Below are 131,683 nucleotides of genomic sequence, written 5' to 3' on the forward strand. Positions count from 1 at the left end.
CCCGAGCCCACTTCCAAGCGCTGTCTACACAGCTATTTCTAGAGTGCGAGCGTGAGCCCAAGTCTGTTGACCCACAAGAGGAACCCACAAGAGTTCAATGGGCTGTGTTGATGTACCTGAAGTGCCAAAATTCAGTTCATTTTATTAACATCCCCTCGATTCACGCAATTCCCATCAAGCATGGCACGGAACGGCACAAAGAGAAAGGGAAGATATTTCATAAGAACAGCCATACTGGTTCAGACCAAAGGTCCATCAAGCTCAGTATCCTGTCCTCTGACAGTGGCCAATAGGAGGTGCCCCAAAGGGAATGAACAGACAGGTTATCGTCAAGTGATCCATGTCCTGTCACCCAATCCCAGCTTCTCGCAAATAGAGGCTAGGGACACCCTTCCTGCCCCTCCTGGTTAATAGCCATTGATGGACCTATCTTCCATGAATCTATCTTGCTCCCTTTTGTACCCCGTTATAGTATTGGCCTTCACAACACCCTCTGGCAATGAGTTCCAGAGGTTGCCAGTGCGTTGTATGAAAAAATACTTTCTTGTGTTTGTTTTAAACCTGCTGCCTATTAATTTCATTTGATGGCCCCTTGTTCTTGTATTACGAGGAGGAGTAAATAACACTTTCTTATTTACTTTCTCCACATCATTCATGATTTTATAGACCTCTATCATATCCCCCTTAATCTCCTCTTTTCCAAGCTGAAAAGTCCCAGTCTTATTAATGACTCCTTATACAGGAGCTGTTCCATAGCCCTAGTCATTTTTGTTGCCCTTTTCTGAACCTTTTCCAATTCCAATATATCCTTTCTGAGATGGGGCGACCACATCTGCATGCAGTATTCAAGGTGTGGGTGTATCATGGATTTATATAGAGGCAATATGATATTTTCTGTCTCATTATCTATCCCTTTCCAGATGATTTCCAACATTCTGTTCGCTTTTTTGACTGCCGCTGCACACTGAGTGGATGATTTCAGAGAACTATCCACAATGACTCCAAGATCTCTTTCTTGAGTGGTAACAGCTAATTTAGTCCCCATCATTTCATATGTATAGTTGCGATTATGTTTTCCAATGTGCATTACTTTGCATTTATCAACATTAAATTTCATCTGCCATTCTGTTTCCCAGTCACTCAGTTTTGTGAGATCCTTTTGTAGCTCTTCGCAGTCTGCCTGGGACTTAACTATCTTGAGTAGTTTTGTATCATCTGCAAATTTTGCCACTTCACCGTTTACCCTTTTTCCAGATCATTTATTAATATGCTAAATAGGACTGGGCCCAGTACAGACCCCTGGGGGACACCACTATTTACCTCTCTCCATTCTGAAAACTGACCATTTATTCCTACCCTTTGTTTCCTATCTTTTAACCAGTTACCAATTCATGAGAGAACCTTTCCTTATCCCAAGACTGCTTATTTTGCTTAAGAGCCTTTGGTAAGGGACCTTGTCAAAGGCTTTCTGAAAATCTAAACACACTGTATCCCCCTTGTCCAAGTTTGTTTACCCCCTCAACGAATTCTAGTAGATTGGTGAGGCATGATTTCCCTTTACAAAAACCATGTTGACTATTTCCCAACAAATTATGACAGTTTTCAGAGTAGCAGCCGTGTTAGTCTGTATCCACAAAAAGAAAAGGAGTACTTAGGGCACCCTAACAAATTTATTTGAGCATAAGCTTTCGTAAGCTACAGCTCACTTCATCGGATGCATGCAGTGGAAAATACAGTGGGGAGATTTACATACACAGAGAACATGAAACAATGGGTGTTACCATACACACTGTAACAAGAGTGATGGTAACATGCATTGTTTCATGTTCTCTGTGTATATAAATCTCCCCACTATGTTTTCCACTGCATGCATCCGATGAAGTGAGCTGTAGCTCACGAAAGCTTATGCTCAGATAAATTTGTTAGTCTCTAAGTTGCCACAAGTACTCCTCTTCCAACAAATTATGTTCATCTATGTGTCTGACAAATTTATTCTTTACGATAGTTTCGACCAATGTGCCCGGTACTGAAGTGAGGCTTACTGGCCTGTAGTTGCCAGGGTAATCTCTGGAGCCCTTTTTAAAAATTGGCATCACATTAGCTATCCTCCAGTCATTTGGTACAGAAGCTGGTTTAAATGATAGGATGCAGATGGCCGTTAGTAGTCCTACAGTTTCACATTTTAGTTCCTTCAGAACTCTTGGGTGAATACCATCAGGTCCTGGAGACTTATTGCTGTTTAGTTTATCAATTTGTTTCAAAACCATCTCTAATGACACCTCAATTTGGGAAAGTTCCTCAGATCTGTCACCCAAAAACAATGGCTTGGGTTTGGGAATCTCCCTCACATCCTCAGCCATGGAACCTGATGCAAAGAATTCATTTAGTTTCTCCACAATGGCCTTACCGTCCTTGAGTACTCCTTTAGCATCTCAATCATCAGTGGACCCACTGGTTGTTTAGCAGGCTTCCTGCTTCTGATTTATTAAAAAAAATTTGCTATTACTTTTGGAGTCTTTGGCTAGCTGTTCTTCAAATTCTTTTTTGGTCTTTCTAATTATATTTTTACACTTCATTTGCCAGAGTTTATGTCAGAGTTTAAGTTGAGGCTCTATTATAGTGTCTTTAAAAAGTTTCCATGTAGCTTGCAGGGATTTTACCTTTGATACTGTACCTTTTAATTTCTGTTTCACTAACCTCCTCATTTTTTGTGTAGTTTCCCTTTCAGAAATTAAATGCTACAGTGTTGGGCCGCTGTGGAGTTTTCCCCACCACAGGGATGTTAAATTTAATTATATTATGGTCACTATTACCAAGGGGTCCAGCTATAGTCACCTCTTGGACCTGATCCTGTGCTCCATTTAGGACTAAATCAAGAATTGCCTCTCCTCTTGTGGGTTCCAGGACTGGCTGCTCCAAGACACAGTCATTTAAGGTGTAAAGAAACTTTATCTCAGCATCCCTTCCTGAGATGATATGTACCCAGTTAATATGGGGATAGTTGAAATCCCACATTATTATTATTATTATTATTATTGAGTTTTTTATTTTAATAGCCTCTCTAATCTCCCTGAGCATTTCAGAGTCACTAACACCATTCTGGTCAGGTGGTCTGTAATATAGCCCTATTGCTGTATTCTTATTTTTCAAGCATGGAATTACTATCCATAGAGATTCTATAGTACAATTTAGTTCACTTAAGATTTTTACTTCATTTGATTCTATGCTTTCTTTCACATATAGTGCCACTCTCCTCCTCCCCCGCCCTCCACATGACCTGTTCTGTCCTTCCGATATATTTTGTGCCCTGATATTACTGTGTCCCATTGATTATCCTCATTCCACCAGGTTTCTGTGATACCTATTATATCAAGATCCTCATTTAATACCAGTTCACGTATTTATATTCACCTCCAGAGGTGACTCCAGGTGCTTTACGAATGTTTAAAAACAAACAAATTCTGTTTTATAGATGAACAACCTCAAATTTACATTTGAAAGAAAACGTAAATAAATATTACCCACACAACAGCATTTAATATTAAATGACTAGAAAAGTGGCCTCTTACTTAGAAACTACATTATTGGTTTTTTTTTGTTTTTTTACACACACTACTGTAAGTGTACGTGATGCTTTACAGAGCATGGAAAAAAGACAAGAGATAAATTCTGCTCTCAGCTACATGCATGTAAAATCAGAGTAATTCCACTGAAGTCTATGGAGTTACTCCAAATTTAGGGTCAACTCTGCCCTGAAATGTGTGTGCCCCACCAGCATGAATAGGCGTTGTGCACAGATGTAAGAGTAACACCAACACCTAGTTCTTATTACAGTGTATTTCAGGGTAGAGGAGACAGGTGGCCCATTGGCTAGAGCACTGGCCTGGGACTCAGGAGACCTTGGTTCACTTCTCTGCCCCTCCACCAGGGTAAATTGCTCTTTGTGCCTCAGTTTCCCATCTGTACATTCACGATAATGGTACTTTTAAAGGGTGTAGAGTTAAAAAACATTAAAGATTGTGAATGGCTCAGGAAATGGGGGCCACACAAATACTATAGATAGATCTCAAAGCCCTTTCCCTTTACAAAGGAGGGAAGTATCACCCCTGTGCTACAGGTGGGGAAATGGAGGTCCACTGACATACTCAGCATCACCCAGAAGGGCAGTGGCAGAGTCAGGAATAGAATCCCGAGTTCTACAATAGTGCTATACCTCAGAGGGCAGAATTTAGCCTTGAATGCAAGTGTGATTGGGGGTAGGACTGGTTGAAAAGTTTTTCAGAACAGTTAGATGGAAAATTGTGTCTGCTTTCCATGGAAAAGTTCATTTTTTCCAACCAAGTATTTCAGACAAAAATCTTTCAATTTTCAAGTTGTTGCTGAAAACTCAAATTTGCATGGAAAAATTTTGGATCAGTTCTCAGTAAGAGCAGAATTTAGCCCAGAAATGGATCACTGAGTCCTTTACACAACAGCAGCAGCATGAAGAAACCACATGGGTATGGTGAGATCCAAATATCCACATTTACTAACTATATACACACCACATGCAAGGTCAAGATACAAATATACACAGCGGCTCTGGCTGGCTTCTAAAGGACAGAACACGGTGAACAACACTGAGAACTTGCAAGGAGCCCACTGAACTCAGTGGGGGTTGATCTGCACTGAGCTCACTGTAGGATTGAGGCCTAACTCGGAAACATGCACCGCATGTACCACCATACCGTCAGCCCCACACGTTCAAGAATCGTTAGCCAGAGCTCTACCTTGTAGCATTTTATTTGCTTTCTGGTTTTTGAGCCTGTAGGGTTCATGTTTCCAAGCTTTTCTCCAGAACTATGAGGGTTAGAAACTCACTTTTTAAAAAAAATTAAAGCTGAGAACTTTCATGTAAACACGTGACTCCAGGTCTCTAAGATAAACACAGAGAGCACACACGCGCGCAGCACATCACTGTTATGAAAATTCAGTCTGGCCTTTTTTGGCCAACTTGCCCTTTCACCAATGATTTTAAGACTGTGAGCAGCTCCTCAGATGTCACGAATGAACATTGCTCCACTGACAAGCTGAGGATCTGGTCCTGATTGTACAAACTCAGGAGAAGCTGGCTGTCCAGTAGGTCCTTTGGTGGGACAAATTCATTAGAGGATCTTCCCTGGGCTCATTCCCACTGCTGCATGAATCTCTTGCCATTGGATTGGCATCACGTTCTCACAAAGTGCATGGGGCCTGTGGTCAGACAGCTGTCAGATGGCTCTGTCATCTCTCTGTAAAGCCATCATTCCTCAGAGAAGAGGATTACCTTTTTCTGTAACGTGTTCTTCAAGATGTGTTGCTCATGTCCATTCAACTTAGGTGTGTGTGCTTCTTGGAGTGGCATGCATATGCCACGGTATATACAGTGCTGCCGGCTCCCCCTCAGTTTCTTCTTGCTGGAAACTCCAACCGTGGGGAAGGAGGGTGGGTTGTGGACTGGACATGAGCAACACATTTTGAAGAACACCAGTTACAGAAAAAGGTAACTGTCTTTTCTTCAAGTGCTTGCTTATGTCCATTCAACTTAGGTGACTCCCAAGCAGTACACCGGGGAGATGGGTAGGAGTTTAAGGACGTGTAGATTGCAACACAGCTCTGCCAAATTCAGCGTCATCTATTGCTTGCTGAGTGATGGCATAATGGGCCGTGAACATGTGCACTGAGGACCACATCATGGCTCGACAGATGTCCTAGATCAGGAAGTGTGCCAGGAAGGCTGCTGAAGTTGCCTGCGCTCTGGTCGAATGGGCTCGGACGACCGGTGGCGGAGGGACTCCCGCCAACTCATGGCGCTGCAAATGCAAGAGGTGATCCCACTAGAAATCCTCTGCATGGACAACTGGAGACCTTTCATTCTATCAACTGTAGAGATGAGAAGCTGAGTCAATTTACAGAAAGGCTTTGTCCGATTTAAGTAGAAAGCCAGGGCCCTTCTTACATCCAAAGCCTGAAGGCACCAGTCTCATCGGGCTTAGGACAGAAGACCAGAAGGAAGATGTCCTGGCTCACGTGGAAAGCGGACAACACCTTGGGAAGGAAGACCGGATAGGCCGGAGCGGGACCTTGACCTTATAGAAGACCGTGTACGGCGGTTCTGAGGTCAGGGCTCACAGCTCAGAGACTCACCTTGCTGACATCACTGCCACCAGAAAAGCTACTTTCCATGATAGGTGAAATAGGGAGCAGGAGACCAAAGGCTCAAAGGGCGGGCCTGTGAGCCTGGACAGAACCAAGTTGAGATCCCACTGAGGGACCAAATTTGTGGAAAAAGTCTCTCAAGGCCTCTGAGGAACCTGACTGTCATGTCATGGGAGAACACCATCTGTCCCTGGATTGGCGGATGAAAGGTGGAAATGGCCGCCAGATGCACCCTAATAGAGAAGTGTGCCAAACCCTGGTTCCTCAAATGAAGCAGGTAGTCTAAGAGCGACTGCACCAAAGAATGCGAAGGGGAGATGCCCCATTCGGCTGCCCCGCAGGAGAACCTTGTGCACTTTGCCAGGTACGTCTGCTGAGTCAAGGGCTTTCTACTCTCGAGGAGGACCTTCTAGACTCCTTCCAAACAGGTGCGTTCCTCAGGCTTCAGCTACGCAACATCCATGCTGCGAGGTGGAGGGAATGAGAGGTTGGGTTGCAAGAGTCAACTGTGATCCTGTGATAGCAGGTCTGGACGGTTCAGCAGGGGCCACGGAGGGACCAATGCCAGGCTCGACAGCGTCCCGAACCGGTACTAGCGAGGCCATGCCAGGGCGATCATGATAACCTGAGCCTGGTCTCTCGATTTTTGCAAGGACCTTGCTGATGAGCGGAATTGGGAGGAACATGTACATCATGCTTCCTGCCCATAGCAGAAGGAAGGCATCAAAGAGGGAACCCTTGCCCAGACCCCACCTGGGGCAAAACCTGTGACACCCCCTTTTCTGCCTGGTGGTGAACAAATTCACTTGGAGAACTCCCCACCTCTGGAAGATCATGCCAGCTACCTCCGGGTGGAGCATCCACTCAGGTGAGAGGCAAAATCCCTGCTTAGGTGATCTGCTAGTATGTTCTTAGTACCCGGAAGGTGAAACGCGTCTAGATGGATTTTGTGGTTGATGCAGAAGCCCCAGAGATGTAGTGCCTCTTGGCAGAGGGCCGAGGATCATTCTCCCCCTCGTCTGATGTAGAGCATTGAATCTATGTTGTCCGTCAAGACGCTGACCACTCTGCCCGACAGGTGAGGCAGGAAAACCATGCATGCCCTGTGCACTGCCCTGAGCTCTTCAACATTTATGGTGTAGCCTCATTTCCTCTGGGGACCACATACCCTGTGTCTGGAGAGCGCCGAGGTGTGCCCCCTAGCCAAGGTCTGAGGCATCCGAAATCAACTCGACTGACTGAGGAGTGCTGACAAAGGGAAGTCCTTCCAGGACTTTTCCAGGGTTGGTTCACCATCGCAACGAGGTAAGTACCGTCGCGGGGATGGTAACAACATTCTCCAGGTGGTCCCTGGTCTGGGAGTAGATCGACACCAGCCATTGCTGCAGGGGTCGCATCCGGAGCCTGGTGTGGCCCATCACATATGTGCATGCTGCCATATGACCCATGAGGCTCAGGCAAACCCTGGCCATGGTCAGGGGAAATGCAGAGACTTTCCCGATGAGGTCCATCAGTGCCCTGAATCTCTCCAGCAGCAGGAATGCATCCGATGAAGTGAGCTGTAGCTCACGAAAGCTTATGCTCAAATAAATGTGTTAGTCTCTAAGGTGCCACAAGTACTCTCTTTTTCCAGTAGCAGGAACATCCTGGCGCAGGTTGAGTCGAGCAACACTCCAATGAACTCTATCCTCTGTACCAGAACTAGCAGTTTTTTTGTCATTTAGCAAGTGGCTAACAGTATCGTGACATCCCTTTGGACCTAGATCTGCCTCTGACTAGCGAGTTGTTGAGGTACAGGTAGATCTGGACACCCCGACATCTGAGGTAAGCAGCCCCCACTGACATGCACTTGGTAAATACCCACAATACTGTCGCTAGGCCAAATGGGAGGACCGCATATAGATAGTGGTTGGGTCCTACCGTAAACCAGAGGAAGCGTCTGTGTCACATCGCCATCTTCAAGGGAAAGTATGCATCTTTCAGATCAAGGGTGGCATACAAGTCTGCCGGATCCAGGGAGGCAATGATGGAGGCCAGGGAGACCATGCAGAACTTCAGCTTCGCTAGGAAGCGGTTCAAGTGTCGCAGGTCTAGGATAGGTCACAGGCTGCCATTGGCCATTGGGATTAAAAAGGAACGGAAATAGAACCCCTTGTTCCTGTACGCCGGAAGAACGATCTCCACCTCACCTAGCTGTAGTAACCCCTCTAGCCTCCTGTGCGAGGAGACTTTTGTGAGAAGGGTCCCTGAAAAGAGGGCGGGTAGGAAGAAGGGGAAGAAAGCAACTGAAGGGTGCAACCCTGCGCCACTGTACTGAGGACCCATTGGTCCAATGTTATAGATGCCCGCACAGAGAGGAAAGAAGAAAGGTGGTTGGTGGGCCGAGCTCGACTGAGAAGCCTGCGAAGGCTGTTGGCGAAGACACCGCTTGTAGCCTCTGGGTTTCTTATGGGGAAGCTCCTGACGAGGGTGGCTCCCCGGACCTGAGGCTGCTGTGGCTTGAACCATTTGTGGGCAGGGCCGGGAACATACAGGCCCAACATTTTAAGTGTCATGTAGGAGTCCTTGATGCCATGGAGTTTATTGTCCATCTGTTCCACAAACTGGGCTTGCCCATTGAACGGAAAGTATTGCATCGACTGCTGAGCCTTTGTGGACAAGCCAGAGAGGAGCAGCCAGGATGCCCAGTGCATGGCGACAGCCGAGGCCATGGTTCGAGTGGCAGCATCCGACACTGCCTGGAGCGTTGCTCTGACCGCAGTCGTGCCCTCCTCCATGATTGCTCAGAACTTCTTCCTAGAAGCCTCAGGGAGGGAGCCCTCAAACTTGGCCATGGCTTGCCACATGCTAAAGTCAAAGCGTTCCGGGAGGGCCTGATGGTTGGCCACCCTCAACTGTAGACTAGAGAATGAATAAACCTTACGCGCCAGTCTCTTGGAGTCTTAGGGGTAGCCCTGGGTTGTTCCCTGTGGTTAACCGCCTCTACCACTAGGGAGTTGGGAGCAGGGTGGGTGTACAGTTACTTGTGGCCTTTGGATGGCACAAAGTACTTGAGCTCAACCCACTTGGAGATGTGGGGGCAGCGAGGAGGGAGTTTGCCGCAGGGCATTGATGATTTTTGAGACCCCTTCATGAAGGGGCAAAGCCACCCTGGCTGGTGTCATGGAACAGAAGACATCAAAGAGAGTGTCCCAGGGCTCCTCTAACTCCTCCACCTGAAGACCCAGGTTGGCGGCAACCCTCTTCAGTAGTTCCTCAGGAGGGGGCCCCGTTAAGGCCTTGTCTGGGGATGACAAGGAGGATGCCAGTGCCATAGGGTCCTCCACAACTATTGGTGGCCCAGTGGCTTGCTCCCCTACTCCCTTTTGGACCTGCGGGGTCCTTGCACCCAAGGCTTCATGCACCGGAGGAGGGCGGTAGAGAGAGGCAGCTGGTCTCTCCGAGGCTCCAGACACTGAGCGGGTGGCCTGGGGGGGCTGAGTGAACCCTGATGTGTTCCATGGGTACCACGGTGCCAGCCACTGTGCCTGAGGCCACAGGGCCGGTTTCAGTGCTGACAACGTAGCTGGTACCATGGCTTGTCCCACCATCAGGAAACCTCGCTCCAAACCAGGGCTGGATCTTGAGCAGTTGCTCTTCAGGCAACCAGGACACAGTGGAACAGTGGCTCTTCCCCGACCAATGCAGGTCACTGCACCTGGAGTCCGATCTGGAATGGGATCGTGGGGACTGGTGGCGCTCGACAGATCCGCTACAGCCTGGAGCTGGCCATCTGTGTCTCATGCTTGACGAATGGTACCGGGATGAGGAGCGGGACTGGGAGTCTGAATGGACTCGGTGCTGGTAAGTGCCCGCACCTGGTGATGCCCTCCTAGAGGGATCGGTGAGGTGCAAGGAACAGTAGCATCGATCCCTTGATGGGTCTCTGGAGCGGTACCATGGTCTTGGAAATACCAGGTGCAAGGACCAGTACTCCGGCTGGGGGGCGCATGCCTCCAGAGGTCTGTGCCCGGTAACTGGCGAGTTGCGCCTTGAGCATCTCTGCCTGTGCCCAAGGTCCAGGGACTGAATGGGGCTGCGCTGGGTCTGCCTTTCACAGTCAGATGCATGGTGGCTACGGGAAGGCAAGTGCTGGTGGGACGTCCCCCGCCAAGGGGAACGGTGCTGCTGGGGTGAGGACTGTGGCGGTGTGAATGCAGGTTTACCCTGTGAAAGGGGAACCTCAGGAGCCAGTGTGGGTGGCACCGGGAGGGACATGATCTCCTGTGCCACCTGCAGGGCCTCCGGCGTGGGTGGTACCCGGAGCTGGCGGAGGCCTCTGCCACTATCCAGGGTGGCTGGCAGGGAGCAAGCTGGGCTGCACTGCTCAACAGGAGCTTGAGCCCGAGATGGGCGAAGAGTTGCCCGGCCCTGGACCTTGCTCACACCATGTCTTATCCTTTCCCTTGCGGGAGGTTGGAGACTGACCTTGCACTGTCTTCTTGGTCGGAGCCATGGATGGGAACTGGCACTAGCCAGTGGACGGTCCTGGTGGGGTGCTATGTACCAAGGTCACGGTGCTTGGTGCCGTGTCAGAGTGTTGCTCCAGTACCAGGGTCAGGACTGACTCCATAAGGAGCACTCTTAAGCAAATATCACACTCCTTCTTAGTCCTTGGCTTGAAGGACTTGCAAATCTTGCACTTTTCACTAATGTGCCCTTTGCCCAAGCAACGCAGACAGCTGCTGTGTGGATCACTAATGGGTATGGGCCTCTTGCAGCGATCACAGGGTTTAAAGCCTTGATACGGTCTCTCACAGTATTCTTGCCAACAAGTTAAAGAAGTATGGGCTGGATGAATGGACTAGAAGGTGGATAGAAAGCTGGCTAGTTAATCGGGTTCAACAGGTAGTGATCAATGGCTCCATGTCTAGTTGGGGCACTCTGCTTGATACCGGCTGCCAAGGGTCAGTCGTGGGGCCAGTTTTGTTCAGTATCTTCATTAATGATCTGGAGGATGGCGTGGATTGCACCCTCAGCAAGTTTGCAGATGACACTAAACTGGGAGGAGAGGTAGATACACTGGAGGGTAGGGATAGGATACAGAGGGACCTAGACAAATTAGAGGATGGGACCTAAAGAAATCTGATGAGGTTCAACAAGGACAAGTGCAGAGTCCTGCACTTAGGACGGAAGAATCCCATGCACCGCTACAGGCTGAGGACCGAGTGGCTAGGCAGCAGCTCTGCAGAAAAGGACCTAGGGCAGGGGTAGGCAACTTATGGCACGTGTGCCAAAGATGGCAAGCGAGCTGATTTTCAGCAGCACTCACACTGCCCTAGTCCTGGTCACCAGTCCAGGGGGCTCTGCATTTTAAATTTAATTTTAAATGAAGCTTCTTAAACATTTAAAAAACCTTATTTACTTTACATACAACAATAGTTTAGTTTTATAATAGACTTATAGAAAGACACCTTCTAAACACTTTAAAATGTATTACTGGCATGCGAAACCTTACATTAGAGTGAATAAATGAAGACTCAACACACCACTTCTGAAAGGTTGCCGACCCCTGACCTAGGGGTTACAGTGGATGAGAAGCTGGATATGAGTCCACAGTTTGCCCTTGTTGCTAAGAAGGCTAACGGCATTTTGGCCTGTATAAGTAGGAGCATTGCTGGCGGATCGAGGGACATGATCATTCCCCTCTATTCGACATTGGTGAAGCCTCATCTGGAGTAATGTGTTCAGTTTTGGGCCCCACAATACAAGGATGTGGAAAAATTGGAAAACGTCCAGTGGAGGGCAACAAAAATTATTAGGGGGCTGGAGCACACGACTTTTGAGGAGAGGCTGAGGGAACTGGGATTCTTTAGTCTGCAGCAGAGAAGAATGAGGGGGGCTTTGATAGCTGCTTTCAACTACCTGAAAGGGGGTTCCAAAGAGGATGGAGCTAGACTGTTCTCAGTGGTACCAGATGGCAAAATGACGAGTAATGGTCTCAAGTTGCAGTGGGGAAGGCTTAGGTTGGATATTAGGAAAAACTTTTTCACTAGGAGGGTGGTGAAACACTGGAATGCGTTACCTAGGGAGATGGTAGCCACACACGTTTAAATGTTCAAGAAATACATGCACAAGTGTAACCAGCTCTTTGCATATACCATCATGGCAAATACATTGCATTGCACAAAGGCAAAACGTCTTGCTGAAAGTCTCCCAGAATATTAGGGTAGAGGCAGGAATAGAGCCCAGGTCCAAAGTCTGACACTCCAGTGGGCCACACTACTTTGTACAGCCATATGTATGGCGTGCATCAGCATGTGTGCACCCTCTCTAAGCATTGTGGCCAGCAGCCATGTAAATGCAAAGCATGCCTAGAAAACTCTTTCCCGGTTTGAGTTTCTTCCACTTCCCGAACCAGACTATACGATACCAAGCCAGCTTTAGCCCTTTGGGCAACTCCTTTGATTTTCTGAATTTGACCCTAATATTTTAAATGGGGCTTTAAACTCTAAGATACGCAGGAAAAACAAATGAAGTCATACGTGGGGTAGGACATTTGGAACAGCACTGTAAAGATTAGTGCCTTCTCCTAGGGTCAAATCCTGTTCATTTTAGTCAGAGGAATGGGCATAAAGCAAGCCTTTAATAAACAGAGGCAACCTGGCCCACTTTCGGACATGCAAATGGACACATTTTAATTTGGATGACTCAGATCCTAAGAAAGGTGAATTCTAGCTGACGAGGGGCCTTTACACATGCAGATGGGAAAAGTGTGTGAGGTAGACCATTGTTAAACAATCTTTTATTTAACTTGCTAACCACGCAGAGCAAAAAATTCACTTAGTAGCATAGGAAATATCTAGTCATTTTGGCATATTTGTTTCATAACTGGGGTTGGTTGAATTGTTCCAGCTTTGTCAGCTGACGCACCATAATAAAACATGATACTAGATAGAACATGATACGAGTGAGTCAGTCACATTCCATCCCTTAATGTGACAGAACACACTGGCTGAACAATGTTTTCCTAAGCACTCATGATGGGAAAAAGGCGTTGTTCTGAGGAAAACGTCATCTTGTTGATTTGAGGGGGAAGAAAAAAAAACCAATGTCATCCACCAAAAAAAGGCCATGGTTCAGCTGTGCATTCATACATTTTTCAACCCAAAAGTCAAACCCCACCATTTTACAACCGCAACATGGAATATTAAATCTGGTGGGTTTTTTTTTCCCCCCCATTACATTCAGAAACCTCCCCAGAGCATTAGGCCAGTCTGCACTAGAATTGAAGCTATGCTAGGCAAAACTATATTTAAACTAAACTAGAGATGGATCAGAAGCAGAACTTCAGACTGAAACACCTTCTGAAAACGGCAGCTCTTGGAATCACCTTTGGCTTTTGGATCTGGATGCCAAATAGACAAATACTTCTGCAATTCAGGAGTGGAAATTAAGCTCAGTCTCTTGGCCCTTCCCCCTGCTTTCCATATCTTCCCCACAGACCCTTGCTTTTCTAGGAAACTAGGTCTGTAGTCTGGCCACTTCTCCTTCAGCCTCTCCAGGGGGGCTGCCAGGTGAAGCAGGCAGCCCTGAAATCCAGTGGGGCAATAGCCAACACACACAGGGGAATGGCATGGCCAGATCACTTCAGTTAACAACTACCAATGTAGGCTGGATAAAAAGGCTACTAAATTGGCCTAATGTTCCTTGGAAGTGACAGCACTACTGTCATTTCTGTACCCATAGCTCAACAGAAATTCAGGAAGCAATAGCAATGCTTGCTAGTTAGTATTCCAAGTATTGCCTATCTGATGAGACAGCTGCATAAATGGACATTCCAAAAGAAGGAACAAGTAACCTTTCCAAGGATTATTAGCACCTGACAGTCCCAGAGGTAGTTCTCAGTCATAACCCTTTATTTCCTAGGATCAACCAGGCTGGCATTTTTCACATTACCTATTAAAGAATATTTACTTTGTATGCCTTGTGCTGTGACTGTCAGCACTCCAGCTGAGCAAGGAGATACTTGGCCAATACCACATGTGAGACATTTAAGGAGCCTTTAGATGCTGCAGGAGGTGATGTTCATAAATCAGTAGGTGGTGCTCCGAGTCAGCAGTGAAGGAATACCCAACGTAGTGTTTTTGAGGAATGGGGGAAGTGCAAATTGTGTAATGAGGGTATCAGCTTTTGTACGAGATGTGAAAAACCAAAGCTCCTGATCATTTGTGGTTATGACGGAGTCCCATGGCGTATTTGTAAGAGTTGAGGCGTTAGCCAATGCTACAATTTCAGTCTGCTTTCTTAAATTCCCTGGAGCCCCTGTAGTTCCAGTTAGATACACCATTCTCCACTTCCCGTCTCTAATTGGTGTGGAGCATTTGTTAGTCAGTGCTGTTATTAGGTCCTGTGCTTATTCGGTCCTGTGCTCAAATTCCAACTACAGCATTGGAAACACTACATAAATAGCCTACACGGGGGCAATACACAGCTTACAACAGCGGGGCATGTTTCAGTGCCTCTAACTGCCCGTTTGTCATTGGAGACACAGGCAGCAAACACCCTGACAATGCAAAAGGTTCCAACCAACCCACCTTTACTGCAGGTTACTCACATTAGTGTGCACATCCGACAGCCACATCCAGCCCATTTCTGCTTCTTGTTATATAGAACTTTAGTATAGAGTGCAGCTGCTTTCAAAGGATAAAGAGCATGTTCTTTAGTAGAGACAAAGTAGGTGAGGTAATATCTTTTATTGGACCAGTTTCTGCTGGTGAGAAAGACGAGCTTTTGAGCTTATCCAGAGCTCCTCTTCAGGTCTGGGAAGGGAACTCTGTCATGGTTCTTTAGCAAAATACATATGAGTTTCTACTGAAGGAAACAAAGGATCAGAGAAATGTTATCGAGGCAGAGCTATGCTTCAGGTCGGTGTACAGCACATGTCAAATATATATTGAACCCCAAAAAACAGCTGATAAACTTGTGACTCATCAGGGGCTGCTAAAGCCAGGATCCATGTCTTGTTTGAGAGTACAAGACAGAGGGCAGGTTGTTCCCATCAAATATCACAAAGTCCTATGTACTTCATGGGACCTAAACTATGTAGCAAGAGGCCCCACACCCCCACTCCCTTGTGCTCCACTGTGGCTGGCTAGACATTCTGCATCCTCATTTAAAGTTAAAACTATTGCAGTTTTCTGAATTAAATAGGAAGACGAATATATGCAATACAATAGTCCATGTCATTTTGGATACATTTAAATAAAGCATTTTCAGCTTTGCACATGGCAAAGATTTTCATAGTTGCACAGTCCTAGTGTAGAAATTGGCACAGGGGAAGCAAGAAGTTTTGGCAGTTGGATGGAGACAGCTGAAGCTGTTGGCAGCAACAGAGGTATGGGAGACAGTTCAGGATAAGCACATCTGGAAGAAGTTTCTTCTTAAACGATGATCAGTTAAATAATTAACGTGGACAGGGACATGTTTGCGATTAGGTTTCAGAGTCAACACTGCTCCCCTGAGAGGAATGGGGGCAGTTGGCTCATCTCAATATTGTTTCAGGATGTAATATTAAATGAGGAGAGGGTGCTAAAGTCACTGATGACCAACGGGATACCTTACAAATCTAACATTAAAAAGTTAAAGATTTCTCATAGAAAAGGGGTTAGAAGAAGAATGAGAAACTGAACTAAGCTCACACAGGACAATTGAATTTGCTGCAGTTTCAGACTTAGGTACCTACTCTTGTGCCCCTGCTGGGGACTGAGGTGCCCAATTTAAGCAGCCAAATCTAGAAATGTGAAGGCAGCTTCCTTTCCTTACCCAGTGACTCCTAAAACTAGACTGACAGGCAGCATGATTAGTGGCCTGAGAATTCCAGTAAGAGCCATGAGTGGAGCTCCCACATTGACTCATGGATGGCCTTGAGAAATCACTTAAAACTGTTTAACTCATCTGTCAGAAAAGGGGGATAATTCAATTTACCTAATCCCCACAACACCCTGTTTGGAAACTGTAAAGTGCCATTATTAGTTTGTTCTGTTTTCTGCCCCAATGCAAGAGTCAAAGAGAAGGGAAAAGAGTCAATATAGAGGAAAACATGGGAAGTAAAACTAAATTGTGCACAAAGCAATATGATAAAAGATTAAGACTGCCTGCAGAGGATTGTGTATCAAATGATAGGAACCAAGATCTGAAATGCAGCTATCATACTCATTTAGATTATCTATTTCTCAGATTCAGGAGGATCAGACTGGAGAATTAAAGTGCAATTAGAGATGTAGAAACATGCCAGGGAGAAAAACACTGGGCATTAAATGTAATAATTAATCAAGTCTCAGACTCAGAGACCAAATGCATGCTCGAATCGGGCGGTAGGTATCCTGAAATCCATGGTGGAGGGCAGGTGGGTCCCAGCAGTTATGAATTTAAGAAATAGTTTGGAAAAAGGCAATGTAGATCAATCTTCATTTTACATTACAGGTAGGGGATATATGTTGCATGTCTTTAGGCGTCTGACTTCTCCAACAATAGCCTTTTCCATAAGAAAAATGTGAAAGTGGCATCTTTAGAAACACACAGTACATTCCGAATCCACAGATTGGTCACGAACTCTTCCTGCAAAAGGGAAGCAAGGAGGGGAGCCTCGGTAGGGGCTTCCATGGTGACCAAATAAAACTGACTTATTTGAGTCAGTGTAATGAGTCTTCACAACACTCAGCCAATTCAAACAAGTGAACGCACAGCTGAAGGCAGCAACACCGATCACCCAACACTGGAAGTTAATTAAGGAAATATGCCCCTGCCCTGTAGCAGAAACATTTGCTGAGACCGTTCTGCTAAGATCAAGTGCTGCCCAATCTCCCAACTGACCGAACATCAAGCAGCCCTTGAAGCAGAGGGTGTATTGTTGGCTGGAGTCATGGAATCCCAGTGGCCCGGCACTAGGCAAGAAAACCCCTCCCTAGGTTTAGGAAGGGCTGTGGGATGCAGCAAGTCTTTTCTACTTTGCACTTAAATGCACTCCCCTTTCCTGCACTTGAGCCTACATTTATGCTGAAGCATAGGCAAGAGCTCAGTCCTTTCAGTTTTATAGCTAACCACCAAGGGCATGCTGACACGCTCTGTACCTCGGGGGAGCATGCTGTAGTCCCCATATTCCTCATTTACATATAAACGTGATCTTACATATAAAGCATGCCTTGTAAGGTATCAAGGGAAAGGTTACGATCTGCTGAAAGTCATTCTCTATCCATGTGTGTGTATCATTAATGCACATGAAGTTAGAGAATTGTATTTTATGGTTGTCACTAAAGCATGCTGTAAACTGGCAATGACCCACCTGCATGAGGCCACACCAGAGGAATTGCTCAACCTTGCTTGGAGAGACTCAGCAATGCCCTCCAGACATGCCTGGACTTGTGTCCTAGTCCTACAAGCACATGGACTGAGGGAATAAAAGACAGAGTGGACACATACTGGGCCCTTTTCCTTCCCCCACCTATGCTGCAAGCAACCAAGACACTGAGAAGAATACAAGACTCCAACACAGAAGATTGGCCTAGGTTTAAGGAACAAACCTGTATATTAAGGACTGCAATATCCAGTGGGGTGAGAAAAACTCCTTTATCTAGTTGCTGCCCAGTCTAATGGGGTTGAGAGTTTAGACTGCGTACCTATATTTTCTTTTGGTAACCACTCTGACTTGTTATGCTTTGACTTAAAATCTATCTTTATAGTCAATAAATCAGTTTATTCTACCTGAAGCAGTGTGTTTGGTTTGAAGTGTGTCAGAGACTCCCCCTTGGGAGAAAGCCTGGTACATGTCAATTTCTTTGTTAAATTGACGAACTCATAAGCTTGCAGCATCCAGCGAGCATAACTGGACACTGCAAGATGGAGGTGCCTAGGATTGTGTCTGGGACCGGAGATATTGGCGAGTGTCATTCGCTTGCAACTAGCTGGGAGCAGCTTACATGCCAGAGGCTTTGCATGAACAGCCCAGGAGTGGGGGTTCTCAAAGCAGAGCAGGGTAAGACTGGCTCCCAGAGTCAAGGATTGGAGTGGCCTAGAAGATCACCAGTCCAGATAACACCCAAGGGGAATATCACACGTGCCATGCAACTTCTTAAGAATTTTCTCTCTCTCATATACCCCCACCAACCCACCCATCCTGCAGCCAGCATTTGAAATACTCATGAAAACTTTTCTTAAATAATGATGCAGTAACTATTGTTACCTCTTCTTGTCACCCTTCTGTTACTGTAACATACACGTGTAAGCCATTAGTACTCACCATTTGAAAGAATCTCAAAGTGTGTTGTGGGGCGATTTTTCCAAAAACAAAAAAAATCCCCAAATGGAACAATCTTCAAAATCCCACAGAATAGCTGAATTCAAAGTAATCATGTGGTGTTAATATGAATGCCATGCTTACAGCAGGTGCATTTCCATCAGAATGAACTCTGCAATATTTCTAGTTTTAGCAGTATTAACTATTTTAAGTGTAGGGAATCTCTTTGGAAATGATACTCTCTAAAACTAGAATTAACACTGTGTTCCCACTGTAGCATGTACAAATATACGGTACACTGTTAATCTTTGCTAAAAAACAATCCTTGTGGGTACTTGAACGTCTTGTGAATGTATAGCCTTCATTTTCTTTAGTACCCTGATGCTTAATACAGGTATAGCAAACTGATGTCAGAACACAACTATTTTTTATAGTTAAAAATGACAAAGAATAAAGAGAATTGTCTTTATTTTTAAATATTAGTAACACCGCACAAAACAATTAAGTGGTACTTAAGTGACAAACAAAAACTGTTCTCAAACTTAAATTTCAGATAAACCTAATTTAAGTACCCTAACAATCTGCATACGGTTACATTTTCCTAATGCAAGCATCATATGCTAAACCATCCAAATATTGTAGATTACCAAGATTTCTCATATTTTAACAGTCATTCTAGAACAGCAGATTTTACTTCTCTTTAGCATCTTCTTTACATCATGTGCATTGCTACATTTTGTAAATACCAAGGTGAGTGAATTTCTCCAGGAAATTTGGGTTTCCAACAGTGCCAGGTTTAAGTCAGTTACATCACCAACATAAAAGCAAAAAGAGCAGAGACAAAAGAACAAAATGAAAACATGTCCGATAACTAGTATTCATAGGTTAAAGAGAAAAGGCAACCCACTGGCAAGGAACATGCAGGAAAGTAGTTAAGACAATAGAAAGATTCTACTTAGTGCTCAGTTAAAAGGTTAGGAGAAGCAGTGTGACATGCACATAGAACAATTATGGGAAGCAAGGAAGCAATCTTGCCAGACTCAAAATATTTCTTTTAAAGTGAGGAAAATGTTTCCAAACTTAAAAGTTTAGTCCTGCCATATAACTGATGTAAAATATACTTTCCTCATGTGTGACTGACATTCTAGATATATATTTCTGCAAAGAATTACTTGCTAGAATCATATGGAACCTGAAAACATGTTCAGGATCTGAAATCACTCTGCAGAAATCAAGTGTAAATTTAAAGTAAATTAACATTTAGATAATTTGTCTGGAGAGACTTTGTAGAAATTGAAAATGATGAAAAATACAAGGAATGATTTCACTCAGTGACTCACCAGGAGTCTACCATGCATAATGAATCAGTATGAATATTTACAGGAGACCAGAATCACACTGGCTTTCTTAAATCACCAGATGTAACTTCAAAATGCAACATAAATGTGACAGCATATTTAAATCATCATAACAGAAATAATTTTTTCTGCCTTGGTTAGAAAAAAGTTAATGTAAAATGCAATTATGAAGTTTACATACTTATTACTAGATTGTTTCTTAAAACTAGTTTCTAAAGGCTTAGTCCTACTCTCACCGAAGTCAATGGGAAGGCTTCTATTGATTTCAGTAGGAATAGGATCAAGGATTAACTCAGATATGTTAACAAGCCTGAGGATACCAGAAGGAGTAGACCTAAAGAGACATTGTTACAACCCCTTATATCCTAGAGGAAAACACAAGACTACAGTAGATCTAGTTGCCGGGAAGGAAGAAGTAAGTGATTCTGCAAGATTTTCCAAGTTTCAAACACAATGCACCTCTAACCAAGATCAGCCTACTTTGAAGTCCCCAGTCTGACTGGCAAAAAAGCCACTCTGTGCTGCTAAAGGGTAATACAGTGCAATTTTAGTGTAGTTTTAAACACGAGTCCTCTTCCTTACTAAGAGTGTATACAATCAAAATAAAATATACACAAAAAAAGTGTGCTCAAATGTAACAACAACATATGGTATCATTGTAAAGGTATTGAATATCGGAGGAGTCCATTTTAGTGATTCCCTTTGGTTGGCTTCTTCTTCTTCTGTTCCTCTCTCTGCTTCTGCTTCCTCCTCTTGCTGCCTTCTTTGTGTCCTGAGGAGATATGGCTTGTAAAACACAGTTCATAATATTCAATTGACTTTTCCTTTATAAATGTACACATTCTCTGAATGGTTTAGATATTCTTTCAAGAAGACTTGGTCTAATTTGGTTTGTTTCTTTAGTTACCAGTTTCACTAAGTCTAATACAAAGCTAGGAAAAAAAAGTTTAGGTATCTTTGAAGTTTGGAAAGATGTAAAAACAATCAAAAAACTTCAAAGCCATTCAGGAAGAGCCTCAAAAATAAAGAACTTACAAAATGGACACAAAAATAAATAAACCTAGAGTATATGCAGACAGTGCTATTGCCTATTCACAGCATTTGAACTTACCATAGTACTTGCACTGTCTTCCTCATTCTAAGGATAGAAAATAATCTTGAGTAAGAACGATTTGCTATATGTTAACATTTACTGGAGCCCACTGTGTATGCCGAACATCAGTCTGTGCATGCTTCATCAGCTAAACTAGGTGGATTTATATTGTATGCCTTGTGCAAGAGAACAAGGATTAGATATCAGGACTAAGCTACTTATAAACTCAAGTAACTATCTAGCTCCACTTCAGAGGAGCATATGCAAATGAAGTCTGTTTTTGCAGCACCTAATATGCTTTTTCCCCGATTTCTCCATCAGGCCATGTGATCACACTGCAAGAGTGACCCTAGCCATTGTATCAGCCAGGGTGGAAAATCTTTTGGCCCCACTTCCACCAGCCAAGAAAAAGAGGGCAGCCAGAGTGGAGCAAAAAGGCGAAGCAGTACGGCACCGCCTAGAAGTTAGTGCCTGGGATGACTGCCCTGCTTGCCTACCCCTAGAACTGTCACGGTCACACTATCCCATGCATTTAAGGGAGATGTGAAAACCAGAATCATGTATCAGAACCCACCTGCTTCCTCTCAAACTTTGGGTAAAATGGAACTGTCTACCCAGGCTTTTGTTGTGTACAACTCACCATGGAAAACAGAACCATCTCCATTCAAGTCTAATGAATTCTATTAATTCTAATCTGAACTAAAACCAATAGATTTAGACTGATGTTTACAATTCCCTTCAAGATTTATTACACAAAGCTTTAAGAAAAAGAACGTGCTTCTAACTCAGCAATACTGTTTCACTGAGGCAGCAGCATGATCTGGTGGACAGGGCAGACAAAACAAAGTCTCACCACTACATATCAGATATAGGGTTGAAGAGGAAGAATGGGATAAGAAGGATAAAGCACCAGACTGGGAATGTGGAGACCTATTCTGATCCTGATTTTGCTAGTTAACTGCTACGTAATCATGAGCAGATCACTTCATTTCTAAATCCGTTTCCCTCATCTGTAAAATGTGAATAATGATACTTCCCTACCTGTGTACGTACTTTGAGGTCAACTGATTAAAAGCACTAAGTAAGAGCTAAGTAAGTAAGTATTAACCATTGTGCTTTACAATCTCTCTTGTGGGCTCTATCCTTAAGTCCTCTTAAAAGCAGAATGCCTCTTTAAATCAATGGGAGTTTCGCCCACCTCTCAACTGCAGTACTTAAGGGAAAGTTTCCAGCTTTAAGTCAGCAGAACGATACGGTATTCTTTTGGGCCAAATTCACTTCAGGAACCAGCAGACAGCTTTTGAATTTGCTGGAGTTGAACCCATTTATGCCAATGCTGAATTTGTTCCTTGGCTATTATTTCAGCTCCTACACTGTGTACAGCAGCATTATTTCATAATATATGCTTAGTAACCATAGGATTTCAGAAACTGTGCTCCTTATTTAATATTCTGCCATGTGCTATTAGCCTGGGCAAGTTAAAGAGGAAACCAGTTTTGCTATTTAAAGGATGAGAAAAAACAGCAGTGTTCTGAGTGGAACTTGTGGAGACACTGACTAAGCTTTTCCTATTCAAACGCACCATACCACCTTGATGTCCACAGATGTTGCCACCAGACACAGGTTATTGAACATGTGCTTACTACTAAGAATGAAGCACCATCAACAACACTTTGCTTCATGTATTAAAGTAGTTCACTCTGAAAATCAAGCCCCTTCACCAACTGCACTTGACCTACAATTGTAAAAACTCCTTGAGTTGCCTTATAGCTGAATGCAACAGACCAGAGGGATCTTATCTCAGAAGGGCACTAGCAGCCCTCTTAGAATAGAGGAGAGAAGACAGTGCAGAATAAGGTGGTCAGGCGAAGAATCTCCTATAAAAAAGTATCAGTTAGCAATGGGCTGAATTCACAAGATTTCCCCTTTTAGTGAGAAAAGCAAAATCAATAGCATAATTAGCCACTCCAAACTAGTCAGTTTATTGACTATGTTAGCAATGATATTCTGAAAGAACCATTACAGCCTAATGATTTACACCTTTATTCTCATTTTCCCTTCACAAAAGGTGGTCAGTAATTCTGAAGGGGCTTTTACATACAGGCGACACTGATTCTACATGGCTTTTAGAAAAAAATCCTCATTCAAAAACATAGGAAGGAACCCTATATCACTTAACCAGGATGCAGACAATCCAATATAAGTTAACTTGTTGTATATGGATACAATATGCTTCATTAGGTAAATAATTGACCAAAACTAGCACTAAATGTTAGAATAGATGGGTACTAAGGAATTGAGACTGACAGCAAGATCTCTGACTAGTCTCTGGAATGATCTCTCACGGGAAACAAAAAGAAAAGGAGTTCTTGTGGCACCTTAGAGACTAACCAATTTATTTGAGCATTATTTGAGCTCAAATAAATTGGTTAGTCTCTAAGGTGCCACAAGAACTCCTTTTCTTTTTGCGAATACAGACTAACACGGCTGTTCCTCTGAAACCTGTCACGGGAAACAGTGACATTTAAAACTAAACCGCCAAAACACTACAATAAGGACCATTCCTGGAAAGACAGGACGAATGGGTCTTCTCCATTTCTAAGCTTCTGTGATGAAGTCCTTCTCCCCCCGTCAAAGTGGGCCAGAGTCTCTGCTGGGATAAATCCACGTCGCTCCACGGATAGTGGTGCTATGGTCATTTGCACCGCAGAGAATCTTCCCCAAACAGACAGAGTAACTCCTAATGAGACAAGGTGCTCAGCCCTTTAACTCTTATACAAAAAGAGTCCCACTGACCTTCTCAACTGAAGTGTATCTAGTAATCTTCAATGGGATGCAAGATTGCCCCCAAAGTCAATGGAAAATGAAGTTATTTGAATGACCAAGCAGAATTTAACAGCAGGCATGCAGATTACAAATCGTGGTGAAATGACGACACTGCTGCTTCATTAGTTAATATTTGATTAATTTGAAAAATATTTGTCTCTGGAGAGTCAGAGACAGTCAGTAGCCAACAAGATGAGAAGTCACACAATCAAGATTTGGTGAAATTGGCTCAGGGTTTTTACAGTCTCTCTTCAAATAGTTTGTTTTGTGGGGGATCAAGGGGGAGGAGAGGAGAGATAAAATTCTCACATCCCGAAGTGACCATGGTACTTTTCTAAAGGTTAGGTATTGCAACACAGAGATTACACATGGATAGAGAGGCTGTAAAGGTGGTTTGTCAGAGCTTCCCAAAGCCTATTTAAAGACAGATGGCAGCCACTAACTTGGTGCTTTCTTGCTTTTGTCAACTGACAAACAAACAGAGCCAGGTGAAGCAGTCCAGCCAATGTAACCATCAAACTGTGACCCATTTCTAGAACCTGAAACCTTGGTTACATGCCACTATCTCCTCACCTGTCCTTTCTACTTCATGCCCCACCTGTACCCACTTCTCCACAAAGCTTCCACCTAATGGAAGACTTCAAAAGACTGTGAAAGCAGTTTTATCCTTAAAACCTACTGAAGTAAAACTGAAGCTTTCTGACTTCAAACAACCCCCCCCCCCATTCCCATCAGGGATCAATAAATCTGGCAGCCTCTTCACTGCGTCCAAGGCTGCCTCTTACTTTAGTCTTTCCAATGCTCTGGGTCCTCCATTTAAGTGGGCTTCAGAGCACACAATGTTTCTGAATCTCTAGAAGGCATGAGATAGATGTATTTAGTCTAGGGCTTCAAAGCACATCACACCCTTGAGAAGCAACAAGGAGTGATGTATGGACAGAGTGTTTACCTAAATATACTAGTGCCCTGCAGAGAGCACTACTACCCAGCTCCCCTAGGGTCCTCTTCATCCTGATAGAATCAAGTAGGGGGTGGGGGAAGGAGGAAAAGAGGCAAAAGTAGGAGGTGCTGAATCCTTTGCTCTGCTAAGACAGCAGAACTGTGGGATGGTGAGAGCAGCCCCATTCCCTCTCCCCTCAGCCCGCAGAGAGGAGAGTATGCCAAGTAGATTGGCAGCCAGCAATAAGGAACAATACACTCAGCAGGCTGGTTTCACTGCCTGTAACTAGTACAAAGTGCATCCCCTAGAGCAGCTTCTTTACCTCTTCCTGCCCCCCAACCCATTGTGGTCAGCAGAAAAGAACACATCCTGATCTTTTTACTTTGGCTTTACCACAGAGAATCTCAGGGAGGCAGGGTATGGATGTGAATCACTCTTTCCTCAGCTCCAGGTTGGCAGCATTGCTCCCTGGCTGCTGCTACAGCCTGCTTGAAGTATGGTAGCAGCTGCTCTCCTGTGTGGGCAGAGGGTGGGAAGGTTAGCCAATGGATTCAGTCACTGGCTCACTGCCTCTAGTCCCAGAGAGAGACATTTAAGTACTGCTCAGACTCTCATGAGGGTGGAATCCCTCTGCACAAAATCTCCCCATGAAGTGAAACAGCAGTGGCTCAGTTCTGCACATAGGGCTTCCTAGGCTGACATATGACTGTGTGAGGGGCAGAGGCAATTGGCCTATAAAAAGAAAATATTTTCTATTATGCTTTAAAATATATTTGATTAAGTCCAAACTCATCAAATGCTAACAAGGTGTGATTTGAAGGTTATCATTACTTTATTTTGTTCACACCTTCCTATGAGCCATTAAAGCCCTCACCTCTAATAAGTTATACCACAAACAATAATTTAGGTATGATTTGATTCAGAGAGACATTGTAACACCAGGAGGGTGTTTAACCCCCTGCGTAACACAGGCCATAGAATTTCACCCACTAATTCTTGCACCAAGCCAATAACTTTGTTGAGCTATAGTGTATTATTTAGGAAGACAATCTTTATTCAGGTTTCAGAGGAACAGCCGTGTTAGTCTGTATTCGCAAAAAGAAAAGGAGTACTTGTGGCACCTTAGAGACTAACCAATTTATTTGAGCATGAGCTTTCGTGAGCTACAGCTCACTTCATCAGATGTTTACCGTGGAAACTGCAGCAGACTTTATATACACACAGAGAATATGAAACAATACCTCCTCCCACCCCACTGTCCTGCTGGTAATAGCTTATCTAAAGTGATCAACAGGTGGGCCATTTCCAGCACAAATCCAGGTTTTCTCACCCTCCACCCCCCACACAAATTCACTCTCCTGCTGGTGCTAGCCCATCCAAAGTGACAACTCTTTACATAATCAAGTAGGGCTATTTCCTGCATAGATCAAGGTTTTCTCACATCCCCCCCACCCCCATACACACACAAACTCACTCTCCTGCTGGTAATAGCTCATCTAAACTGACCACTCTCCAAGTTTAAATCCAAGTTAAACTAGAACATCTGGGGGGGGGGGGGTAGGAAAAAACAAGAAGAAACAGGCTACCTTGCATAATGACTTAGCCACTCCCAGTCTCTATTTAAGCCTAAATTAATAGTATCCAATTTGCAAATGAATTCCAATTCAGCAGTTTCTCGCTGGAGTCTGGATTTGAAGTTTTTTTGTTTTAAGATAGCGACCTTCATGTCTGTGATTGCGTGACCAGAGAGATTGAAGTGTTCTCCGACTGGTTTATGAATGTTATAATTCTTGACATCTGATTTGTGTCCATTTATTCTTTTACGTAGAGACTGTCCAGTTTGACCAATGTACATGGCAGAGGGGCATTGCTGGCACATGATGGCATATATCACATTGGTGGATGTGCAGGTGAACGAGCCTCTGATAGTGTGGCTGATGTTATTAGGCCCTGTGATGGTGTCCCCTGAATAGATATGTGGGCACAATTGGCAACGGGCTTTGTTGCAAGGATAAGTTCCTGGGTTAGTGGTTCTGTTGTGTGGTATGTGGTTGTTGGTGAGTATTTGCTTCAGGTTGCGGGGCTGTCTGTAGGCAAGGACTGGCCTGTCTCCCAAGACTTGTGAGAGTGTTGGGTCATCCTTCAGGATAGGTTGTAGATCCTTAATAATGCGTTGGAGGGGTTTTAGTTGGGGGCTGAAGGTGACCGCTAGTGGCGTTCTGTTGTTTTCTTTGTTAGGCCTGTCCTGTAGTAGGTAACTTCTGGGAACTCTTCTGGCTCTATCAATCTGTTTCTTTACTTCTGCAGGTGGGTATTGTAGTTGTAAGAAAGCTTGACAGAGATCTTGTAGGTGTTTGTCTCTGTCTGAGGGGTTGGAGCAAATGCGGTTGTATCGCAGAGCTTGGCTGTAGACGATGGATCGTGTGGTGTGGTCAGGGTGAAAGCTGGAGGCATGCAGGTAGGAATAGCGGTCAGTAGGTTTCCGGTATAGGGTGGTGTTTATGTGGCCATTGTTTATTAGCACTGTAGTGTCCAGGAAGTGGATCTCTTGTGTGGACTGGACCAGGCTGAGGTTGGTGGTGGGATGGAAATTGTTGAAATCGTGGTGGAATTCCTCAAGGGCTTCTTTTCCATGGGTCCAGATGATGAAGATGTCATCAATATAGCGCAAGTAGAGTAGGGGCTTTAGGGGACGAGAGCTGAGGAAGCGTTGTTCTAAATCAGCCATAAAAATGTTGGCATACTGTGGGGCCATGCGGGTACCCATAGCAGTGCCGCTGATCTGAAGGTATACATTGTCCCCAAATGTGAAATAGTTATGGGTAAGGACAAAGTCACAAAGTTCAGCCACCAGGTTAGCCGTGACATTATCGGGGATAGTGTTTTTGACGGCTTGTAGTCCATCTTTGTGTGGAATGTTGGTGTAGAGGGCTTCTACATCCATAGTGGCCAGGATGGTGTTATCAGGAAGATCACCGATGGATTGAAGTTTCCTCAGGAAGTCAGTGGTGTCTCGAAGGTAGCTGGGAGTGCTGGTAGCGTAGGGCCTGAGGAGGGAGTTACCTACTACAGGACAGGCCTAACAAAGAAAACAACAGAACGCCACTAGCGGTCACCTTCAGCCCCCAACTAAAACCCCTCCAACGCATTATTAAGGATCTACAACCTATCCTGAAGGATGACCCAACACTCTCACAAGTCTTGGGAGACAGGCCAGTCCTTGCCTACAGACAGCCCCGCAACCTGAAGCAAATACTCACCAACAACCACATACCACACAACAGAACCACTAACCCAGGAACTTATCCTTGCAACAAAGCCCGTTGCCAATTGTGCCCACATATCTATTCAGGGGACACCATCACAGGGCCTAATAACATCAGCCACACTATCAGAGGCTCGTTCACCTGCACATCCACCAATGTGATATATGCCATCATGTGCCAGCAATGCCCCTCTGCCATGTACATTGGTCAAACTGGACAGTCTCTACGTAAAAGAATAAATGGACACAAATCAGATGTCAAGAATTATAACATTCATAAACCAGTCGGAGAACACTTCAATCTCTCTGGTCACGCAATCACAGACATGAAGGTCGCTATCTTAAAACAAAAAAACTTCAAATCCAGACTCCAGCGAGAAACTGCTGAATTGGAATTCATTTGCAAATTGGATACTATTAATTTAGGCTTAAATAGAGACTGGGAGTGGCTAAGTCATTATGCAAGGTAGCCTGTTTCTTCTTGTTTTTTCCTACCCCCCCCCCCCAGATGTTCTAGTTTAACTTGGATTTAAACTTGGAGAGTGGTCAGTTTAGATGAGCTATTACCAGCAGGAGAGTGAGTTTGTGTGTGTATGGGGGTGGGGGGGATGTGAGAAAACCTTGATCTATGCAGGAAATAGCCCTACTTGATTATGTAAAGAGTTGTCACTTTGGATGGGCTAGCACCAGCAGGAGAGTGAATTTGTGTGGGGGGTGGAGGGTGAGAAAACCTGGATTTGTGCTGGAAATGGCCCACCTGTTGATCACTTTAGATAAGCTATTACCAGCAGGACAGTGGGGTGGGAGGAGGTATTGTTTCATATTCTCTGTGTGTATATAAAGTCTGCTGCAGTTTCCACGGTAAACATCTGATGAAGTGAGCTGTAGCTCACGAAAGCTCATGCTCAAATAAATTGGTTAGTCTCTAAGGTGCCACAAGTACTCCTTTTCTTTTTGCGAATCTTTATTCAAAGACTTCAACTGATAGTGAATATACTTTATCCCTCGGTAAATTGTTTCAATTGTTCACCACCCTCACTGCTCAAATGCTGCACCTTATTTGTAAGCTGAGTTTACCTAGCTTCATCCTTTGAAGTAATTTAGCGTCACTTTAGTTAAACAGGCTTTTAAGCAAAAAAGCTTTAACCACCTATTTAGGCCTTCCCTTTACATTCTTAACCAAGCTACGGGTTACCTATTTTTCATAGTCAGCCTAGCAGAATTGCCATGAAAATGTAATGACCTGAACAAAAAGTCTACTTGCCTGCCTTTTGCAAAGATGATACTGCTAATGAAGAAACTCCGATTTATTTTTTTTTTAAACTCACCCTGGGCAAGCAGAAGCTTGCAATGCTATGCAGCTTAGGAAGCCCTACCCGCACAAGGGACTCAACATAGCGCTCCATGGGGGACAATTGTGCAGGGGATGCCACCCTCATGAAAGCAAGAGAGCAGTGCCTGAAAACAGCTCCCTTTGAGCCCAGGCCAGGAGGCAGCAAGCCAGTGACTAAATCCACTGGCCAATTTTCCCACCCTCTGCCCACAGAGGAGTGCAGCTGCTACCACATCACATGCAGTCTAGCAGCGGCTAGGGAGTATTCATTCAGCTCTACCCCTGCCTTCCAAAGATTCCTGGGGTTAGGTCTCCATTCCCACCTTCTTCCCCTCCCCCACCCTCCCAAAAACCCCTCCAGCAACTCTGCTCATGCAGCTTGCCAAACATTTTTCCATCCATTGTACAGCTGAATCGAAATACCTTGGTAAATTAGAGAGTAATAAGTTGGGGGTAACATTATTTGGTGATTTTACTACTTAGTAACATAATTCATGATATTTGCAAAGAAAGAGACTGCATTATGGATACAGTAAATTCTAGGAGCTTGACTTCTCACGTGAGGAATCCATGCCAGAATTAGATCAAGATTAGTTAAGCTGGGTTTTTTAAATGGTTTCCTTTTCAATAATGCCAGCAGATGAAAATGGGTGTTAAGTAATGAATGGATTAGGGTTTAAGATATAGGTTAATACAGGATACTTTATCACTCAAAAGGGAAAACACAAACCTTGCAGTATTAATTTATAAGTTAAGAACTTTTAATTTATATGTATTATTTACACACTATTTTTAACAATAAAACATTTAAACCACTTCACTAGGCAACTCAGCTTTTTGAAGTTCAAACTCTGATATACCTGGAGAGTATTTGGACTTCAAACAGTTCTATAACCAGAATAAGCTCATTTGATATTTGTGAGGTAAATGTGGTTTCAACATGGATTTCTGTATTCTAAAAGGCAGCTAAGCCATCTATCCACTAAAAATCATTAGTAATGTGAGAGTTAACACATTTCTATAAGAAGGCAACAAGAAGCTGATAAAAATGTGAGTGCAGATTTGTTCCATCCCAACACCTTTCACACAAACAGAACATAATTTGGGTTACAAATTGTCCCACTGAATGGGAAACTCGCACTTAATTTCTCCCAACCACACTTATCACGGATGTTTTTTTTTAATTTGCAACAATCTTGCACAATGGCCACAAATCTAATCTCACTTTTGAAGATTGTTTGAAGTTATTTGGCTTCAACAAAAATAGTTAACTAAATTATTTTACCTTAGTCTTATCTCAGGCGTTGTGCTGCAGCAGTGGTTCTTAAGCTGTGGTCTGTGTCCCACTGGTGGCCTATGGACATTTGTTGGTGGTAACATTGTGCTAGCTTCTCCTCCTCATTTCAAAGCTGATTGATGTCAATGGTAAGACTTTCATTGACTTCAATGGGCTTTGGATCAAGCTCTAAAAGATGCCAATAGTACATTAGATAGTTTCTTAACATTTTTCCATGAGAGCACTTGATGTAGCTGCCACAGTGATGTCTGGGATCCCAGCCAGAGTGGAGATCATCTGCATAACCAAGGATGTGAGGGGCAGCAGGTGCACACAGAGTCCACTTCCTATCATAAAGGCTCATTATGCAGAGGTTTATAACCTAGCGGTAAGAAATGCATTCTTGGCTTAAACTTCAATTACAAAAAGTCTTAATGGAGAAGGGTGGGAGGTTTATTGTGTTTTTTGAACTTTGAATCCTATCATGTAAACCTACAAACAGCTTATTGCCATGAATTGCCATGAAAGCTTATTGGGCAATCATGGTCTGCCAGGGGAACAAGCAGTAGCTGTAAAATACTTACAGAATGACAGTGAAGTCCTGACCCCACTGAAGTCACTGGCAAAAAAATTACTTTAATCAGTCAGGATTCCCCCCCACCCCAAGTCCTTCCATCTGTTGAATGAATATGAAAAAAGTGGCAAGGGATTATATGAGAGATGAGAAGATTCTGTACAGCAGACAGTGACCTATAGTTACATTAGTCATGTTTAGGTCTGTGTGCACATATACTTGGGACTAACTTTAATTACAGCCTAATGGACATAGGGGTGTAAGGAGATTTGCAACTAAAAACTTTATGTAAATGGTGTTAAGGTTGCAACAAGGAAATTCAAATGTTTTGTCAGAAACTTGGATACTGCTTAGAAAATGTTCAGATCCCATTCCAGTTAGAGGAAATGGAATCTGAATGCCCTCAAAGGTCAGATCTAGGGTTTGGGAAGTCACAGCCACAGGGACAGCCACACAATTCAAATCCAGATTCATTTCAGATCTTCAGCTCCAGGGTTTGGTTCAGACTTATCCCTAGAAGAGTTTTTGCTACATCATATATACACATTAAAGGCCCGATTCTGCAGTCCTTATGCAGGCAAAACTCCCAGGGACTACAGGATGCCAGGATCAGGAAAAGGAGGTTTCTCAAACATTCACTCATTTCTGCCGATTTCCCAATCTAAAGTAATTCTGTGTTTGACATCTCTTGGGCTGCATGCAAGACAATGTCACAAGCAGAGGATCATAGGTGGAGACACAGCAGGAGCTGAGGCACTTAAGATAGGTTTTTTGGTCTATCAGTGTTGATGAGCAGGGAAATCGGATCCATAAATAGAAATATTTCCGCCAATGTCTTGGGTATTTTTAGGGAGTCATCACCTCTTCCACTAGGCCCTATTTAAGTTCATTTGCTCCTTAAGGCAAAACTCTTGTTGAAAGCTATGGCAGTGGGCCTGCTTCAACATGGCCAAAATGAAGGGTCTTTTTCAGCAACTAAAATCTGCTGACCTTGGGTAGGCAAATCTCCAGCTAATTTTAATAGGGGTTTTGTCTTACATTGTGCTGAGGACGGCAGGGCCAGGTTCTATGCATGGCCAAGGACTTGCTATTCAGACAAACTGAAGTAGTCAAATGGATTTTGTTGTCCTAGCTACCAAACTTATTGTAGCCATAAATATTACAGGAGGCAAGAATACAGGGGGATCTAATCAGATCTAGAATCTGATGGTGACAGGATCACATGGTCAAAATTATGGCAAAAAGTATCCCTGGCAATTGTTGGGCTTCCTTATTTACCTTTGGAGGCTGCTCAGTTCTCAGCACTAGATATCAAGATGCACAATCCATGCAAAGCACCTTTGGTATATCCATGCTACAACTGGGAGCCAGCCTCCCAGCCTGGGTAGACAGACCTGTGCTAGCTTCATTCATGAAAGCATACTAAAAATAGCAGTGTGGATGTTGCAGTGCTGATGGAGACTTAGGCTAGCCACTCAAGCTTAGACCCAGGGAGCTGGAGAGCCCGAGCCACAATGGTCACACTGCTACTTTTAGCATGCTAGTACAAGTCTACCTGGGCCAGGAGACTTGCTCCCAGCTGCACTGTAGACTTAGGCCTCAAGGAATTCCTACTTCCAGAAACAATACTCAGTTGCTGAAGTCTGGACTTATTCTCATATGGGGAAGGAAAACCAAGCAGTTTATTTAAATAAATATGAAAGCACACTGTGATTAGTTAAGGACTTCCTGGTCTTTAAAGGCAAAAGGCATGGATATTTTTGATAGCATTACTTTTTGCTATTCCTACAGGGTCATACTCACCCCCTTTTGGAGGATGTGCCCTATACAGTCAGGACATTTGTGAATTTAGACTGAATTGCGGGGCACAGCTAGTACAGAATGAAAGCCCACAAGCTGGCATTCGTTACCCGCTGGGGAGCTAGCATTAAGTCAGTATACAGCAATGCTTTCTTTCTTGGGTTTTTGATTCTCTCTTTTGACTAACTGAGTCATTTTCTATACATTTCTCATTAACCTTTATGTGCACACCTGATGTATAAAAAGGGGTCTCCAAGCTGCTTGTAACCCGAGCTCTATCTTGTTCTTCCACCTCATCGTTATGATAGGCATGTTTGGGGAAAGTGGCAGGCTTGTGGGACTTCGGGAGGCGGATATTGGTAGACTGGAAAGGTAGGGCCTGTTGTCCTCTACGGCTGCACTCCTCAGCAAGAGCTTCCTCATCTGCCACACCTGAAAAGCAGACAAGTCAAGAGAAATGAGCTGGAAGCACATCAAGGCTTTAGCTTAACCTGAAACAACTGGAAATCAGGCTGGAAGTCAGGAACACTAAGTTACACCCTGGTATTGACAGACTCAGTCTGTTGCCTTGAGCAAGCCATTTAAACTCTTCATGCCTCAGTTTCTCCATGGTAAAGACAGGGATAACATTACTCTCTACCACTGGCCCATGTTACTGTCCTCTGAGCTACTGCACAAAGTCTGGAAATGTCCCCTTCCCCCCTCCACACACAGAATCTTACTACAGTGGACCCACCCTGCCAGATTCTGGTGGACAATCAAAATACTTGAGCCCGAGCAGCAGAGCACACAAGCTGATCAAGGGCTTTTTCCTGGTTTCCCCTGCTGCAGCTGAAAAAGCCATCCCACTACAGCTCTGATTGAGGCCTCCACAGAAGGGGTAAGCACTGCAGCAGAGAGAAGCAAAGTCTACTGCCAAGAGGGAAAGAGTCCAGTTAGGCTGACTCCAGGGATGAGAAGAGGGTGAATTTGGCTCTCAGGAAGGAAGGAAGGAGAGCTGAGACTCTGAAACCGAAGAAAGAAGTGGGAGGAAACATCAGCAGGAGGGAGGAAATAGAAGAGAAAGGGGGAGAGAAAGAGCACGCATGCGCACACTTGAGAAGAGAAGAAACATGATGGAAATAAAATGAAGAGTTCAGGAAAATACATAAGAAAAAGTCGTACCACTATGGGAGTTCAAGTGAATTTGCCTTGCTGCACTAGTTGTGGCAACATCAATACAATAAAGCAGAGAAGTCAGCCCCTTCTGCTGGAGCTACCATATCAAAACAACATTAGCAGTAAAAACACTGATAGGAACACAGTACTGAGGGAGGAAAAAACCCTCAAACAGGAACAGAAGGAAAAAGGCACAGAGAAGCTAAAACCTATAATGGGAAAGAAAGCTGATGACCCGAACAACAGTTAGGAAAAATACTGAAGGAAAAGAGGGAGGTAAATAGGAGACAAAGGAGCTTTTTTTGTTTAACTTTTATTAAAAAGTTACTACTTTTTACTTGATCACTTAATATTTGATTAAATGTGGCGTTTTATATGCATCAAAACTGGCATGTCTCATTCTGTAAGTTTTTTCCACACTATTTCATGCATCAGCTGCATAGGGATGGGTGTGTTGCATTAGTTAATGTCTGGAAAATACTTTGAAGATAGAAAAGCACTATGTATGCATTAAGCAATAACAGTAATCCAGGGTCAGTTGTTATCCAGTTACCTAAGCAACTCTTGTGTGCTTTAAAACAGTGCAGGGATACTTACAGGTGGAAGGATTATGCGATTATGGTTTTCTTTTTAAACTCATCGTTGCATATGGAGTATTACATTTAGGGATCAGGAAGACGAGATGGGGTATAATTTTTTACTTCTTGCATAGGACAATTCAGCTCTCAGCCACATGGAGCAACTAAAATCCTACGTAAGTGGCAGATGTGTTTATCATACTTGTATTTAAGTGACTAGCTTGCCAGCAGTTTTGAACATATACCAAGTTATAGTCAGGAGTATTATAGAGGTGGCAGAACTGATCCGTCTATGCTGTACGATGTTTTGGTTAGGCCTTGGCCTCCTTCGTAGATTTAACAGTCAAACCTCCCCCTATTTGAAAGACAAGCAAGAGGGAGACACAAAAGAGAAGCTGTGTAAAAAAAAGCCAGGTATTTCCACATGGAGGTGCAACCTGGCTGTGCCTGTTATATTGACTTTAAGAGAACGCAATTGGCAAGCTGTTCCCTAACGTTTTACTGTGCTGTCAAGAGAAGATCCCTGGCAGTATGGCTTCACCCAACAAATTCAATGGCCTCGATCCCATGTGGAGCAGAGTACCTTCAGCTGCCACTGCTATGGAAAGCAGCTGAGAGTGCTCTTCACTATGCAGGATCAAAGCCGATGAACAAACATTAATTCAAATCCTTAGCTTCCTGCTGGAGAAACTAGAATCCTTATGAAGGGTTTCACGTCCACGCTATCATGTGAGATGCTGTCTATGCGGCACTTGGCACAGGCACTTTACACATGTATCAATCTCATTACACCAGGTCTGTTAAGAGGAATCCTTTTAAAAAATGGTAAGAATAGAAAATCAAACTTAGTGGAAAAGTCCAATGTACCAATTAAGCTATCAGGGCAGATCAAAGGAGTTGATTTCCTAACAAATTACTTTGCAAGCTTGGTAAGAGATTCCTCCCCTCCTACAGGAACACAGCTCTCCCTTTGATGTACATCAAAATTCTCCGGTGCACATTTACAGTTTATATCTGAAAGCAGATGCACATATTAGAAATGTGCATTAGCCATTAGTTGTAGGAGTTTTATGTTTGTACCCCTTTCAGGAAAGGCTGCTTCTTACCAGCTGAAATGAAAATGGACACTATTGTAAATACTGGGGTAAGTATTACATTACCTACCTATATGCTACACAAACATGGACAAACTGAATTCATTGAACTATTCCAGCTAGGTCTCAGTCACACCCAAAATTCCAGAGTTTTGACTTTTATTGAGCCAATATGAAGGAAGAGTTTGAAAGACCCAGAATTCAGAGTACTGTAATCTCACTACCCGAGCAGCACACTCCTCAGCATGATTTTGTGCACAGCCTCTTACACCCTAACCCCCTATCCAGCAGTTACCCTCCCTTCTTTCTGCATGTGGGTGTGTCATACAGATACTGCAGCTCACTCCAGGAACTAGCAACAGCACTAAAAAGCGTTTAACAAAGCAGCAGAAAAGTCCAACAAGTCCTCTTGGCTCCAGGCTTATAAAATGACATTTCACACACACAAAAAAAAGTTTTAAAGTAGACTAAAGTATTCTGAAAGATGCCAAATGCCCTCAACTCCCACTGAATTCACTTACATTCTCGGCAAGAGATAGGCTACAACTCTCTGGCTTCTATTGAATTTCACGGCAGATCCTCTTCCTATTAGACCTCAGTTGTACCAAGTGCTGAAGGATGGTCTTTAGTTAAAACGGTAGCCTTGCATCCAGGAAATCTGGGTTTAATCAATGTCTGTGCCAGACTGTGTGACCTTGGGCAAGTCACATACTTTGTGCCACCATTCCCCATCTGTAAAATTCTCTTTATCCTTATAATTTAGAATAAGCAATTTGGGAAGGACCATCTTCAAAGAGAACACTGCCTAGCCCTTGAAGGTCTTTGGTTAGTTCTTTTAGGTGCTATACTGTGATACAAAACATTAGGAGAATTCTCTGGTACTTATTCGGGCTAGGGAAAACTATATAGCCATGTCAAGGGCATGTGAGTATGCTACTGCAAACTGCCACAGGCCCACTGAAGCCAGCTGATTTCTCAGCCATGCCAGTTGCTGTGTACCAAAAGTTGCACACAGAAAGCTTCCTAATACCTGATCTGCCAAAATCAAGTCAGCAACACAAGACAGGTTTCAAACTGTCTGGGGCTTATCGGAGTGATGCAGCTGCACCTGAAGCACAAAAAGGCTTAGCGTTGCTGTGGAAAAACAATATGAGATACTTAGGCATTGTCAGCAAAGAGCAAAGCCGGTAAGGGATGTTTCCAAACTAGCTCAAGCCTCTCTCTTGCCTAGAAGGGGATGGCAATCCACACTAAAACAGAGTACAGCTCAGATATGGAATGCAGCAAAACAGCACCTGTTCTGGAAATAACTTATAAATAAGCCCTGCTTACTATCCTGGATTTAAGGTTTCCTCAAGGAATTTTGATTAGTGTCTCACACATTCCCTCCAACAAAGGGGCTACACCCCTTTAGAAACTGTAATCTTAAACCTAGTTTAGTGAGTGCTTTATTGCAAGAAATTGCATTTTCTTACATACTGCCTAGTGTAACGATGCTGAAGGACACAATGTTAAGTAACTGCACACCACAGACATCACATAAATACTGACTTAAAACTGCTAAAGAACAAATACTACTGATGTGAAATATTTACCCTAATTAAAAAAGTAAAATATACAGTTAGCTGTCTCATTATGCTACAAACACCACCACTCCCCTTCCCTCCCCTCCCCACCCAACCACACAAACTTCTGTGTTCCCTATTTCCAATACAAAAGGATTTAGCTTATCTTCCTCTGAACCTCTGGACTATACATTTCACTCCACTATACATTCCACTATACATTGAGAAAAAACACATTTTTCCGTTCCTAGATTTATGACATCTGGAAGCATTTGATGCTCCTCACAATTAGCTATACGCAATACTACTAAGTGTACAGTGCACCAAATATTGTATTGATGACTGTGTCTGTACTCCAGTTGATTACTTAAGTTTTGTATTTGTTTTCCATAGTATACCAAAACAGATTAAAGCTTACTTTGCATGTGCATGCTGTATTCTTTTCTACCTACTTCATTTTTTGCAGTTGTGGATCTTTATTTTATCTGTAAAAATTCAGACAAGTGGTGAATACAATACAATAAAAGTACTGTATAAAAACAGCCATTGCAGAACATTTAAAAATCAATATATTTGTGTGTATATATATATATACACACACACACACACGAGTGTTTTCACAAACATTCAGAAGTTATTTGTCAGCTGCAATGTTTGTACTGAATAAATGAGAGCCACAGTATCTGTGTTGTTGTGGGAAAGGGTAATCTGAAAACTGATTATATCTTAGATCCTCAGTCTACTAAATACTATCAGAAGATTAAACATGCATGTTTATTTTGTGAAAACCGATTTTGGGGGGAGGGTATGTTTATCAGTAAACGTGAAATATTTAGACCCTTGGAATCAATTACTCATTATTTGCTACCCCCTAGTCAAAATACTTTCACAGTTTAAGGCTATACAGGCTGGGATTTATATTTAGAAGCACCAAACTTCTACAACTAGAACAAGGCTCCTGGTGCTTCACATATCTGAAAAATCAGAGCCACGATAGAATGTATTTAAAACTAATCTAATTAGGGCCAAATTCTGCCTTCTGTTGCAGGCAGGTGAATATACTCATTTGGCAGAATATGGTCTTATAATTTGTTAGATCAAGGTGCTGTGTTCTAGAAGGGAAAAAGCCTTAAGTTCATTTAAGCTATCATTAACCAGCAGAGGGCAATATTGCATATCAAAGGGAAAACTCACATCTGTCAAAGTAAAAGATAGCTGTAAAGCCTTTCATTTAATAAAAACGGTGTTTGCATCCAGTAGGTACTACACATTTAAAACAGACTCTTTCACTAAATGAGCACTTTCAGTGGGGATGCCACCCAGGCACAAGCCTTCATTTGCTCCTGGAAAAACCCCTCTTCCCTTGTAACTTTCTTGAAGTGAAAGAAAAAGTACTTGGTAACCAGCAGTTCTATATGGTAGGTAATATTTTACGCAGGTGGGGCACAGTGCATTAGTAATTCCGTACCTTCACGTAGTTCATTTAAAAAATCATATTCATAAGAGTAAGGTTTTTGGAGAGCAAGAATATAAGTTTTCCTGAGTACTTCACTAAAAAGTGAGTGATTATTGCATTTTAGTCTCTTCTGCATTAAGAGGTTTGCAAACAGTTATTTTAACAGACCTTCATTTAGAAGCCAAGGTAGAATAATTTTGGTTAAGGCACAGGACTGGGAGGCATGAAACCCGGGCTTGGCTCTGCCACAGGTTTTCCCCGTGTCATTCTGGACAAGTCACTTACTCTGTGCCTCAGTTTCCCATTGTAAAAGGGGGATAGTGATACTTGCTTACCTCATGTGCATATTGTGAAATTAAGTTTATCTTCACAATGCATGTTAAGGTCCTTAGACAGAAGGGGATATGGAAGTGGCAATTATTTTATTTAAATTTTCTTTGCCCTGTGGATTGCAGTTTAGAACTAGCCCTCATTTAGTAGCCATATTCAAACAGAGAACGACTATATATTACAACCACAGGTAAGTTATACAGAATTATATATTCTCATTTCCTAGTTGCAAGCTCTCCCCAGCTCCAATGAACATTTGAATGTTCACACAACATCCATTATAAGCCTTTTAAAGGGAGGTTAAATTCTCCTCTACATAGCTAGATTTTAAGGCGGCAAGATTAGTATGGGCACTGGCTAAGCATGACTGGCCTTGAAAGCACAACTTTACTGGTACAAAGTGATGTAAATATGCAACACCTACATTGGCGGGGAAACCTAGAAGACATTGCACCATTTATTTCCTTCTCAGTAGGAAATAATGACACACGGTAAAATTATCTAAGTTGAAAGAGGAGTTTGTTCCAGTAGGGAAGGGTTAGAGAATGCTTGTTATTTTCTTACATTACCAGTAGTGTAATGTCCTGTCTTGAGCAACAATAGTACAAACTGGCCTATGCACAGCCCAATGGAAGAAAAATTTATTTTTTTTGAGTATGTGAAAGTACATACCCTTATTGGGAGTACTGTTAAGAATAGGGTCACATTATGACACATGGAGACATAATGCACTAATTCACAACTAAAGTTATGCTGAGGCTCAGAAATTACGAAGTGTCATAAAAGCGTCTTAAAATTAAAAGATTAATTTTTCCCCTCGACCTTACCTAGGTTCTTCTAGTGGTGCCCAGAATATTTAAGCACCTTTGTTTAACATATATTAATGTTCCTCAAAAGCTGCTGATACAACATGACACATTAAAAAGAAAACCGTGTGGAAACAATTCTGCTTCTATTTGTTTGTAGAGATGGGGTCAAAACTGGAACTATTTATTCAAGCATTGCCCCCTGGAGACTTCACTTGTACCAGTGGGGATGAATGACCAATAAGACTTGTAAAAGACTACCAGCTTTGCTCATCTAGTTGAGTCCTTGATTTTTAACAGTACAGAGGCACAGCTGCAGTGTAGACATACCCCACTCATTAGTGCCTCTGCTCCTGATGAGGAGATCAAGAGTCCATGACAACACAGCGACTGCTGTGAACATTAGGGCTACAAATGAAAGAGCAGATAAACTCCTAAAGGAATAAAGCTCATTTTGCCAAAAAAAATAAAAAAATAAAACACAATCTGAACTATTAAGCTTTCCAAAGTGCTGTCCGCGGCTCTTTATATTCAGTTAACAGTGGGATTTTTTGCAGCAATTAACATCTTCATTAAATAGTTTAAAGACATGCCTTGGTTAATAGGAGATTCTGCCATTCTGTTGACACTTAAGTGAACTGATCAAAAATAATTAGGAGTACACAAGATGTAATGTGGTGGATCTACAACCCTTGAGCCCTGATTGACTCAAGGTCACTAAGCACAAGATGCCACTCAATGAGAGCAGTTCTAGGAATCAATAAGCTCAATGAAACACTATGGGGCTTAGTGTTGCCCTAGAAATGTTAGTTTTCATTCACCTCTTCCTAAGGATAAAAACTGTACTTTCTGGATATTGCCATGAATGAGGAGGTACACAATGGACTCAAGTGCAGCTTCTTCTCTTAGATGGGGAGCACACACAGTTGCTCTGAGACAGGACAGAGCTTTAGCAGTATAATACCCTTGGATGCACTAAGATTTATTTGTTCAAACATCTTCCGACCCAATCTGAAATCAGCACACGTAAAAAAGTTAAATTATTTCAGATAAATCTGATTACAACAGCCCCTTAGAGCAGACAACTTATTCAATGAAAAAGTTACCAAAGTAGTCCTAGATTACCGTATACAGAAAAACCCAAGTGGATAAATTGGTTCTCCTGTTCCCCGCTTGAAAGCCACTTTAAAACATATATATATTTATATATTTATATCTATATATTTAGCAGATGAAGGCACAAGTAGAAAGCAGACCATGTGAAGATTAGAGATATCCTGAAACTCGGAGAGACAAAACAGTATCAAGGCCAACTTTTAAAATTTCTGATTTTGGGTGCTGAATTTAGACCAAATTCTCAGAGTTGGTGCACACCCACAGGTTCCATCAACTTCAACTGGAGTTACAAGATCCTCAGTTCTGGAAAAAAGAGCAGACCCCAGCTTTTTCTAAAATTTGGAACTCAAAGTGAACCCATCCTCCCACCCCCAAAAAAGAATTCAGAGGCCACTTTAAGTTTTGAGCATAATACTTCAAATAGAGAAATGGAAAAGTCTGTGCTCAGGGTATGCTACTGCAGACTATATTGCACAAGTTCTTTTGATTAATAATTGCTATGTTTGTTTTTTAAATTCCAGGAAATGCTAATACTGCAGCAAAGTTCAAGATGAAGAGTTATAAAATTCACTTAAGTACGTGCTCTGCAGATTTTTGCTATGCTCAACAGAAGCTAAGTTTTCATTAAATCTTTTTAGAAAAATGTAGCTCTGTGTTAGGCGGGCAATGAACGTGTCTGAAAAAAGATGCTTGATATTTGATAGATTCATATGAAATAAACAGACATTTTAAAATCTACTGCTAAAAATGCAGTTATAGCTTCTTAGCCAAAAGGGCCTGAAATCACTCAGAAGCTATCCATGGAATGTTAGAGCAGCTGCTAAGTCTGCACCATTTCTCATGGCAGCATTTCCACAAACTGTAAAGGGTATAGCTTCAACATAGCAGTTTATCTGATAAACTACAAATGAAAGTGTGAACTTTGACTGGTCTCAGATAAACTGGTCACTTTGACCACTGTGCACAACTATGGATTTTCCTTTGGGCATAAGTAACTCCACCTTAGTGCATATATTCACTATCATTGTATTCAAGAACAGAGAACCCAAAAATAATGGTTTGCTTGCAAGAACAATGTAATAAGCCTTCCTGTCTCCATGGAGATGCTGTTCACCCTCTTTGCTCAGTGGAAAACCCTTCACACACAAAACTCTGCAAGTGCACAATTTAATCCATTTCGAGGCATTTCTCCGATGCTCAATGGTTATTAGTCTGGGTAGAGATATCAGAAGGCCTTACTGTTTCTTGACAGACGTTCTATCCAGAAGCTTGCCGTGCCCTGTCTCTCTCCATCCCTTCTACCAACAGAAGTTGGCCCAACAAAAGGTATTACTTCACCCACCCTGTCTCTCTCCAATCCCTTTTGGAATTACCGCCCTGCTTTTAACCCACACAACACAGCCATAGGAACCTATTCCTATCAGGGCCACTTTCTTCATCCACAGAAAGGGACTTTATGAAGTCCAAGCTGGATTTAGAGTGGTTAAAGCTGCTCTCTCAAGGTTACCGCCTTCTGAGGTTCTGACATGGGGACTCCAGGCACGGAATCACACCACATTAAATCCTCACCTATGCAGTAGGAATGCTGCTCAGAAAAACTCCCACCTCCACCAATCTTGCTGCATGTGCAACAGATGGTGTAAATTGGGGATTTCCCATTAGAGGCATAATAATGGAACCTTAGTAGCATGGGAATTCCAACAGCAATGGACCCACACTATAGATTGGAGCAGGACTTTGACAACCACTTACGAGCCAAAGGGGGTGGGGGAAGTGACTAGAGGAATGTTACTTGTAACGGACAGGGCATGGAGAGATCGGCAGTTGTGTGAATAAAACAGTAAGTCAAGAGGAGAACAGTAGGCAATCTGGGACAACGAAAAGGAGTGGAGAGTGATGAAGCAAGCACTACTGTTCTATTTCTGTCATGGAAAGACCATTGCTTCAGCATGGTTCAATTGCTGGGAAAGGGCAGGGCTCATGGTTTCTTGCTGAACAGAATCAAAGCAATCCTCTTCCCTTCCGGCTCCGAGAGCTGGCAATGGGCTCAGTCCTTTTATCTCTGATTTCATCCCCAGCTACTCCCATGCCAGCTCACGCTGTTCCTACAGTCCTGACTTTCTGTAATGGGATGAGGGGAATGGGAATTCCCATTCTTTCCCCTTTGCTGCCCCTCTCCCCTAACTGAGCAACGTACTCCGGTTAACTTTGCAGTAAACTCACCCCTTTCTTCACCTTATTCAGCACCACAGAATAATCCCATAGATAATCCCAAAGATAATCCCACAGATTCAAAACCACTGAGATAGTGTGTTCACCTTAATACAGGCAGCATTTTCCAGACAGCCAAACAAATGCTCCTTAAAGACTAGAATGTGCACTGTAGTTTAAACCTAACATGTGTTAACATGCACGCCACTTTCAGAATGAGAAACTATTTAGAAAAGAGCAGATACAGAAGAACACATTAAAATAAAGTTCCTATTGCTTTATATTATGAAAGTTAATCAGTATGCTGGATATGAGCTGTACAAAAAACATCGGTACTAATTTAGCATGGTACAGTACTATAAGTATGGTAAAAGTTAAGGTTCTGTTCCTGTAATGTTCTCAGTGAGCAGGCGTTAGCAGGATAAGATAAAGGTTGCCTATTTGGTTTGCCTCCAGCGTGTGTTAGGCTACTGCTCATGGGTTTTCCATCTGACAGCATTTGATAACATTGAAATAGTGCAGCCTACAGCATAGAAATGCCAGCAGATGAGTGGCAAATGATTCTGAATTTACCCTTCCACTGCCAAAGTTTACTCTCAGAGGCAAAAGCTGTGAAGCTTTTCTGCTGAAGCTTTCACAAAGGAAGAGTCTTTGGGCCTGACACCCTCAAGCAGCTCTTAAGTTTACTGTAAGCACAAAAAGCAACGAAAACTTGCATTATGAAATGTAGTGACATGATTTTGCTAGGACTTGGAGAACCACATGCAACTGTCACTCCTGTAGGAGCAGTCATAATAGGCCCCAAAGAGGCTATTTTAGCTGTCCTTGTAAAGAAGGAAGGTCTCTGAGATGGCACATTGAGAGGGAGACAATATAAATCCTCATGTCTCCAGTAAGCAAGTACAGAGACCATTCTATTGACAGGCCACTGTGCGAGTTTAAGGGCTTGTCTACACTGATCCAGAGGGTAGTGGGCAGTGATCAATCCAGTTGGGGGGGAAGAGGATGTTGATTTATCACATCTAGTATAGACGCGATACATCAACTGCTGAGCACTCTCCCGTCAACTCCGGTACTCCACTAGAACAAGGAGCGCAAGGTTGATAGCGCAGAGGATGAAAATATCAGTGTATCTCAAAGAAAGTCTGGAATACACACCTATACACACTTAAAACTTCCTTCACTAAACAAGGCCACTCCACTGGAGAAGCAGATTGCATCATGGAACGGGCCACCCAACTATCCTGAGAGCCCCTGCATCGATACAGAAAAAATACACCATTGATCACACACCCCTAATTGTCACCTACTACCCTCTACCAAAACCTATACAGGATATCAAACAATTACAACCCAGTCATGAGGGGGAACCATATCCTGAAAGACACCTCTCCCAAACCTGCAAACAACCCCCCAACTGCACCAAGATCATCAGAAACAAACTCCCCACAGACCAGGACACCACTCAAAGCAGCACCAGACCCTGTCAGACATATCTCCATTGCTATGATGATTAATACCCCACAACACACTTTTCAAGATCCATGAGTCCTACACATCCTTAACACAATGTGTGGTGTACCTCATCCAGTGGTCAACTGCCCCAACAACTATGTGGATGAAATCAGTCATTACACTTTAGAACGAAAGTAACAAATGACAAAACACTCCGTCATGTGGGAGAACATGTCACAAAATGATCATTTCATATCCCAACTCTCAGTTCTTGTCCTCAGTTCTTGTCCTGCACAACACCCTCAAAAGAGGAGCCTGGGAATTTAAAATCATAACTCTGCTGGAAACTAAAAAAACGTGGACTTAAGAGACCCCAGTTTTGTGGTTGATTACAACAATTTGTAACATTTTACTGTCTGCTCACTCTTAATTGCCCACTTCATTTTAAATAGTCTTCTACAGTATGTGTGAATCCTTTATTCTTAACCCGTCCCACCTTGTATTTAGCTTGGACACCCTAGTTACCTTGTCCAGATCTGAAGAAGAACTCTGATAAGCCTGAAAGCTTGTCCCTTCCACCAGCAGAAGTTGGTCCAATAAAAGATCTCACCTACCTTGCGTCCCATATCCTAGGACCAAAGCAGCTACAACATTGCAAGCTCTACAATAAAGCCTTTAGAATGGTTTAACACAATCCTTTAGGACATTTTTAGTCGAGTTTTTCTGCGGCTGTCTAACAGGAAAGAGTGAACCAGCCTAACAGCAACACCAAACACAGGAGTTCCTCCCTCCATTTTGCTTTATGATTTAATGGCAAGTGTATTTCAGGTCACAGTTCTGAGTCTTTATTTTCTGTCTCTTACAACTCAGTGGATAAGATCTACTGTTCAAGTAGTTCATGCGGATGTTGATCAGCTCCCTTGTGTCCAATTTGCGGCTAATACTTGTTTCTGTATCACTCAGAATTTAACTGATGTGTTGGACAAACAGGAACTTTGAGTTAACATGAATAGAACAGAGGTCCTCTAACTCAGTACAGTGCCTCATCTATGTTCCCACTTTCTTCATGGCAGGCTTTGATTCACCACTCCTATACTAGTTAGAGGTCATACTGGAAATGGTGGTACTTTCCCAGGCTCTCTGTCTACAAATCATGCTCCATCCACATGACACTAAAATGCCATGCCACTCAGGAGAGGTGCAGATGTATGTATTAATTGAGCTGTTCTTGCATGCTTTCTCCCCCAGCAGTGAAACAGCTGACACTAACATTTAAATAGTTATTAGGCTTCAGAATTGACACCTGGTGACACCCCCACATGCAGTTCACACCTCTCAGCTATTTCAGGCAGCCTGCTGGCCTGCAGACTCAGGAATACCCCTCTACAACCATGCAGGCTGAAGAATTTTCTAAAAGTGAAATCTTAGGTTTGGGAGCACAAGGGCTATAAGAATTCAAAAACACTAAATGTCGCCAGACACTATAATCTCTACACATCCTCTACAAACTTTTCAAAACTATAGTTTCTCAATTCTCCATTATCCACACTACTCATGCATCCTATTACTGACTCAATAGCTCCAAGACAAATGCCAATCTCCTAATTTCATAAGCCAACTGCTGTATATTTCATTCACATCGAGATTCACTCTTGGTCACATTCCTTTCCTTTATCTGTACTTTCAAAAGAGCGCTTGCACAGATACATTGTAAGATTAAAATAAAGAACTTCAGGAGAAGCAAAGAGGCTATACATAAACACAAAATATTCCTTAGCCGTCCTAGAGGAGAGCTCCTGGCTTTGCCCCCCCCCCCCCACCCCAAGAGAGGGCTAGATCAATGATTTTCAGATCTAGGATTAAAGCCTGTTGACTTCAAATTAGTTATAAAATACCTTTCACTCAGGAGATTAAACTGGTGTTCTACTTCTATCAAGGTATATATTTATACCAGCCTGACTGTTTTTAAAGTTAAAACATAGAGGAAGTGTCTTACTTAAAACTGTCTTGGAGACAGAAAATGACAATTGCACTAAGTAAAGCCACCCACATAAATAAAGTGACAGCCTGTAATCTACGAAATTTACTTTTCAGCTGATAGCAACAAAGGAAATTTCAGTGTTATAAGAGATGATTTTAGAGCACAGTTATTTTCAGATTCTTAAGAGGTAGTGAAAAACTTTGATTAAAAACAAAAAGCACCCAGTGATAGCTTTAACTTAGATAAGAACTTTATGATTAGCTTCACGGAAGTGTGATGAATACTGGGTTTTAGAGTAATCTGTTTTGCCAACACTAGCACAGTAAGCTGGCAAATGCCTTAATTTTTTATTTCAGTAAATTAGCTCTTAAATCAGCTGACACCTTATGGAAAGCTTGCAGAAGCAAAGAATTATACTTGCATGTTTTCAAATTCTGTATGTATTGACCCTGCTTATTGCAAACTAACAGTCTTCCAAGTTCAATAACTATTGTCATTTCAGCTTTCCTTATCTCTATGTTGAGCTTTCATCATGATGCTGCATTAACAATTTTACACAGTTAAGAACAAAATACAGCCCACTTTTCACTCCCAGTTTATCGGATCTGATGCAATTTCCCTGCTAACCCAGAGGATGTGCTCCTGAGTCACCCAACCCATACTTGAATTTCTCCCAATCCCCATTTCAAGTCACTAAGGAGAACCAATTCTAGCCCCACCACCTACAAAATCAGATGTTCATGTCTCCTGAACATCCTCTCTTCAAGTGCAATTTAACCTCTAATCTCCATGCATCAACATCTTCTCTAATTCCAGTATAGAAAAACACTTGCTTTAAAAAAAAGTAAATAATTGTTTGGACCCCCACAAAAAAAAAAAAAATCACATACCACCATCCTTTCAGGCAAGTGATTTTATGTTTAGGCTTCAAAGCAAGACCACCACCACCACCACGGCACATGAACATGTTTATACCAGTATGATATGCAACTTTTGTATATGAAAAAGTCTTCCTCCAGCCAACTGTAAAGAACTTCTGACCCATAAGTATTCCAATTCTGGTGGATAGTTTCCTTGGTAGACTCTTCCTCTAATCGAATCCTCTAACTCAAACATCTTGTAGGGTAGAACACATTATTTCCTTTTTTAAAGAAAACTAATTCCACAGCTTGTCATAGGCAACTACCAGGAAGAAAGACATTTTCATCTCACTTAAGAGAAAAATACTTCGAAGTCTTCAGGGGTAACTGCAGAACAAAGTTACTAAGATTTGCACAGTGTAGCAAAACTTGAATTAACACACAAAAATTGTGCACCTAATAGCCAGGAAGAGAAAAGAGTAGCAGGAATTCATTCTTAAGTCAGCTAAAAATAAAGAAAAGGAGTACTTGTGGCACCTTAGAGACTAACAAATTTATTTGAGCATAAGCTTTCATGAGCTACACAGCTCACTTCATCAGATGCATTCAGTGAAAAATACAGTGGGGAGATTTATATACATAGAGAACATAAAACAATAGGTGTTACCATACACACTGTTACCAGAGTGATCACTTAAGGTGAGCTATTACCAGAAGGGGAGTGGGGGGGGGGGAGGGAGGAGACACCTTTTGTAGTGATAATCAAGGTGGGCCATTTCCAGCAGTTGACAAGAACGTCTGAGGAACAGTGGGAGGTTGGGGGGAGGGGGATAAACATGGGGAAATAGTTTTACTTTGTGTAATGACACATCCGCTCCCAGTCTCTGTTCAAGCTTAAGTTCATTGTATCCAGTTTGCAAATTAATTCCAATTCAGCAGTCTCTCGTTAGAGTCTGTTTTTGAAGTTTTTTTGTTGATGTATTGCCACTTTTAGGTCTGTAATCGAGTGACCAGAGAGATTGAAGTGTTCTCCAACTGGTTTTTGAATGTTATAATTCTTGACCTCTGATTTGCGTCTATTTATTCTTTTACATAGAGACTGTCCAGTTTGACCAATGCACATGGCAGAGGGGCATTGCTGGCACATGGTGGCATATATCACATTGGTAGATGTGCAGGTGAACGAGCCTCTGATAGTGTGGCTGATGTTATTAGGCCCTGTGATGGCGTTCCCTGAATCGATATGTAGACACAGTTGGCAACGGGCTTTGTTGCAAGGATAGGTTCTTGGGTTAGTGGTTCTGTTGTGTGGTTGCTGGTGAGTATTTGCTTCAGGTTGGGGGGCTGTCTGTAAGCAAGCACTGTCCTGTCTCCCAAGATCTGTGAGAGTGATGGGTTGTCCTTCAGGATAGGTTGTAGATCCTTGATGCATTGCAGAGGTTTTAGTTGGGGGCTGAAGGTGACTGCTAGTGGCATTCTATTACTTTCTTTGTTGGGCCTGTTCTGCAATAGGTGACTTCTGGGTTCTCTTCTGGCTCTGTCAATCTGTTTCTTCACTTCAGCAGGTGGGTACTGTAGTTGTAAGAATGCTTGATAGAGATCTTGTAGGTGTTTGTCTCTGTCTGAGGGGTTGGAGCAAATGCGGTTGTATCGTAGAGCTTGGCTGTAGACAATGGATCATGTGGTGTGGTCTGGATGAAAGCTGGAGGCATGTAGGTAGGAACAGTGGTCAGCAGGTTGCCGGTATAGGGTGGTGTTTATGTGACCATCGCTTATTAGCACCGTAGTGTCCAGGAAATGGATCTCTTGTGTGGACTGGGCCAGGCTGAGGTTGATGGTGGGATGGAAATTGTTGAAATCATGGTGGAATTCCTCAAGGGCTTCTTTTCCATGGGTCCAGATGATGAAGATGTCATCAGTGTAGCGCAAGTAGAGTAGGGGCTGAGGAAGCGTTGTTCTAAGTCAGCCATAAAAATGTTGGCATACTGTGGGGCCATGCGGGTACCCATAGCAGTGCCGCTGATTTGAAGGTATACATTGTCCCCAAATGTGAAATAGTTATGGGTGAGGAAAAAGTCAAAGTTCAGCCACCAGGTTTGCCGTGACATTATTGGCGATACTGTTCCTGACGGCTTGTAGTCCATCTTTGTGTGGAATGTTTGTGTAGAGGGCCACAAAATCAGAGGCTCGTTCACCTGCACATCTACCAATGTGATATATGCCATCATGTGCCAGCAATGCCCCTCTGCCATGTACATTGGTCAAACTGGACAGTCTCTACATAAGAGACTAAATGGACACAAATCAAACGTCAAGAATTATAACATTCAAAAACCAGTTGGAGAACACTTCAGTCTCTCTGGTCATTTGATTACAGACCTAAAAGTGGCAATACATCAACAAAAAAAACTTCAAAAACAGACTCTAACGAGAGACTGCTGAATTGGAATTAATTTGCAAACTGGATACAATGAACTTAGGCTTGAACAGAGACTGGGAGCGGATGAGTCATTACACAAAGTAAAACTATTTCCCCATGTTTATTCCCCCCCCCCACAACAAGCCCCCACTGTTCCTCAGACATTGTCAACTGCTGGAAATGGCCCACCTTGATCATCACTACAAAAGGTGTCCCCCCCCCCCCCGACCCCGCTCCGCTCTCCTGCTGGTAATAGCTCACCTTAAGTGATCACTCTGGTTACAGTGTGTATGGTAACACCAATTGTTTCATGTTCTCTATGTATATAACTCTCCCAACTGTATTTTCCACTGAATGCATCCGACGAAGTGAGCTGTAGCTCACGAAAGCTTATGCTCAAATAAACTTGTTAGTCTCTAAGGTGCCACAGGTACTCCTTTTCCTTTTGCGAATACAGACTAACAGGGTTGCTACTCTGAAACCTAAAAATAAAAGGTTGATAGAAATATGCTCTGGGGCAGTTAAAGCAAGATTAACTATAGAAACCACGTGTCAGAACCACATCTCCATTGATTCTGCTTGTACTCTGTCTTCAGTAATGGAGAGTAAAGGATCGGGAAATCAAGAGGACATTGATTTGACATCTCAGTGCTTGCACGTGTCACTCATTCATTTCAAACCTCTGTAAAGTCAAACTGGTACTGTACATACACTGGGTGTTTCTGCCAGAGTAGCTATATTGGTATATTTTTGACAGGTTTCAGAGGAACAGCCGTGTTAGTCTGTATTCGCAAAAAGAAAAGGAGTACTTGTGGCACCTTAGAGACTAACCAATTTATTTGAGCATGAGCTTTCGTGAGCCACAGCTCACTTCATCAGATGTTTACCGTGGAAACTGCAGCAGACTTTATATACACACAGAGAATATGAAACAATACCTCCTCCCACCCCACTGTCCTGCTGGTAATAGCTTATCTAAAGTGATCAACAGGTGGGCCATTTCCAGCACAAATCCAGGTTTTCTCACCCTCCACCCCCCCACACAAATTCACTCTCCTGCTGGTGCTAGCCCATCCAAAGTGACAACTCTTTACATAATCAAGTCGGGCTATTTCCTGCATAGATCAAGGTTTTCTCACATCCCCCCCACCCCCATACACACACAAACTCACTCTCCTGCTGGTAATAGCTCATCTAAACTGACCACTCTTCAGGTTTAAATCCAAGTTAAACCAGAACATCTGGGGGGGGGGGGTAGGAAAAAACAAGAGGAAACAGGCTACCTTGCATAATGACTTAGCCACTCCCAGTCTCTATTTAAGCCTAAATTAATAGTATCCAATTTGCAAATGAAGTCCAATATTGGTATAAAAATTCCCCAAGTGCAGACAAGCCCATAGGAAAAATAGTTTTAGATTAAAAAGTGCCTCAGAATCCTCTTTCAATTTTGAAGGTTTTCTGATTATATTTTCTTTAATTATGAAAATGTCTCTTCCGTATTGCTCCACAAGACTCCTCCCTCACCTTCACACACAAGGAGAAACTGACTAAACAAAGAAATGGTCTAGAAATGTTGTCTAATACAGAAAAACTGAAATTTCTTTAATGTATCCATTTATTTGCCACAGAAGTTTACCTGCTAGTGTGTGGTTTTCAAACACTAAGAGAGTGACTAGCAAAAGGAGTTTACTGTAAAGCCAGCAATCCATGAAAATATTTATCTTAAGATCTTTTCAGAACATTTTTCTTATACAGAAGTGGAAGTAGCAGCATTGTAGTTGAATTCTTAAGTCAGACACTAATGTTAGTGAAGTGTATCAAAGATTACAGTGATGTTCTTTAAGCAGATGTGTTTAGTGTATGGATTTTTTTATATGCATAGTTGTATCCATAATGTTATACTGTATTATGGCAGTCATTTGTAGGAAAGCATATTTGCAACATGCTGTTAAAAAAAAAGGGCAAGCAGTTGCCCCTCAGGGTTAGTTACTTATGGAAACACTAATTTGAACAAGATTCTGGAGTACCGCCTACAGAGAGTCACACCTGGGCATCTCTATAATGGAAAAAACCTATGCAGGCAATTAACTCAGAACCAGTTCCAAGCAAGTTTTTTTGTTTGTTTTTTTAAGAAGGTTTTTTTTGAAAGGTGTGATCCAAATTTGATGCATGTGAACTGAACTGGACGAAGGTAGACAGATATTCAGGCCTAACAGGCAGAGCCAAGCAATGCCTATATATCCCCCGATTTATGGAACTGAAAATTAAAGAATGCCATGATTCTCTATTAACTCCATCCAAGTTTCTTTCATGAGCAGAGCCTCAGAAGCTTAATCTGATCATTGGGTGGAAAGGAACAAACAAATAGCGATAACAAGATTTGTCCAGCCATTCATAGTGACGCTTGATAGTCAAAAGACACTTGAAATGAACCAAGTAAGTTCAAACCAAACCCTTTGCCTTAAATCAAAAACTGCCAAAGATTCTCCAGAGCAAAATGGAAAGCACAGAATCTCTCTCTAAAAGGGAATTTAGAAATATCTTTGAAAGAGCAAGTGTTTTGTTTGTGGGAAATCTTTCAGCTCTACAATCCTGGGGTCATCGTTTTATATGTTTATTGTGGTTTACAGTTAAAAATTGATAAAAAACGTTGGAATGAGAACCAGTCTCACTGTCCAGCATCTCAGCTAAAGTGTCAGAAAGGACACCTGCAATAAAGCGAAGCAATTCTTGAGAGTCCTGTTTGATAATACTGAGACATCAAGGAATGAGCTGCTAGTGTCTTGCAGATGAACTCCTTCACGTTGCCACAGTGCCAGATCTCTATTTCATAGGCCCAAGATGACTTTTGACAATACTTTAGCTCTGACTGAATAGTCTTTATTTAAGTCATAATTTACAGAAACTCCTCAAAGAAAGCCTTTGAAACTGAGCACTGCAAATCCTTTCTACTTTTTCATTTCTCAGCCATCTCCAACTTAAGCTAAAAAAAGATTCTCATCCATTTTTGTTGCCCATGGCATTTAATCACTATTTTTGCATCAATGAACTGTTCTGCGCATGCCAATACACTAGGGTGACCAGATGTCCCAATTTTATAGGGACAGTCCTGACATTCGGGGCTTTCTTATATAGGCATCTATTACCCTCCCACTCCCCTCCCGATTTTTCACTCTATCTGGTCACCCTACAATAAGCTAGCTAAAAGCTCAATCTGGAGATACAAAGGGCTATCATTTTTCAGATGTCAGCTCTGTAAACAGATAAATTACCATAATATACATACCAGGAAGGCAGTTTTTTGTGTGTGCACACCTTGAGCACAAGTCATAACAGGAACAAGTGGGGTTTAGGAACCAGAGTGGTGTTAATTCCCTCAGTTTCCTTCTTTTGTGAAAAGATATTTAATTCTTTCAACTATTATGATCAATGCAAAACAATTTTTACCCATTATCATTTTCTCTGGCGTGACTACAGCAGAACTGATACTTGCATTCTGGCAGCAAATTCCCAGTCAGGATGAGCATATTACCCAGACTCCTCCCAGAGCAATAACTGATAATGCTTCAATGTGCTAGGTTATACTGCCTATCCTAGGCTACACACCTAGCCAGGATACACACAACTGGTGGAGAAGTGGTGCCAGGCCACGGAAAAGCAGGTAAGAACAAATGTAGTTTTCTATGGAAGGTCTGCACTAGTACAGATTCTGCGTTTGATCAGCATTCAAGGGACTGCACAATTCCTTTCCACCCACTCCTATCCCACCATCCACACTTGCATCACATCTCATCAGATTGTACACTGTGGGGGAAGGACTGCTGTAGGCCTGGGACTTCGCTCCCCCCCATACTAAACTGGCTTTGACTAGCCTTGGGTGAAACTCCGGGATTTCACCACTAAAATTAAGAAAAACGCTCCACTGCTGCTAAGGCACCCCCACCTCAGGAACGCCCCTAACAGAAGTTATAACACCCAGGGCTGTTAAGTAGACACCTACGTGCTGGGAAGTTTAAGGATACAAAGAGACCCAACAAACAATAAAATAGATAAGATAAGCTCTGACCAGCGAATTTATGCTGACCATCTGCACAAACAAAGGCGGTCATAAATAAGTTACAATTTGGGCAGGAGAGATAACATGTAAAAAAGATTTTAGCAGGGAGGAGGAAACAGGTGCCAGTACAGGATAGGTAACAAAATTTAACCAAGGGGTATTGAATAATATGATAGCTTTAATAAATCTGGAGATGGTTTATTTTTCCATTTACATTATATAGCTAAAACAAAGTGCTTTGGGAACCATTTCCAGACTGCAGTTCATCATCAAGCTGCTGGAATTCTGTCCCTGCTGCATGTCATGGTCATGCAGAGGTACGGCTCCCCAGACGAGTGGATCCTTACTGGCCATCAGGTGAAGTTTGTATACTGGGAGTAGTAAGCATAAGACATATGTATTCTGTGCGTGTTGCTAATAAATAGATGTTTAGAGCACAGCTGTGTCAGGCTTTTTCACTGGGAAAAGATTCTGCAGACCTGTAGAGTCTTGAGCCCCATGGGAAAGGGCGGTTACTTAAACTGACCAGGTTTTTCCATGAGCCCTGGGGGTAAAGGTGCTTTACAATCCAAGCCCTTGGTAGGGAAAGGGTGGGGATACCTGATCATGATCAGAGGCTGGGGACTACGCAATTATAAATATTGCCAGTGTCTAGGCTGAAGTGAAGAAGGGATTGAGAAGGAAAAAGTGAACAGTTTACCAAGAACTGTAGATTTGCCATCACTGGCAATTTTTTAAATCACGTTGAGATTCTCCCCCCCCAAAAAAAGATATTCCAGTTCAAACAGGAATTCAGGAAGTCTTATGGCCTTTGTTATGCAGGTCAGACTAGACCACCACAGTGGTCCTTCTGGCTTTAACAACTATGAACAGAGTGACAGAGAAACTGGGGGAATGGAGGGAGAAGAAAGAAAAGTCCCTAGACAGGACTAAACAAGGAGTACGAGGATTGTGCACATACTCAAACTTCTTTGGTGGGAAAAGAGGATCTCTCAAGGAGGGTGGGGGGAAAATAGGTTATTTACTTCATTAATTCCATGGATGACTCCTGAAATAAGGTTCTCATGCAGAGAGAAGAAAGCGAACATGGGGCAACATCCTCCCCTTCAGGGTTCTCTCTGCATGTTTGTGGGAAACACTGTCCTCCACTAGGAGCCCTGAAGCATGATGAGCACATGCCTATTTTGATCCTGCTTCTGCAGTCAACTGGCTGCAGCAGCCTTGTGTGGAGGTAGTCTGGGCCTGCAATAAAAGAATGGCAAGAGGTTGGCAATCTGGTCCCCTCCTCCATTCTCTTGGCTTACACTTTCCTAAGGTTTCCCTCTTTTGTTCCGTACCATTTCTTTGGTCTAGGCCAGACCAAAGGTCACTAAACCTAGGAGACATGGCTGCTTTGTCAAGAAAAAAAAACAGGTTGGAGAAGCAGTACAACTGGGAACAATTTCTTCATTTGAATTGGTCACCAGATGCCTGAATGACAGGTGAAAGTGACAGTGGCATCCACGTGATGAAATTATATTAAAATAAATATGGAGCTAGAAGAGCCTAAGTTATGTAGACAGGATTTTCAAGAATGGATTTCTATTTTTAGGTATCTGAAAAAGTGGCCCAATTTTTAAAGGTGCTGAACACCCAGCAGCTCCTATTGAATTCCTGTGTCAATCTAGACACTGAAATGGACACGTGTTACTTAACACACACACAGAATAACCACAACTGACTAATTTTTTTAGGACACATCATACAACAGGTTGTGCACCAATATATTATGGTGGACTTTCTAAACCCTCTTAGACAAATAAGTATCAGTCAGATTTAATATGCAATTGGAATCTATGCTTGAAATAAAAAGTTTTGCACAATTTCTCCTGATTTGTCCTATTTCTGGATGAAACTTCATTCACATATGAAAAAGGTCAATTATTGTCATTGTCTGGAAACCAGGCTGAGGAGTAAGAAAATTGATTTAGTATTGGTAGACCTCTAGAAGGATCTAAAAATGCTACTTTAGAATCCCTCTTAATTGCAGAAAGATGTGCCGGGGTTTAAGTATATTTACAAATGCGAAATGCATCTAATTTACATGACCCATACCTAAAAGTTGTCCTCTAGCTCATTTTAGCCCGAGTTACAGAAAAAGTTGTACTAGATTCATATAGTCAATGTTTTGACCTTAAAGCAGATTCAAAACAATATGAACAGAGAAAACTGACAATACTGGGTATCTTGCATATGTCCGTTACTCTTTGCCACATCCTGGAGTCTGTACTACAAAAGAAGAATACTAAATGTTCTCAGTTTAGTTGTTTCCCCCTATCTAAGTTTGCAGAGAATTAGGTCAGAACCTGGGTACTAACATCAGGGTGACATTCCTGAAAGAAAGGCTTGATCAAAACAAACATTGTAAAGAATGTTTTGTTATAGAATTGCTGTTAACCATAATCTAAACATTTAAAACAATCTTGTGTTAACACATTATCACAACCAGAGCAGGTGCATATTGCAAATTTTTATAGCACATAGCGCTATAATTTTATGTATACGCCTACCTCAGTTCTACCACTAATGGATGACAAAAGTCACCATTAATGAATGTCTCCCTGGGATTATCTTCTATCCAGAAATAGAAAATTAGTGCAGAGTTAAATACTGCATAATTATTGCAGACCCCCAAAAAAGATTGAATTAAATTCTCTCTATGCATACACACTTATATACTGGGTAAATTAAAGACTACAGCCCAAGAACAAAGTTTTTTAGGACACATCATATCCTACATGTTAATATCTGAAGCTTCTATCTCAATCTAAAAAAGTTGAGTTTATTTTAGTCCCTTTGAAGTTAGGAGACTAGCCAGAAACACCAAGATAATTAATGTAAAACTGAAAAAGCTATGCCCCACATTGCGTGGGTGTTCTATATCCTACATATAAATTGTATTTCAAATCCCTTAAATTGGCTGTTTGCCATTAACAGGCCCATACTTGACACTTAAGACAGTAGCAATTTACGGAATTTTCTTACCACGCCTAGAAAAACTAGCAATGAACTTAGATCTGGAGTCAGATGCTAATCACTTAACAGTTAAAATCTGCTATTTACGTACATAGCTGAGAGATGTAAGACAAAACAATACTTCTGAAATGTCCTTTTATGTCCGAAAATTTTGTCCAGAAAGGAAAAAATACAATACACTAAACATTTGAGCACCCAGCCACAGTGATTTAGTGTAATAAAATATTACCATCATAGATGCAATCTTATATAAGCTTTCCAGGGACAAAGCACATATGTGGAGACAGTAACTCTTCAAGTAGCAAGCAAAGTGCAAACTTTTTTTTAAATGGGAAGGCTTAAACAAACATCCTCACATTTAAATATAATCACCCTTCCATCTGATTTTTTAATTTATTGTAACAAACACCTAAGATTACTGTAATCTAGAAAACACCGATGAAGTGAGCTGGAGCTCACGAAAGCTCATGCTCAAATAAATTGGTTAGTCTCTAAGGTGCCACAAGTCCTCCTTTTCTTTTTGCGAATACAGACTAACACGGCTGTTACTCTGAAACCTAAGTTTATTTAGTGCACTTCACAACACTTTGCTTAGTCTCATTTTCTTTCACTGCTTTGTGAAAGAGCCATACTTGCAAAAGGAAAAATCTAGATAAGAAAATGTGATTGTAAAGACCACAAATTATGTTAAAGGGATTCAGGGACAAACAGCACCTAAGAACTTTTAAGTCCCATTAAAAGGTTGACTGTACTTGATTATATCGTTTTGATTAGTACTTTCAAGATGGCTCAAAGTCAATAAGAAACTCAAACCTGCTGCTCTAAACATGCAGTGCTTTGGAAACGTGATCTTAACAGTCATGGACAGCACTGAACACAGACAGCATTTAAGTAACGTTTCAAAAACTTAGTAGTGAGTCTAACACCTTAACAGAAGCTTAGCTACCTTTAGCTCTCCAGTTCTAAACCTACTTCAAGCCCCACTACTTGTCATTTTCTGGATGAAGTGTTGCTTGCTATGCAATCAAAGACTGACAGAAGATGAATTCGTCAATGTATACTACAGCTGTGCTGAGGATGAACATTTTTGCCAAGAATTTGGGGATTTCAAGATTTGTTTTCATTCCAGTTTTAAATGAAACCTGAACATTTCTAAAATCACCATGAAAGAAAACGCAACAAAAAAGATAATTTCAGATTTATCAAAGTATCTCATTTCAACAAAGTCTATATTCAACATATTATATAACACACAACATTTAAAAAAAATCAAAGAAAAGTAGTTTCAAAATGAAGTCAAATTGTTTCATCCCAAAAATGCAAAAAGGACATTTCAACACTCACAACTTGTTCCCTGTTCTCCCCCCCCCCAACAAAATTTCTGTGAAAGAGATACCATTTCCCAAAGTGTTTCAATTTGGGCAAAACGGTATTTTCTGCCAAAAAAATTGACGTTTTTCTGACCATCTAAGATACATTTCAATAAACCTGCATTAAATAAAAATGACCAACTGTCCTTAAAAAGCTGGGTCACCAGTTCTGAATCACTGGGAAGCGTATGCACATTTCGTATTGATAAAAATTATTGAAATCTCTAAAAATTGTTAACATAGTTAAGTAATGCAATTGGTATAATGTATTCTCTTTCCCGCAATGTAGACACACTTTTATACTGGAAGAACTGCTTCCACACATGGGAGTTATACCACTTTAACTATAACAGTATAGTTAAGCAGTACAACTTGTGTTTAGACAAGGCCTTATGAATAAATTTAAAGATCTGATTAATGAAGTGTGGATAATATACTACGTCTGAGGAAACTTATGGTAAACTCCAAGGTAGAAAGGTTGTATTAGTGTTCCCCTAGGCTTTAAAGGTAGTATTTGTTCCAAAAAAGTGAGGAACCTGCACAGAAATTATTTCTTCAGATTGTACTGCAAAATTCCTGTGGTTTCAAAGGTTTAAGGTTAAACACTTTCTGGAAGAAAAAAATAAGTAAATATGTACATGACTGGCTGAGTGATCGTTCTTAGGCCTTGTCTACTCACAAGCTTGTACTGGTTTAGCTAAATGAATGTGTTTTTAAAAACAAGCCTTTAAAGTAGCGCAAAGCCCTGTGGTAAGATAGGTAGGATCAGAGACTAAAACGGGGAAAAAAAGTTAAATACTTAGACAAGTTGGATGTGTTCAAGTCACCAGGGCCTGATGAAATACATCCTAGAATACTCAAGGAGCTGATTGAGGAGATCTGAGCCATTAGCGATTATTTTTGAAAAGTCATGGAAGATGGGAGAGATTCCAGAAGATTGGAAAAGGGCAAATATAGTGCCAGTCTATAAAAAGGGAACTCAGGACAACCCCAGGAATTACAGAGGAGCCAGCTTAACTTGTGTACCCGGAAAGATAATGGAGAAAATAATTAAGCAATCAACTTGCAAACATCTAGACGATAAGATAAGTAACAGTCAGCATGGATTTGTCAATAACAAATTTTGTCAAACCAACCTGATAGCTTTCTTTGACAGGATAACAAGCCTTGTGGATAAGGGGGGGAAGTGGTGGATGTGGTATATCTTGTATCTTTAGTAAAGCTTTTGATACCGTCTCACGACCATCTCAAACAAATGAGGGAAATGCAACCTAGATGGAGCTACTATAAGGTGGGAGCATAACTGGAAAACTATTCCAAGAGAGTAGTTATCAGTAGTTCAGAGTCCTGCTGGAAGGGCATAATGAGTGGGGTCCTGCAAGGATCAGTTCTCAGTCCAGTTCTGTTCAATATCTTTATCAATGATTTAGATAATGGCATAGAGAGTACACACTTATAAAGTTTGCGGACGATATCAAGCTGGGAGGGGTTGCAAGTTCTTTGGAGGATAGCATTAATTCAAAATGACCTAGACAAACTGGAGAAATGGTCTGAAGGAAATAGGATGAAATTCAATAAGGACAAATGCAAAGTACACCACTTTGGAATGAACAATCAGTTGCTCACATACAAAATGGAGAATGACTGCCTAGGAAGGAGCACTGTGGAAAGATCTGAGGGTGAGAGTAGACCACAAGCTAAATATGTGTAACACTGTTGCAAAAAAAGTGATCGTTCTGGGATATATTAGCAGGAATGTTGTGAGCAGGACACAAGAAACAAAATTTTCTGCTCTACTCCGCGCTGATTAGGCCTCAACTGGAGTATTCTGTCCAGTTTTGGGTGCCACATTTCAGGAAGGATGTGGACAAATTGGAGAAAGTCCAGAGAAGAGCAACAAAAATGATTAAAGGACTAGAAAACATGACCTATGAGGGAAAATTGACAAAATTGGGTTTGTTTAGTCTGGAAAAGAGAAGACTAAACAAAAGGGGACATACCCGTTTTCAAGTACATAAAACACTGTTACAAGGAGGAGGGAGAAAAATTGTTCTTAACCGCTGAGGACAGAACAAGAAGCAATGGGCTTCAATTGCAGCAAGGGAGGTTTAGGTTGGACATCAGGAAAATCTTCCTGACAGGATGGTTAACACTAGAATAAATTGCATAGGGAGGCTGTCAAATCTCCGTCATCGGAGGTTTTTAAAAGCAGGTTAGCCAAACACCTGTCAAGGATGGTCTAGATCAGTGGTTCCCAAACTTTAACAGTCCGTGAACCCCTTTCACTAAATTGTGAAATCTCATGAACCCCCCCTAAAAATGAGTATTTCCAGGGATTTAAGTTTAAATTTCCTCCGCACTCCGCAAGGCTCCTGCTGCTGGACCCTGATGACTGCCCCAGTCAACTGAGCTCGGGCTGCAGGTCCTGCTGACCGCTGGGGCTCGGGCTGCCAGCCCCAACTGCCCGGGCCTGCTCTCCCTGGGGCCTCAAGCTGTCTGCCCTGCAACCGGGTCCCACCTGCTGCCTCCACTGCCCAGGGGCTTCTGGCTGCCATTAGAGAAATTCTTCTGGTGAACCCCCTGTAACATTCTGAGAACCCCAGTTTGGGAACCACTGGTCTAGATAATACTTTGTCTTGCCATGAGTGCAGGGGACTGGACAAGATGACCTCTCGAGGTCCCTTCCAGTCCTATGATTCTAAGGTAAAAACCAAAATTAAGCGTCTACATAGATGAGTCTCATGAAGACAATTCTGGGAGAGACAGATATAAGAAAAAGGAAGTTATATTTCTGTAATCTTAGAAATATAAAATCCTACCAAATGTGATTAAAATAATTTGGGACAGGCTATTTAATTGTAACAGCACAAAATTTAAGGTAAGCATTCAAAGCTTTATTAGAGAAAGCTTTAAGACGTACACACACGAAGGCAGTATCCAAATTAAAATAAATATATATCAAGTGCAAACTCCCAGTCATGATCCTTTTTCTACCACAAAAGCACCACATGGCAATAGATCTCTTCACCTCAGGAGTAGTAATGTTATCTTTTCACCCTCTGTAGCTGCAGGGTGCTCCATTGAGGGCCGAGATACAAAGAATACAAGGGCATCAGGTTCTATGAAAACTTCTTACAACTACCTTCAAGGTCCTAGGTATACCGTTGGTCCCTTATCACCATTTAGAGTTTTCTCCACTTCAGCAATACCAACAACCGCAATGTTTTGTTTGTCCACTGACAAGGAATGGTTGCTTACCTTACAATAAGTGTGGTTCAAGATGTGTTGTCCACATAGATTCCACTTTTGGTGCACATGCGCCTCATGCATGCAAGATCAGATCTTTTTCCATTGGGGTTGCATTTGTACTCTAGAGGTCCCCTTGCCCCACCACACACACACCCACACACCTACCTTAGGGCAGAGAGGGAGGAACAGTCCCAATCATCCCTCAGTTTCTTCACACTTACAGAATCCTAGAGGGGTAGGACTCCATAGTAGCAGAAAAGCAGGAGAGGCCACGGAATGCATATGGACAACACAGCTGAAAAAAAATCAGTTCCTGTAAAGTAAGTAGCCATTCTGTTCTTTGAGAAATTGTCCACATGGATTCCTCTTGGTGACTAACACACACTTATGTTTCTTGGGTTCTAGGAGTTATACTTAAAACAGTGACTTCAGGGTGGCGCTGCCAGAACAGGCATCTGATCTGGAAGCCTCTACCAAAGAAGAGTGCCAAATGTGTAGACCGAGCTCCATGGAACTGCCTTACAAGTTTCAGAATTAGGGATTTTAGCTCAGACAGCCTCTGCTGCCTATCTGAAAGTGGAATGACTGGCTAGATGGATCTAACTGTTAACTCATAACATGTTCCTATACATTTGGAAACACACTGATAATTATTAATATTGCTTGACCCTTTGCTGATAGTGCTAAGGCAATGAACATATTAGGCAAGTTCCTGATTTGGAACTGTTAAAAGATAGTAAGGGAACTGCCAAACAATTTAAAGTGTATGAAGTTTATATTCTCCTGGGGTTGAATGAGGCATGGGGAAGAAAACTGGGAAATAAGTTGGTTCCTACAGAACACTGAAATAAGTTTGGGAAGAAAATTTAGATGAGGCTTGAGTGTAAACCTCATCTAATAAAACTCTATATAAGGGGACCCGTCCCTGAGCACCTCACTCTCCCTTACCCTTTAAGGTAATCAAATGACTAAAAAGGTATCCTTCACTGAGAGATGGTATAAGAAACAGGTTGCTAAGGGCTCAAAGGGAAGATCTATTGAAGTCCCAAGAGCGAAGGGGGCTCCTAAACTAGGGGAAAACCGATAAGGCACTTAAGGAATCTAGCTAGTAGGGGGGGAAAAAATAGTGTGGCCCTGATAGGAAAGTAACGTGCAGATATTGATGCTAGATGGACCCCTATGAATAGAAAGTGCAAATTGTTTTAAGTCTAGTAAATAGCCAGTTTTGCTGAATTGAATGCTGTAAAGGGAGAAAACAGATGCTGAGATGCCAAGCTGTAAAGGTATGTCTCAACTAGACTTTTTGCTTTGGAGAAAAATATTCTGAACTTCAGCTGAACTGCTTCTCTCTATGGCTATCAGCAAACCAGCATCCAAATGTAACAAAGCTGCATGTGTAGGATATGGCTATCATTCTCAGACTGTCAGGCAAAGTAATCAGAACTGTGTTGAGCCACCAGATTCAAACACCTAAACTGCCTGGCCCAAGCCAGGACTACTGTTATCATTGATCCAGCATCTTGCCTCAGTTTCCTCAGGACTCTTAGAGTCATGAGGACTGGGGGGGGTCGGGGGGTGGGTCGGGTCGGGAAGGCATACATAAGTCCCAGTGTCCAGGGATGAGAAAAGCATGAGGGACAGCCTGGAGTGGAACCCACTTTGCAGTAGAACATGACATTTCTTGTTCTGGTCTGTGGCAATCTCCACTTGCAAATGATGCTCTACAACACTGGGTTCTCAGTCAGCACCTGGGGGTTGCCCGAGAACTGTAGTGTGAAGTGATCCGCTAATATGTTCTGAACACCTGTAAAATGTGGGGCCAACAGTGTAATCCAGTGACAGATACAGCTAGTCCAGAGCCAAATGGCCTCCTGACAGAGTAGAGATGACCTAGCTCCTCCTTGTCTATAGACATAATGCATAGCTGTGGTGTTTGTCAGCACCTGACATAAGGGCACCTCTTTAAATGCTCCAAGATGCAGAGAGTTAGCTTCTTGCTTCAACAGTATCTCATACGGGGTCCCTGAAGAGAAACAGGAACTGTATGCAATACACCTGTTGCTGACAATCTCTTGGTCCCACTTGTCCACAGCGATTCTAGCCCATGTTCCCCCCAAAAAGGCCATTGCTAAATATGATAAATAGGATAGAGATACTCCAAATGTTATACCAGGCTCTGAACTCTGGCAAGAAGCCTGCTATCAAGTGAGTCATAGCAAAGAAAGAGGTCATGGGTTATCTGTACTGGACCTTTGCTTCTCCTTCAGTGGCTCCAATTCCCTCTGAGTTGTAAAAGTATAAAGGAGAGGGATGCTGACTGAAAGAGGTTTGTAGTCTGATGTGCTGTCTCCTTTGGTCTGGTGCATATAAGATCAGAGAAGTGGCTCTTAAATCCTCATGAATTGAGGGCCTCACCTGTATTTGAATTGATCACAAGTCCTCAAATGGAAGGTCCGTCTCATGGTTTGCATTCCCCTTAGTATTCCCCATGACTGGAGCCAGGAGGATCTTCACATCTCCATTGATGTGGCCATGGTGCAGGTGATTGTATGAAATGTATCCAAAGCAGCCAGCAAGGAATCCCCAGCTATCAGATGCCCTTCCAGCATGATGGATTTTAATTCTTCCATGCTCCTGCATGAGTCGTTCCATAAATAAACATGTCCCAGAGGAGAGTCATTTTGCCAGAAGCACCTGAAAGCTGGCAATGTTCCTCCTGAGACTGGCAGAGTAGACCTTTCTGCCAAACATTTAAAGTAGTTTTATTTAACAAAATTCAAATGTTGTTCTTGTACTCTAATCCCAGTTTCCACCCAAATGCACTACAACACAAATCCTGACCTGGAGAAAAAAAAAAAAGTACACCTCTATCCCGATATAACACAACCCAATATAACATGAATTCGGATATAATGCAGTAAAGCAGCGCTCCGGGGGGGCAGGACTGCAGGCTCTGGTGGATCAAAGCAAGTTCAATGTAACGCAGTTTCACATATAACGTGGTAATATTTTTTGGCTCCCGAGGACAGCGTTATATCGGGATAGAGGTGTATTCACTACTTTCAAAATAAAGATTAAAATTAAGAATCTCAAGAAGTGTAAGCTATATAATTAAATGTATATCAATACTTCACACTAAATTTAGCATAATCCTTCTGGTTCACAGAAAGACAATGAATGGTGGCAAAACACCATGTTTTAATGGTTATATCAGCCAGTGAGAATGAACCTCTTTAGGAAAAAGTACAAAATGACTAAAACCAACTAAAACTAAAAATGGCTAAAAAGACTAAAACCAGTTCTTTATATTCAGGTTTCCTGCTAGCTGATTTAAATCTGTTTTAATCATGATCTAAACCAATTTAAAAATCAATCCACCTTGCTGCAAAGCCACTATTCTCATTTAAATCCTATATGAAACCCAGTTTCCCGTTCACAACATCCATAACTACAGAGATGTCCACTCTTAAAAAGCTGCAGTGATGCAGCTACTGCACTTCAGGCCTGGTCTACACTGCATGGTTAGGGCAATGCAAGGCAGCTCACATCGCCCTAGCTCCGGATGTGTGACCACTTAGGCCTGGTCTACACTAAGTCTATCTAAGTTACGCTAGTTAAGTTACAGAACTTAAGTTGACCGTTTAGATAGACTTCCAGCAGTGTCTACACCACACTGTTGGTGGGAGACACTCCCTTTGACTTATCACATCTTCACCAGACCCACTAAAAAAAAAAAAATTATGCTTGCTGCATCCATCGCAGCAGTGCCGATTTAGCCCGTAGTGAAGACAAGCCCTCAAATTTGACTCCCGCCAACAAGTGTCCCGCTACACCGACTTAATAACACAACCTTCCTGACTGGCAGAGAGTCAAAGCTGATGCAGTGAGGTCAGCACAGTGAGTTTAGACACCACATTACTGACATCGACTGTCACTGGCCTCCATGCGCTGTCCCACAATGTCCCACACTGACTGCTCTGGTCACTGTTGTGTACACTGCTGCCCAGGGGTCAGGTAGACAGGAAGCTGCCCTTCCTCTTTAAAAGATCCACGAAATTTCTTTTCCAGGTTGGCGAGCAAACATAGCAGTTCTCCCGTTGAGTGTAGCTGCCCAGCTGACCAGGCTGGCTACACGCTGCAGACGTGCTCCTGCCTGGAGAACACAGGAGATATTGGATCTCCTGGGCCTGAGGGGAGAAGAGGCTGTACAGGCACAGTGCCAATCCAGCCATAGAAATGTGGACATCTGAGCAGATTGCATGGGGTATGCAGAAGGGCTACAAGAGGGATCAGCAGTAGTGTTGCATGAAAGCCATGGAGCTACAGCAGGCGTACCAGAAAGCCAGCAAGGCCAACAATTGATCTGGTGGAGAGCTGCTAGGGGGATCCAGCTATGCAGTGAGGCAGGATGTGTTTTTGTTTCCACTGCCGTCCCGCCAGCAGAGCACGACTGAGTCTGACATAGGACAAGGAGCCTCTGGTAAGTATGTAGTTTGCTTTGAAATTATACGGCTGGAACTCCCAAAGTAGCAGCTCATCTGTTGATTTGCTCCTTTTCACTTGTGCTAGAAGCAGCAGTGGAACTGCTAAGAGAGACAGCGTTCCTATCTACTTTTCATTCCCCTCTAGAATTAGGCAGAGCAGTTTATGTCCACCAGGATGTTCTATGAATCCTCCACAGAGATCTCAAATGAAACTTTCGTGGAGGTACTCTGCAATCCTCTGCCGAAGGTTTCTGAGGAGGGTTGCTTCTTTCTTCTGCCACAGCAGGACACTTTCCTACACCACTCACTAACTACTTCAGCAGGCACTATTGCAGTACACAGGCCAGCAGCATACAGTCACAGGTGTCACTGGGATGCCAACAGCAGCCTGTGTTACCCTCAGGAGTGAGATCAGCTAAAATCATCACTGCCTGTGAAAAACTGTGCCAGTATTCAGTTTCCACAGGGAAACTGCCACTCGCTTCTCAACTGTCAGCATAGCTGATTTTGTTGTCCTTGAGCTGGAGCGAGTTCAGCACACAGATCCAGAAATGTGGCCTTGTCCATTCGAAAGTTCTGCAGCCACTGCTTGTCATCCCAAACCTGCATGACAACGTGCTCCCACCAGTCTGTGCTTCTTTCTTGGGCACAGAAGCAGTGCTCTACCATCTCTAGCTGCTCCATGAATGCCACCAACAAACCTTGAATTGTTTCTTTCTACATACCGTAGTAATCTAATCTCCAGTGAATCATCATGTTCCCCACGGCTCCTCAAATACTGCAAGACTGCATGCCCTGCGCTTGCAATGCTCATGACAATAGTGCAGAGCTGTGCAGGCTCCAAGCTTCTGTCAGATATAGCAGACAGCAAGGTTTGTGCAGATTTTGAAAAGGTGCAAAAATACTGTGGTATACAGATAGAATTACAGGATGGAGAACACTGTGGACCCCATGCTCCCAGTCATCCCTATGTGACTCATTTTGGCCCCGTCAGGCATTGCAAAAACTTCCCAAAACACCCTGCACTGGACAGTAGTGATTTACAGTCGGATACCTACCCACAGGTGTACTGCACATCAATACAAGCACTCCTGGTGAGGACGCGTACCACCACCAAAGAGCAAAGTGTGCACATGCACAAGCAATGTACTAACTACAATGGCTGTATGCTGACATAAAACTTAGGCAGACAATTTTGTAGTTGAGACATTGCCACAGTGAAGACACTAGCTTTGCTGACAGGAAAGCTTCTCACATTGCCACAGGTAATCCACCTTCCCGAGAGGTGGTAGCTAGGGCAAAAGGAAGAAGCCCTCTATCACAGTGCTGTCTACGCTGGCAGTTCGATGCAGTTATATTGACCTCTCAATGGACTTTCCCCATCCCTAAGCGACGTAGTTATACTGATATAAGTTGCTGGTGTAGACTAATCCTAAATCTTCTATTTATCTTTGTCCATTTTGTCCATCCTTTGGATGAGCTGTCTCTCTGCACTCCCACCCACCAGCCCTTGCCTTTTTAGACTGGTACTGCCTCAGGAATGGGACAGAGTCTTCCTCTATGTGAGGAAACCAGAAGCACATTTTGAGCACTACCGCATTCTAAGGGCTGGTCTACACTGGGGAGGGGGGTGGTGGGAAGAGGGATCAATATAAGTTATGCGACTTCAGCTACGTGAAAACATCACTGAAGTTGACGTAATTAAATCTACTTACCACAGTGTCTCGACGGGAGAGCGTCTCCCGTCGATTCCCCTTGCACTCCTCTTTGAGGTGGAGTACCAGAGTCAACACTAGAACGACTGATTTATTGCATCTACACTAGACATGATAATCGACCCCCGCTGGATCAATCGCTGCCTATCGATCCAGCCAGTAGTGTAGACAAGCCCTAAATATAATAAAAATAGCACAGCAGAGAAGGCAGGAATATTCCCTTTGTATAGGGAAGGCAGATAACAGCAAAGCATCACTGTAAAAAGGTACCAAACTCAAAAGAAGTGCATTGAGGCAATTTGATCTGTCATTCCCTTTTATTACAAATGGGAGAGTTTTACTAAATCCAAGTTCAGAACAAACAATAAATCCCACTGTAATTAGAAGCCTGAAGATATAATTTATCTTATGTAGACAACCTCACATAATGCATGTGCACTGTACAGGCCTTAACAGTCCAAAGTCTAAGATCTTTCTGGGTCTTAGCAATAAAGCAATACAAGTCCCTATTTGCAAGTAATCTTTAAGAGAAACCCATTTTCTCAAGTTGCTTAATATTATTTGAAGGATTTGGGTGAGCCAAGAGAACTGAATGAGGGGGTGAAAACCTTTTACTTGTAGTCACTTCAAACCCAGGGATAAGAAGGAAGCTATATGGTTGGTAGTCTAGGAAGTGAATTTTTGTCACAATTCAGTTCCGAAGTAAACAAGTCTTGGACAGAATGGGTAGAACTGAACTGACAGAACTGTTTTTCCCTTAAAGTCAGGGTTGCAGCTTGCTGGCAGGATAACTAATACCTATAGTGCATCCATATTGTGGAATTTTTTTATTATTTTTTATTATTATTATTATTATTAAAGCAGCAGTGCTAAGCATTGATGCAAGAGGTGTGTCTTCCCAATACTCAATCTGGATAAAAAGAAAAGGAGTACTTGTGGCACCTTAGAGACTAACCAATTTATTTGAGCAATCTGGGTAATTATTCTTCCATTTTAGTGGAAGTTTTACCACCGTCAATGGAAGCATAGCTAGGCCAGTGCCGAGTGCTTTTGAAAATGCCATCCTATATTTTAAAATAAACCTTAACTACAAGCGTAATACAACCCTGGTATAACCATTTTACTTGGATTAGTCTTGAAAGTGGGTATTATGCCTACGTTGATGAAAAAACTGAAGCAGAGACGTGAATCCACTCACTATGACAACAGGACACAGGCAGACTTAGAGACTCAAGTCTCCAAACCTCCTTGACCAACGCTGCTTCCCACAGACAATACCACACACAGAAGCACAACTATACACAAACACTAAGAAGCATCACTTTTACATAAAACCCACTGTGCTTAGCCAGGCAGACACAAATAGGAAAGTCGAATAGGAGCATGAACACAGACAGGAAGGTGTCAAGCTATTACTGACTTTACTTTTGATTGAATTTTATGAAGTTAAAGTTTCATATCAGTAGCTTTGCAAACAGTGACAATTTATTGTTACTGTAGGACACGACAAACTGCAGCAGGGACAAGTTTTTCTGAAACATGCTAGACATCAATCCCATGGTAAAATGACATTTCATCTATTGACTAGACAAAACAATTCAATTCAGAGTTATAACTGCAGCCCACACACTATGTTATACAACATATGTGCAGAGCTGTGTCATTTACACCATATAGCTCAGTGTGTTTTAGATTCCTTATGGATTACAAATTAAGACTGACTACCTCAGTAAAGTTTCAGAGGAACAGCCGTGTTAGTCTGTATTCGCAAAAAGAAAAGGAGTACTTGTGGCACCTTAGAGACTAACCAATTTATTTGAGCATGAGCTTTCGTGAGCTACAGCTCACTTCATCAGATGTATACCGTGGAAACTGCAGCAGACTTTATATACACACAGAGAATATGAAACAATACCTCCTCCCACCCCACTGTCCTGCTGGTAATAGCTTATCTAAAGTGATCAACAGGTGGGCCATTTCCAGCACAAATCCAGGTTTTCTCACCCTCCACCCCCCCACACAAATTCACTCTCCTGCTGGTGCTAGCCCATCCAACACATTTCAAAGATTAAACAAAATAGTATGTTGCCACCTAAATACATTCAGACAAAACCAAAACCATTAGTTTATGAAGCAGTTTGTGACTGTGTCCTACTGAAAGCTGGATAATCCAACCCCCCACATATTATATAGTATAACATGCAGTACTTAAATTACTGCCCTGTAAAGAAGAATTATCTAGGTTTTGCCCAGAAGGGGCTGAGATGTTTCACCAAATAAAAGCATTAGTAGAATACTATATGCTACCGATAGACTGAAAAGTATGAAAGTCCAGATCACAGAAAGGATAGTAGTCCTAGAAACCACCTCTAATTTTTCTAAATCTGAAGGAAGCTTTTTTTTTTTTAATCTTAGCATATGTCCTGCCCTGCTTTTTCAGATGTCCAATATTTAGCATTTTATTCTCCATCTGCACGAAATTTCTTACTTTTAGGCAAAAAGCTTTAAGAGGACAAGTTTCCATTTAGTCCCATTTTACTCTACATATTTGATAAAGCATTGTGCAGATATTTGCTGGAACTGAAAAAGTTTACCAGTTACTAGAAATTTTTCTATTGGCCATGCAGAAGGGAAAGCTAATGAGGCTTTAAATTTGCCCGAAGTAACCCTTCACTCCTAAGGAGCAGGTCTTGCATGAAAAGAATGTATTAGTAAGAAAAGTGATGCAAAGTTCTTAAATGCATTCTAATAAAAGTGGGTTTTCAACAGAGCACAAAATAGTCATGTATTTCTGTATTACAGTAGCGAGACAATTCTAACACAGTAAGGCTACCAGAGACATGCAGTCATAGGGTCTCAGGCACAGAAGCCTAACTTATACCCTTGTGTTGCAGGTGCACAATGGATCTATATGGGGGAGGAAGGGGTGGAGGTCAGGATTTGATTTTTATATCCAGAATGAACAGCAAGTGACAATTAAAGAGTGAGAAGTATGACTTTATTCTGAAACAGCACTCTGCATGTTGAAACAATGTGGAGCCTTAAAGTCTTTACACCACTATACATGGAAGTGGGATTGCCAGTCAAGTAATAGAGCCGGGACCAAATCAAAAACAGTTATTTGGTTCAAGGGTCAACTCCCTCAGATGACTGTGTGTAGGTTTTTATTTTTTAAATACTGTGCAGGTCTTTTACTGATTGACTAATTAGAGTGATTGGACCAACTGGCCAGCTTTTTTTTTTGGGGGGGGGGGGGGGGGGGAGTATTCTCTTTTTACTTGAGGAGTGCAATGTTGCCATGTTTCATAGCCGCACGGAGCCTACCACTGAAAACATCAACTATGGAAATCTGAAGGCAGAGAAAGCACCATCCAGACTGGGTCGTAAGTGAAGTCACCATGTTAAGCTCTCACTATGCAATTTACAACTCAGCTTATGCCAAACAGCTAAATGAAGAGCCACATGTATTTCATAGGTAGGAGTTGTAACACACTGAAGTCATGCCAGTAGAAGGGGGGGTGTGTGTTGTGGCTAACATTTTCAGACCTAATTACAAATGTATTTCAAACCATTAAGTAACTTCTTGTTTTTCTGTTTAGTCATCTTTTCGGCAACAAGTGCAAGAGAGGAAAACTGACAAGGAAACAATGTAGAGTTGCTAGATTACATTTTTAAAGTATATGCCAAGACCTTGTCATAGAATCTCAAAACTTACATACCTTTTGATCTCCCAACCTTAAAGTATAACTTTTATATTTCATTCCTTCTCCTACCCTCTTTAATTGTTTGACTATAAATTGAGGGGGAGAAAATATTAAAATTTTGTAACCTCAGTGTTTAACTTCACTGCAGTCACCAACAATTAATACAATTTGTTAGGTTATGTTCTTGGTTTAAGTTGAATCAGTTATCCTGAAGAATAGTTTGCCAATTTTTTCCATCTACCTCCTGAACTTTAATTCTCAGACATTCATTAGTGTAACATCACAGACCGTATTCTCTGGAAAGGATTAACTGATCACTTCAAAACCATACACTCTGAGGTCTTACATAAGGTTATATAACATATCTGGAAGTTAAACTAGGCTAAATAATTCACAGTAGGCCAGATGTTCAGTGCTAGCTGCATGCATAAAACTGCACATGCATCACTTCTACATAAATACCCAGTGCACAAAATACCTGATGAAAGAGCATAAATATCTACTGTGTAAAGCAGGCATAGAGGACCCTTGCAAACCATTGCTTTTGCCTAGCTTTGAAAAATCTACAAATTTTCTACAAATCTACAAATTAGTACTTTGCCTCACTCCCCATTCCATTAATGTAAGAAGGCACTTTTCTGCATTTTTAATGTTGGTTAGTAAGTGTGTAAACCAATGGTACTCAAGTCTATGCAGCTGAAGACACCGCATTAATAGCGGGTTTATATAGTTACTCACTTCCTTGACAACTTAGTTTTGAAGATGCTGACATTTATGAATCACAGTTACTCTTCCTTTTACATCAATGCCAGAACATTAGAAAACACCGCTAATATAGATATTTTGGGTTTGCTTTTCATTTACTGACAGATATAGATAATTTTGTGGAAGTCTATCTACAGATGGGCATGTTGCCCCATATAGGAAGAAAAGGGCTTTTAATGCAGTGTTTTCAGAGATATTGTATACTTGTGTTCAACATCTTAGTTACAAGACAATGCAGAATATTACTTTCGGACAAGTTGAAATGTATACATTGGGGGGAAAGTGACAGTTATCCAGCCAGTTCTGGGGAAAACACCCTATAGATAGATACTTCACATATAGGTTTGGAAAGGAAACTATAAGCCATGTTTTCAGTCATATTGAAGAAAACATTTGCAAAGAAAAGCCCCTTGGCCTGAAGCTTGAAGGAAGCAGGTGTTGAAAAGCAAAATATGGTTCCCCACTTGCCCAAATCACACAGACACAAGAAGGCTACAAATGCCATCCATGAAAGAATGCACCACAAACATCAGCATTTATTCATTTTGAATTTAGCAATTGACAAAAGACCCAGCTCACCAGCTTTACTTTTTCTTGTTTTCCTAGGCTTAAACATTACATATTTAAACATTGTCAGAACTTACTAAGTTGTTGGCATTCATGCACAACTAGAAAACATCCTTAATTTATTTAAACCAGAAATGCATTACTAGGAACGTATTAACATCTTTCACTACTAAATATTAAAAAAAAGTTGAAATTATTGAAAAGTTCATCCTTGAAATGTTAATTTCACAGCAGACAAACTACTAGTTGGCTCACATTTCAAACAAAATGGGAAAAGCAAGATTCATGCTAGTGGTTAGTGTACATTTTGCCTAGCACTACTGAAGGATCACAGCTAACCTTGGATCATGTTTAATAAAAAGCAAAGTGCATACAGAAATTTACAACAATTTAAGGACAAAAAATGGTCCTACTGATGTGGTCCCAACAATTAACTCAAAAGTCTATGACAAATACCATGAGCTCCGATGAGCTGTTTATAAATACTTTAGATTAAGTACAGATACTGAAAGAGTTCGTTTGAAATCTTCAAAAAAAATGTTCCCGTTACTCCTCAAATGGTGCTTGTTATAGCTTAAAATTTCTGTTAACACGTGCGTTGAATTACTTGTTATCCAAGCGTAGCAGCTGCTCCTTACCATTTACTGTTAATGACTTTAACTGGCCATCTTCTTCAACTTCCACTCTCTCTTGTCCATTCTCAACAATTCTGTAAGACAAAAATTCATTTAATCATAGTTTTAAAGCATTTTCAATATGATCAAAGTACACCACACATGTAGATATTTAGGAAATGAAATACATTGCCAAGTCTAGGGCCAAAGCTTGGCTGATGCAACTGCAGTAAGTGAGTGAACACATTCAACAGTGGAGAAGCCACAACAATTAGCGTCTTCTTTCCCACCCCACTGAAAAGCCTTTCTGGAAGTGACTCCTAGTCACTGCAGCTGAAGTGGCACTCTATTCTCCATAATCACAGTTCTCCTCTTAGGCTGAAGTTCTCATCTCTTTCCTTTTCTCCCCACCCTCCCATTCAAAAAGCATCATATGCAATTTTAGTTTTGAGTTTCAGTTAAAAGTAGTAGTTAGGAACTGTGGCAGTTCAGGCTGACAGATGTGTTCAGCATAGCGTGTTTTATGGTGTATATTTTCCCCACAATATTACACTGATATGTTTTAGTTAAGCAGGATGAACCACCACAGAGAACATGTGCAACAGCACCAAAATAGTGCTACACAGCATGTGCTTAACAGGGCCAAGTTAAGGTTCACAAGCAGGATTAACTTTTGCATCTCTTAAATGGTTTTCACCAGGCAATCTTGACAATGCATGTAGGGTTTACCTCCCCTTGTTAAAATGTTTAATGTGCAATTCTCGGTGTGCAAAGCAGTCCATTTTATTCCCTTGTCACTGAATTATAATTGCTTGTTCAAAGCACAAACGTAAGCCATATTTAGGGCTGGTCTGTATTACATACTGTCCATAAGTAACCTGTGTTTAGAGTACAGAAATATGTAGAAGCTTTTCACTTCATAAATCAATTGATAGAATTCTGTTTTGATGATCAGACAGAGGAAGGATCTACCCAGTGAAGAATCAGAGACAATAGTTGCTGTGGTCTGTAGGAAGTTTGATGAACAGGCAGATGCACTCTGATCAGTCAACATTGAGAAAGAGCAGGTAGTTGTCTTTGAAGAGAACAATGTTTGCTTGGGTTTTTTTCTTTAAATTATATAACTATACCCAAATTTCAGAGACAAAGTAAGTAGTAGTAGTGGCCAGGAACTCTTCCTCGCTTGGTCACAAGATGGTAGTCTTCTTTCAAAAGTATACTATTATTGTCATCATTCAAACATCACCCCTTTTCTCAGAGTGCTAGTTATGTTGAGCACAGTACATCTGTGTTCTGTATGTTGCACTGGCTTCTTATCGGCTTTGGGGAGCAATTCAGTCTTATTTCTACTAAACTTAAAGATAGAGATCCTGTCCATCCTGCACCTTAACATTTGTAACAAGTTTGCGGCCTGGGTTGTTCTAAGCATCGTTTGTTACATGTAGAGAGTTACCACTTTGTTAACCACCACCCCAGCTAACAGCATTTTGCTCCTAGACTGAAACAATTGTCTTCCTATAAGCAGTTAGCCACACTTGTTTGCTCTGTGGACAGAATCTTCTAATCATGTCTGCATAAAGTAATTAATTTGGCCTGTTCTTCACAAGTCTATGCAACAGGACACAATGTGAGGTACTGCCCTGCTTTCTGTTTGAATGTCTGAGCTATTGATTCCTTCATGATGCACTATGAAACAGCTGTCCAGATTTTCCCAGAACCCACTATACAATGGTTTGACCATATGAAGTAGTTGTGAGGACTAAAAAGCTGCTGTGTGGACACAAACTGTACCATGTTACTTTTAAGTGGTTGAGATGACTCTGCCTCTTAACTGGTTACAAAAGCCATGGGTAAAGTTATGTAATGGATTACATTCACAGAGACAGCCTCCCAGCCAACAGCAGAGGCTTTCTACTTCATAGTCCAGATAGGTCAGTTCCTCCAGGCTGACAGAAGGTCCTCTATTCCAGAGGTTCTCAACCTTTTTTCCCTGAGGGCCCCCCCATGCTATAAAAACTCCACAGCCCAGCTGTGACACAATAATTGGGCCAGCATTAGGAGTTAGTAAGCAACTGCCTTGGGTCCCACATCAGGGGGAACTGTGAAACTAAGTTGCTCAGGCTTTGGCTTCAGCCCTGGGTAGTGGGGCTGGGTGCTCTGGGCTGCAGTCCCATGCAGCAGGACTTCGGCTTTCTGCCCTCGGCCCTAGCGAGTCTAACACTGGCCATGCTTGGCGTACACACCCTGAAACCTGCTCATGGCCTGCCAAAGGCCAAGGACCCCTGGTTGAGAACCACTGCTCTATTGAAATTCTTCCACATGGGTTTGCCAGGGCTTGATTTTGCTAACTTGCAGGGCATGATGCAAGGCCTATCTGGTTACCCAGGCCTTGTCTAAGCATCATTTTGAACGCAAACTGTAGCTCAATGACTAAGGAAGGACTGCAGTTTCTGTGTCATGGTATTTGTCCAGTTGACACTGGATAAATACCAAAAAACATTGGGGTTTTCTGGCACTGTCACTAATTCACTTTAATTACAAAAATGTGTCAAGAGGTTTGTTCTAAGGGACACCTCTCCAGTTAACTTATACAGTAGAACCTTGCATTTTTGCTAGTTTACAGATTGCATAATTCAAAGAAAAACCTAGAGGTCTCGCTCCACTTCTTAAAGATTTAGTATGTGGTATTAGTAGAGTCCATTGGGCTGAGACCTCATAAGTACTAAGAACACTTCAGTTTGACAACTGTCAATTACATTTGTGATGCATATCCTTAATTTATTGCATGGTATTTTGTCACTACTTCATATTTGCAGAGGGTTTCCCCAAGGACTGGTGTAAAATAGTGAGGAGAGGTTCTGATGTGTGTAGTGTTTGAACATTCACTCACCAGTAGTGAGCAATATGTTTTTCCTGGTGGAGAACCTTAACTCCTGCTCTTAGCTTACCTGACAGATGAGACAAGACTATCTGCACTTCAAATCCATATGGTCAGTAGGGACACTGAAAAGTTCACTTTCACTGATGTTGCTTGGGAAGCCTACTGGATGGGAGGGTCAACTCAAAACAGAGGCTGGGGAAAGTTGGAGCATAGCTTAGACCATCTGCTACGCTTCTCATGCTACTTACAACCAGAAAGCTGGGGTTGGAGCAAAACAGTGGCCTCCCAATCCCCAATCAGTAGCCCCACCGGTGAAGGGAAAGCAAGAGCATACTCCTTTTCTCTTCCAGCAGCCTAGAGAGGAGGGCTTCAGTTTTCAGACGCTTACTAGCTAAAAGCCAGTACTAAAAGATGCATCACCCCTGAGCAAGTTCCATTGATAGCAGCATTTTGGGAATCCCAGTATCCACTCCCTGCCCAGCAGCTGACAGGTGGCTGAGCTTCTCAGCAGGTATACCCAAGCATAAAAAGAGATCACATATATTCAGGATATAAAGGGGAAATAAAAGAATTAATGTTGTAACATGGCCTACAGCCCTCAGGCCTGTAAGATATTTAGCTTAGCCAAACAAGGCCTCAGGACTAAAGACACACTTGACATAAAGCAACTAACCAGTAAGTGACCTAGATCAAAATTTGTCACAAGATAGCAATGACCCTACATCACAAGATATCATAAGATTGTTCCATTGCTGCTAAACTTTCTGCTGCTATTTAGGAAATATATATTGTAATGAACTGGTGAAAGCTGGTTATAATATTTTTTTGGATTTTGAAGCCATTTCAGTGTGTTAGCCGCAAGTTATGGTGACTCAGTAATGTAAATATTAATAGAATAAGGAAAATTAACAAACGGTCCCATTTTTTATTGGCTATTCCAAAAGGTAGTGGGAGATGGAAGTTCAAATGAGGAAAAGGGGTGGAAACCTTCATAAATATGCATGAACCCCTGTGGGCATCAGCCTAACACATTATAAAAACTGTATGCTAATCTACATGCCTTGGATGACACCCACTGGTGATAACAATGACAATGAAGATGAGTATATTGACCAACACTGTGGGGATCCCCGTAGAAGATGTGAGTGATGCCAGTCACAGGGCTAAACACATTACACTCTATCTGCTGTTGTATTTCAGTGTTTGTGGGATTACCTATCTGTTTAGTAGATTTGCTAATAAAAAGGGACTTGTGATAAACTTCAGTTGTTTGTCCTGTACGCCTCAGGTCTCATTCTAACAACACTGGTATTCTTTCTGATGCTGTAGCTATTCAAGAAACTGAACCCTTATCAACTACTGTGAAAGAAAAGAAGTTAATCAATACACCAATCCATCAATTAGGCTACACAGGATGCTGCTGCTAAGGGTTTTCCCCCACTTTTGAATAAGCTCTTGGCTACAGGGCATTAGGTACTTTTTGTCCAACCTCTGCATCCTTACACATACTGTAGCAGGGAACCATCCTGTAAAGGCAGGGAAAGAAAAGAGAATCAAATAGGTCTATCATTACAATTCACACAGAATTGGATATCTAAGTTATTACATTTTGGGAAACCAAAACAGTAAGGGTAAAGAAAGTTATCATCAGAAAAATATTGACGAATTCTTTTACAACAACTTGCATGGTACCAAGTATCAGATGGGTAGCTGTGTTAGTCTGTATCCACAAAAACAACGAGGAGTCTGGTGCCACCTTAAAGACTAACAGATTTATTTGGGGACGAAAGCTTATGCCCAAATCTGCTAGTCTTTAAAGGTGCCACCGGATTCCTCATTTTTGTTACAACATTTATCTTGTTTATATCACTTACCTCTTTGTAGTAATTTTTCTGCCATTAACTATTTTAGTAGAAGTTGATACCGATTTGAAGCTACCCATCCCACCGCCACCAAATGACGTAGAGGAGAATGAAGTAAGGCCCCCATGTCCCAGTGAACCAAACGAAGTAAAACCTGGGGGGAAGACATGGTAAGTATTTGACTAAAGCACTGTAAATATAATTTCATCAGAAACCATTTAACAACTTTTACTTTAGGAAGGTCTGCTGGACCATCAAATTTTGATCTATTAATTCTAGCTCCCCAATTTCAAATACCAAAGTTACTCAATTTCAGAGCTGCTCGGTAACGGTTACTCCCACTGAGTTCAAGTGGAGTTGCAAAAACTAGGCCTTTAGCATTCAACTAGGCTCCAATAATTGAGAGCACTTGGAATTCATAATCTTGTTTAAAGGCGCACACTATTGCAGTCCCTTTTTTGGAGACTGCAAGAACACTGAACACACCCCCTGGTAAGGCAAGTAACACTGATACAGAAACTGATGTACTGAGAGGTTAAGACTTGTCCAGTGTAATGGTGTCAGTAAAAGACCAAAATGCAGAATAGAGTCAATTTCTTTTTAACAGGGCTTACACTCTCTTTTCATGAGATTTTAGCTATATCAAATAATACTCTACAATACCGCGGCTCTATTTAAACTAGGGGACTCTACAGGTAGATGTAACAGGACTCAGTGTTGTATATGATTTTTTAACTGCATTGTACCAATTTACTGTTCCAGAGAAACTCCCTCTCTAGGAATATTAAATTTGGCTTGAAGTTTGCTTTAGAATATTTACCTGTATCAAATGAAGAAAAGCCACTCCCAAATGCAGGAAATCCACTAAATGCAGAGAAAAATGGCCCACCACCTCTGTTTCTGTTCCCACGTTGACCTCGTCTGTTTCCAAATAAGTCATCAAAAGGATCTTCTACAAACAAAAACCAGGTTTTAATACAGGAGGTTGCAGTGATCAGTTTTATTCAGTAGTTCCTATATTTAATAAGTATGGGGACTTCTAGTAAAGAAGGAAGTTTCTTGCACCTTCCTCTGAAGCATCTGGTACTAGTCACTGTCTGACAGAATCTCTGAGCACAGATTTGATTCAGTATAACAATTCTGTGTTCCTTTGATACCTGTAAGAAACCAATATTACTCTCACACCCCAAACTCTTTTTGGTCTCCAGAACTTTAAGTACTATTATTAAAGTAATGGCATGCTGAGAATAAAGTCCTGCTTCCTTTGTGCTGTGCCAGTTTGCAAATGACAAGTAATCAGGGGGAACATGCAGAAATTCACTTTTCAGCAGAGAAATGTGTTCCACACCAGTTATGCTATATAATCAAACTTTATACAATAGCTATGTATGTTCATATATGCACACAAAAAAAAAAATCCATGTTTTATACCAAATTCATGTCAGTTAACATCTGGGTAATTAAGAACTTGTCTCCTCACATAGCCATTAACTATAAAACACACTTTGCTTTAATTGTGCTATCAAGAAATGAGGACTTTTTTTGGTTCCAAGAGGCAACTGTTTGCTATTCATCAGAATGTCAAACATCTGAAATTACAACAAGAGAAGCCCTTCTCTCCGTAGAACACCTTGTCTGTCAAGCTGTGTTTTGGGGCTTAAACTTAATATTTGTTGATGTGATTAAGTCTGATTCAACCCCTAAATATTCAAGACTTCTTGTATAATTTCATTCAAGGTTTATCCGAGAACCACGCCCACCACGACTCTGCTTATGACAGGCTCAACGTATGTTAGTGTTCCGTTAAGACTGAAATTTAAAGGGTACTGGAAACAGGGAATTAAAATAGTCATAATACAACTTTAAGTGATCTGCAAATGCTTTAGTTTAAGTTAACTAGTTGGACGGTTAGATGCTTAAGAGGAAATTCGGATGATAAGAACTTTATGGGAAGAAAAAAAACACAGCTGAAGGCAGTGCTTAATTTGTAATTAAAGAGGTCCTGGGGCTCAAGCAATTTTTCTTTTTCTTTCATAACTGGTGTAAAAAGCCCAGAGGTGCTGGGGCTATGAACTGCCAAATCTCAAGGTGCTGGGACTCGCACAAATTAACTTCAAAATGTCCTTCAGCCAGTGCTTAAACTCAAAAGCCTATAGCTGGATTTAAAAAAAATAAACTGGCAGGCCACTGGTTCTATTCCCTGGCACAAATATGATTTTTTTTATGGTTATAAAACACTGGTCAGAGACTAATAAGTAAATATGGAATACCTATATGGAAGTTATTACTTCATAGAAAGTTACAGAAGAGGTGTCCAGATAAAAGGGAAATTCCACTAGAATATTACAAATAAGGAAACTGAAGTTTGAGTTTTACATCATACTAGCATAACATCAGCATTTTGCAGGACCATGATTTACACAACACAATGTACCATTAAGGTGGAGATCTTTAATGCTGAACGTATGCTATTTTGGATTTCAGTTACCATTGCAGCAGAACTTTACAAGATTCTATATTACACAGCACAGGACACTGGCAACATTTACAAAATATTTTACAAATATGAGTTATCTACAGAACAGTTTTAGGCAAGTTAGCCTGACCTGTGATGAAATGTTGTTGAAAAATGTAATGTTGCAAAAACAATAGTTTAAAAGTGAAATGTAAGAAATTATTTTCCAACATACGAGGTCTGTAATAGCATTTATATTTTCTTCAACTATAGAATTCTCCAATTCTAAAACCAATCTCAGTGTGATGTTGCAGAGAATGGAAGATATTCTCATGCAGGATAAGAGTTAAGCATATACTTAAGTCCCATTGAAGGCAATATCTAAAGTTAAACACGTCTTTGCTTTCCTGAATCTGGGCCACTGTCATTTTCAGTGAATTGAGAATGATCACTGTACCAATTAGAATTCCAAGTTGATTTTAAATGAAGATCAGAAACCAAGAGCAGGTTCTCTCCCTCCCCCAGTTCCCATTAAAATCCAGTTCCCACCTAGGCTGGAAGCCAGATTACTGAGAGCTAGTGAAATGACTACATTACAAGTTTAAAAAAAAAAAAAAAAAAAAGATGAACCGAAAGGAAATGGCATTTTTAGCCACAGTTTAAACCTCTGCTTGGTTTGCTTACACCTACTTAACATGAATGACAAAATTAACACATTTTGAATAAAGGAAGCCTTTGTTGGAGAGCGCCAATACTCTTACCCCCATCAAATATGATGTTAAGAACTCACAATAATCCCTTATAACTCTCACTGGTCCTCCCACAAAACCAAGGAATACAGACCAGACTATAAATTTGTGAGGTAAAATATAGGAATTGTTTTTCTCCCCCAAAAAGCTTTCAGCTTCTCTTTTCCCGTCAAAAACCCCAAAGATTTGTAACAACCTCAATGTTTAAAAAGAAAGAAATCCTTTGTAGGTTACCTTTAACACTATATGTGCGTTAGCAAATCTGACAAACTCTTGGAAATATTAAATTCTAATAATATTTTTGTGCCAAGTCATCATACTCCTGGAGTAGTAATTTCAAAGACTAGCATATGCGAGTCTCACTCCAGCATATTAGCTAGCAAATAAAGCCACTGCAGTTAACAGTGCTATAGTCCAATTTATTCCTGCTAGTTAGAGAATGACTCACTAGTGAGTTATGAAGGTCATTCACTCATGCATACAAGTGATCTATATTATATTACTGCCCACTATTATGCTTTCTATTTATAGTCCAGTTTATCTTCAGTTACCTGGCATTAAAATAAAAAAAGAAAAAAAACACACTCATGTCAAAGCTATACTATATATTTTTATAATCCACTGCATCACTGGCCACTTACAGGTGACCTGTGTCAGACCCATTATCTCCTTATCCTGGTCACAACAGCAACACAAGCTAGGAGGAGCATGAAGGAGATGGACTATGGAAGTCTCCAGGCTCTTGCCATCACTACTCATGATACAGGGGCTTACCCTACATTTAAATTATATCAGCAGAGCTGTGTCAGTCAGGGTGTGAAAATAAAACCAAAACCACCCCACCATACACTCAGCTGACAGAGCTACACCAATAAACCCCAGTGTAGACAGAGTTATATTGACAGAACAATGCTTCAACAGATGTAGCTAACACTGTCAAGAAAGGTGGTGTTCTGACCCCAAAAGAAGAAACTCCCTCTGCCAGCACAGGTTGCACCTATGCTAGGGGGCTATGCCAACTTAGGCTTCATAAGATAGCTGTAGATTTAGACTCCAGGTGTTTCCCCCCGTCTATGTCCCTGCCTGCTTCCATCGCTGCAACCCTGAAGCTGCCCAGACCTCATTCCCCATCTTTAATGCTTAGTCCTCCACTTTAAACCCTGTAGATTACACCATGCACACTTCACCAGTGCCTTACTCTCACTTAATTTTAAGTGCCACACAAAAGACACATTACAGTCTAACACACAGAACAAGCATATTTGTAAAAAATGGAACTTGACATGCTTATGATCACGTTGCACATAATATTGCCTTTCCCTGCTCAATCTTAATTGTTTTCTTAGAATTGCAAGCTCAGAGACTTGTTTCCTTTGCTTTTGTACAGAACCTATACATGCTTCCATAACATACTGATTGTTGGCTGTAATCAGCATCAAGCTACTGAAATTCAACTATTTTGGAATTCAAAGACAGTTATTTAATGTATGTATACATAAGTTGTGGACAGATGTAATTTTATCTTGGTTTCAGACAGCAGTATAGATCAGGGGAGCACCGAGTTATGTACAAGCCCCTCCCCTCATATGTACAATCTAGGTTTTATAGTTCTCCTAAAAAATAAAAAATTTACTGAGATTATATTAGTCATTGGGAAAGAGTCAACCTGGCTTTTGTAAGGGGAAATTATGCTTCACCAATCTATTAGAATTCACTAAGGGAGTCAAGAAGCACGTGGACAGTGTGGTCTGGTTGATATAATGTACGTGGAATTTCAGAAAGCCTTTGGTGCGGGACTTTGTCAAAAGCGCTGAAGCAAAGTGAACAGTCATGGGATAAGAGGGAAGGATCTCTCATGGAACTGATTAAAAGATATTCCTACTTTTGTTTCCTAAATTATCAATTTTCACAATGGAAAGGGGTAAACAGTTAGGTTCCCCAAGGACCTATACTGTTCAACCTATTCATAAATGATCTGGAAAAGGGGTTGAACAGTAAGGTGGCAAAATTTGCCCATGATACAGTGACTGGAGTGTTACTAGACAATCTCACTCAACAGGGCGACTAGGCAACAAAATGGCAGATGAAATTCAATGTGGATAAATGGAAAGTAATGTATACTGGGAAAAAGTCCCAGCTATACATACAAAATGGCAGGGTCTAAGTTAGCTGTTGCTGCTCGAGAAAGAAATCTGACTCATTGTGGATAGTTTGGGGCAGGGGGAGGTGGGAATCTACTCAATGTGCAGAGGCACTCAAAAAACCTAACAATGTTAGGAACCATTAGGAAAGGGATAGATATTTTTTCTTACTATCATAATGCCACTATATAAAACCATGGTACACCCAGATCTTGAATACTATATGCAGTTCCAGTCACCTCATCAAAAAAAATTGGAACTGGAAAAAATACAGAGAAGGACAACAAAGATTAGGAATATACAACAGCTCCCAAACAAGAAATTAAAAAACAGGAACATTTCAGCTTAGAAGAGAGGCCTGGGAGAGGTCTATAAAATCATGAATGGTGTTGAGAAAAACAAAAAGTGTTATTTATCCCTTCATATAACACAAGAACTAGGGGTCACCCAATGAAATTAAAACAAACCAAAGTACCTCACACAATGCGGTCAACCCACAGACCTCCTTGCCCATAGGATGTGAAAACCAAAAGCACAAGTGGGTTCAGAAAATAAATTAGATATCTTTGTGGACGATAGGCTCATCAATGGCAATTAGCCAAGATAGTCAAGGACACAATCACCATGGTCTTGGGTGTCCCTAAACCTCTGACTGCTGGAAGCTGGGACCAGATGACAGGAGTGGATCACTTAATCAACTGCCCTGTTTTGGCCATTCCCTCTGAAGCACCTTGTACTGGCCACTGTTAAAACACAGGCTATTGGGCTACACCAGGGGTCCTCAAACTGTGGGTCAGGACCCCAAAGTGGGTTGTGACCCCATTTTAATGAGGTCACCAGGGCTGGTGTTAGACTTGCTGCGGCCCAGGCCTGAGACCGAAGCCTGAGGGCTTCTGCCCTGGGCAGTTGGGCTACGGTTACTTGCCTCCTGCTGAGGGCAGAAGTGCTTGGGCTTCAGCTTTGAACCCCCCCACCCAGGGTGGTGGGGCCATGGGCAGGCTCGGGCTCCAATCCCCACTCCCGGGGATGTGTAGTAATTTCTGTTGCCAGAAGAGGGTCACAATTTGTTCTCTCAATTATTTGTTCTTGTTCAGAACTTTCTGAGTAGTAAGCATAGGTGCTCAAATACTTACCCGGGGGGGGGCGGGGGGGGGGACCTAGCCTAACCAGAAGAGGGCAAAATTTTTCAGCCAAAACACTACTCTAAATATGCAGATCCCAGTTGACCAAGTCATTTTATGCATGTGTGTTGATTCTGGTCAACTACTTTAAAAAAAAGGGGGGGGGGGGGCGGGGGGGCAAATATTTTTCTTTTTGGGCTAGTACCTAGGAACCTACCAACATCTAGGCAGAATGGTGGTACCTCCCTCCCCCACTTTTCACTCAGTAACCCAGTAGTTAGAGCACTCACCTAAGATAAGAGACATAGGCCTGAGTCCCTTCTCCAGAGCAGGTACTTGAATCTGGAAATGTGGGAGGCCCAGTTTCAAATCCCTACTCTGGAGAAGGGACTTGAGCTCAGGTCTCCCACCCTCAGATAAGTGCCCTAAACCACTGGTTTACTGAATAAAAAGTGGGGGAGCAACACCACCATCCCACCTAAATTTTGGAGTTAGGCTCTTGAGTCCCCTTGTGAATATAAACCTTTGATTCCAAACCAAAATGAAGCATTTTGAATGGAACAAAAACATTGTTTCACCAAACTGAACTATGGAAATTTTGATTCATTGAAATTTCTGGGGTGGGGGGGGGGGGTGTTGTTTGAACTGCCATTGACAGGGGGAGAGGGGGAAATCAGTTATTCACTGCTGTAACGCTGAATCTAATTATAGCTTACTACAGTGCCTCACATGAGGAGCCCTGCCAAGTTGCAAAATTAGATTTAAATCTATAAACGTCATCTTCCGTTGTTGAAATTAACAGACAATAGCTCATCATTGTGTGCAGTGTTGTTACCCTGTTGGTATATTAGAGAGACAAGGTGGCTGAGGTAATCTTTTATTGGACCAACTTCTGTTGGTGAAAGACAAGCTACAGAGCTCTTCTTCAGGTCTCACATATTGCTTCACCCACCTTGTGTCTATAATAGATCACAAAAGTATTTTACAGTAGTAAAAAAAATACTGTAAAAGTTTAAGTTAAAAGGAAAAAACCTTGATAATATTGTAGTTCTTTCAAAACGCATTGTAGCTTGGAAGTTTGACGTTAAAACCACACACACACACCTTGGCATGGTGTATGTGTCACAAGAAAAAAAAATTCTGTAAGCAGACGGTGCCTTAAGTCACTCATAAGAGCCAAGAAAAATACATATTGTACATAGGTGTTAAAGTGGCCTCAGTTGGTGAAGCAGGGAAGACCTACAGATATAGTTCTGTAGACCATCCCATCCCTAGTGTTGCACATGCTTGGAAATGGTTCCTCAGTGTTCTCTCATGCACCACCACATCTAGTTTTGCTTCTATCAAATGTATTTTTTACATTCTTCTGCTGTGTTCAGCTGTCACTATAGGTCTTCCATCAATTAAAACCTCATCCTTTTCCATTCCTGTAATTTTAAGTTGAACACTACATAGGTGTATGAAAGATTAAGCTAGGTTGACAGAAGAGGCCAACTTATTTTACAGACTTTATGCAGAGTCTACCAAAACATACTTCCGGGTACAAGATAGTCTTTGAATACCTTGTGATTGTATACTACCTACCCCAACCGGAGAAACACAGCTGTTTCACACTTATCTGCAAATGGCTGTTTTCCTACCTGAAAAGTATTCAAAACTACTTGTGATTTTTCTGAACCTCAAATCTTCACCTTCTTATATGCAGAACCCAATTGCTGGTTGTAAGTTTAGCCACAAGTATTCAGATTTTTACGAACACTGAGTTAATCTTTTGTGGGTCTTGTTGTGATTGAGAGCTGAAGAACAAACTGAATCCAGAGTGTTGATAGTGAAAATATTTGTTACACTTCTTCCCACAATCCATCTTAGTAAAGAAACAACGTAAAGAGGAATCAAAACACTCTTTTAAAAATAAAGTTTATTGTTTTAACTAAGAGCTCTTCAGCAGGGCTCCTCCCATTCTCCAGAGGCTTCCCCCTCTGATCTTCTACTAGGCTCCTCCCCTCCACTCTTCTAATCCTACACTGACATCCCTCCTCCAATATTTCATCAAATTCTTCCTCTGCCTATCCGACACCAAGTTCTTCCTCCAGCCCCTCCGCCGATCTGCCACTGGATTCTTCTTCCAGCCCCTCTGCTGATTCCTCTGCCATTCCTCCACTATATTCTTCCTCCACAAACCCTTCCTTTGATCCTCCATTAGACTCCTCAGGCAGCCAACTGATGACCACTGAGTAGGAATCTAAAGAAACATGCCCACTGCAATTAGTAAGTTAGTTCACCATTCTTAGCTACTTTGTCACTTACCAGTATATTATGTCAATGAAGTTGCATGTCACCTTAAAAATTTAAGTCACTGTACATATAAACTTCTTCCTCCTTTATAAAGTGGCCCCATTATCTGGCCACTTAAATAGGAAAGCGGCAATAATAAATGACTTCTATATGCTAACAAAATGGTTTAATATTTGTATTGAACAGTTATTCAAATTATGGATGCTTTGTTTTATAAGCTGATCACTAAAATGAAGATCCCATGTGTTTAAGCATTTTTACTTTGTTATTTTTCTATATATTATACTGAAATGAAATAGTCTGAGTGCAGGGATGCTGCAGTTAGTCATATGATTCCTTGAACTCAGTTTATGTTTAACTACTTAATTTCATACTCACAACAGTTGAGAAATAAATAACCACACCACTCATCAGTACCCAACTTGGAAGTAACTCCCTTTGCTCCTGGATCATTTTTAAGTGTTGCCAGTACTAAAGCTGTCATCCTCAGCTTCACTCCTTCACTAGAAGCAGAACACACTTCCTACCCAGAAGTGGAGGAAGGGGAATCTAAAGAGCAATTAAAAAAACTGGGGAGGCAGGGAGGAGGCTAGCTTCTGAATAGGAAACTAAAATCTTCTGACTCCTTTCCCTTTCCTCTTCATTTCTCCCCCACCTAAGCCTTTTTTTCTTCCTGCAGGTCAATGGGGCTCATCTCCAAAAGAACTGAAATTTGTTTTTTTCCATCATCAACACGGAGAGAATCCAAGCCTCTCTTCTGCCTTAAAAAGTAAGGTAAAAGAAATACAATTAAATACATTAAAGAAGAGGGAAATTTTATTTTTTTTTTTTTAAAGCATTAGAAAACAAGCTTCCCCCTTTCCCAGGATTTCTTCATATTTGCATGTTTTGGTAGACTCGGCACAATCTCTGGGAAATAAACTGGCCTCCTCTGTCAATCTAGCTTGATCTTTCATATTCTTACATAATGTTGGCATATATGTAAATAGAAAGGCATGGGGAGAGGAAGGAAAAATGGGTTCTGATTAAGATTGTGAAAAGATGTTGGTGCATACGTGTTAGTTTATGGGAAGCTTCACTGCTCTCGAAACAAATTCATGGTACAAATCTCTCCCGCTGCACACTCAACCTGAACTGTACATGTGTATAGTGAACATGTAGTAGACAAGCTTCCTCTGACCCACTAATGAATTTTTTCCAAAGATTCCTAGGATAGGACAATGATTTGTGCTCCTTTCCCATTCAGGAGTTAATCATAAAAGTCACCTACTGTTTGCAGTAGTGTTGCATTAATTCCTCTTCAGCTCTATGGAATAACCAGGAGGTCTCATTTCACATGTCTTGTCTGTAAACAGGCAGAGAATTCTTCTTGCAATCCTCAAGATGTTACTCCTTCTGGTTCCTTTAGGCAGTTCCAGGAGTGAAAGGCTGAACACAGCATGTGTTCCTTTTGTGGATCAAAAGGGGAAACCAGCTGCACTTGCAGAGATTGAATAAGATCCATAGCAGTTTTGCTGAGATCTTTTGTATGGCTGAGGGTGCCTTGACAAGCACACAGTTCATTGACATGATGCTGGCAAGCATAAAGTATTTTTTAAACGGCTTTGTTTGCAACTAATTATTTATTTTCTTTAACTCCATGGTAGCCAGAGGCTTCGGAAGCTATTGCTTATGCTTTTTCTTTTGGTGGTGGTGGTGTCATTTTTTCTGACTGTCATGCAGCACCAGACTTGGGAAGAAAGTGTTTTTAAGCCATACAGACAGCAACCCACATTTACTAAAGCAGAACTGTTGTGTGTGATTTATTAGTTTCTTCTTTTAGAAAGATGATAGCAAACCTGATATACTATTTTTAAACAAATCAGACCTTGACAGAGCAAAAACTGACCACAAAACCCTACGTGCAACAGCAAAACACAAGGAGGGAGACAGGTGAAAAAAAGACTTTTTAAAACATCCAAGAGATCAGTTATAGTTTTCACTCCGGTGAAAGTCAAATTACACACATCTGTTATGTAGAGATGAATTTTAGCCACTACTCTGATGCACCACTACCCCCCAAAAGCTGCTGACTTACCAAAGAAGTCAAATGAGAAGGGGTCCCTTCCACCAAAAAACTCACTAAAGACATCTTCTGGGTTACGGAATGTAAATCCATATTCAAATGGGCTGTCAAAATGACTTCCACCTGCAGAAAAAGAAGTCACATTTCACAACTCTTCACACTACAGAAGCACAAAATATTTGAGTTGTATGTATAAGCTGTATGTGTTTCTATATTTTCTAACACACAGAATTCTAGTTTTTCACAATAGTTCATTTCTGGCTCATTGGATAGATTCTCAATATATTCTTCAAACCACATTTAATACTGTTGAGCGAGACTTTCATGTTAAAATTCTCACATTCTGTTAAAAAGATCTACTGTATCTAGAATTACTGTAATCAGTTTTTCTACAGCAAAGGATGTTTCCATCTTTTACTAATTGGACAGTCAAAGAGGTCATCTGTAGTTTATTAAACAAAGTTTCAATTTCTCCCCTTCTTCCCCTCCCGTCACTTTCCAGATATCCCTAAAGTTACTTTTATCATTTATGTTCTTCTGCAGGTTTCTAGACATCAATATTTATTTCTCATTATACTTAAAGGAACACATCTGACTAAAAATGAAAAGTCTTATTGTCGGAGTTTAGAAAAAAAATCAAAGCTCTCTGTTGGTGTTGAAGTCTGGTGCATCTTTACTTCTGAATCAGTATAATCTTGTGATGGCTTATTTGATAGTCTCACCTGCCAGCTTTTGATTTAGGTCAGTGGTTTTCAACCTTCGTTCTTGTGCAGACCCTTCAAAAAAAATTTTTGAATGGAGGTGCAGAGCCCTTTGGAAACCTTAGTCTGCAGACCCCCAGGGGCCTGGCGAACAGGTTGAAAAATCACTGATTTATATTACACAAAGAATCTGACTTACACTTGGCAAATACAAGCTAAAATTAGACACTTCAGTTGTTAAGACTATACTTATGATTGTAGACTCTCCCAGCAGAATTTGGGAAGAGTTCCTCCTCTGATTTATTATTTGACTACCTGATAGTCTTTCAAAAAGACGACTTAATTTTTTTTTTTTTTAAAACAAACATGACCAAGTAAAAATGAAACTTTCAGTTTCTGCTTTGCAGGTTAATGTCACATTTGTTTAAAAAGCAACTGATAACGAAGACATTTTAGAAAAATTGTAGTCTCTTCTTTTGGTCTTATGTTTTTATAAAAACTTTTCAAAATTTAAATGTTGGGCCAAGTTAGAGTCTAACTTGCTTTTCCTCACTTACTTTGACTATACAGACTAATTCCTGTTACATGTTTAAAATATTGTTTTGGACTAGATAGGCAAATTCACTGGCTGGAACTAGTCCTATCAGGGTCATGTCAAGTTGCTACTCTATGGTTATGTGCTAACACAACATCCCCAGTGGTTCCGTTTCTACATAATTTAATTGCATTTAAGAATATTTTAGCTCTTATGGCTACAAAAGCTTTTCAGAGCACGAACCAATCTGTAACTAAAATGAGTCTGCAGAGTGGAACAGTTAAAATCATTCAGATGATATGGAAGAAAAACACATGCCAAGTTTACATACCTCCACCTCCTTCATTTAAGCCTTCTTTTCCATATTTGTCATAGATGTCACGTTTTTTAGCTACAAAAAAAGTTAATTACATCAGTTAAGCTGCATTTGGAAGCAGGAGAAATGCAGTATGCATCACTAATGTACTCAGTTGAATTTTATCACAGAAAGTTTTTTTAAGCCATGTTTGTTACAGAAAATGCAGATTACAAATATTTTGCTAATCATCATCAAAGCACCACGGGTGAAGAAAAAACTGTTCTTAAGTGTCAATAATTTAGTTCTAGTAGCTACTAATAAGGTGTCATGTTCACCATCCTGTTTCACAATTTCCACTGAGAGATGCTTTAATATGCTGAAAGGTAGCTCTTTTTTGGAAGGAAGCCTATGGTCTTCATGTTTGTATATTCAGCAAAATAACTGAAGGCATTGTGACAAAACTGGTAAGAGACTTCCCACAATCTGATATCACAGTGGCGAAGGCATTTTTCAAAGACTGCTAGGTATGGATGCAGGATGGAAAAGAGCATAAGTCAAGGAGAGGCCATTTAACACACACACAAAAAGCTGATGAATTATTTGCTTGCCATATTCCGGAGTCCATAGATATGCAACTTCATTGTTAGTAGTCTTTTCCCAGGGCAACTTTTTTTTTTTTTTTTTTGAGTGTGGGGGAGGAGAGAAGTAAATCAAGTCTGCATTATAAGAATTCAGGCTGCTGTCTCAGTAATAAAAGTTCAGAGTGAAGAGTTCTGCCAGGTAGAACATCGGGCTTTTTGCTCCAGCAGCTCAGACACTATTCTGGAAGTGAAAGCAAGAGACTTGCCGGAGCATTTGACAAAACTAGACACAGTCTGATCCAACACCTATTGTAGTCTTGTCATTGGACTTTAATGGGAGTCTGATCAGGAACTTCAGGACTGTGTTTTTTCCCTGAAGACAATCACTTTTAACACTTAACATATTGGGACACTATAAAGAATTTAGTAAGACACCATATCTAAAAGGGATTGCGCCTAGTCTATAGGCACCAGCCACCATTCACAATCCAAGTCCAAGACAAAATTCTCTTGGATATTGAAAGCTCTATGAATTCCTTCTGGCTTCAGGTGCTTCACAAGTTTGTACATTACCTGCAACACTACCTTTCAATAGAGTGATTTCCTGAAGAAAAAAAACTGAGAGTCTTTTAAATAGCTTGTTAAAAGAGGGAAAGACGACCAATGAAACAAGAAGCTGGGCAACCTAGAAAAAAGCAGCAGGCAAGAGACAGGAAGTCCTGCATGTGGGCTGGCAGAACAGAAGGTTTATTTTGAGAACTTCATGTTCTTGAAACTACAGGCACAGTGTCTACTACTCAAATATTCTTTGCATAGATAATCCTTAACAGAACTACTCTTGCCAAAACCCATCTCTGTTCAAAATTGTAATGACAAAATGAATAAAATTATAGGAGAATTGATTGCATCTCATAGAAGCACAGAATCTCAAGGTTGGAAGGGACCTCAGGAGGTCATCTAGTTCAGGGGTCTCAAACATGTGGCCCGCGGAGCTTTTTGCTGCGGCCCGCTAAGCTCCCCTCACCTGCCGCCCCCCCAGCGGGCCTCATCCCCGTTCCTCTACCTACCTCCAGGCACTTTCCGGTGCCAAACAGCTGTTTGGCCGCACTTAGGGGTTTTCAGGGGGGAGGAGCAGGGAGCCACATGCTCAGGGGAGGAGGCGGAGAAAAGGTGGGGATTTGGGGCAGGGGTTGGAATAGGGGCAGAGTTGGGGTGGGGACTTTGGGGAAGGGTTGGGAAGAGGCGGGGCAGAGCAGTGTCAGTGATGCAGCCCTCAGGCCAATGTATTAGTCTTCATGAGGCCCTCCTGGTAATTTGAGTTTGAGATCCCTGATCTAGTCCAACCCCCTGCTCAAAAGCAGAGCCAATCTCCAACTAAATCAAAAATCTCCAACCGTTCTCCTGGGTTAAATTAGCCACGTTGAATCAAAGCTACAGTACCTGATGTGTGGATCTCAACAGTATGATTTGCGCAGACTGGTTATGAAAAATAACCAAGTTTTATATGCTACATTACACTGAAATAACCATCTTAGTGCAACATGGGAATAGTTGTGCCAAATCAGACCAGATGTCCATCTAGTCCATTATCCTGTCCCTAACAACGATCAGAGACAAATGTTTCACAGGAAGGTGCAAAAAACCTAGAGGATGACATTTACGGAATAAGTTGCCCACAGAGAAAGTTTCTGCCTAGCCCTTATAAATTAGACACCAGAAATCAAAACAGGAGGCAGGGTGAACAAGTCTGTAGCCTACCAAACCAGGCCCTATTTTGAGAGGCAGAGTAGACAAAGGATGGTGCTGCTCTAGCAGAACTTTTCCCATAGTCACTTGCAACAAGTGACATTCACAAGGACATTTCTGGGGAGGAGGTGGTGTTACTTCTCTATTAACCTGAACAATGGAGAGAAGGATAGGTCCATCAATGGCTAGTAGCCAGGATGGGCAAGGATGGTGTCCCTAGCCTCTGTTTCCCAGAAGCTGGGAATGGGCGACAGGGGATGGATCACTTGATGATTACCTGTTCTGTTCATTCCCTCTGAAGCACCTGGCACAGGCCACTGGGCTAGATGGACCTATGATCTGACCCAGTATGGCCATTCTTATGTAAAGCAGACAAGCATATGAAAAAAAATGGGAGACGTTTCTATATTGTAGGTCTTATACAAATAGTTAAGTTAAGGCTACCAGCAGGAATGAACTTCCTATGACCAACCCATGTGCAATGAATCTGTCTGGCAGGATTAATGCATATGGAAAACGTCAGGGCAAGGGAGCTGCTGGAAGCGAACCGCAGCCACTGGGAGCCGCGATCGCCCGAACCCGCAGACGCGGCAGGTAAACAAACCGGCCCGGCCTGCCAGGGGCTTTCCGCGCACAAGCGGAGGAACAAGTTTGGAAACCACTGGAATAGGTGAAGGGGGAAATGCCCAATTGTACCAGTTTACTTTTTTGGGAAGCAGAGAAGGGAGAAGAGTGAAAAAATGTCAAAGGATGAACTAGATTAGTAGGGGAAATGTTCGATGCTTTTAAATACATACACACAAAAAGATAGCTGATAAAGATCTTCCATGGTATAACATCCAGATATACATGCTATTTCTGATCTTTATTAGTATTTTTTAAAACACTTTTAAAAAAAAAAAAAAGGTTAACGGCTCCAGTCAGTTATCTGAGGATAACTGGTTTTTAAGGTCAGGCTTGACAAAGCCCTGGCTGGGATGATTTAATTGGGTATGGGTCCTGCTTTTGAGCAGGGGGTTGGACTAGATGACCTCCTGAGGTCCCTTCCAACCCTGATATTCTATGATTCTATGATATAGAATATAAAAGATGCACAAACCCTTTGGTTTATGGTTCAGATTAGCTGCTGACAATGCTCTGACAAAAAAAAGAGATGCTTCCTTCCAAGTCAAGAATTTACGTTGAAGGGAACGAAAGTGACCTCTTGCTTATAGTAGCTCATACTATACAATTTTGATTCGGACCAATTCTAAGTAAATGATTCCTACAAGAGGTTAATCAGTACAATATTAAAACTGATTAGAATTTAAGGCTCCCAACCCCCATACTAAGTAGTTTCCGACAATTCTAAATACTCTAAGTCTTGTCAGCACTCTTATTACGGACCCCAAAACAAAGCAAGACAACTGTGGAATTTCAGCAACTGCTACACTAAATTTATAAAGTTAACTTTATAAAGACAAGTTAGACATAAATACACCACCCACACATTCTTTCAAGTTTCTTATTGTGACAAACCACTTGCCAGTGAGCCACTTCTTGGATTCTTCCATGTACATTACCCACCATGCTAGGTGGGAAGGCTGCATAATCTGTTTAGGAGATTGCCTCATGATGTATCACCTCTCCCACAAAATTTTGAAAGCTACAAAATCATTAAAAAGGATACCGCCCTTCTGACAGTGTATTAGAAATTAAATGATGTTATATTTAGAGAGAGTTACCCTATTGCTCGTTTTGACTACTGCAAGGAGAGGAAGGGAGGCTTTTGGTATTCAGCTCTCTCTATATATATATATCTATGAGACAGAGACACCACTACCATGATCAGTTGCTGCATACAGCTGGCTAGTTGGTAAAGAAAAATATTTGGACTAGTTATCCCAATTAATAGATCATGAATTAGAAAAAATGTAGAACCAAGTGGTGAGAAGAAACTTCTAGGGGTTTAGAAGGAAGTATGACCACCATGGCTAATTGATTCCAAGGATATATTTCTCTAAATTCCATGCTTTCAAATCTTTATGAACTCCTGTAGAGAATTCATTCTTAAATCACAGGTCTCTGTAGACTCAGGATTTAACATGTAGGCTTAAACTGTTATATCAACTCAAAGTATTTCTTATGTCACGGAATTTCTCCTCACCTCCCCCCCATCCCAGCACCACACTGTACAACTACTTCCACTTCTTTCAAAGAGCACCACAAAAAAGGGCCATTTGTGGACCAATTTAAGAAAACCCCTTTAAAGCACGATGCTTCAACATTTCCACTACAGCTCCATAACCAAAGATTACCTGCTGCCAAGATCCCTTTTAAGACACTTACCATCTGACAAAACCTCATATGCTTCAGCTACTTGTTTGAATCGCCTCTCAGCTTCTTCTTTGTTGTCTGGATTTTTATCGGGGTGCCACTTTAAAGCTAGTTTGCGGTACCTAAAATGAAAAGGGAAGATAAATCATGCTCTATTTCAGTAAACTGCACTCATAAGCACCAGACAGATATACACAAGAAATACAGGTGTCAAAATAGAAATTATGAATTAGGACACTTAGTTGCTCAAATCTTATTTGTAGACCTATTTCAAGAAATTTTGCTGATAACACAGATAAGCAACTTAAGCAGTCAGGGTACCCTCCAGTTTTGCTAAAGAAATATTTTACTGGGAATCAATTACTCCTGGGTGCTGCTGACTGATGGAGTTTAGCTGCAAACAGGCCTCCTTTAGCTGCTTCTGTGATTCCCTCTGTTCTCTCAGTAACCTTGCTACATCTGAGTGGATTGGCTGCTGACAATCTGGTTTTCAGAAGCAATTCTTGCAAGGGAAGTTAGCCCTACCTCCTCCTCTGCCAAAGGCTGAGTGGAGAACTGGGTTGGCATGTAGGAAGGTGGAAGTAGGGAGGGTACAAAGAAACCTCTTTGCCCAACCCTGTAGATCTGGAGGCCACAGACTTGCTGCTGCATGCTCTCCGCAGAGTTCTAACAAACATCCAAGTAGGATTTAATGCTATACCGTAGTAGCAACTCTTTCCATGTTTATAAGCAATTAGTGTGTTTTTGGTGGACAGACAACACCTGGAGGAACTACATTGAAAGATTTGGAGGCTACACCATATGCACAATTCCTAGCCGGAGGAGAGGACCCCCAAGAAGAATAATTTAGTGTAAAGCAGTTTTACAGTCTTGTGCCCCTCAGTATTTAAGTGTACAGATTATATCTGGGGTAGCTTTATGATCAAACAGGAGCATAAGCTTGAATGTTCGAGTTAAGTAGTTATCCATACAGGTATGCATGCCAAATTAAAGCTCTGATCCACTATCAGGGTTTGATCAGCATAAACCTTCTATACTAGGCTGTGGCAGGAAACTGATACAGCATGTACAAGTTACTGGAAACTAGAAATGTTGCATAATATTTAGCAGCCCATGAAAGGAAGATGTTCCACAAGGAAAGCTTCCTCCCAGTTGTTTCTGAAAAAAGCAATTGGAAACTAAGATGTGTTACTCATTCACTTTAGCATTGCTGCCAGACAGCTACTTTACAGCTGCAAGCAATGCACAAAAGTCTAAATTAAAAGGTGTATCTGATTGCTCTAAAAAATTTCCTAATTTAAATGTGTTCACCTTTTCATTAGTAGATGTTCAATCTATTAAGTCAAAGCATGGAAAACAGATCTCATCCAATAAAACTGGAGAGTTAATTTCCAAAGAAATTGCTTCATATACTTTTTTTTTTTTTTAAAATAGAGGAGACTTCATCTTGGTTTGAGGCATTCTGAACATTTTGCAGTGGGAAGGAAATGGAGTCAGAACAACTTCAGCTGATTCACACAGCAGATGTTGCCACTACCTGTGCTGTTTCAGGAGGGAGCACTTCTAGGTACCATGCAGTTAGAGTACTTCACAGCTTCTTCAGCCTAACAGCTCAATGTTATTCTTGCCCCATTCAGTGCTCTGTGGAAATCACCTTTAATAGTATTTGAAATCATTACTCCACATTTTGAAGAGGTATCTACTAACTGATTTACAATGATAATCTGAAGCCAGTTAAAAACCTAGTATAAAAGGAAGTTGCATATAGCAGGGTAAGCCAATTCTCAAATGGTGAACCATGGTATACTTCCAGGAAGTCCTCAGTCTGGACACAGTGAAATTCTGAAAATTCCAGAACCTTAAGGGTTTCTAGAAGCTTTTTGCCCAAAATCTAAAAAACAGGCTCCTCTCCACACGCGTGAATGGCTGCATCAGGTCTTTTATTTGTGTTTGTTCCAATCTGATCAAGTTTGGAAGTGGCATCAGACAGTGGACAGATCTGTGTATGCACTAAGTGCAGCATCAGAATGCAAAATGCCTGAGGCAGCGGGTGTTTGCAGGAAGCAAGAGGAGATTTGGTACTGGTAAACATGCAGTCTACACCAAGGGAGAGAAAATAAAATTGATGAGAGGCCGAAGCCAAGGAAGCATGAGGGAGCCAAGAAAGGTTCTAACCTGAAATGATCTACAATAGGAGGATTAGAATCTACAGAGTTAAGTAATTTAGTCTAAATGAGACAAAATTGGCATTGTACACTAGAATGAACAGCTGATGATCTAATCTAGTGCATTTTATGTAGACCGCCTCCTTCATTTCATAAAACCTTATCTGAAAGTGACTGATAAAAAAGTTTATCTTTTTTTAAAAAAGAGCTTGGGATCAATTTTTAGAATGGTTAATGTGCTTTATTAGGAAACAAAAGTACCTTATGAAACGTTTCTCCTGACATGTGCACATAAAATGAAAGATGGATTTTCTGGAGCACTGCTGATCTCACTAATAATGAAACTTTTCTGAATTACCAATTACCAATACCAATAGAATGGAAATTTGATATCTAGAGATCAAGTGTATACATTTATTTATGAGAAGGTGTGCAAGATTTGACTTGAACAAAGAAAATGGTACTTACGCTTTTTTAATGTCTTCTGGTGAGGCATGCCTATGCACTCCTAGAACATCATAATAATCCACCATGTTTTAACAGTTGTCTTGTTAACAGCAAGTCCTGCAATTACAAGAACCTATTACTAAATGGGTACAGTACTACTACTGAGTAACGTGACATCTCTCCCTTTACATGATTTAATAGAAGGGATTTTTTTTTAAATCCAAACATTTCCTACAAACAGTAGTACAAGGAGGACTAGTCTGTTCCTATGTTGATAGAAAATAAGAAAAGTTATACGGATGCAATTTGGTTTTAGGTTCTCCAATTCCATCATTTAGGCAGGTATCCTACATTGAACTAGACAGGGAGTTAAGTCATTTCTCATTAGTGGATATGAAGTACTGACAGTATGTAACTGGACAGTAATATATTTTCTTGCATGCCAAAATTTGTCAAGATCTATTGCTAATGTGGACACTTTTTACGCAGTACGTCTATAGTGACAAGCCATTAGGAAGTCTGGCTACCCTATATTTCCGTAGCACCTTCTTCATACTAGAGTAGTGCTGCCATTGTAAGGCCTTGTTTACACTACCAGGGTAAGTTGACTTAAGTTACACCACTCCAGCTATGTTAATAACATAGCTGGAGTAGATGTAGCTTAGGTTGACTTATTGCTGTGTCCACACTGTGCTGCATCAACAGGAGATACTCTCCTGTCTACTTGCCTTACTCCTCTCATTCGGGTGGAGTACTGGAGGCGACCAGAGTCGCTCTCTGGTTGATTTAGCAGGTCTTCACTAGACCGCTGCTGCTGCAGCAGATTTGATCCCTGGTATGTGTAGATAAGTCTCCCTTCCAGGAGAGCATGCAGAACACATAGTTGCCTCAGAAGCCTGCAATGCTGCCAAATTTTTTTGGTTTTGTTTTTTTAAAAAACTAAAGGAACTAGACAGGTGCAATTTCTAGTAGCCATTCATAAGATCCCAAGGAAGCTTCAGAATGGTATTCTTTAAAAAAAAAAAAAAAAAGGACACAGTCATAAGTCACTTGAGAACCAATTCAGAAAGTTAATTATCTTAAGAACATATATATCCAAACCCAGCCATAAAGTTACTACAGACAACATTGGTCTATAAAGCATTATTAAATTCAGTTTGCTAGTCATTCCTCTCTTTTATTAGGAAAATTATAGCCAAATGAGAAGGACCCACTAGTCTGGCTCAAATCTAGAAGATGAATCAGCCAACATGAACACAAGATTAAGGTTATTAAGAGTAAAATACCCAAATGGAGTTTATTTTAAGATTAAGATTAGATGTATAATAGCCAAATAAATAGTTAAGCATCTTATGGTATGTAATTTTAGTGAACACCATTTTGACTTATTTAGCCTAGAGCAATAGTCTTGGCCAGTTTAAAAAAAGGCCATGATGTTTTTGGTCACTATTAAGAGACAGATATATAATATTAGAGGGAGTTCATGTAAATAAGCTGAATGGTCTCTGGAGTATATGGAATCCTGCCAGAGACCTCAGCTAGCTTTTACCTCCTTGTTTTATTCTGTAAATAATTTCCATTCCTTTCAGCATTAAAACTGCCCCTGCTTATTCCTCCACTTTAAGTTTTCCAGTCATCTCTGAATCCAATTGTTCTAGTTCTGGTTTTTTTTTTTAAAAAAAGTTTTAAATCCTGAATGACAATTCAATGGAACATCAAGCCAACATTTAAGAAATCATGAAATACAAAGTCACTCAAGTTAAATGGCAAAACTTCATTAACGCAGAGTAAAGGTTGCTCAGTGATAGCTCTTGCCCTTCCAGAACGCTGAGTTCAGCAAAACTAAAATATCTGAAAACCAGAACAGAGTTACGGTAAACATCCATACAACCGTAACTCTGTCATCTGGAGCTGGCAACAGCCGCTGGATATTATCTGCGTTCATTCCAGCTACATTTACTATGTTACGTGTAACTATACTGAATGGTGGAGGAATGAGTTGGAGTAGTTTGGGGGCAACTGTGACAGTGATATGAGGAGATCTGGGTTTGAGTCGTCCCACCAATCAACCTGTATGCGTTACCAAAGGAAAAGAGTACATGTGTACCTTGAGGTTCCAGTCTACATCATTTGTATCCTGTACAATTCTGTATTGAGAGTAGTCTGTGGATTTAATGATGGGTGGGGAAAGAATAACTAAGTGTTCTCCTCTGTTGAAGTATGAAGGGGCTGTAAGAGGATATGAAGTGGTTGTTAAAATAGAACAATGCAGAATTCTGTCAGCAGAGCAAGCTCAGGTGTTTCTATAGAGAAAGTGCAGGCACTGTCTATTACAATGAAGCGGAAAAAGTGTATGTGATATGAACATATTGGAGCACTGCTCAAAGAGGACAAAGTCAAGGCTGTGTGGGTGCTTATCTTACCTCTATTTCCTGGTTTTCAGATGTTTTAGTTTCACTGAACTTTATGTTAAAATATACTTTCAGCCTCCTTTATTATGGACAGTGGCCAAAGGTTACTTGCTTGCAATAGGAGTCCAGATGTGACTATGTCTAAGACAGAGGTGGACAAACTACAGCCCGGGGGCCACATGCAGCCTGTGGGACTGTCCTGCCCAGCCCCTGAGCTCCTGGCCCTTGAGGCTCACCCCTGGTGGTCAGGGGTCAGGAAACAGGGGGATTGGGGTGGGGTTCCGGGGGGCCTGTCAGGGGGCGGGGGTGTGGATAAGTTAGGGCAGTCATGGGACAGGGAGCGGGGGCAGGGAGGTTGTATAGGGGGTGGGATCCCCGAGGGGCGAGGCGGGGGGTGGAACCAGCTTCATGCCTTCCTAAACTGTATCAGCGAGATCGCTGGGACCACTACTGGTTCACGGACCAGTCGTTGAGAAATACGGCTCTAGTATACAGCACTAAAAGCATACTGTTCCACAATCATGACAATCCCAGAATATATAAATCAAGAAGTGAAAAATCCAGTGATAGTCGAGGCAGGAAACTTTTCTCTGAGCACAAGTGACTGTCACTGTAACAAAAGATAAATGACGTGAAAGCCAACCCATCAATGATGAGACAGCCTGCATGAGGAAGATCTGTTGCAAAATCCACCCTTGGAGCTAAAAGGCATGTGTTACTGAAAGAGTCAGCTTTTGAACAAGAAAAAAAAACCCTATAATCCACCAGTTGAGAAAAATCTGACATCTCCACATCCCTTTTGATGTAGGCTTGCAAAATGGTCATGGAAACTTACCAGCCAAGGCAAAAAGCCAATCTTTGCATTCTACCATGATGTAGACCTACTGATATTTTATTTTTCCTTTAGAACAAAAAGGTTACTTGCCCATGATAAAGTAGAATTTGCAAGGATGTTTAAGTAATTGTTCTGAACACCTGGGATTGTTTCATGTTTGAACTTTCAAATGAATTAGAAAAGAGTTGTCACAGATCAAGTTATCTTTTGTTTGAGATGGCACTGTACACAGTTTGTCCTTGTCTACATTTGCAGTTGAATGTTCCGCATTCAGTTCAGCTGCACCCAGTCATGGGTCCATTTTCCCAAGGTAAATAGTAATATTCAAAATAGACCTGTTGCTAATTCATTATTTGCTCCAAACAAGTAGTTTGTGGATTAGGGATGCAAGGAAGTAGAGACACAGAGGGCCACCAATGGCCATGAGTATTTCATGTTCCTCTATATGGGTACTTATACAGCCCCCATGACCATAGGTGGACGTATCCCTGTCCACAACACTCTTGTAAGGCAAGGAAGCTAATCCCCATTGTACAGATGGAAATGAAAGCATAACAATTAAGTGACTTGCTCAAAAGAGTCACAGGAAGTCCACATTAGAGCAGAAAATTTGAGCAAGATGTCCAGAGTCCCAGTCTAGTGCCTCAAACACAAGGGCATCCTTTCTCCTATACATATGGCTTCAAACAGTAAAATTAAATAATCCTTTTTTCCTACTTCATTTGCTTGATGGTAAATTGGCAGGAATAGGGCATCCTGCAGAAGAATTCAGAAGTGTGGAAAGGAGGAAACAATAGAGCGGGAGAGAAAAAGAAAATTAAAGAACATGATTCTTTATTAGCTACTGCACATTAGGTTAACAGCCAGAAGTCACTCCTTAAGTGTGCAGAAGATGGGCTTCCACCTTAAGTGCCTGGGATGGGAAGCTCTGGTGGTGTCTAGCCAGAGACGAAAACTCCTTTTACCATCTCTCCCTTAACCTTGGTTTTAAAACTTAGAAAATTCAACCCAAAAGAATGTTCTGCACCCCTCCTATGTTGAGCACATTATAACTGCAGGATTAAGTACTCAGTCAAAATATGTATTGCTAGGTTTTGACACATTTGTTACAATAGCACCCAGATGCTCTGAACAGGATCATGGCATCTTTTTATTAGGAGTTGTACTGAATACAAAAGACAGTTCCTGCCCTGAAGAGCTTTCAGTCTTTACTTGCATTATGACATTCTATTTCTCCAAGAGGCTACGTGCCTAAAAGTTGTGAGTCTATTACTGTGACCTGGTCTACACTTCAATCAGATCAACCTAGCTATGTTCGTCAGGGCTGTGAAAAATGCCACATCCTGAAACACACAGCTAGGTCAACCTAACTCCCACTGTAAACACAGCTAAGTCAATGCAAGGATTCATCTGTTAACCTAGCTATCACCTCTGAGGGCTTGTCTACACTTAAAATGTTGAAGTGATACAGCTGTACCACCGTAATGCTTCAGGAGCCAGTCGGTGTAGGCAATCCACCTCCCCAACAGGCAGTAGTTGGTCGATGGAAGAATTCTTCCATTGACACAGCACTGTCTACACAGGGATGTAGGTCAGCTTAATAATGCCACTCAGAGGTGTGGATTTTTCCACACACCTGACCAATGCAATTAAACCAACCTAATTTTCTAGTACAGACCAGGCCTCAGAGAGGTAGATTAACTACCTTCTGTCAATTCAAACATCTACACTACAGTGGCATAGCTGCTGCAGCGCCTGTAGTGTAGACATTCTTATGTCTGACATAGTCCATAAGAGTCAGAAACATAAAGACTACTAGTGAAAGTTTGCCGGCATATATGGGCCACCTACAGTTAACTTCATTATTAACTGAATCATCACTTGAACTGCACCCAAGTACTGATTGAAGAGAAGAAAATCGATAGTGAATGGATACTAGACATTAAATACACACCACAGAGAACTAAGTATAAATTAAACTGATTCTTTGTGAAATCAGTGGAGAATGTAAAGTTACGCGATATATATAATTATATTTTCTATAGCCCTAAATATGCATATATTAGTGTAGTTGCACTGTAAATATTTTATGCACAAGAAAGAAAAATCAAAGTTACCATACCAAACTTAATGTTGACGTGTCCTCTCTTTAGAGTGTTTAGCTGTACAACTAACATTATCTTTGTTTTTTTGTATGGCATATGTAATTAATTTATAGGAAAGCCAAACAGGGATTAGCTTTTAAAAGGATTTTGCTAGTTTGTACAGCATAATATAAAGATAAAATGACTAAGTTACCATATTTTATTCACACTTGTTTAGAGCAATGCTATTTAAAATAGCCAAGGTATGAAACCATATGAGGGGAGCATGTGACAAAATGAATTAAAGAACCTGTTCAGTAGTTAGTCCTGTTTATAGTTTGAAAAAAGTTATCAGAATTGCAGCAAATGTATGAAAGATTTAAAGTGCTAGTGAAACTGCATTTTCAAAATGAAGTCACCTATTGTTCACAAGTTTAGCAAGTATGGAACAGATTTTACTTCAACTTCTCAGTTGTCACAACTGTCAAAAGAAAAAACAGCACAAACTTTCAGCCTAAGTACGAAGTTCCAAGCTAATGTGACCCTAAATAAAGTCTGCTGTCCGTGGGGCCAAGTGAATGAAATTGCATATTACAAAGGAGGATGGAGCACCATTAAAGTAAAAATGGGCAGGGTGAAGTGATTTGAACCACCACTTTTCATCTTGTTTTGCAATTTACTTCACTCATTTTCCTAGAGAAAAGTTGATTCTCACTGGCTGGCATAATCTGGTATTTTTTCTATCCAGAAGGATGCACTCTATACACAGTTATTTAAGCAATTACACAGCTTTACATACACATCTTCAGATTGTTTACATTTTTATTACACAGAAAATGCTGAATGATGCATTTCTTATTTACTAAATAATCTGCATGTGACACTGTCAAGCTGCATTTGGATGGAAGTTGAATTAAAATGCACGAAGACACCACTTTACAATTTGATTTAACTAATATTGAAAGTTACTTTTATTGTGCTGGCCACAAAAAGTTAGAAATGGTTTGCATTTAAAACGGATTAAAAAGTATTATCTGTAATTAATCAAGCTAATTGTTCCCAGTCATCATATCCTTTGAGATTTTAGAACTAGAAGATCTAATCCTTTTAAATCTAAACATTATTCACAGATTGAACAGATTTTCAACTTCCTATCAGTTTCTCAACTTTGAATGAGCAATTAGTCACTGAACTGAACTAGCTGAATAAACTAAGAAAGTAAGTTCTCTTTACACCTGCAGAAAAGACTACGCTGCAAAAAGCTGGTTTAGCACTTCAGACTATTCCAGGTGACTGGCCAGTGACTTCCACTAGTTCAGTGGTGAAATTTAGGCCTTAATATAGGTTGCCATACTTCCCAATGTTTAGAAGTCATTTAAGATTTATACCTAAAATCCAATTTTAAAGGGGTTGTTTAAAATTCTTATCCACCCTGACAATGGGTTATGTTATTTAACATGTAGAAACTAAAATTGAAAGTACATTTGACTATCTCAGAAATGGTTCACATGCTTTACTAGAAAAGGAGTACTTGTGGCACCTTAGACTAACACATTTATTTGAGCATAAGCTTTCATGAGCTACAGTGCACTTCATCAGATATGCCAGTACATCTAACGAGAGTTCTAAAGTCCTCGTAAACATCTTCTTACAGAAAGGATCTACAGCAGAAGTAACAAAAGCAATCCTAACTAATGACTGCTGTGTCCTACAGTAGTCATAACTCCAGTCTAAGACTATACAATCTAGAAATAAGCATCATAGGGAAAACAAGAAAAGCAGGTTGATTGTGTGACAAGCTAGGTCAAAGGATTCTATGATTAACTTATCAGTGGGAATCGTGCCTTTCAGAGAACAGCTGACCTTTCCTAGAAATAGGAACTAGTCCCCATTTTTAAAAACACAGATTTAACTTAAGTTTCATTTGTCATTGGCTGGTAATGACTATTGGAAGTCCCCTCAAGGAGCAACTATGGCTCATCAGTAAATTGAACAAGTTCTAGAAGTAAACTACAACTCAGAAAAATTTCTCCACCTTTATTTCTTTTGTACTATCTTCAATCATGTTAGCTCAATTGACTGACGTAACATGACTGAAAAAAATCCTTTGTCCGATCATGCATCCAATGAAGTAAGCTGTAGCTCACGAAAGCTTATGCTCAAATAAATTTGTTAAGTCTCTAAGGTGCCACAAGTACTCTTTTTTTTTTTAAAAAAAATCCTGTTTAAGATGCCGGCTAACGAATCTGAAGTTGAGTTAGCTGGTTCCCCTCAAGACTAAAACGCAGCCAATGAGGTTAAGGTAACTTGAGTGAGCTAACAACTGAAATGCACCACCTTTCTGCTTGTCAAGAAAGGCCCTATGACAGAGGGTTACTGAAAGGCCATGAACTGCCTGAAATTGTGGGAACAGGAGTATCAATACCATGCTTAGTACTGCCCCAGATATTGTTAACCTAAAATGCAGCTACTTTGTTTTGGGCTGTTTGTTTCAGAGAAATCTTTAGGGGATTTAGTAATATCCCAGGGACGTTAGGGGGTGTTTTTATTTTAATATATTTAGTGTTGGCTGCAGAAAAGCCTACAAAAAACTTCATATAATTGACATTTTCCCCGTGGTACATTTCCATCAAGACAGAGCCCCTGTGTTAAGCACAGCTGGGTCTACAATTTCCCGGAGAACTGGGAAGTCTGTCCTTTTATTAGAACATTTAATGTATGTCTAACACTTACGGCAGCATGTACAGAAACTGCACACCCAGCTAGCACGGGTATAAATAGCAGTGGAGACAGTGAGTCATGGATTAGGCAAGTAGAGTGCCCTAGAGTGCCTGAACCCCCTAGAGAGTACACCCTACACAGCACCTCAGACACGTACACTGCTATTTGTAGTGCTGTTGTATCCCACGGCCTTGCTGGAGCCTTTCCTCACTGCATGTAGCTACATATCAGCAACAAATGTGGACACAGCCTGCCTTTCACGGCAGTATATAGCTACATGTGTAGTGCCTGTACTCTGTACATTTCTCGCCACCTAAGATTTACAGCAAAGACCTGTGAGGCTTCGTCTTTAAAGTAACCTGCTTGTTTTGTAACTACAAATTGTCTTGTCTTCACTGGGATTTCACCTCAAGTTAGCTAACTGGAGTTAAGGATACATTTTTTTTCCTTGGGAAGACAGCTATAATGATGCTGAAGAGGAACAGATATGTCTGGGGGTCTGGTTTATAAGAGTGAAAGTTTATAAAAAATATTTTGTCAGTTGGAAGTGTAGATTAAGTTCCCAAGGCTTCTGGCATTTAACACAGTAAAGCAGGTTTAATTAGAATGCTTGTAAATCCAGAGTAAAGGGTAGGAATTTTTTTTTCCCCCTTTTAATGTGGAAAAGGCCTAAGGGGAAAGTTCTTAGGCAGTAGCTCTTTATCTATGGGTAGATCTTGGTTCCAAAGAAGTGTGCATGAGGTCCTATATCCACTATTTTAACTTCCTGCATCTGTTTTGTAAAGACTGCAATTTAAGCTTTTTATTAACCCCCCAATTCAGCAGCTTACTCAGCCCAGTACTGACAGGAGCAGGGAATAGAGCCTCCAAGCTAGCTAATTAAAGATTATAGGTGAAACTTTGTTAGTTCTCTTTTTGTGGGCTGCACATTTCTTAATATGTGACCCTGTCAGTCTGAGTCATAACTGGAATGGAGAGTGTGAGAGAGACCAGAGTCCAGTCAATGCATCAAGGGGCACGCAAACTGCTGGTCCATATACCCTTTCCAATTAACCTTGCCATATATGGTTGTTTGGATGCCAAAGCAGGTAAACAAACCTAATATTGTTGCTTCACTAAAAAAAATGGCTGAATGAGTTGACTGCCCTTTACAGAAGGAGCCTGGGTGTGAAAAATGCCCTCCATACTATCATGCTAGGTCAAGAAAAAGCAGAGGAATCGCTGTATAGCTCAATTCTCAGGTGCAGAAGAGACCCACAACTCAGACAAAATCCATTTGAATGCATTTTCAGCTAGCATGAATCCAGATGTTTTTATTTCAGTAGCATCCACAATATGGTAGGTGTTGTCCACATAGTTAGGAAGAGACAACACCTTGAAATCAGCACATAATTCCTCCTAATACACTTTACCCAGAAGTGCTGTTGAAAAACTAACCGAACCAACAGACCTCCCACCCTAGAAACGATGTTGAGGATTCACCTTTAGATACCTAAATATCCAAGTGGACCCCTAACCTTCCAAACATATACACCTCTACCCAGATATAACACGGTCCTCGGGACCAAAAAAAAAAAAAAAAAATCTTACTCTCTTATAGGTGAGACTGCATTATATCGGGGTAGGGAGAGCAACTGCTCCCTACCCCAGCTCACTTCCACTCTGCCTCCTTCCCTGAGCATGCCAATGCCGCTCTGCTTCTCCCTCCCTCCCAGGCTTGCTGCACCAATCAGCTGTTTGGCACAGGAAGCCTGGAAGGAAGGAAGGGAGGGAGGGGGAGAAAAAAAAAGAAGCGGAGCAGCAGCAGCAGTGCACTCAGGGAGGAGGCGGAGTTGAGCATGGGGTGGGGAGTGGTTCCTCTGCGCCCTCCCTCCTTACTTGCTGCAGCCCCCCGACCCCAGCTCACCTCCACTCCGCCTCCTCCCATGAGAACGCAGCAGCTCTGCTTCTCCTCCCTCCCAGGCTTGCCGCGCCAAGCTGATTGGTGTGGCAAGCTGGGTGGGGGGGGGGGGGGAGAAGAGGAGGAGAAGTGGAGCTGCGGCACGCTCGTGGGAGGAGGTGGAGCAGAGGTGAGCTGGGGCGGGGGGGCTGCAGTAAGGGGGGAGGGCACAGAGGAACTGCTTGCGGTAACACGAATTTGGATATAACGTGGTAAAGCAGCCCCGCTCCCCAGAGCGCTGCTTTACCGTGTTATATCCAAATTCACGTTATATTGGACTGCATTATATTGGGATAGGAGGTGTAGTATAAGTGAAAGTTTACAACTACACATTTGCCAAATAAACTAATGAAAGCTGCTCCTGCACTGATGCTAGGCCACAGGAATGCAGCAGAAAAAACTTTTCTAAAGAGTTATCCAACTAGTGACATGTTGCTTAAATGTTGCTATCGTCTTCAGAAATCAATTATGTGTTAACTCTTTGTGACCAATGGTCACGTATGCAGATTAAACTGTAGACTGGGATATCTTAAAATACAAAAAGAAAAAGGAGTACTTGTGGCACCTTAGAGACTAACCAATTTATTTGAGCATGAGCTTTCGTGAGCTACAGCTCACTTCATCGGATGCATACCATAGAAACTGCAGCAGATATTATATACACACAGAGATCATGAAACAATACCTCCTCCCACCCCACCGTAACAGCAGGACAGTGGGGTGGGAGGAGATATATACACACAGAGATCATGAAACAATAATATCTGCTGCAGTTTCCATGGTATGCATCCGATGAAGTGAGCTGTAGCTCACGAAAGCTCATGCTCAAATAAATTGGTTAGTCTCTAAGGTGCCACAAGTACTCCTTTTCTTTTTGCGAATACAGACTAACACGGCTGTTACTCTGAAACTTAAAATACAAGAAATTTCAATGGTATCTGACCACTTAGCTTGAAGAGATACTACCCCTAACATAGGTTAACACACATACATCTGTGAAACTCAGCTTCAGATTCACATGGGAAGAAAAATCATCCATTTTAAAGTAAGGTTCTTCACATGCGGCTCTTCAGAAGTTAATATGCGGCTCCCTGTGTAGGCAACGACCCTGGGGCTAGAGCTACAGGTGCCAACTTTCCAGTGTGCCGGGGTGCTCACTGCTCAACCCCTGGCTCTGCCACAGGCCCTACCCCACTCCACCCCTTCTGACCACCACTCCTGAGCCTGCTGTGCCCTCACTCCTTCGCCTTCGGGAGGTACATGGAGGGAGGGGGAGACACTGATTGGCAGGGCTGCCTGTGGGTGGGAGGAGCGCGATACTGACATATTAGAGAGTGGCTTTTTGGAAATGTACATTGGTAAATTCCGGCTCCTTCTCAGGCTCAGGTTGGCCATCACCAGCCTAGACACAAACTAAACCAAAGTTATGTCTGTGTGACTTGTGTCATTCAGAGGTGTGAATAGTCCACCTGCGAGTGACATAAGTGCTTGTGTGCACAGTGCTATGTCAGCAGGAGAGCTTCTCCCATAGAGCATAGACAGTGGACCCCAAAGTTTTTAGGTCATGCTCCCCCCTCAACCTGTAATGGAATCTGTCCATGCTCCCCTGAGCTGTGCTGAAGTCAGAGCTGAGGGCTGGGGTTGCAGGCAAGATCAGAGCAGAGCTGGGGGGGTAGTATGGGACTGTGTGGCACTCCTTCCCCACCCCCTGAAACATTCTTCCTTGCCCCCTAGGGGGCACACCCCACAGTTTGGGGACCACTGGCATAGAGAGTCTTCACTAAAGGCACTGCTGCATCAGTGCAGTGGTGCTGCTGATGTGCTCGATATACAGATGTGGCCCAAGTCAAAACGAACTAAAAGAAACTTTTGGAAGTATGATATTTACTTCTACTTTTACACAAGTTTCCCTTCCATACAACATAGCTCTGTCCAAAAAATAAAAATAGCAACATATTTGAGTAAATAAATGTGTGGAATAAGCTCAACAGGATGATTACATGCCTTCTAATTCTGCTTCTCTAAAATAAGGCCAACTTTGCTGTACTCATTTTCAGAGCAAGATGCTCAAAGGAGGCCCCAAATGAAAATGAGTACAAGACTATACTGGCAGCAACTGCAGGCCACAGCCAACACTGAGAACAGGAAAGCATGTGGTAAAATACACAAATCCGTAGAAAGTATTACAACTAAGAAAAACTACATAAAAATCAGCCAACTTAAAAGTGAGAAGAAATGAGACAGGAGTGAAATCCTCTACCCCGGAACCAAGGATAACAGAGGGAAATTCTGGAAAGGCACAGTAATGCAGAGCCCACACCTCAAATACTCTTGGCTATTATTCTACCCATTAAATTACTTCTTATCCATAAGCTAGCTAAATCAGAGCCTCTATGGCCAGTTTTATAAAGTTCAGGTTTCGTTTATATGAAGCAGACAGCTGTCGATCAATCATATTTAACTCATGTGATTAACTCAAAAAATTTGTGATTAATTGCAGTTTTAATCCTACTGTTAAACAATAGGATACCAATTGAAATTTATTAAATATTTTTGGATTTTTTTCTACATTTTCAAATATATTGATTTTATTACAACAGATCACAAAGTGTACACTGCTCACTTATTTTTGATTAAAAATTTGCAGCGTAAAAATTATAAACAAGAGAAATAGTATTTTTCAATTCACCTCATACAAGTACTGTAGTGCAATCTCTATCCTGAAAGTGCAATTTACAAATGTAGATTTTGTTACAAGTCCACTCAGTCCTACTTGTCTTAGCAATTGGCTGAGCAAGAAACAACTTTGTTTACATTTACAAGAGATAGTTCTGCATCCTTCTCACCTATTGGGGACACTGTAAATAAGAACAGGCGTTCGCACTGGACTTTTGTAGCCAGCATTGCAAGGTATTTACGTGCCAGATATGCTAAACATTCATATGCCCCTTCATGCTTCGGCCACCAACCCAGAGGACATGCTCCCATGCTGATGACGTTTTTTTTTTTTTTTTAAAACAAGAGTTAGTTAAATTTGAACTCGGCAGGGGGGAGGGGTGGGGGAGAGGATTGTATTCATCCGGCTCTGTTTTACCTGCATTCTGCTATATATTTCATGTTATAGATATCTCAGGTGATGAATCATCACGTTTAAGAACACTTTCACAGCAAATCTGACAAAACACAAAGAAGGTACCAATGTGAAATTTCTAAACCCAAGGTTTAAGAATATGAAGTGCCTTCCAAAATTTGAGGCGGACAAAGTGTGGACCACGCTCTTGGAAGTCTTAAAAGACCAACGCTCCGATGCAGAAACTACAGAACCGGAACCACCAAAAAAGAAAGTCAACCTTCTGATCGTGACATCTGACTCAGAGGATGAAAATGAACGTGCATCAGCCCACTCCGCTTTGGATCCTCTGGAATGGTGGTTGAAGCATGAAGAGACATTTAGAGCAGCTGGCATGTAAATATCTTGCGATGCTGGCTACAACAGTGCCATGCGAACACCTGTTCTCATTTTCAGGTGACACTGTGAACACGAAGCAGATAGCTTGGTTACATTTGCAGGAGATAATGCTTGTTTGTCTGAGCAACTGGCTAAACCAGAAATAGGACTGAGTGGACTTGTAGGCTCTAAAGTTTTACATTGTTTTACTTTTGAATGCAGGGGGGTTTTTTTGTACATATTCTACATTTGTAAGTTCAACTTTCATGATAAAGAGACTGCACTATAGTACATGAAAAATACTATTTTTTTTTTGTTTTTTATAGTGCAAATATTTGTAATCAGAAAAACAAAGTGAGCACTGTACACTTTGTATTCTGTATTGTAACTGAAATCAATATATTTGAAAATGTAGAAAACATGCAAAAATATTTATCTAAATGTTATTCTATTATTGTTTAACAGTTCAATTAATTTTTTTTAATACACAAATGCTGGGGGGGAGAAACTATTTTGATGCAAACATTTTTTTCCCACCAGAGAAACCCCCAAAACAACAAAACTTAACTTATTGTTAACGTTATGCAGCTTTTTTAACCAATGCAATATTTTTGTATTATCCACACACCCCCCACAAAAAAAAACACAACATCCAGGCCAACCACAACTCACAGGATCCAGTGAGCAGTTTCTCTGGCAAATTGTAAGAAGATCAGTAGACAGAAGGGGCTCCTGTCCTGGGACAGCTACTACTGCCACTTGACAGACACCTTCACTTAAACTTAAGCTCCTTCAGACAGGGGGGCCATCTTTTTGCTGAGTTTGTACAATGCCTTGCACAATGGGGTGCTGGTCCCTGACTAGTGCTCATAAGCACTATGGTATGCATCCGATGAAGTGAGCTGTAGCTCACGAAAGCTCATGCTCAAATAAATTGGTTAGTCTCTAAGGTGCCACAAGTACTCCTTTTCTTTTTGCGAATACAGACTAACACGGCTGTTACTCTGAAACCTATGGTAATACAAAGTTAATGTTATTAAAATCCTCACTTCCCTTTTCCCTGCATTGCCCCATTACTGTTAGGAACTGGGACTTCTTGGGAATTGGGATTGAAGTGTGACACTGCACTCCATATTCTTCACAATGATATTTGATGTGATTATGACATAGTTATGATGTATTTTATGCAAGTCATGTGAGAGGTCATTGGGAAGTTTATGATTTGTTGAATGATTATCCTATTTGCATGCATGGATCATTTTTGTATCTGCAATTATGAATATTGACTGTATCTATTTCACATGTAGCTATTTTTGGGCAACACCCACTAGGCAAAGGCTCTCAGTCTAGAATGGGTCCTTCCCAGCCAGTCATCAAGTTAATCAGCCATGAGAGAGAACAATAGGCCTCAGGGGAAGCTTATCTCCAGCTGGGGAGCCTTCCTGAGGATGCTACAGACAGCCTCCAATAATGGCTGCTGTTACACAACAGGGACATGTGACCAGGTCACCTGGTGCTGGACTTCACCTTGGGAGGTTTATTTTTCCACTGACTTGCGTGGGAACCAAGCTTTGAAACAGTGTTCCCACCATGTGCAAAAGCTATAAAAGGCAGGGGAGTGACATCATCTGGGTTCTTCAATGACTCCCCTCCCAAGGAGGCTCCTGGAAACACGTGAGGAACAAAGACTGAACTAGGAGGAAGCGCTAGACCCAGGCTAAAGGGATTTTTAGCTTGTGAATGGAACACCTGGGGATTCCAAGCCGTAAGCAAGTGCAGCTTGCCCCTTAAGATCTTAAGAACAATGAAAAAGCAATCAGGTTCTTAAAAGAGAATTTTAATTAAAGAAAAAGTAAAAGAATCACCTTTGTAAAATCAGGATGGTAAATACCTTACAGGGTAATCAGATTCAAAACAGAGCAAAACCTTAAGTTACAAAAAGACAAAAAACAGGAATATACATTCCATTCAGCACAGCTTATTTACCAGCTATTTAAACAAAAGGAAATCCAACGCTGTCATAAATATAAAGGGAAGGGTAAACCCCTTTAAAATCCCTCCTGGCCAGAGGAAAACTCCTCTGTAAAGGGTTAAGAAGCTAAAGGTAACCTTGCTGGCACCTGACCAAAATGACCAATGAGGAGACAAGATACTTTCAAAAGCTGGGAGGAGGAAGAGAAACAAAGGGTCTGTGTGTCTGTCTACATGCTGCTTTTGCCGGGGATAGACCAGGAATGGAGTCTTAGAACTTTTAGTAAGTAATCTAGCTAGGTATGTGTTAGATTAGGATTTCTTTAAATGGCTGAGAAAAGGATTGTGCTGAATAGAATAACTATTTCTGTCTGTGTATCTTTTTTGTAACTTAAGGTTTTGCCTAGAGGGATTCTCTGTGCTTTGAATCTAATTACCCTGTAAGGTATCTACCATCCTGATTTTACAGAGGGGATTTGTTTACTTTTATTTACTCCTATTTCTATTAAAAGTCTTCTTGTAAGAAAACTGAATGCTTTTTCATTGTTCTCAAATCCAAGGGTTTGGGTCTGTGGTCACCTATGCAAATTGGTGAGGCTTTTTATCCAACATTTCCCAGGAAAGGGGAGGGTGCAAGTGTTGGGAGGATTGTTCATTGTTCTTAAGATCCAAGGGTCTGGGTCTGTAGTCACCTAGGCAAATTGGTGAGGTTTTTTACCAAACCTTGCCCAGGAAGTGGGGTGCAAGGTTTTGGGAAGTATTTGGGGGGAAAGATGTTTCCAAACAGCTCTTCCCCAGTAACCAGTATTTGTTTGGTGGTGGTAGCGGCCACCATGTACCTTGGGGAATTTTTGACCTAAGCTGGTAAAGATAAGCTTAGGAGGTTTTCATGCAGGTCCCCCCATCTGTACCCTAGCATTCAGAGTGGGGGAGGAACCTTGACAAACGCATTTCTAGATTACTTACTAACAAGTTCTAATACTTCATTCCTGTTCTGCTCCCGGCAAAAGCATCACACACAGACAGACTCTTTTTTTTTTGCCCCCTCCAGCTTTGAAAGTATCTTGTCTCCTCATTGGTCATTCTGGTCAAGCGCCAGTGAGGTTAAGGGGTTTTGCCTCAGGCCAGGAGGGATTTTATAGTTCTGTATAGAGAAAGGTGGTTACCCTTCCCTTTATATTTATGACAACAGTGTAAAAGGGAGTCCAGCCTGGTGGGTCAAGGGGGCTCAGTGGTACCCCAGTTCCAGGTGGCACCCCAGGGGGAACCCATCATAGGGAGAGTTGGACTTGATGTCTCCTCTCTGTGCACATTCCATCTACATCCCTGTTGCTGATAGAGCGTGGTGGGTGGAGAAAGTGAGAAAGGTACAGTTACAGCCAAAGTTAACTAAGCAGCAGAAAGTACAGTTTTTACATCTGGTGAACTGTGATGTCATGCTCAGAACTCCCAGAACTGTGAGCCACCGTTTTATCACTCCAACTTAGCAAGAGTGAGAGCACTGACATAACAGCCTGTCTGCCTTGCCAGCAAACTCTTCAAGACTCTGTCAGTCTAAACTTTGCCTATCAGGTAACAAATCAGTGAATCAGAGTTCCCAAGTTCACTCGAGACATCTCCCTGCAGCACACAGTCCATCTCACTGGATACTCAGCAATTAGGTTCTCTGCCTTCAAAAAGGCAGAGCACGCATCTGTTAGGTTAGCTGAAGACTTGCCCTTTACACCGAGATGGTTTTGTAACAATCAAGAATAAATGTATGAACAGATTTAAAAGTGATTCTAAACAAGGAGAAAAGACAGATATGGTTACAAACAAGACAAGTTCTCTAGCAATTAACACTAGCAATTAATTTTAGCAAGTTACAATCTCTGTCTAAGCAGATATGTTACTTTACTCCTGGGGGAATTCTGCACCACTGCATGCATAATTCATGGGCCGCACATTTTGTGTTTCCCCGCAGAAAACTTCTAGCTGAATGATATGCAGTTCCACCTATTGCCCACCAGAGGGTGCTGTGGCACTAGAACAGAGCAGCTGCTCCTGGCCAGCCCCAGGTACCATATGGAAGAGAAAGAGCCTGCAGTGCCTTCGTCACAGCGCCTGTCAGGCCAGATCAGGAGACAGGGGATATGGAGAGACAGACAGCATGGGGCACATGGGGCTGCTGAGGGGTCACATACAGGGGTTCATAAGGGCTAGTAGGGGAGGACAGAGTTGGGCAGGGCCACATGGGGAAGGGGATGCAGGGCCACATGGGGGTGGAAGGAAACAGACGGGGGTGCAGGGACACATGTGCCTGATGGAATGGGAGAAGCTAGGAATCAGCCAGGGTCTGCATGGGGGAAGCTCCCTAACAATCCCTCCCGGCTCCCCCAAAAATCTGTTCCATACTTTTCCCACCCATACCCAAGAGCCCTCCAACTTCAGACCCAGGTTCCTTCCCAGCAATTTACTTTCCTCTCCCTCAGCTTATCCACTCCCCCGGATTCCCCCAAGCCTTTGCCCTGCTTCTGAGGGGTTCCGAAAATACGGTTCTGTACTGTAGTTTAAATGAATTACTCAGAGTTCTGTATTAATATGCCTAGTAAGGAATTTGTCAAAAAACATTTCATGAATCTTTTGTTGTCTGTATTGTTACAGACATACTTGCTGACAGGCATTTTGAAATAAATTACCAAAATAACTGAAACTGGAGTGACTGTACTATTACTTTGACAAATAAAATATGCAGAATTTGAAAATATTGTGCACAGAATTTTTTTGCTGCAGAATTCCCCCAGGAGTATTACTTACATCAAGTTACCAGGCCACCAGATATGGGGATCCCATATTCACAGAATCAGAGGGTGCTTTATTCCCCAACCAATAGTTAACTAGAAGGTCTTTTTACTCCCTTTATATTTTCCTAATTCCATTGTCTTTGCCTCAAGAACCAGGAAGACCTTCTGGGGGCACAAACTTTAGTGTGTCCCCTGGCATACCAGATATAAAAGAAAAAGTTTAACATGTTTTGCATTTAAAATGAACTGATTTATTAAACTATGGTAGTATTATCTGTAGTTAGTGAACTGAGGTGACTGTATGTAGATTTGGGCCACGGTGACTGGAAACAAAGGTATTTAGGCTCTTAACTTTTGCTGAATTCAGTGGAAGCCAGACTAAATACTTCTGAGGACACCATGTCCGTCAAATATTTAAAAACTAGCAGAGTTCATCCTCTTGCACCTAGTTTTTATTATTTCTAAATTAGAAGAGGAAGACTACCTTTCCTCCTTTTCCAACTTCCAATTGGTTTCTTAACTTTGTACGAGCCATTGAACTGAACTAGTTGAATAAACTGAAAAGAAAATATTCTCTATGCACCAGCAAAAAAAGCAACTGGTATTAGGCCTTCAACGGACTCGGATTCCAGGTGTTTAACCAATGACTTCCACAAGTTGTGGTTTGACTTCGATTTTTTTTTTATTTTGTTTAAATGATTTCAATATGTTAAGTTTGGGGACTTAACATAGACTGTCCATTTCCAATTTAATTTGGAATAGATGTTTTAAAAACCCTGTATTAAAATTTAAAATATTCTGAAGTGTTATCCACGATGGAAAGCAGCATTGGAAAACAATTAACTTGTGGAAACCAAAAGTAACTGAGGCAGAAAAATACGTTATGCTGAATAAAGGCAATTACTTGTGTGCGAAGCTGGTTGAAATTGATTTTTTGATTAAAATAACTGAAACGGTTTGTTTGAAGAAAATGGTTTTGAATTTTTAGGATTTTCCTTCTCTCCTTTTCTCTGCATTTGTTCATATTTTATTTCCCTTCCTTCCCCCCACCCCACTGCAAGTGGGAATTTCCCCACTATGACTAAATAAAACATTTCAAACTTTCAAAGAAAGTTATTTCTTCCAGAGTTTTTTTTAAAAGATATTGTTTGCTGAAATTTGGGTGGGGGGGGTTGGCTTTTTTTTTTTTTTTTTTTTTTGAAAATTGACCTTGGATTTATTTTTGATGTATTATAGTGCTCTGAAATTATGCTAACTTATGTGTGATGTTTTGATTTTGCTGTAACTAGTTGTTTAGCTACTGGAAGTAAAAAGCCCTGCTGTTCTCACTTCTAGATTTCATGTTTTCACAGGACATTAGTGATAACAATTTTCTTGTGGCAACATATAAACAATTCCACGGTCCACTAACAAACTGAATTCAGTCTCAGAAACTGGAAAGAGGATTTAAACAAAAAATTATGTAAAGATCTGATAAGAAGGGCTCTGTGGTCATAGCCAGAGCTAATACAAGGACTATCTATAGGGCTCAAATGAATGCTATTAACTAACTTATAAAGCCAACCTTTATGGAATTTGTTCATTTTTTGTTCTGCGCATTTTAAAAAAAAAACAAGCGTCCTGGTAAGCATATTTGCCCATTGCCTTACACATACTTCAGCTGACTATTTAGTCAGCCCAGTAAGGTAACACAACTACAGTTTAACTTAACTGCCAAGTTCTTACACCTCCCCATCTGGAAACAAACACCTTTTCTAACTGGAGTTACACGATACCTCATATCCCAAAACCTGAAGAATCCAGACCCATATGATTATGCACCCCTCACAAGTACACAGCAATAACTGCCAAAGGACCATATAATCAGAGAATGGAACTAGCAGAGCCCAAGGCCATTTCAATCATTCAAACTAGGCTAAAGCCATGGTTTTTTTTATGATATTCTCTATACAAGACCACAGTGGATTTGATTTAAATCACTAGTCAAGCAGATAATTTAATCATGGATTTCTACATAAAAGTGCATTCTTGTGGGCTGTAACCTTAATACATATTCTTCACAACTCGAGATAGATGTAAGTTTCATTTTTAGAAGGTACACACTATACATTTTTGAAGTGGTTTATTTTGAAAACTTTTCAAATTAGTTTTACAGCTATATCAGAAAATGAATGATTGTTTGGTTATTTCATTTACCAAATGTAATAGAAGCAGATATTTATGAAGTCACTGGGAGGTGAACTATCATTAATATTTGGAGGATTTTCTTGCCATGATGTATTAGGAGGAGACCACCACCAGACAGACATTTAAATTGTTTTATTTAACTAAAAAACAAAAACAATGTTAAGTATTCTGGATTTTTTTCTTCGATAGCAAACATATAATATTTTAACAAAACAAGCATATGAATTTTTGAATTTAGTTCAACATTCAAGTTTAAAATCAGGTTTGTTTTCGTTAAAAAATTGTTTAAAATAGTTAAATGAAATATTAAAAAAATGAAATTGTCAGCCAGTTCAACACGAGAAACTTAAAATATTGGTTTTTGCAGCTAATTCAGTCATCTTCACCTTCATTTTCCTGTTTGTTTATACTCCTGTTTCACTTTTGTTCCTACTGCCCGTCTCTCCCTTCTCACACTTATCTCCAGACTTCTTCTTGTCCAGATCTATTCCACCCCAACAATCTTCTATTCATTGAACTTTTTGAAACTTTACACTTTGAGAGAGAGGTAAGGGATTGACTCCGTGTACGCAAATTTGCAAAGGGACAATAGGGTTGAGGTCTGTTATTTCTCACCTTTATATATTATTTATTTTAAAACATTTTTGCTATTAATAAGCATATTATCTCTGGAAACACAAATCCAGTCTGAGAACTACAAAACTAAGCATCTCTGACGGTATCTGCTAGACTGAGCATCACTGGACAGATGGAAAGATTAACGTAAATAATCTATACAGAAGCCCCTGGAATCCCATAAAACTGGGTCCCTAAATCCATGAACTACTGTAACTCATTTACAAAACTTTTCTTAAACATTACATGAATATATAGTCTCATACTATAGGATTAGAACTTCTAATCCCTATTCCACGAGGAGATATCTTTGAGCTATCATGAATCTTAATTAAAACTACCTTTAGGTAGGTTTTCCCCCTCTCAAAAAGGAAAATAGTTTTTTCCCCGATTTAAATAAAAAACTGGATTTATTTTTATGTTTTTAAATAAATCACTGATTTTTATCCACCCTGCACAAGACTGACAACTAAATTGCTATGCCAGGTCACAAGCTTGACCACATACATTTAAAACCTTGTTATAAAAATTTAGCTTCTATAATGTCATCTTGGCCCCCTAAGAACAATGTTCTATGCTAAACACGCCAATTTCTATCTATGGTTATAAAGTTACTAGTTAAAACATAATGAGAAAGGGCTTCAATGATCTTAATGTCTCAAATAATTTGTTCCATGTTCTTCCTGCCTCAAAGAGGAAACCAGTTTTGCAAACAACTTCAAATCACATTAGTTGTGACCACCCTGAAGCTAGTTTAAAGTTTTATTGTCAGCAGGAAGACCAGAGACTCCACTTGCCCACTCACTACCATCCCAGAAATCCTACAAATAGTGATGACATGAACCATCTGCCTCACCTTCACAGGGACACTGTGCGTGGGAAACTTGGCAACATCATATACAAAACATCCAAGGGCCCCTCGGCTTTGCAAACACACTAGGCTGCTACCATTGCCCTTACTTACTGAAGAAGGGAACTCACAGGTGCGTGGAAGTTTTACTGCAAACAACTAACGTACAAGAACTCCAGTGGTACCATGGGGCTCTGTGGCCGCTTCCCTCGCTTGCTTTTTAAGGAAAAACTAGCGCCCAGAGCAACCCCCAAAAACGTGAAGCGGACTCAGAGCGAAGAGGCGGCTACACACCGGCCTCGTGAGTCACCTCTTCGGTACCTGCGAGCGTACCGGGGTGCTCGGAGCTCCCTCGCCACCCCACCCCCGCGCAGCGTTAGATTCCCCGGAAGTGTGGCGCGATCTGAGTTTGCCTCATTGCGAGGCATCAACACGGGCCTTGTCCTCGCTCAGCGCTGCGGCGTATCTCCCCGGCACCCAGCTGCCGGTCAGAGTAACCGAGCCGCCGGGGCCCTCCCCAAGGCAGGGAGCGTATCGCCGCATCCGCTCCCTTCCCACCGCGAAGGACTCCTGGGTCGCGCTCCACGCCAGTCCCGCCGCACCCCGGAGCTGGGGTCAGGGCTCACCACAGGCCCGCCCAGAACCGGGGCCCGGCACCCAGAAGCGCCCCCACAGCGGCTCGGGCGCAGACAGCAGCGGTGGCCCCCGCTCACCCCGCCCCCGCTCTGCCGCCAGCGGGAGATGGGGGGGAAGCTCCATCACCAACAACACTGTTGCTGAGGGCGAGAGCCCGCCTCGTATTACCCCCCACCCCCAGGTCCGGTCCAGTCCGGTCCGGCCATCGCCACCCCGGCGGGAACAGCATAAATCGCCCCCGCACCCCCTCCCCCGCGAGCCCCTGGCTCACCCTGCCCAGGCCTGCACGGCGGACGCGCTCCCGTCTCTCCCAGCAGCAGCGATTGCACCAGCTTTGGCCGGCCACGCACAAACAGAAATTGCGTCGCTCTCCGGAACGTCACTTCCGCTAACGCCCCCTATTTCCGGAAGTTTCTGGAACGACCTCGCCCTCTTCCTTCGAAGCGGAAGTGTGGGGGGGGGGGCTGACAGGGAGCGCGAGCTGCGGCGCCACCTGCTGGCTGTTGGCGGCGCGCTGCGCGGCTGGGGTGCGGCGGGCGGCCTCGCGGCCGACGGGGGAGCCGGTGCGGGAGGGGAGGCATGGGCGAGGCCGTTACGGCACGTCGCAGCGCGCCAGGCGCCCGCCCCCCGCGTCTCCAGCCCGTTATGGGCCCCCACCCCGAGGGCATGAGCCATGGACCGAGGTGACCCTCGGGGGGAAGAGGGGGAGGGAGTCACACGCCCCCGGGGGCACCCAGCCACAGGGCGGCCACCCCAAGAGATGGCGGTAGCCCAGTGCCAGGCTGGCCCCGTCGCGGGGTGGAGACCTGAAGGCATCCGAGCTACCCTGGGCCTGGGTGGCCTGTGCTGAGTCCCATGGGGCAGACCCCAGGGCCGCTGGGCCAAGATGGATTGCACCTTGCCGACCTCAGCAGCCACAGGCCACAGTCAGATCCCCAGGGGCCTGGGCAACACTGTGGCTGCCCTAGGGTGACCAAGTAGCAAGTGTGAAAAATTGGGAGGGAGTGGGGGGTAATAGGAGCCTATATAAAACAAAGCCCCAAATATTGGGACTGTCCCTGTAACATTGGGACATCTGGTCACGCTAGGCTGCCCATATCTCTGTAAGCAGTGTCAGGATGAGCTCCACCCTGACAGCTGGTGGTGAGGTGTGGCAAGTTGTGGAAAAGAACTTCAGGGGCTGATCTCATTTGCATAGGCACACCCACCACGCCTAGAATGAGACCATAGCTGCCCAAATGGTCACTTTGGCTGCTGTGGGATCCCCAGTGTCTCTGTTATTGGGGCAGGAAGAATAAATTGTTATTACCCTGATTATGGGAACTGTGCTTGGAACTGTACATGGCCTTTTGTTATGATGGAGGGATTCACCATCAACTAAGTAGCACTCGCTAGGCAAGGGTCATGGGTTCCAAAACTGTGTGAATAGAGAGAGGCTGGGGACAAGTAGTAATACTTGGTGGCATGGGCCCCTTGGTGAGGGCTTTATATGCTAATTGCACTTCCTCCTTTCCCCACTGTGGAATATCAGAGCTAATTTTGATTTAATTAGAAGTCTAGTTATAGGCTGCTGAGCTCACTTTGGGCTGACAGTGCACCAGCACTGGGGCTCCTCTACTACAAGCTGAATTCACCTAAGAGCTGAAATCACTGAGTGTTGTGTTAAGTAGTGGGGGAGCCTGAAGATATATTGTAGAGCAGTTTGGGGGAGGGCTGGTGAAGCAGTTCCACGCGGAGCAGTGTGTGGATGGCAGGAGCTGCTTGTGGGCTGTGGAGCTGAGCGAAGGAGTTTGTGGGGCGGCTGGCGGAGCGGAGCGCCGCTATGGAGCTATGGGGCGGTCAGCTTCAGATCATGTAAGGTGCCTCTTACCCCCGTCCCATTTCCACCCAGGTTGGGAGGTAAAGCTCTGCAGATAAACTTTCGAACTCTGGGGCTGCCCTGACCAGGGACAGAGACTTTTGGGGCATTGGACTTTTGGGACTTTGGGTGATTTGGGGTTGCTGGACTCAAGAACCAAAGGGAAAAGGGCATGCCCCAATTTGCCTGGGGTGGGTTTTTTTTTTTTGCTCATGGGTTGTGTTATGAATCCTGTTGGTGGTGTTTCCCCAACATAATGCCACATTGTTTCTCTCTGTTATTAAAAGGCTTTTGCTACACTCAGACTATGTGCTTGCGAGAGGGGAAGTATTGCCTCTTGGAGGCTGTCATAAATATAAAGGGAAGGGTAAACCCCTTTGAAATCCCTCCTGGCCAGGGGAAAGCTCCTCTCACCTGTAAAGGGTTAAGAAGCTAAAGGTAACCTCGCTGGCACCTGACCAAAATGACCAATGAAGAGACAAGATACTTTCAAAAGCTGGGAGGAGGGAGAGGAACAAAGGGTCTGTGTCTCTCTGTATGCTGCTCTTGCCAGGGACAGACCAGGAATGGAGTCTTAGAACTTTTAGTAAGTAATCTAGCTAGGTATGTGTTAGATTATGATTTCTTTAAATGGCTGAGAAAAGCATTGTGCTGAATAGAATAACTATTTCTGTCTGTGTATCTTTTTTGTAACTTAAGCTTTTGCCTAGAGGGGTTCTCTATGTTTTTGAATCTAATTACCCTGTAAGATATCTACCATCCTGATTTTACAGGGGGGATTTCTTTATTTCTATTTACTTCTATTTTTTATTAAAAGTCTTCTTGTAAAAAACTGACTGCTTTTTCATTGTTCTTAGATCCAAGGGTTTGGGTCTGTGGTCACCTATGCAAATTGGTGAGGCTTTTTATCCAACATTTCCCAGGAAAGGGGGGGTGCAAGTGTTGGGAGGATTGTTCATTGTTCTTAAGATCCAAGGGTCTGGGTCTGTAGTCACCTAGGCAAATTGGTGAGGCTTTTTACCAAACCTTGTCCAGGAAGTGGGGTGCAAGGTTTTGGGAAGTATTTTGGGGGGACAGACGCGTCCAAACAGCTCTTCCCCAGTAACCAGTAATTGTTTGGTGGTGGTAGCGGCCATTCCAAGGATAACGGGTGTAATATTTTGTACCTTGGGGAAGTTTTGACCTAAGCTGGTAAAGATAAGCTTAGGAGGTTTTTCATGCAGGTCCCCACATCTGTACCCTAGAGTTCAGAGTGGGGGAGGAACCTTGACATGGTGGCACAGTGGTGGGATTAACCTGAAATCATTTGAGATCCAGTTGAGATTTTTTGAACTAGAAATACAGATTTTAAAAAGGAAATTTTTTTTTCCTTTGGAAAGAAAGTCCAGAAAGCAGCTTTGAAACTGAAAGCAGCTTGATTTCTCTCTGCTTTGTGGCCAAGCAGAGACAAAAGGGGATTATCTTGTGAATTGCAGGTTTTCTTTGCCTGGAGGCAGGGTACTTAACTCCTGCAGGGAAATTCACAGTCTTCCAACCCAGAGGTTTTTTTTTTTTCTTTTCTTCCTAAAAGAAAAGGTGTGTGTTCTACCCATTTGCTTTTTCTTTGGGCTGGGTAAGCAGGTTTCCAAGTAGTTGGAGGTTTTTTGCTTTAATTTGGGCCCAGAGCAGAGACAAGGGAATTGTCTTTTTCTGTAGGCTGACAATCACTATCAGAGAATAGGTATTCTATTGCAGCACAGCAAAATTTTACAGCCAAGTTTTGTTTGTTTATCTCTAAACCTCGGGTGTAAAGTTAGTTAAAAACAGAGAGGTTACAATGGCCAAATCCTCAGCTCGACTACAGCTGGAATTAGCCAAATTTCAGGCTGAGGAAAGACAAAGGGAACATGAAAGACAGATAGAACTCATGCGGCTGAAGAAGGAACAAGAAAGGGAGGCAGCGAGAGAAGCAGAACAACACCAAGCAGCTGCTCACAGGAGAGCTATGGAAGCGAGGGACGAAGAACTGGAGGAGAAGGAAAAAGAGAGGAAGTATGTGGAGGAGATGGAGAAGATAAAGGCTCAGCAGAATATCCCAACAAACCCTAGTAATCCTTCTCCAAGTACCACTTCCCATCCCAGAAAGTTCCCCACCTACAAGGCAGGCGATGATACTGAGGCCTTCCTAGAAAACTTCGAAAGGGCCTGCCTTGGGTACAACATCTCTACTGACCAATACATGGTAGAGCTGAGGCCGCAGCTCAGTGGACCCTTAGCTGAGGTGGCAGCTGAAATGCCTAAAGAACACATGAACAAGTATGAACTGTTTAAATCCAAGGCAAGAGTCAGAATGGGGATAACACCCGAGCAGTCTCGTCGGAGGTTCAGAGCCCTAAGGTGGAAACCAGACATGTCATTTACCCGACATGCCTACCACATTGTGAAACATTGGGATGCCTGGATATCAGGAGCAAGTGTTGAATCTCCAGTAAATTTGCCCTTCCTAATGCAAATGGAACAATTCTTAGAGGGTGTTCCTGAGGAAATAGAAAGATACATCCTAGATGGGAAACCCAAAACTGTAATTGAGGCAGGAGAGATTGGAGCCAGATGGGTGGAGGTGGCAGAGAAGAAGAAAACTGGTCACAGTTGGAGCGGAGACCAGAAGGGACCACCCCAGACCACACCCTATTACCGGGGGCCGCCCAAAGCCCCACCTACCTCCCAAAGAACCCTCCAGACCCCTTATCGTCCCACCACCCCGTTCTCCAGCAACCCTCCTCGCCCCAGTGACCCGTCAGCTGGACGATGTTTTAAGTGTAACGAGCTGGGGCATGTAAAGGCCAACTGCCCCAAGAACCCCAACAGATTACAGTTCATTGCACCGGAATCACACCAGAGGTCCACAGGCCCAGATACCTCCCAGATACCCTTGGAGCGGAGGGAAACTGTGAGTGTGGGCGGGAAGAAGGTCACCGCGTGGAGGGACACCGGAGCAGAAGTGTCAGCTATCCATGCTTCCTTAGTGGACCCCAATTTAATCAACCCAGAGATCCAAGTGACGATTCAACCCTTCAAGTCCAACTCTTTCAATTTGCCTACAGCCAAGTTACCTGTCCAGTACAAGGGCTGGTCAGGAATGTGGACTTTTGCAGTCTATGATGATTATCCCATCCCCATGCTGTTGGGGGAGGACTTGGCCAATCATGTGAAGCAGGCCAAGAGGGTGGGAATGGTCACCCGCAGCCAGGCTAAACAAGCCGTGAGGCCTAGCTCTGTTCCGGAAACTTCTATCAGGACCCAGTCAGAGGTGATGGACCCGGACCCCAGGCCAATGTCTGCAACAGCAGTAGTGGATCCAGTCCCTGAGACCCAGACGGAACCAGTCCTAGAACCAGAACCAGCCGAACAACCAACACCAGACCCCGTGTCAGCACTGAATCCAGTACTTGCAACCTCAACACCAGAAGGCCCCACCGAACCTGAACTGGCAGCAGCCGATAACCCTACACAAGAGGCTCAGCCGGAGCCTGAATCCCAACATAGTGCACCAGCGGAGAGCGGTTCACAGTCAACAGAAACAGCTCCATCCCCTATATCGCTTCCAGAGGGACCAAGCCTAGGTCCACAATCCCATGAGGAACTGATGTCCCCAGCATCAAGGGAACAGTTCCAGACTGAACAGGAAGCAGATGAAAGCCTCCAGAGAGCTTGGACGGCAGCACGGAGCAACCCACCGCCTCTCAGCTCTTCTAATCGATCCAGGTTTGTTATAGAAAGAGGACTTTTATACAAGGAAACTCTTTCTGGTGGACACCAGGAAGACTGGCATCCTCAGAGACAGTTGGTAGTTCCAACTAAATACCGGGCCAAGCGCTTAGCCCACGATCACCCTAGTGGCCATGCTGGGGTGAACAGGACCAAAGACCGTTTGAATGGGCAAGGATGTTTCTACCTATGTCCAGTCTTGTGAGGTGTGCCAAAGAGTGGGAAAACCCCAAGACCAGGTCAAAGCCCCTCTCCAGCCACTCCCCATCATTGAAGTTCCATTTCAGCGAGTAGCTGTGGATATTCTGGGTCCTTTTCCGAAAAAGACACCCAGAGGAAAGCAGTACATACTGACTTTCATGGATTTTGCCACCCGATGGCCGGAAGCAGTAGCTCTAAGCAACACCAGGGCTAAAAGTGTGTGCCAGGCACTAGCAGACATTTTTGCCAGGGTAGGTTGGCCCTCCAACATCCTCACAGATGCAGGGACTAATTTCCTGGCAGGAACTATGGAAAACCTTTGGGAAGCTCATGGGGTAAATCACTTGGTTGCCACTCCTTACCACCATCAAACAAATGGCATGGTGGAGAAGTTTAATGGAACTTTGGGGGCCATGATACGTAAATTTGTAAATGAGCACTCCAATGATTGGGACCTAGTGTTGCAGCAGTTGCTCTTTGCCTACAGAGCTGTACCACATCCCAGTTTAGGGTTTTCCCCATTTGAACTTGTATATGGCCGTGAGGTTAAGGGGCCATTGCAGTTGGTGAAGCAGCAATGGGAGGGATTTACACCTTCTCCAGGAACTAACATTCTGGACTTTGTAACCAACCTACAAAACACCCTCCGAACCTCTTTAGCCCTTGCTAGAGAAAACTTACCGGATGCTCAAAAAGAGCAAAAAGCCTGGTATGATAAACATGCCAGAGAGCGTTCCTTCAAAGTAGGAGACCAGGTCATGGTCTTAAGGGTGCTCCAGGCCCATAAAATGGAAGCATCGTGGGAAGGGCCATTCACGGTCCAGGAGCGCCTGGGAGCTGTTAATTATCTCATAGCATTCCCCACCTCCAACCGGAAGCCTAAGGTGTACCATATTAATTCTCTAAAGCCCTTTTATTCCAGAGAATTAAAGGTTTGTCAGTTTACAGCCCAGGGAGGAGACGACGCTGAGTGGCCTGAAGGTGTTTACTTCGAAGGGAAATGTGCTGGTGGTGTGGAAGAGGTGAACCTCTCCATGACCCTTGGGCGTATGCAGCGACAGCAGATCCAGGAGCTGTGCACTAGCTACGCGCCAACGTTCTCAGCCACCCCAGGACTGACTGAACGGGCATACCACTCCATTGACACAGGTAATGCTCACCCAATCAGGGTCCAACCTTACCGGGTGTCTCCTCAAGCTAAAACTGCTATAGAACGGGAGATCCAGGATATGTTACAGATGGGTGTAATCCGCCCCTCTGAAAGTGCATGGGCATCTCCAGTGGTTCTAGTTCCCAAACCAGATGGGGAAATACGTTTTTGCGTGGACTACCGTAAGCTAAATGCTGTAACTCGCCCAGACAACTATCCAATGCCACGCACAGATGAACTATTAGAGAAACTGGGACGGGCCCAGTTCATCTCTACCTTGGACTTAACCAAGGGGTACTGGCAGGTACCGCTAGATGAATCTGCCAAGGAAAGGTCAGCCTTCATCACACATCTCGGGCTGTATGAATTTAATGTACTCCCTTTCGGGCTGCGAAATGCACCCGCCACTTTCCAAAGACTTGTAGATGGTCTCCTAGCGGGATTAGGAGAATATGCAGTCGCCTACCTTGACGACGTGGCCATATTTTCGGATTCCTGGGCAGACCACCTGGAACATCTACAAAAAGTCCTTGAGCGCATAAGGGAGGCAGGACTAACTGTTAAGGCTAAGAAGTGTCAAATAGGCCTAAACAGAGTGACTTACCTTGGACACCAGGTGGGTCAAGGAACTATCAGCCCCCTACAGGCCAAAGTGGATGCTATCCAAAAGTGGCCTGTCCCAAAGTCAAAGAAACAGGTTCAATCCTTCTTAGGCTTGGCCGGTTATTACAGACGATTTGTACCGCACTACAGCCAAATCGCTGCCCCACTGACAGACCTAACCAAAAAGAAACAGCCAAATGCTGTTCAGTGGACCGGAAAGTGTCAGAAGGCCTTTAACAAGCTTAAAGCGACACTCATGTCTGACCCTGTACTAAGGGCCCCAGACTTTGACAAACCGTTCCTAGTAACCACAGATGCATCCGAGCGTGGTGTGGGAGCAGTTTTAATGCAGAAAGGACCTGATCAAGAATTCCACCCTGTAGTGTTTCTCAGCAAAAAACTGTCTGAGAGGGAAAGCAACTGGTCAGTCACTGAAAAAGAATGTTATGCCATTGTCTACGCTCTGGAAAAGCTACGCCCATATGTTTGGGGACGGCGTTTCCACCTGCAAACCGACCATGCTGCACTAAAGTGGCTTCACACCATCAAAGAAACTAACAAAAAACTTCTTCGGTGGAGTTTAGCTCTCCAAGATTTTGATTTCGACATCCAACACATCTCAGGAGCTTCTAACAAAGTGGCTGATGCACTCTCCCGTGAAAGTTTCCCAGAATCAACTGGTTAAAATCGTCCTTGAGATGTGGAAAATATTGTTAGTCTTTATGTACTTGGTAGTATATTTAGAGATGCATGTGTCTTATTAACTCTGTTTTTCCTAGAGCTCCAGGAAGAAATCCCAGCCAGTGTTTCACCCTAGCTGAGATTTGGGGGGCGTGTCATAAATATAAAGGGAAGGGTAAACCCCTTTGAAATCCCTCCTGGCCAGGGGAAAGCTCCTCTCACCTGTAAAGGGTTAAGAAGCTAAAGGTAACCTCGCTGGCACCTGACCAAAATGACCAATGAAGAGACAAGATACTTTCAAAAGCTGGGAGGAGGGAGAGGAACAAAGGGTCTGTGTCTCTCTGTATGCTGCTCTTGCCAGGGACAGACCAGGAATGGAGTCTTAGAACTTTTAGTAAGTAATCTAGCTAGGTATGTGTTAGATTATGATTTCTTTAAATGGCTGAGAAAAGCATTGTGCTGAATAGAATAACTATTTCTGTCTGTGTATCTTTTTTGTAACTTAAGCTTTTGCCTAGAGGGGTTCTCTATGTTTTTGAATCTAATTACCCTGTAAGATATCTACCATCCTGATTTTACAGGGGGGATTTCTTTATTTCTATTTACTTCTATTTTTTATTAAAAGTCTTCTTGTAAAAAACTGACTGCTTTTTCATTGTTCTTAGATCCAAGGGTTTGGGTCTGTGGTCACCTATGCAAATTGGTGAGGCTTTTTATCCAACATTTCCCAGGAAAGGGGGGGTGCAAGTGTTGGGAGGATTGTTCATTGTTCTTAAGATCCAAGGGTCTGTAGTCACCTAGGCAAATTGGTGAGGCTTTTTACCAAACCTTGTCCAGGAAGTGGGGTGCAAGGTTTTGGGAAGTATTTTGGGGGGACAGACGCGTCCAAACAGCTCTTCCCCAGTAACCAGTAATTGTTTGGTGGTGGTAGCGGCCATTCCAAGGATAACGGGTGTAATATTTTGTACCTTGGGGAAGTTTTGACCTAAGCTGGTAAAGATAAGCTTAGGAGGTTTTTCATGCAGGTCCCCACATCTGTACCCTAGAGTTCAGAGTGGGGGAGGAACCTTGACAGAGGCGCCCAGCGGGGGTGGTATATATTTGTCCCAGGTCACTGGGTGGGGGCTCGAGCCGGTTTGCATTGTGTTATTGGAATGGAACCCCTAGATATTGAACCCGGCCCTTGTTGCTGCCAACTCTGACGGGCAGAAGGGTTACATCTCAATGACTGAAAAAAACCCTGGGTGTCCTGGTATATAATCGGCTGGATGTGACCTCCTACTGCAAGGCTGTGACCAATTGGACTAATGCCATCCTGAGATGTATAATCATGGGTAGGGGTTGCCATGCCACTTTTCTAATGGCTGTTAGACCCCGGAGTTGGCGGCCCTGCCCCCTGTCCCACCTCTTCCCCCAAGGCTCCACCCCTTGCCCCATTCTCTACCTCATCCCCACAAGGCCTCACCCCTGTTGCTCTCTCTTCCCTCCCTCCCGCCCCCAGTTGTCACCTCTCAGGTATATCTGCCCACACATCCTGGGTAGTAAGCACAATTTGCATTTACAAATGTTCATTTACAGGCACTCATTTGAACTTCTCCATTTCCACACACACAGTGGGTGGTTTGCTTCATTAGCACACTAGTTCTGGGAGGAGAGGAAGGGAGCTCTTCCTTTTGCATGAACAGCGGGGGTGAAAGGGAAGACCCCCCCCCCCGCATTTGAATGCATATCCAGATTGTGGGAGAGACTCCCCTTATTTGCACTAGTACATAAGAAGAAAGTCCCATCCACGTGCACGCACAGTGGGAGTGTTGAAGGAAAAAAAAACAGGTGCTCCCCCATTTGCAGCACATCCACCTGAGAGAGGAGAGAAGGGGAGCACCTCCCCCCCCCATTTGTTGCACACCTACCTAGTTCCCATGTCCCACCAAACTTTCTGAACTTTCCCCAGGTGGGAAGTCCGGAGTTGGTGGGGCAGGCAGTGGTCCGGGCTATGTTTGGCTGGGCTCTGTCCCCGATCTCACAAGGGTGGTGAGTGTTCGCTGAGTAAGCGTCTCTCAGCGGGTTAAATTCAAATTAGCAGCAAGCGGTTTCCACAGATTAAAAAAAACCAGACATCAGGGTTTATAAAATGGCACCCAGACACACAAACCAAAACCTGGACTGTCTGGGTGAAAACCAGATGGGTGCCAACCCTGATCATGGGAATCTTGAGTAGGAGAAGAGAGGTTATTTTACCTCTGTATTTGGCAATGGTGTGACTTTTGGTGGAATACAATGTCTGGTTGTGGTGCCCACAATTCAAGAAGACTGTAGATAAATTTGACCGGTTTCAGAAAAGAGCCCCAAGAATGATTAAAGGATTAGAAAATGTGCCTTATAGTGATAGACCCCAATCTCTTTAGCTTTGCAAAGAGAAGGCAAAGGGATGACTTGATCACAGTCTGTAAGTAACTACATAGGGAACAAATATTTGCTAATTGGCTCTTCGGTCAAGTGGAGAAAGGTATAACATGGCCCAATAGCTGGAAGTTGAAGCTGGACAACTTCAGACTAGAAATAAGATGTACATTTTTAACAGGGAAGGTAATTAACCATTGAAACAATTTGCTAATGGTTATGGTGGATTCTCCATCTCAGGCAATATTTAGGTTGCGATTGAATGGTTTTCAAAAAGATATGCTCTAGGAATTATTTTGGAGGAGTTCTAGAATCTATGTAATACAGAAGAGCACACTAGATGATCACAGTGGTTGCACTGGTCTTGGGATCTATGAAATCTCTGATTTAAACTGTAAGAGCCTGCTGTCTATCTAACTCATGGTTGATACTTCACATAATTTTATTGCAAGTCTCACACCTGTTAGTGTTTTTCTTTTTCTTTCTTCTGATGTGATCCCTGAAAGTTGTGAGGAAAAGCTTGAAAAGGTGAACCTGAAGTCTCAGAAACTGGAAGGCAAATGCAAAGAACCCCAAATTTTTTTTTAAATCTCTTAATTTTTAAACCAGTCAAAATTTTTTAGAGGCATGATTTATGGTTTTTGAACTACTGTCTATCCCGGTTCTTATGTGGTCCTTATCACCATCATATCTGAGTGTGTAACTTGTGACATTATCATT

General features: G+C 42.2%; 1 protein-coding gene across 3 annotated transcripts; it reads right to left on the reverse strand.

Annotated features, from left to right (window-relative positions):
* Window positions 1-18,902: 18,902 nt before the first annotated feature.
* On the reverse strand, window positions 18,903-120,750 carry DNAJB6 (DnaJ heat shock protein family (Hsp40) member B6). 3 transcript variants are annotated; one of them, XM_048837628.2, is made up of 11 exons: window positions 120,595-120,750; window positions 97,865-97,960; window positions 95,244-95,353; window positions 90,622-90,681; window positions 89,067-89,177; window positions 79,049-79,180; window positions 78,241-78,382; window positions 73,510-73,580; window positions 33,148-33,348; window positions 20,921-20,947; window positions 18,903-20,581 (listed from the first exon to the last, which is right to left on the reverse strand). In XM_048837628.2, the coding sequence occupies exons 2-10, from the start codon at window positions 97,927-97,929 to the stop codon at window positions 20,943-20,945; spliced, it is 897 nt and encodes a 298-aa protein (XP_048693585.1). In that variant the 5' UTR covers window positions 97,930-97,960; window positions 120,595-120,750; the 3' UTR covers window positions 18,903-20,581; window positions 20,921-20,942. The 3 variants fall into 3 exon arrangements, with proteins under 3 accessions (XP_048693585.1, XP_048693584.1, XP_048693582.1); XM_048837627.2 differs by lacking the exon at window positions 20,921-20,947 and adding an exon at window positions 30,552-30,620; XM_048837625.2 differs by lacking the exon at window positions 20,921-20,947.
* Window positions 120,751-131,683: the final 10,933 nt, after the last annotated feature.

This window comes from Caretta caretta, chromosome 2, assembly GCF_965140235.1.
Source record: "Caretta caretta isolate rCarCar2 chromosome 2, rCarCar1.hap1, whole genome shotgun sequence".
In the NCBI taxonomy this organism is placed as follows: domain Eukaryota; kingdom Metazoa; phylum Chordata; order Testudines; family Cheloniidae; genus Caretta; species Caretta caretta.

Excerpts from the sequence above, each read along its gene's own strand:
- DNAJB6 (XM_048837625.2), bottom strand. The coding sequence starts at position 97,929 with ATGGTGGATTATTATGATGTTCTAGGAGTGCATAGGCATGCCTCACCA. Across the intron at positions 95,354-97,864 it reads CCAGAAGACATTAAAAAAGC|GTACCGCAAACTAGCTTTAA; the intron begins GTAAGTACCATT and ends TTTTCATTTTAG. Across the intron at positions 73,581-78,240 it reads AGAAAAATTACTACAAAGAG|AATTGTTGAGAATGGACAAG; the intron begins GTAAGTGATATA and ends TTTGTCTTACAG.